The sequence below is a fragment of the Apodemus sylvaticus genome, chromosome X (genome assembly GCF_947179515.1).
Source record: "Apodemus sylvaticus chromosome X, mApoSyl1.1, whole genome shotgun sequence".
Lineage (NCBI taxonomy): Eukaryota > Metazoa > Chordata > Mammalia > Rodentia > Muridae > Apodemus > Apodemus sylvaticus.
In genome coordinates, this window is record NC_067495.1 from 27,797,062 (window position 1) to 27,941,240 (window position 144,179).

Here is a 144,179-nt window from a genome sequence, read left to right on the forward strand (position 1 = left end):
CACTGTGTCCTGAATTTCTTGAATTCTTTGGGTTAGGACTTTTATATGTTTTGAATTTTCTTTGACAGTTGTGTCAATCTCTTCAAAAGTACTTTCTACACCTGAGATTCTTTCTTCTATCTCTTGTATTCTGTTGGTGATACTTGCATCTGTGACACCTGATCTCTTTCCTAGGTTTTCTATCTCCAGGGTTGTCTCCTTTTGTGATTTCTTTATTGTTTCTATTTCCGTTTTTAGATCCTGGATGGTTTTGTTCAATTCCTTCATCTGTTTCTGTTTTCTTGTATTTCTTTAAGAGATTTATGTGTTTTGTCTTTAAGGGCTTCCTCTTGGTTTACCTGTGTTCTCCTGTATTTCTTTAAGGGACTTATTTATGTCCTTAAAGTCCTCTATCATATTCATGAGATGGGATTTTAGATTTGAATCTTACTTTTCAGGTGTGTTAGGGAATCCAGAACTTGGTGTGGTGGAGGTACTGGGTTCTGATGTTGATGAATAGCATTAGTTTCTGTTGCTTATGTTGTTAGTGTTTGTCTCTCGCTATGTGGTTATTTCTAGTGCTAACTGGCCTTACTGTCTGACTGGAGCCTGTCTCACCTGTGAGCCTGGTTGTGTCAGAACTCCTAGGAGTCCAGGTGTCTCTGTGATCCTGTGATTCTGTGATCCTGAGATATTGGGTTTGTCAGAGTTCCTGGAAGTCAAGCTGCCTCTGGGATCCTGAGATCCTGGTATATTGGAGCTCCTGTGATCTGAGTGTGTCTGAGCTCCTGGGAGTCAAGCTTTCTCTGTGTGTTGTGGGAGTGAGTGGGGAGCCAGATCTCTGGGTCTGCTCCAGGCACAGGTGCAAACCTAATGGAGACACCTGTTCTTAAGAGACTTTCAATCTTCTTTTGCTTCATATAGTTCCCTTTCTCGCAGGAGAGGGCTGATCATGGAGGGCTGTAGCCTCCATACATGCATGACAGTGTATATGAAATGCAGCCCAGTACTTGAATTGCATCTTAAATATCCTGGTTCATTAAGCAGCCCTCTTTGCTCATTCCCTGCCCCCACCACCCTTGACAGCAGTGTTGTTGATCTCATAGAACCTGGCAGCATGATTAGCAAGCATGTCTCTCCATTCAGGGCACCCTGCCAAGAGCCAACTCCTCTGCCTCAAGCCTTTATGCATTGTTGCAGGGTCCTTGTTATTCCTGTCTCAGTTTAAATTGATCCCCCACAGAGAAGCCAAGTTCTGACTAACAAAGAAAGCCCTTTGGTTCATCTCATTATCTAATGTGGTGGGGCATTCCTTTAATCCCAGCACTTGGGAGGCAGAGGCAGGCGGATTTCTGAGTTCGAGGCCAGCCTGGTCTACAGAGTGAGTTCCAGGACAGCCAGGGTTACACAGAGAAACCCTGTCTCGAAACAAACAAACAAACAAACAAACAAACAAAAATGGCGATTTTCCTCTTTAACACATGCTTACTTGCAATTGCACCACTGGGCTATAGAGACCTTAAAAAGCATACCCTGAGGACACTTGAAAAGGTCAATAATGTGCTCAACTTTGCCTTGAGAAATATTGTATGTCATATGCCTAGCAACATCTGTTATCTATGTCACTGTGACCTGTAGTTTGTTGCTTTTTCATTAAAAGGTGAAGAGAGTGACAAGAGGCTCAATGGCATGGTTTAGGAGTCTTTAGCCTGTGATAATTTCCATCAGCCTCTCTTTCTTAGCCACTCCATGTAAATGAGATCTTGGTGAACAGAAAGAGTCCCTATAGCCTCTCCCAAGTCTCAACAAAATCTGAAGCCACCTTTGCCTCTCTTCAGCAGTCTCTTTGACCATTAAGCCCTGAAGGGATGTCTCATGTGTCACTAATGTCTATTTTGCTCAATGAGAATTTTTATTATTAGCATATATCCATTGTGCAAAAATGGTTTACATTAAGATGTTTTCATAGATGTACTTTTGTTCATATTCACCCCCTCTCCTGTCCTCCCCCCTCATATTGGTCCCTTCCCTTCTTCACAAATAGTACCCCTTCTACTTTCATCATGTATATGTATTAAAGATATTTTATTTTATGTGTATGGATCTTTTCACTTGCATGATGCATTTTTGTGTACCATGTGCATGCAGTCAGTGTCCACAGAGGCCAGATCTTCTGGAACTGGGGTTACAGATGTTTGTCACTTGCTACATGGGTGCTGGGAACTGACCCTGGGTCCTCTGCAAGAGCAGCAAGTGCTCTTAACCACTGAAACTTCTCTCTAGCTTGTCCCAGTGAGCCATTCAGTTGTGAGGGAAGGTTCAGGGATCTTCACAAGACTGGGTAGAAAGCTTAGGTGGTGGATAACAGTGTTTTCTGGGTACAACAGGGAAGTTGCATATATGAGCTCCTAGGGATCGTGACAGCATACCCAAGATCTGAGCAAGTTCAAGCCAGACAAAAATCCCAGCATCAAGGGGGAAGAGATGGGCACAGGTTCCCAGTCTTAGTGAGGGGCAATTGACTTTTGTTAGCTGCTGCGGGAAGGAGAGTCAGTTATTGAAGGGTGTGACCCCTGGTAGGGCAGGTTCCATGCCCAAGAGGATTTGGGCAGTACCATGAGTTTGTTGGACTTTGTTTTTAAGATGAGAGAACATGAAATCGGGTGTGCAAGGAAGTGGGAATGGATCTGGAAAGAGTTAGGGGAAGTGGATGAATATGATCAAAATACAAATATTTTTTGAGACAAGGTCTCTCTACATCGCTCTGGTTGTCTCGGAAACTCACTGTACATAGACCAAGCTGGCCTCAAATTTACAGAATTTCACTTGATTCTGCTTCCCAAGTACTGAAATTAAAGGCATGCACCACCAAGCCCAGCCTTGTATGAACCTGTCAAAGAATTAAGAATAATTATATTTGGGTTTCATCTTTTGAGAACTCTCTGTGCATTTATTGTCACGTGATATTTCCTGTGGCAATATAGAGAAATGTCTATTATCTCTAGATAGAGAGGGAACAAATAGACCAAAAAAAAGGATTCTAAGTTGAGCTTGGTGAGCCAGTGAGTTCATTGGATGACCCATAGGCAGTTTTGCCACTGAGGGAGGTCCCTGAGCAGCTTACAGTCAGCTATATACAAGCAAAGAGTGTGTTTCCCAACTCATTCTGCTCCACATCACAAAATTGTTTACCTCTTCCATTATCTTGATCACAATCCTCATTATGATTTCATGGAGGGGGCTGGAAAGATGACTCAGCAGGAAAGTACACTTGCTGCTCTTACAGAGGGCTTGGAGCTCTAGTGCTCATGGGCCATGTAGGCTCACAACTGCCTATTACTCTAGCCCTCTTCTGCCCTCCACAGGCAGCCCACACACATGATATATACTCATCATTGTCACATACACATTAATAAAAAATAATAAAAACAGCTTTATGAAGGCTCCTGTGAGTCTTGTCCCCCGCTTTAGGAAGGCATGTTAATAAGTCAGATATCAGAAGGGTCTCCCACATGTGACTGCAGCTGCTCTGACCCAAGGGCGAGACAACAATGGTCATGTCCAACCTAGAGGAAACATCTCACCTTGACCCATTTGAGTTTTACTTACCTATTACAGGTCTCATGTAGCCCAGGCTACCGTTAAACTGTAACTGAAGATGACTTGATCCTCCTGCCTCTACCTCTTTGTGCTGAAATTATAGCCATGTGCCACCCTATCCAGTTTTCATTTGCCAATCTTTTAATTGGATGATCTAGTCTTTGGCATTTAATGTTACATTCTTTATATATTCCAGCTATTAGTTCCTGCCAGATATACCTGCCAAGATTTTCCCCAGTTCTGTAGGCAGTTTCTTTACTGTGCTGGTTATTTCCTTTGCTGTACAGACACTTTAAAAAACTTTTTATACAATCTCATTTGTCAATTTTCAATATCATTTCCTGGCTATTGGAGTCCTTTTGAGAAAACCTGTGCCTGTGTCTTGAAGCAGTTCCTTCAGATTGTCCTCTTTCCTCTCCTTCCACCCACCCCAGTTGTTTACCTCTTCCATTAAGAGTTTCTGTTCTTACTTTCAAATACTTATTGCAGTTTGATTGATTTTTGTACAGGGTGAGAGATAACGATCTAGTTTCCTTCTCAGACCTATGTGCATATCCAGTCTCCCTAGGACCTTTGTTGAAGAACCGTCCTTTCTCTAGTGTATGTTTTTGGCATCTTTGTAAAAAAATCAAATTGTTGTGAGCTATACAACAGATGTATCTTTTTAATTTTTAACATTTGTGTCTATAAGTATTTGTGTGTGTATATATGCACTACATGCCTGACTGGTGCTCCCAGAAGCTGGAAGGAGTCAAATCCTCTGGAACTGGAGTCAGAGTGAGCCACCATATGGGTGTTGGGAACTAAACCCAGGTCTGTCTTGTGTAAGAAATAGCAAGTGCTCATAACTGCTGGGCTATCTGTCCAGTTTCAACAGATATATATTTTTTTACAAAATTATTTAGTTTGTGTGTGTGTGTGTGTGTGTGTGTGTGTGTACATGTGGAGGGAAGGAGGGGAAAGGAGAGCAAGAGGTGACGTGGCAAGCATGTGGAAATCAGAAGACAGCTTTTGGAAGTAGGTTCTTTTCTACTTTGTTTTTGAAGCAGGATCGCTTTTGTTGTTTCTGCTGCTACGCTGTGTCTCCAGGCTAGCTAATACTCTAGCTCTGGGTGACTGTCCTGTCTCCACTATCCATCTTGTCTCCTTGGGACTGCTGGGATTATAGGTGTGACCCAGCATAGACAGATGTATTTTAAATGTTGAGTGTTTTGCCTATATGTATGTATGTATGTGTACCACATGTGTGTGGGGTGCCCACAGAAGACAGAAGAGGGTGTTCTCTGCTCTGGATGGTTGTGAACCACCACGTAGGAAACTGAACCTGGGTCCTCTGGAAGACCAGCCAGTATTCTTAATCACTGAGCCAACTCTCCAGCTTCAGAGAGATGCATTTTTAAAAACTAACTTACATGGCAATGAAATAACTCCCTTGAGTCTTAATAACTTTGGACAGGGAAAGTATAACTTTCTGAAATAGAAATAAAATTAAATGGTCTTTTTAAAAAAAAAAAAACTTTTAAAAAGTTTTTCTTTTTTTTTTAGAAGTTCTTTTTTTATCTTTCAGACTTTCTCAAAAGTGAATTATTTTTTAAAAAGAGGAAACTTTTTCCTGTTCTATTAGAGTGAGAATATGGGACTACTTATACATGTGGCACATGCTGATATAACTCAATATATGCTTATTCCATATAGGACTATCCAAAATAGTATCTTCAATGGACTGGACCAGTGTTTCAATGCAAATGCCAGCTCTAAAAACAACACGGTTTTGATTTCACAGTATGAATTCCCCAGAGTCTGGGAAAAGTCATCGTTAGCCGAGGCTATCCCTCAGCAGCTTGTTCCCTCAACGTTCTGAGACATCAGGAAGGACTGCACCACTTCTTCAGTGGACTGCGGGCTGCTGTTCACGTCTTCAATTACTGTCCATCTCACTGAATACTGTCCATCTCACAACTGGTTCCAGTTCGACAGAATGTTGTGATACTCAAACACTTTCCCACAATTTCCAATGGAGTTGTAAAGTTTAATGAGGCCTCAGGAATCATATTCTAGTCCACTGTAGCCTTCACCAAACAGTTTCTTCCCAATCGCTATGGACGGCATTTTCATACTGATTCAAGTCATAATGATACAGAGATGCCAGGGGTCCCACTGGAAGGGCCACTTCATAATCCTCTTGACCAAGGAGCTGCTTCTTAATCTGAATTGCTTTTATGTGCATTTCTTCAGCTTCCTTAAATTTTCTCATTGTCTTCCAAGGTTACCCATAGTGCTTTGTGGTGTCTGCATTAAATTCTCCGAATGCTTTCTTAGCTAGCTGCAGTGAGGACAAGGGCAAGTCATTGTGCTTCCTGAAGTGGCCTCTGCTCCATCTCCTTGTTATGATGGTCAGTTGCAGTCTCCTCTAAAATAAGTGCTTTTCCCCTCTTTGAAGAGGCTAAAAGAAGATGATTTTCAGGTAGGATGTGGGTAATGATACCAATGCCTGTTTCTGCATGAAATTGCACATGGTTGACCTTTCCAGAGCTGTACTGGTGAACACAGGAAGAGTAAGCCAGGTCCTCATGAGTTGTCACCACTGACCACTGACCGTCGAATGACTAGAGCTGCCTGGTAGATTGCAACAGACTGGCAGATATTGTCTACACTGAATAAGTAGAACCCATAATCTAGCAGTGTTAGAATATTTTCAGTGTTTGGATCCAAAATGATCTCGTGCCAATATACTGCATGTTTAATGAACTCTTCTGCCTTCTTAAATCCACGCTTGACTACACAAGCCTTGGAAGCTTGTCTTAAAACATCCATTACAACTCTGATTGGGAAGCCTGCTGTAATTTCCTTCATTGCCTCAATGCCCCACTTGTATGCTGGCTAGTGAGTACAGTGATGGTGAGGGGGTTTTTCTGTCTTGCTTTCAGTTGTGCACTTGACATGATGCTCCACTGGTTTCGAGCAGTGGAGTGTCATGCGAGGTTACTTCTTGTGTGAAATGGAAATTGCAAATATCATCTAGGCAAAGAAACCTTTAAATTAGCTCAGACATACATGGATAAGCTGTCAAAACATGACCAGCAAGCAAATAGAGCTGCTCTCTATGGAGAACTAAGTGTGTTCCTGTTTGCAAAAAGCTACATTGAAGCATACCCCTGATCCTCCTGCCTTAGCCTCTCGAGTGCTGGAATTACAGACATGTCCCCAAGCCATGCAGGACATAGCACCACATGGTGTGACCTTATGTCAACCCTCCTACCCTTTCAAAAGTCAAAGAACAATACTGTGTAATAGAAATTTCTACAGTGATGGAATGTTCCATGTCTGAAATATCCAGTATGGAAGCAACTAGACAGAAGTGACTACGGAACACTAAAAAGGGCTGCAGATAAGAAAGTGAACCAGAGACAATAAGACCTAATACTTAACACAGCTAGAATAAACAGAAAACACATCTAAAATGGCTCCAAGCATTACTAAGAATTGACTTTCACTCATGTTAGATGGTTTGGTTGGTTCTCCTTTTCTTCATCCTCCTTCCTTTAGCCTCTGTCTCACTATTGTTGTGATTATGAGCATATATACCATGGCTTTCAGTTTTAATTTTCATTTCCAAAGTCACAAAAAAAAGTCTCAGGCCTAAATTTCAAGTCCTTGTATATCTAGACATTAAAAGAAATAACAAATCCTTTAAGCCAAAGGCTCATACACAAAATTCTTCACCTATGTTTAAGTTTCAAGGCTATGTTTCTTGTTGACAGAATTCAGCATTCCTAACAGTCATCAGAAAAGAAATGAAAAGGAAGGGGGGGTGCACAGATAGCCCCATAGCATTGTGTCAATTGAATCACAAGGCAAACAACAACAACAAAAAACAAAAACAAAAAAACAAATCTAAGCTCCACTTAAAGCAGGCTTGAGATATAAAGTGAATAAATAAATTAACAAAGAAAAAAAACTGGGCTTAGTCATTGAGTGGCCAGGATTAGGATATCAGGAAAACAAACAAAGCAGCATCTGAAAGGTTTAATGATTAACACCCAGGACTTGGGCTAATACTTTCACTGAAGCAACCATCTCCTACTGGTTATTTGTGGAAGTATACAGGATTCTTGGTTGTTTTTTCCACACTCTAGGTCAAAACAGTATTCTCTTCAGTTGATTCAAGTGGGATGATGCCCCCCCACACACACACACACACAGTTGTCTGATTCAGCAGATGTTAGTAAGAACTGGGTCTTCTCTGAGGGACTTTCTTGCCATAAACTTTTTGTCCTTTCCTATATGGTTCATGGAAGGGCTTTCCAATTTGGGACACATATGTCATTGCTTCCCATCACTGATGAGGAAAGTACAAATGGTCCAGGATGTCTTCATCTGTGTCTTACTGGGAAGGTAAACATCAAGACAGCTCCATCTTCAAACAAAGGGGCTTGTTTTTGTCTGCTTTATGTGTTTGGTGTGCATGCTTGTATGCATGAATGCATGCGCGCGAGTGTGTGTGTGTGTGTGTGTGTGTGTGTGTGTGTGTGTGTGTGTGTTTGTGTGTGTGTGTGTGTGTGTGTGTGCTGAGGATATAGGTCTACATTTGTGCATGTATAAGCATGTACATGTCGTGCTACAGGTGTAAATCAAAAGAGAACTTCGGTGAGTTGGATCTACCGTTCTACCATGTGGGTCACTGGCATTGAACTCAAGACATGGGACGAGTATTTTTGGTTTTCATAATTGTGTTATTAGAGAAGGGTCTTACTATGTAGCTCCAGGAAGCTTAGAAGCTACTTAGTAGCCTAGGCTGGGCTTAAACTCCTGGCAATTCTTCTACCTCAGCTCCCTGAGTATTGGGATTACAGATATGAACCACCATGCCCAGGCAAAGGAGATGATTTTGTTTAACTCCAAAGACTGTCAGTTGTCTAAAATCAAAATGAATGAAATGGAGTCGTGCATAATGGTAATTCCTTTTTTAAAAAAGGAATTATTTAGTATATGTGAGTACACTGTAGCTGTCTTCAGACACTCCAGAAGAGGGTATCCAATCTCATTGCAGATGGTTGTGAGCCACCATGTTGTTGCTGGGATTTGAACTCAGGACCTTCGGAAAAACAGTCAGTGTTCTTAACTGCTAAGCCATCTCTCCAGCCCTCATAATGGTAATTCTGTCTATGCTGTCCCAGTATGGTGGCTGATAGATGGCTGTTGATCTGGTGTTAAGGTTGTTGTTAGCAATGGCTTGAGGAGAAGGTCCCTTTCCCAGCTACCCTGACTTACCTTGAACCTTGTTATCAAAACTGAAATTACAACCAACCCCAGTGATACTCTGAGGTCTAAGATAGTGGGATGTAAAGATCTCCCCCTGGGGGTGGTGAGATGGCTCAGTGGTTAAGAGTACCGACTGCTCTTCTGAAGGTCCAGAGTTCAAATCTCAGCAACCACATGGTGTCTCACAACCATCTGTAACAAGATCTGACGCCCTCTTCTAGTGTGTCTGAAAACAGCTACAGTGTACTTACATATAATAAATAAATAAATTTTTAAAAAATAATAAAATAAAGCTCTCCCCCAGTGGGCATCCCATGGCAATAGAAGTCCCCTGGGGTCTAGGCCTGGGCTTTCCTCTCTCCCTCGTGGCACTTCCTTCCTGGAAAGTCATGAGTGGGAAGATGAGCCTGGATGGCCCTGGTGTTAAGTGTGGCATTTGAGTTTGGAATCAACAAGGAGGAAGCTATGAGCAGGGGCATGTCCGTTCCACTTTGAGGGACACAGTGAGGACGGGCTAGTGTTGGAGATGGCTCCTTTCTGTTAGCTCGACCTACCCGAGGACGGCTATTGCCATCTCCTCCACCTTGGCACCAGGGACACTAGAGAAGAAAAGCTGTCCCAGAGGAAGAGGCAGCCAAGCCAGCGCTGCTGATCTAGCAATGTCACTGTTAAATGCAATGGAAATTTCCCAAAGGAAAGAGCTGACCCAATTCCAGGAAAAAAAAAAAGACTAGATGAGAAGGAAAAGACCGTACACACAGATAAGGATTCAGTCAGGCCACAGTGGCGTGTTATAGACATGCTTTCCACATCTCTACAGTCCCAGCACATGGGAGGCAGGAGGATCATTAGTGCAGGGCTAATGCAGGCTGTGGAGTGACGGCAAGTCCAGCCTCAGCTATCTATAATGAGACCCTGTTTCAAAAACTGAGGGGAAGGAATCACTTTTCTTTCGTCATTCTTATAGTCTAGATTCAGATAAATTTTCACACATTTTGATGAGTGTTCTTGATAATATATTTAAACTAGAGAATCTACTGATATGCAAAAAAGTAAGATTTAATCTGTGTTCACTTTTTTCAAAAGGGATATCTCAATATATACATTGTTGTATTTGAGTATCCATTTTCCTTCACCAGATGTTACCAGTCCTCAGAGCCTACCTTTTGGCAAAGCCATGGTATAGTAATATATGAATTGTTCACTGGTTTGTAGTTCTTTGTTTCACAGTAGAGCTGAGTATCACCATGTGTTGAAGGGTAATGGTTATTTCTTTTGTATACATTGTATAATTTATCTCTTGCTTCTCTCTTTCTCTCTCTCTTTGTCTGTCTCTGTCTCCTTCCCTCCCTCTCTCTCTTCCTTGTCCTCAGTGTTACAGATGAGTATAGACATTCCTTGTATGTTTCTAGTTCACTTTTGTCATATGGTTGTTGCCCTGATTTCTATGTCTTCTAGACATACCTTAAAATTTATTTCATTTTCATTGCTGGAAAGATGGCTCAATGGTTAAAAGCCATGGCTGTTCTTCTAGAGGACCCAGTTCATTTCCCAGCAGCCACATGGAACTTTTCAGTTGTCTGTAACTCCAGGTCCAGGGAATCTGACATTCTCACATATGCATGTAAGCAAAACACCAGTGCACAGAAAATAAAGATGTTTGGGGTGCTGGTGAGGTGGCTCAGCAGCTAAGTACACTGGCTGCTCTTTTTAGAGGTCCTAAGTTCAATTTCCAGCAACCGCATGGTAGGTCACAACCATCTTTAAAAAGAAATCTGATGCCCTCTGTGGCATGTAGGTGTACATTCAGATTGAATACTCATACATTAAAGAAATCATCTCATTCAACACTAACAGCTGTCACTAAGACTTTTGTTCTTTTGTTCATCATTTGTTGTTGTGTGTAGATTTAGAAACACTGTCTTACTAATAGTCCAAACTAGTCTTGAATTTACAGTGATTCTCCTGCTTCAGCATCTTGAGTAATTACAGTAAGTAAAACTAATTCAGATTTAGTGTTTTGTTTAACTGTATCAACCACTACTACAGGACAACATTTGTTTTATATATAAGAAAGGAATATCTCAACACACACACATACACACACACACACACACACACACACACACACACACACACACACACGTACCTGCTGGTACCCATGCCCATGCCTATGGCACGTACTGGCAGAAGCCAGAAGAGGACATCAGATCCCCCGGAACTGGAGCCATCTGATGTGAGTGCTAAGAACTGAACTCCAGTCCTCTGCCAGAGCAACAAGTACTCTTAACCACTAAGTCATCTCTTCAATTACTATTTTTTGTACAGAGCAGGGGCTTGTTTTAAGTCAGAGTTTCACTAATATGTGTATGTATGTATGTATGTATGTATATGTGTGTGTGTGCATGCATGCATGTGTGCTTGGGTGTGTTCCTGGCTGACATCTACCTCACTATGTAGACCAATTGACTTAAACTCACATAGATCTACCTGCTTCTGCCTCCCAAGTGCTGGAATCAAAGCTTGTGCCCACCACCACTCCTGCCTTCATTTTTCTTATTCTAATGGGAAAGTTTCTATTCCACAGAATCTGGTGAATCACTATTTTAAAACAAAGCTATATATTAGCTGAGCATATCACAAAAACTCACACAGCTGATGCAGGAGGATCTCAGTATGGACCCTAGCCTGAGTTTCATAGGCAGATATGGTCTCAAAAATACACAAGCACACATATGTGCATATGTGACATATACTCTGGTTAAAATATTCTTTTATTACTATACTAAAATTATTATTAATATTTGATTTTTAAGCCATGCATGTTATTACATATCTTTTAATCTCAGCACTCTGGAGGCAGAGAGAGGTAGATTTCTCTGAGTTTGAGGCCAGCCTGGTCTATAAAGTCATTTCTAGGCCAGCTAGGGCTACATAGTCAAATGCTGCCTTGAAAAAAAGTGTAAGTATAGACAAGTTCTTCATTATTTACAAGTTCATGCTGACTTGTTTGCCATACCCTTACATTTCTTCAGATCTATAGGTAGTGAAGTCAAGGCTAATAGGCTCATAGTGAGCTTTCATTGATAATTATCTGGTATGTTATCTGGTACTTACTGGCCAGCTTATTTTTTTATTTTATTACAGTTTTTTCTTTTGGTACAGGGTCTCATATATCCCAGTCTGGATTTGAAGCTGTTCTCTAGCCAGGGATGACCTTGAACTCCTCATCTTCATCTTCCTGCCTCCACTATTCCAGTGCTAGGATTATAGGCATGTACTAGCATGCACAGTTTTCACAGTGTTGGGGTGGAACACAGTAACCATTAATAGTAGTATGTGCATATACGGCAGTGTGCACAGACCAAGAAACCTTTACAGCAGGGCTTCCAAGGCAGCGAGAGTGGAGAAGAGAAAGCAGATAAGGACTGTTAAGGATTCTGGCTTAGAAAAATCCAGTGGACTGTAATAATCCTGCTCTCTTCGTAGAGTGCACATGAAGGCATAGATGGAAAATAATAGAGCCAGGTCAGCTGAGGACATGGCAGGGCAGCAGGGCAGCAGGGCTGGCGGAGGCTGCAGAAAGGTTCCGCTCTTCCCATGGCCCTGTGGCCCTGGCATCCACTCATCCATTCCATATCAAAAGTATAATGAAATTTCATCTTACTGCAGTTAGAAGAGGCATTTTTCAAAATGCCGATAGAGGTGATGAGAAAAGGGAACCTGAGCTTTATACAGTGTTGAAAAGGATGCAAATGAACAAAGACACCATGGGAAACAAAGTGGAGGCTCCTCAAAAGACTAAGAGCAGAATTTCCCTGTAATCCAGCCATATCACTCCTGTCTATGCCCTGCAGGAGATGAAACTGGTATGTGAAGGCGACATTGGCCCTGCCATGATTTACTGCAACACCATACACAGTAATTGTCTTATTCACTGTTCTATTGCTGTGAAGAGACACCATGACCAAAGCAACTTATAGCAAAAAGCCTTTAATTGGGTGCTTGCTTACAGTTTCAGCAGGTTAATCCGTGATCATCACGTTCAGGAGCATGTCAGCAGAATGGCAAGCAGGGATAAGCAATATGAACTTTGATTTTTCTCCCCCACAGACTAACTTTTTTGTTTACTTCATGAAAAAGTTAATCACTACTCCTTGGAAATAAAAATTAACCCAGACAAACTGAGTGTAATTTTGCCAACATTATATTCTTCAAAATTAGTTTTTATGTTTTCATAGGGGTATGGGTGATTTGCCTATATGTTGGTCTGTGCAATACTTGCACTTGCACTTGGCCTTTGGAGACCAGAGGAGGGCATGAGATACTCTGGAACTGGAGTTATAAATACTTTTGAGCCACAAGATGGGTGCTGGGAATTGGACCCAAGTCATCTGGAAAAGGATAGTCAGTTTTTTTAACCTCTGAGTCATTTCTCATCCCCCAACACTATAACTTGACACAAGCTATAGCCATTTTGAGAGGAGGGAATCTCAGTTAAGAAAATGTTTCCATAAGATTGTGCTATAGCCTGTAGTGCATTTTCTTAATAAGTGATTGGTGGGGGAGGGTCCAGTCCATTGTGGATGGTACTACCCTGGGCTGATGGTCCTGAGTTCTATAAGAAATCAGGCTGAGCAAGCCAGTAAGTAGCACCCCTCCATGGCCTCTGCACCAGCTTCTGCCTTCATGTTCTTAACCTTTTTGAGTTCCTGCCTTGACTTCCTTTGATAATGAGCAATGATGTGGAAGTATAAATCAAATAAACCATTTCCTGCCCAAGGTGCTTTTAAGCATGGTTCTCCATCATATCGATAGTAACTCTTTTAACTAAGACATCCAACTTTTCTCTTTTGGTGAGTTTTTTGAATATACTAGTTTCATATAATTTTTCTCTTCTTTACATCATTCCCAACAACTTTTAGGCTTTGCTGGATTCCAGTTTAAGATTAGAATTAGTCAATCATACTCAACCATCAAATAATCCTGGGATCTGAGAAATATAAAAATGCATGCAATTGTAGGCTCTGCTTTCCAGGAAATTTCAGTTTATTCTGTCAAAAGAGGAATGTTAAGGGTGTGAAAAAATGCTAGGGGCACCTATGCAGGTGAGAATCCAAAGCTCATGGAGTGTCCATTTAAAAACTGTCCTAAACAAATGGGACCTCATAAAATTACAAAGTTTCTGTAAGGCAAAGGACACCATCAAGAGGACAAATTGGCAACCAACAAATTGGGAAAAGATCTTCACCAATCCTATATCAGATAGAGGACTAATATCCAATATATATAAAGAACTCAAGAAGTTAGACTCCAGAAAAGCGAACAACCCTATTAAAAAATGGGGTACAGAGTTAAACAAAGAATTCTCACCTGAAGAACTTCGGATGGCGGAGAAGCATCTTTAAAAATGCTCAACTTCATTAGTCATTAGAGAAATGCAAATCAAAACAACCCTGAGATTTCATCTTACACCAGTCAGAATGGCTAAGATTAAAAATTCAGGAGACAGCAGGTGTTGGAGAGGGTGTGGAGAAAGAGGAACATTCCTCCACTGCTGCTGGGGTTGCAAATTGGTACAACCACTCTGGAAATCAGTCTGGCAGTTCCTCCGAAAACTGGGCACCTCACTTCCAGAAGATCCTGCTATACCACTCCTGGGCATATACCCAGAGGATTCCCCAGCATGTAATAAGGATACATGCTCTACTATGTTCATAGCAGCCCTATTTATAATTGCCAGATGCTAGAAAGAACCCAGGTATCCCTCAACAGAAGAGTGGATGCAAAAAATGTGGTATATCTACACAATGGAGTACTATTCAGCCATTAGAAACAATGAATTCATGAAATTCTTAGGCAAATGGATGGAGCTAGAAAACATCATACTAAGTGAGGTAACCCAGACTCAAAAGGTGAATCATGGTATGCACTCACTAATAAGTGGATATTAACCTAGAAAACTGGAATACCCAAAACATAATCCACACATCAAATGAGGTACAAGAAGAAAGGAGGAGTGGCCCCTGGTTCTGGAAAGACTCAGTGAAGCAGTATTCGGCAAAACCAGAACGGGGAATTGGGAAGGGGTGGGTGGGAGGACAGGGGGAGAGAGCGGGGCTTATGGGACTTTCGGGGAGTGGGGGGCTAGAAAAGGGGAAATCATTTGAAATGTAAATAAATTATATCGAATAAAAAAATTAAAAAAATAAATAAAGTGTTTGCATTGCAAAAAAAAAAAAAAAAAAAAAAAAAACTGTCCTAAAATACAATAGAAGGGTTTCTCACAAGAGGGGCTAATCACAAGAGACCTCAAGTAAAGGTTAAGATGCTGAAGAATGTCAGATCACAGGAAACTGAAACTAAATACCCAAAGAGGCAGGACATGGCCAACTCAAGGGACTGGCTGGCTCAGAGGAACATGGAAAGGGGCGGGGTTGGCATAGATACTTTCATGAACCAAGCTAGGTTGGGTTCAGCTCTTAGAGATCAGATTGTCTGACACTGGCCCTGGGATGCAGTGTGAGTGAAGATATGGAGGTAGAAATGGCTTTGGTGTAAATGGCACTGGGAAGGACCATAGGAATCACAGAGATATATGTACCTGCCTCTACCTCCTTAGTGCTGGGATAAAGGCACGCATCACTATGCTTGACTCAACTTTTTAAGACATTTATAAGTACTTGTTTGTGGGTCTCAGCCTATGAATGAGCATTAAGTCATAGAGAATTACATATATTAATAACCATTCTGAACTTTCATTTCTGGGACATTATGTTGAAATCTTTAGATGCTATTGGCACGTTATGCTTGCTTGTCTAAAATTCTCACATCCAATTACTTAATTTGACTGATGATTGGAGTTTACTCCAAAATGTTTAGCCATGCCCATCCGAACTCCCTTTGCCTTTATAAAGAAGCGTTGGTACATTAGGGCATGTGGTGGTTTCAATGAGAATGGGCTCCACACACTTATGTTTGAATGTTTGGTCCCCAGTTTGTGAAACTGTTTAGAAAGGGTTAGGAGGTGTAGCCTTGTTGAAGGAGGTGTATCATTGGGGGTGGGCTTTGAGGTTTCAAAAGCCCATATCTTTCCTAGTTAGCTTATTCTCTCTGCCTCTGCATGCGTCTCAAAATGTAAGCTCTCAGCTACCTGTCCAGCACCAGGCATGCCTGCCTGCTTCCTTGCTGCTCTGCTCCCCAGCATGGTGGTCATACACTCACCCTCTGAAACTCTAAGCAAGCCCCCAGTTAAACTCTTCTATAAGTTGCCTAGGTTATGCTGTCTCTTCACAGCAATAGAAAAGTAACTAAGACAGGCCAAATACCTTTTTGTTTAGATCCTGTCATTTTCATAACAGAACCTTAAATTAGTCCCTCAATACATAAAGCATATAAATTATTCAGTACCTCAACATTTCCACCCTTACATATTGGCTGTTGTTTCTGTTGAGCTCCTACCATGGTGTAGCTGTCAGCAGCCCAATGGTGAGAAGTGCTTTTGAGGACTGCAAAAGATGTTATGTAAGTTTTTGTTGCTACCAATTAGAGATGCCAGATAGGTTGTTTCATGCAACTATTCATCTGTCCAGTATCCAGTAGACATTGTTAATCAGTCACAGAAATTTTTCCTCCTGAGGCTGGCTAGACTCACAGAATTTTACAGCACATATCACTCAGGCAGCTACTATAAATGTTGAAATGTGAATTGAAACCTACTTGCCATCCACAGGATAATAACCTAAATGCTGCCATGGTTAAGTCGGCCTATTTTGGAGCTGCGCACTCTACTTAAGCAGCAGGAACATTTGGACAGTACAGAGAGTTGACTTAATGTAGTGTGCTTTCTGACTGTAGCAGTGGGATACTTTGAAGGAACCGGAGTGCAGTTAGTTTGAGAGTCCGCTCTGTCCTTCCACCATGAGTTCCAAGGATCAGCCTTACCTCTTCAGGCTTGCATAATGTCTTAGTCAGGGTTTCTATTCCTTCACAAACATCATAACCAAGAAGCAAGTTGGGGAGGAAAGGGTTTATTGAGCTTACACTTCCACGTTGCAATTCATCACTAAAGGAAGTCAGGACAGGAACTCAAGCAGGTCAGAAAGCAGGAGCTGATGCAGAGGCCATGGAGGGATGTTTCTTACTGGCTTGCTTCCCCTGGCTTGCTCAGCCTGCTCTCTTATAGAACCCAAGAGCACCAGCCCAGAGATGGTACCACCCACAAGGGGACCTCCCCCTTGATCACTAATTGAGAAAATGCCCCACAGCTGGATCCCATGGAGACACTTCCCCAACTGAAGCTCCTTTCTCTGTGATAACTCCAGCCTGTGTCAAGTTGACACACAAAACCAGCCAGTACACATAGCAAGCACTTTTGCTCCCTGAGCCATCATGTTGGTGGTGTGATTCTTTAGGATACATATTTGCTGCTTAGCTCACAATATCATCCTCATTAGAATTTGAGACTTTTCTTTGTACTAAAAGCTATAAGAAGCATCATACTTTACAAAATCAGTTGAACAAATTTTATTGGGTACCTTTACTGATACTTTTACCATAGTATCTGATGGAAACAAGAAAGGAAAGATTTATTTTCACTCACAGTTCCAGAGGGCTCTGTCCATCATGGCAGGAATGGTGTAGCCGGGCAAAACAGTTCATGACATGGTGAGCCAGGTCGCAGGAATTCCACTTGTTCTGGTTTCCTCTCTGTTGCTATGGAAAAACACACCGGTTAAAACAACTTAGAAGAGGAAAGGATCTATTTGGTTTGAAGCCAGGGCTACTTTCTATTCTACCTTTGACCAAATGAACTAGTTCATAGCCAAAGAAATACAGCAGAAACCATGGAGGAACACTTTTTTTTGGGGGGGGGGGTTCAGTGGCAGACTCATGCTTAGCTGGCTTTTTTATATAACTTAGGACCACATACCTAGTGATTAGTGCAGCCCATAGTGGGCTACACTACTACATCAACTAATAAGACTGTTCTCTACATCAACTGATAAGACAGTTCCGCATAGACATGTTCACAGGCCACTGTGATCTGGACAATCTCTTAATGGAGACTGCTTTCATAGGTGACTCTAGGTCCATTAGATTGGCAGTTAAAACTAACTAGGCCACCAGTGCTTGGCTTGTTTCTCCTTTGCTCTTTTTATTCGGTGTGGATCACCAGCTCATGGTGTAATGCTGTGTGTATTCAGAGTGGGTCTTCCCAATCTTTTCTAGAAACATACTCTTGTACACCTCTACTGGTATACTTTAATATCTTCTATGTGATTTTAATAATCAGTCAAGCTGACAAAGAAACCACATGGTGGTTTTAGTTTATGAATACTAGAAGGATATTGAAATTGTCATCATACCTTTGATAGGAACACATGGAATGCAGAGTCAATCTGTCAGCCAATTTTTAATAAGGAATTTTTTCCTGTTGTGTTCAGAAACCTGAATTTTTTCCTTATTTTAAAATCGTGTTACTGACTGCATTGTTTTCTATTTTTAAATGATTTGTTTTTATTGTATGCTTATTGATGTTTTAACTATGTGTATATCTGCACCATGTGTGTGCCTGGTGCCCAAAGAAACCAGAAGAGAGTATTGGCACTTCTGGAATTGGAGATACATATTGTTGTGTCCCACCATGTGGGTGCTGATAACCAAGTCAAGGTTCTGTGTATGAGTCCGGGACGTAAGTACAAGGGCAGCAAGCTGGTTATAGCTTCTCCACATTTGTGTGTGTGTGTGTGTGTGTGTGTGACTTGAAGGAGGAAGGATAACTGAATACATACTCTCAGAGCACTGAGTCACAACCAGAGTTTCAGTTAATTTAATGTCAAAACAATCAGTCTCAACATAGCAAGAAGGTCCTGATCATCTAAGAAAAGTCATCTGTAAGAGACCATAGGAAATACTATTTGATGCCTCTGCCTCTGCCTTGCATTTAAAGTCAAATGAGGCCAGTAGGCTAGAACACAATGTCACAGTCCTGCTTTTTTTAAATTACTTTTTTATAATTTATTTTTATTTTTTATATTGATTGGTGTTTTGTCTGCATCTATATCTGTATGAGGATGTCAGAAGCCTTGGAACTGGTGGGTGCTGGGAGTTAAACCCAGGTCCTCTGGAAGAATAGTCAGTGTTGTTATCCACTGAGCCATCTCTCTCCAGCCCCAGTCCCGTTTTAAAAGGATATACAAACTGGCTGGAAGGACCATGAACCCACAGATCAAGTTCAGAGGATGTTTAGAAACTTGGGTAAATTGAGCTGAATGGTAATAGGAAAGAATGCATCCAGCATTTCTTTCTCTAGTGAGGTGGTCTGCTCCTAGCATGTCAAAATCATGATATTCTGAGATAGATGAACCTTAAGGAAAGATACTTTTTAGACTAGGCCATCAGTCTGATTTTATCTATGAAATGTTACTTTTATCCCAGAAACGTTGCCTGTGGCGGGCAGAGAAGGAAACAAGATTGACCGGGTTGGGAAGTTCTCCTCCTCCTCCCCCTCCCCTTCTGAAGGAACTCAGAGGCGTGGCTCGGGCTGAAGTAGAAGTAGTCTGTTAGGCCACAGAGCAGAGGCACGCCTGGTCTAAGTGGGGCGGGATTAGGGCGGTCCCCATGGCTCTAGCGTTGCTTGAAGAGCTGGGGGCAAGGCTACTGGGAGGCGTGGCGCGGGCTCTAAGGGGCGAGGCCTTGGTGGACCGCAGCCAGTCGCAGGTCCTGGGAAGCTAACTTGTCAGTGGCACTTGTTAAGTTCTTTCTTGGAGAAACGGAGAAACATCCAGGTAAGGATGGGCAGCTGAGTGGAGTGGGAACCTCAGGGAGGTTGGAAAGACCCAGAGAGAATCGCAACTCTACTCCCGACCCTCCACTCCACAGATCCGGCAGTGACAGCTGTTGGTTCTGCCAGTCTTGCTTCAGTTCCAGCCGGCCTGACTGGGTTTCGTCCGCTCTGTCCTAGCCCCCTTTCTCCACTATTGAGAGTCACTAGAATCCTTCACTTTTTTTTTTTCACTTGAGAGAATTTGTTGGGGGGGGGGGGGAGATGTGAGGAACAGTCCCTTGTGAGGGCATGTTGCCAGAGTTGGTTGAATCTAAGGAAAAAAGTTCCTATTAAAAAAGAAAACGACTGGAGACATGGGTAAAAGAAAAGCTACCAGTTCTGAGGCTGCATAGAAACCGAGGGTCGGTCTCTCTCTCTCTCTCTCTCTCTCTCTCTCTCTCTCTCTCTCTCTCTCTGGTGTTTCTTCTCCATCCCCACCCCCACTTAGCCCAGAGCTGGGGACAGGCTCACAGTCATCGCTTGCAGAAATCAGAAACTTTTTCATTCTGACCTTAAGTTTTTGTGCCCCACCCTAGACCAAGAGGAAAGGTATCTCCAAAATATAGAATGGTTGGTGTCTGTTACTGTTTGCGACATCCTTGTTAAGAACTTCTGCCCTGGGGCTGGTGGCAGCTTTTTGATATTAATTTCAGTGCCCTCCCTTTATATGTTTGAGAAACATTTGGCAATAATAGGCACACCTTAGTTCCGGACAACTTGTGCCTTCTCAGCCATTGAAAACCACTTTGCTTTCCGCTTCCTGGTCTCCTTTGTTGGTAATCTGGTGTCTTTACATGCTGCTGTTTAAAGGCTTGGCTAGATTATGAACAGATCAGAAATAAGCTCCATTTTTTTCTTGTGAGTGAAACTGTCATGGATCCCTGAGCAGTCCCTGTACATTGCCCAGAGTAGCTGATGTTCACAGGTATGCTGGATGTAAAAAACCTTTCTTAAATTTAGGAGTTTTGTCCTTAATTCACAACCTTCAAAATCAGGCTGGCATGCCTTGAAAGCCCAAAGCAGCAAGGGTACCACTCTCAGATGGGAGTGAAGCTCCCAGGGAAGAAGTGGGTGAGAGGGGGAAGCTGAGCTTTCTCCATCAAGATTTTGGCAAGATAATCCCTAATTCGGATTTGAGGAGTTGCAAAAGGCCTGCTTCCTTTTGAAATCAGGAGTCAATCTGATGAGAAACGCGCAGTTTCTTTCCATGTGATTGTAACCTTTATTCAGAGTACATTCTTTCTGCTGTCTGTTTTGCACAGAGAAAGTTTAATCAGGCAGAGTTCACACACTTCTCACAGTAAATACACAATTCATCAATGGTTCTTTAGTAGTTTTTCACACTTTTTCCTTCTCACACTCATTTCTAAGTCTGCAAAACATCAGACATGTCAATAAAATCAAATCCGAGAGTCAAAGTAAAGAATCAGTGCTAGCACTCATGTGTGGGGGAAAAAAAGCTTAGCTTCCCCACGGCACACTGATACATCTCTCTGAGCAAATGGAAACCTGGGTGTATTTTTCATGAAGCACAGTACTAAGTGGTGATAGACCACTAAGATGTGGTATGTTTGAGAGTTAAAGTTTACTTACTGTTTAACAAGATTGGACAGTATGAGTTCAGTAAGCTATAAATAACCAACTCTCAAGAAATTTACATTCAATTTAACAGAGGGATCGACCTTAGATCTGAACATTACAACAAATTCAAGGATTGTTATAGGTAGTGCAGCCTAGCAGTAATTAAACTGAGTTTCTACTTATTTCAATTTTCTTCTCTGTTCACGCCTGACCATCAATTTTCAGTTCTTTCTGGACTCACTATTCCCTTGTGGGCAAGTGCACCCTTAATTATCCCCTTCTGCCAGTCTGCCTTGGTACACCTGTAACTCTTGGAGGGGGCTGAGATTTTTGTGTGTGTCTACCTTTGTAACTGTTCCTGGGCACCAGAACTGTGTTGCCAACTACCCTGGAACTTTCCTCTTGGCTCTCCCCTTGGTGTCTCCAATTGAGTACAGTAGATGGTAAGACCACCATGTTTTCTTGTTTTTCATGCCAGGTTCTGTTTCTCTGTTCAAGGATTAATTCTTACTCTGCCAGCTGTACACTCTTGATAACTTCTATTTGTTCATTGAGGATAAGCATTTATTATCAAAATAGCATTCTGCCACTGAGCTACACTCCCAGCATTCTCAGGGCTATTTTGTGGCTGTTGTTGGTTTGATTTTTTTTTGGGGGGGGGGTTGTTTCAACTCTGATTGGCCTGCCATTTGCTATGCAGCCCAGGCTGACCACAAACTCACCATGATCCTCCTACCTCAGCTTCCCAAGTTCTGGGATTATAGATGTGTAACACACCCAGATCTAAAGCAACTTTTAATAGGTAACAGTGAGTGATATACATATACATATACATACATACAGATACATGCATACATATACATACATAATTATATATACATATATACATACATAGATGTGTGTATGTATGTGTGTATATATATGTGTTTATATCTATATCTATATATCTCTATCTCTGTATCTGTATATCCGATTTGCTCTTCCTTTGATCAAAAAATTCCCTATTTTTGTCCTTAACCTGGGACAACTTTTTCCACCAGGTAACATCTGGCAATGAATAGAGATATTTTTTGTTTTTCCAACTCTGGTGGAGGTATTAGTAGTTTCTACTGAAGCCTAGATTGTAGAGATACAGATAAACATCCCACAATTCACAAGACAGCCCCTAGAAACCAGAAGTCTTCTAGTTAACAATGCCAAGTTTGAGAAGCCTTGATTTAGAGAAAGAGCCATTATTATGGTCTAGAAGTCTACTGTATGTGACATCTGTTGCCTCTGGATCTCATTGGCTCCTTGTTTTTTGGTTTTTTTTTTTGTTGTTGTTGTTGTTTTTTCTGGTCACTTTGCTTTGGCTATATTAGCCTCCTTACTGCCCCTTTAATATGGCAGATATGTTTCTACTTTTGGATCTTCACACAAACATTTTGTTTACTTAGAATCCCTTTCTTTCTATAGCTATTTAACAAATTCTCTATCCCTCCTTTTCAGTCCTTATCTCAAATGTCACCTTGTCAATTAGGCCAATATAACACTCCTAGTCCAGTGGCACTTCAGATTTTCTATTTCTTGATCTATATAGTTCATTGAACGTACTTGAATAGAATCTATAACTGACTACTACACGCTGCTTGTTTACTATCTGTTTCTCCCTATTAAAACCTAAGCTTCACAGGAGTAGGATCTTAGCTTTGTTCCCTTGAGCCTAGAAGAGTGTTGGGCATTGAACAGATGTTCAATATTGAAGAAACTAAAAACGAATGAAGAGTGACTGAAATAATCACCTCCTCCTTGGCTTGGCTTGCTCTCCTCTGTCTGCTGCCACCTGTCCTGAGCTCTGCTGCCAGAGCCAGCAGAAATCATCCATTACATGGAAGGACATCCAAAACACTCTAGCCACTTGGAAACCTGTGTTCTCCCAAATCAATCTCAGATCCTCATTCAGCACTGCCTTCCACTACAAGCCCTGCTATCTGCTAGGCCAGTGCAATTGCACGTATTAAAAGACTTGGGTGAGAAGGAGGTTCAGATATCTTTTCACCTAGTTTCAAGAAAGAGATTTTAATTATATTTAATAATAATATATAAATATATCTATGGTCTCATGTAACACACACACACACACATACGCACGCACGTGCATGTAACCCAGGCTATACTTGAACTCCCTATGTAGCTAAAGATGACTGTAAAGTTCTGATCCTCCTGCCTCTGCCTCCTGAGTTTTGAGTACTAGGACAATAGGTCTGAGACACCATGTGCTGTTTATGGGGTACTGGGGATCAAGCACAGGGCTTCATACATTTTAGGCAAGCACAGTATCAACTGAGCCACACCCTCAGTCCTCAGGTCTTTTAGAACCTTCCTGACCCCTAGCCCTAAAAACAGCCTAATCTTGAGATGCATACACCATGCATGCTTCTGAGCCAGGCATTATGGACCATGAGCCTGTTATGAGACATATAACCCTGTTACCTGACAGGATGATCGTTGAGTGGGAAGCATTCAGCAAGGTGTCCTGAAGGCCCTTTGTTCATTATCAGCTTGCCAAATAGCCCAGCCTTACCTCAGGGATTTCCTGATAACTGTGTAAAGGGATGAAGCCATCGGCAAGGCTTTTCTGGGAGCCATGCTAAGAGGTCTAAGGTCTAAGAGTGTACCTGTGCAGTACCTTGTGCTCTGGCCATGTGTATGGCTATGCGTCTGTTTGTCCAGTTCCTCTGCCAGCCACTATACCCTTGGTCTTGTCTTATCAAAACCTCCCATTTGAAGGCTGAGCTAGCTTACTCCTTCTGTTGAGTACACACTGTACCTGGTATTTTCTTCCTGAAAGTTCCTAAGTCATTTGCACTGTTATCAAGAAAGTAGTCTTTTTGTCTGTGGATCCTTTGCCTATATACCCAATACAGACATTGTTCGAGGGATAAAGCTAAGTTCTGCCCATTTCAACCTCAATTGCCCTTTCTGGCTTTGGTGCCTGATCACCACTCTGTTACTCTGCCTGAAATGTTACTTGTCCTCTCTACTCTCACCTCTCCTGTCGCTGATGCCGCTGCCCTAAAACTTAAAGCCCCTGCCTCTTGTGTTCTCATTGCACTGAACTGTGGCTATCATAGCATCCAGCTTTAATTAAAAGATTCCTGTTCTGTTACGTTAAATGAAGTAAGCCAGCCATAAAAGAAGAAACAGATACATACATAGTCTAGAGATTAGCAAGGGGTGTCGAGGAGGTATTACTTAATAAGTACAGAGTTTACACTAGGGATGAAAAAATTGGTTTGAGCCCAGATAGAGGAGTGATGCCAACATAGCTTTATGGATGCTTTTGAATTTATAGAACTAAAATTGGTTAAAATGGTAATTATGCATGTTTAATCACAAATTTTTAAAGATAGAAAAATTTGTCTGTAGAGCCTTGGCCCAACACAGGCATTGTTGCAATGGGCATGTATTGAACATAGCTTTATCCCCAGACAATACTAAAGTATTTGCCTTTCCTTGCAAGCTTTAGGGGGGCAGGAAGATGGCATATTCTTTCATCAATATCGAAGTTGTTCACTATTCCTTCCGTGTGGGAATGGAAGTCAATTCAGAGAAATCACAGGGCTGAGCAAGTTCTCCTCATCTCCTGATAGTTTTTGAAATTCCATTTTAGTAGCAAATCAGTTTTATCAAGGAAATCCAGAGTGGTTGCAGTTTGGTGTTATTGGCTTTTAAAAATGACATTTAAAATCATCCCAAACTGCTGGTTATAACACTGCATGCCTAGACGTTCAACACGAGGGATAGCAAGCCAAAGGGAGGGGAAGCCGAGCCTGGCTCTGCATGTTTTTATCCCCAGTATTTGGCAGGCAGAGGCAGGTAGATCTCTGTGAGTTCAAGACCACCCTGGCGCATGTAGCCAGTTCCAAGTCTGCCAGGGCTACCAAGTGGGTGAGACATTGTCACAAATCAAACAAAACAACACAACCCAAATAACAACAGCAACACACACACATGCAAAAAGCCCCAAAATAAAAAAAAAATTTAACCCAAAACTGATATATACTTAGTTTTGGGGCTGATATCACGAATAGCATTTTGGCTTTGAATCATACTAGCATTTGTAGCATTTATGTAATGCTAAAGTTTTCAGAGTTTCTTCTCATTGTTTGCACTATTTGAACTCACAGAGTTATTGAACAAATGTGTTTGCTATTCCTCTAGTTCTGAATTCTTGCTTAACTTGTTCCCTCACCCCCACCCCCTCCCCCAACCAGTGTAGCCTTGGATATCCAGGAACTAGTTAGCCGACCCAGGCTAGCCTTGAATTTACAGAGCTCCACCTGCCTCTGCCTCTAGAGTGCTGGGATTGAAAGTGTTTGCTACCACCGCCTGGTTGATTCTTGCTTAAGTGTAAGCATACATGGTAAGCTTAACCTCCCACTCTTCAATTCACATAATCATTTTATTCAGACTCAGCGCAGCTGTACATTATACACTTTTAGGATAAACATAGATTTCCAAGTAAGAATGTAAAGTTCTTAATCTGAACTCTCTCCCAACTTTAGGATGTTTACACTAAGGGTTAGGCTGATACTAAACTCTATAGGATTATTAGGCTTTGTGCTATTTTTCTTAACGTTTTGAAAATTAGATAATTTTCATGTCCTCTAATAAACACCATCAGAGGTGATTCTATTTAGATACTTTTTATTGTGGGGAAACTGTGAAACAGGATACTTTTCTTATGAAAGTTGAGAGCACTTAGTGCTAATTGAGAATGCCAAGTTTCAGTTTGCAGCATCCACACCAAGTGGCTCACAACTACAGATAACTCTTTCATGGTGGGGGCGGTGGGTGGTGGTGGTGGTGGTGGTGGTGGTGGTAGGGATCTAACACCCTCTTCTGGTCTCTGAGGCTTCTACATGCTTATGGTGCACACAGACACACATGTAAAATACACAAGTAAAACTTAAAAATCTTTAAAATGTCTAGAGAAGTGGGAGTATTAATAAAAGTATGATTATTATTAGATAGATAATTGGTGAAATAGAATGTTGGATATATAGCTGGGTTTAGTATATTATTTCCCATTATAAAGTCATCATTTAATATCCACAGAGAATGATTGTAATATACTCAGAAACCAAATCTTAAGATGCTTAAGTTTTTTAATATAAAATGGTACACTCAACATATATACATGTATTGAAATATCTTATAGTCGTCTATGAATGTGTACAATTCTATGTTTTTATGTAAGTTTTTTTCATTTACTTATTTTGAAGCCCCCTTTTGGAAAGAGCCTTACTAGATAACCTAGGCTAGTCTCAAATCCGAAATCTTCCTTCAGCCTTTCAAGTGATGGCACTATAGGTTTGTGCCACCGCACCCAGTGAAAAACAATTTTAAATTACAAATATTATTCAAACTGAATATAAGTGGTTTGCGTCCAATACAGGTGCAATTCTGTAAAAATATTTTTGATTCATGTTTGGCTGAATCCATGCATGAAAGTACAGAGGTCCCACTGCGTAAATTTGAAGTTTTCTATAATGAAAAATTAAGAAAAGAAAACAGAATCGGATGATGAATTGAGGTGGTGAGTGAGCTCTTGTGCTATAAGGCTGCTCAGTTAATTCACTTAAAGAATATATTTGAAAACAAGGTATTATTATTTGTTTGAAGACACTATCAAGATAATGTGTGTATCTTCCTCAGTCATCCCTTTTTTTCAAGACAAGGTTGAGAGACTTTGAACCGAGAGCTCACCAGTTGACTAGATTAGCTGACCAGCAAGCTGTAGGGATTCTCCTATATCTGTTTCCCTAGTACTGAGATTACAGGCATGCCCTGCAACACACGCCTTTTTACATGGATGCTGGAGACCTGAACTCAGATCCTCACACTTGCATACCAACCACTTTACTGGTTGAGCTATCTCCCCACCCCTAGCATGATAATCTTTTTACACATTTCGTACAAGATTGTGTTTAAATCCTGAGTCGGGCTTGGACATATGTGCTTTATCTAAAGATATATACACTCAAAAATATAGTAGTATAAACAACATTGAGTTTAATTTTGGTTTAAGAATTTTAAACACCTTTTGAGCAAACTTAGCACCCCTACGTAGAGAGTGAGGACTAGAAATGAGGCCCCTCACAGGCATTCACAAACTTCTCATTTCTCCTTTTGTTTGATAGATATCCTTTGCTGCTCCAGTGATGCGCAGTGCATGCTGGGGACAGAGTAAAAGACCATGTAACCACCTGGGGCGATGGTTTGCCCCTTTTTGAGATAGGGTCTTAACCAGACTATATCCAGGGTGGCCTCTAGCTAACTATGTAACCAAGGATGGTTTTGAATTCCTGATCCTCCTGCCTCCATTTTCAAAGTGTTGGGATTATAGGCACATAGCACTACAATGGCTTTGAGCAAGATTTTTCAATCTTTAAAACATTCAGGACTTAATAGATGTTTAGCATGTCACACCAGCTAACGAGTCTGGTGTAGATTGCATTTGAAGTAGAAATGACAAAGCCATTGCCTTTTTTTTTTTTTTAAAAAGGTATTTGCTCACCACAATTTTCTTATTTAAAACAAGTAGATACTAATGGAATATTTTCTTGTTCTTGTTTAGTCAACAGTGGTTGTAAAAACTAATTATGTAAATGTGAGTTTGTCCTATTTAATGTTAACTGTCAACTTTATTATGTCTGTATCTATGAGGGATTATCTTGACTATTAACTGATGTCAGAGGGCCCAGCTCACTGTGAGCAGTTCCATTCCCTGGGCAAGTGATTCTGGGCTATATAAGGAAGCTAGATGAGCCTGAGCCAGAGCAAGCCATCATGCAGCAATCTTTCATGGTATCTGCTTTAAGCTCATGCTTTAGTTCCTACCCTGATTCCCATTAATGGTGGCCTATGACCTGGAAGTGTAAGCTGAAGTATATAGCAACAGAGATGAAACAGGCTTTTCCCTCTAGCAGAATAACATAAAAGCATGTATCAGGATTTACTGGATTTTTTTTTGATGATTTTTTTTTGTCCCTCAGAATCACAGTATCCAACACAGTATCTGAACAAAGGAAATGATAATAAATGTTGAAACAACAATAAAAAGTGTTGGGAGAATTCCCACCTTCAGTGGATTCCAATTCCTAGATTGGAATCACACTTTGGAAGTTTCTTATTTACACTAGGCAAGACTTTGTGGATCTTTTAGGTCCTATAAGAAGAGATATGAGATGCTCCTATCAAAAATATAACAAACCATGCTGTCTGGGGAATATAACTGTGATCAAGCACTTTCCTGGTATACTTGAGACCCTGGGATACTTAATACTGCAATAAATAAAATCAAATAAAACCCTAGGAAAGACCATTAGTACTGTTCCAAATGGCTATCATGTCATAGTTCTCACTTCTTAAAATTGGTATTAATAACCTTACCAACTTCAAGGATACCTGCTCAAGTCCTCGTATCCATGTTTTTATTATTTTTTAATGTTATGTGTACAGGTATTTTTTTTCTGAATGTATGTCTGTGTACTACATGTCGTAGTGTCTATGGAGGACCATAAAGAGAGCATTGGATCCCCTAGAACTGGAGTCACAGATGGTTGTAAGCCACCATGTGGGTACTCGGAATCTAATCCAATTCTGGAAGAACAACCCAGTTGTTAACTGCTGTGTCCACTCTCCAAGTCTCCAGACCCATGTTTTGTAAGACACTGCCTCCAAGCGATGCAGCTCTGACCAAGACAGACACAATGTCTCTCACTTGGAGGATTAAACTCTGAGTAGAATGGAGTCTTAAACTGCATTTCTGATCAGCTACTTAATGAAGCTGTGATAAGCACCAAGAAGAGGATGTTAGGCTAACCTCGTGAGTGAAGGGTCAGGGGAAGCATTAAGGAAGTGGCTCTGTTATCAATCACAAAGGTAAGCAGGGATTGACCAGACACAGAAGGCAGGAGTGTGGCCCTAGGAATGGATGTGGTTTTGAAACAAGTTGTTTTTTTTTTTTATTTCAGAACTTGTTTGTTCACTTGTTACAGGAATTTTCAGGAGAAGATAATGAAGCAATAGTGGGCCAGGGGTGAGGGACTGCTGGAAGGGAACCCTTCAGAGTCGATGTCACCAGAAACTGCCAACTGTGCAGTGAATACCTTGAAAAGCATGACTTCTGAGACGTTCACAGTAGATGTGTGAATGGTAGAGACAAAGTTCAAGACTTAATGTTGTCCATTTCTCCTGTGTTCCAGGGCCAGTGTTACACGGAAAACTGACAAGAGTCACAGATTATACTTAAGCTTAGATTTCAAAACCATTCACAACTATTTTGACAGGATGTATTTACTGTTGATTTTCTTTTTTAAGATTTATTTATTTTTGTATATGAGTACGCTATTTACAAGAATGCCTGCATGACAGAAGAGTATCAGATGGAAGAGGGCATCTGATCCTATTACAGATAGTTGTGAGCCACCATGTGGTTGCTGAGAATTGAACTCGGGACCTCTGGATCAGCAGTCAGTGCTCTTAACCCATGAGCCATCTTTTCAGCCCTTGTTGTTGTTGTTTTTAGTTTAGTTTTTTAAAGCAAGCTCCTTTCAGGCAGCCTGAATAAGAAAATAAATCATTTGTTCTGGCTATTTTTTTTAAGGAAGCCAGAAACAAATGATTTATTTTCTTATTCAGGCTGCCCGAAAGGAGCATTAATCATTGAACTCTTCCTATATATAAATACTATACTGGATAACTAATTATGATTTGAGGAAATACATTTTCTTTTAATTTGAAGGAATGGTAGGAGGCACAGTCCTTATTTATGTGTATGAAGAAGAATCTTTTCTCTGGACCTCTAACGCTTGCCAACTGTGAGGGAAGTGCCAAGCTCCTGAGTCAGTCCTTAGAGCCCTGCATGCCACCAAGGCACTCAGTTTGAAAAACAAGAGTGAATAAACTATCAACTCCCACTTGCCCCACCCCTCACCAGGATGTGAACCAACCTTCCCAGTGTTGTCTTCTCCTGGGGTTTCCTTGAGCTTTTCACTGCTTGTTGCATGTAGTTTTCCTTCCTTTGTCCTCCTGCAGGTTTTAGGCTCCCGAGCTGTTTAGCCATTGCTGAGTATTCCAAGCTAAAGATGACCGTGATGAGTCACCTGAGAGTGATTCTACAAGTCTCTTCATGTACATTGCCATGGAGAAGGTTCTGGGTTCCGAGGTTGGTGCCACGGAGGTCCTGCAGTCTCTATACCTGCACATACAGAACCAGGAACCGAGCCTGTGAGTACTCCACTTCTTTAAGAGAGTGAAAAGGTTGCTTGCTAACTAACTGCAAACATTCCAGTGTGAGATTATACAACTTAAGAACGGTGAACATGAGTGTAAAGACAGCAGACATGGGAAGTCCTTTTCCACCTGTTTTAGAATGTTAAATGATGTCACGCTGAAAGTGGACAAGGGCTATGAAGATGTTGAAATGCCTTGAAGTCTGGTATCTTATTGCATTTCCTTTGACTAAGGTTGACCTACAAACTACAAATTGTTGCAGTGGATTCATTCTCTCTCTCTCTCTCTCTCTCTCTCTCTCTCTCTCTCTCTCTCTCTCTCTCTCTCTCTCTCTATCAGTTTTTTGAGACAGGGTTTCTCTGTATAGCCCTGGGTACCCTGGAACTTTCTCTGTAGACCAGGGTGGTCTTGAACCCACAGAGATCTGCCTGCCTCTGCCTGCCTCTGCGTCATGGGACTAAAGGCCTGGCTGTTGCATTGAATCTTATATTTATAGAATTTGCATATGGGGTTTCGCAAGTGGGTCATGGTGTTCATGCTCCAAAATATTCTTTCTGGAGTTATAAATCCAGGAGTTAATTCTGCTGACCAGCTTGCAAGTGTGTGCTCTGCTGTAAACATAGGAGATGAACCGAGGCAGCTCCCTTGGAGACTCAAGTTATTGTCCATGTCACGGTGTTACAGGGATTCTCTACCTTGGCACGGGTGCAGGGCTGAGGGGGGGTGTATTTACTCCCTCAATTCTAGGCTCCCATTGTTGCTCCCAATTATAAAAACCAAAAGGAGACATTTCTCAATGAATTCTAGGGAACAAAATTGCCCCCTGGATAAGAACCGACCATTGAGATGAGAAGAAAGAAAGCTGTGTACGTTTGCGACACAGTTCATTTGAGTTTATGGGCAGATGAGGCCGCTAACTATTAGCACTAAAGAGGAAATTTCCACTACCAGAAAACAAAGCGATGACACAAAGCCCCACACAGATGCCTTGAATGTTGGCCTACGCTGAGACCTACGTTTTTCCCTGACTCCATGTGTAAAAGATAGGTAAAAGAAAATGCTTGCCAATGACAGTGTTACTCTCACTTAAGCCTGGGATTCTGAAACTGCTCTATAAATCTATGTTAACTGAAAGTTCCCTTACCCTCAGCACTGGGTGTCTTCTCATTAAAAGAAATTGGCCTGAGTCATAAGAAATTTCTGGTTGTTGGGTGTGGCTTCCTACAAGCATGCCCACATACTGTGAATTCAGTACTTTGTGGTCTATGGCCTGAAATGGAAAAAATTAGTCACACTAATCCAGCTACTAAAGTTTTCTTCTTTTGTTTTTTTTAGCAGAAGGTTAAAAGTTACACATCTAAAATCCTGTGTGCTGTGACTTTAGGACAGTGTTTGTAGCAGACAGTAGTGGCAGAGAGAGAGCGAACTTCCTTTGATTAATCTCTCTCACACTCAGAGACATTCTCGTTTCTGAGTTGGTAAGGAAAACTGGGCACAGTTTCCTTTTATTTTCCTTTTATTTGCACGTAACAGCATCCCAACCTTCTTTTCAGGCAGGAGACTATTAGGGTCTTTATTTAGTTGGAAAGACAATACTCATTGTTTCTGACCATTCAATAGCCCAACAGAAGGGTGGCTACTCTGAGACAGGAAAGGATGTCAAAGATTAGAAATTCAGTTCTGGCCGCTTCTTTTAGTATCACTATCATTCTTACCTTCATCCTGTTGCTCATCTTCATATGTTCAATACTTGTGTCCGAGTTCAAATCTGACCATTTTATCTGTTGCTTGTGTGCTCTTATGTAGCTCAGACTGACTTCTGACCCTCTTTTGTAGCCCGGGATGGTCTTGAGAAGTTTTTGTTTTGTTTGTTTTTTAGATTTATTTATTTACTATACATGCAGTGTTCTGCCTGCATGTATGCCAGAAGAGGGCATCGGATCCCATTACAGATAGTCATAAGCCACCATGTGGTTGCTGGGAATTGAACTCAAGACCTCTGGAAGAGCAACCAGTGTTCTTAACCTCTGTGCTGTCTCTCCAGCCTCAGGCGGGCTTTGAAATTGGGATCTTCTTCTTGCCTTAGTCTCTGAGTTTGCCAATGTGACAGTCATACACCTCTCCACCCAGCTTGAAGTCTGACCTTTTTAAGGTAATAGAAAGCAGACCAAGGAATAAAGGAAGTAGGAGACTATGGAAAAAGCAGAAGCAGAAATCACCATTTCCCTTCTTTCTCTGCCCAGTAATCATGGCCTGTCTATTCAAATTGCTGTTTACTGTTTTCCTGAGATGCAGTGAGTAACTCTTAAAGACTTAATAGGCTATATACCTATTATCAGAGATGAAAATAAAATTAGTTTCACTCAGAGTGCCATTTAGCTTAATTGTTACATTAAAAATAATTGGCATAAGATCCAAAAACACAGGAAAATGAATTTAATGATTTAGTGATTTTTAATTTAATTAAAGGCATAAAGAATATGATGGCAAATTAAAATGGGGCAGATTTGTTATTACATTAGTGGTTCTTGATGTTCTCAATCTTCCTATATTTATTTATTTATTTGTTTGTTTGTTCCTTTTGAGACAGAGTTTCATGTACCCCAGACTGGCCCCAAAGTTTTTATGTAGTTGAGGTTGCCCTTGAATTTCTGATTCTTCTCTCTCCATTTCTTGAGTGCTGGGATTACAGCTGTGTATCACATCTGGCTTCTTTATGCAAGGAAGAGGAATATTAAAATTATTGAACATAACTGTATCTAATATAGCTACTAAAAAACCCCATGAATTTACAAAGAATAGTATTTGAAGTTCTAGCTAGAGCAATTAGACAACATAAGGAGGTCAATTGGAAAGGACGAAGTAAAATTATCACTATTTGCAGATGACATGATAGTATATTAAAGTGACCCAAAAAACTCCACCAGAGAACTCCTACAGCTGATAAACAACTTCAGCAAAGTGGCAGGTTATAAAATCAACTCAAGCAAATCAGTTGCCTTCCTATACTCAAAGGATAAGCAGGCTGAGAAAGAAGTTAGGGAAATGACACCCTTTACAATAGCCACAAACAATATAAAGTATCTTGGTGTGACTCTAACCAAACATATGACAAGAACTTCAGGTCTCTGAAGAAGGAAATCGAAGAAGACCTCAGAAAATGGAAAAATCTTCCATGCTTGTGGATTGGCAGGATTAATATAGTTAAAATGGCCATCTTGCCAAAAGCAATATACAGATTCAATGCAATCCCCATCAAAATCCCAACTCAGTTCTTCACAGAGTTAGAAAAAGCAATTCTCAAATTTATCTGGAATAACAAAAAACCCAGGATAGCTAAAATTATTCTCAACAGTAAAAAAACTTCTGGGGAAATTAGTATCCCAGACCTCAAGGAATACTACAGAGCAATAGTGTTAAAAACTGCATGGTATTGGCACAGGGACAGGCAAGTGGACCAATGGAATAGAATTGAAGACCCAGAAATGAATCCACACACCTATAGTCACTTGATCTTCGACAAAGGAGCAGAAAACATCCAGTGGAAAAAAGATAGCCTTTTTAACAAATGGTGCTGGTTCAACTGGAGGTCAGCATGCAGGAGAATGCGAATTGATCCATTCTTATCTCCTTGTACTAAGCTCAACTCCAAGTGGATCAAGGACCTCCACATAAAACCAGACACACTGAAACTAATAGAAAAGAAACTGGGGAAAACCCTTGAGGACATGGGCACAGGGGAAAAGTTTCTGAACAGAACACCAATAGCTTATGCTCTAAGATCAAGAATTGACAAATGGGATCTCATAAAATTACAAAGTTTCTGTAAGGCAAAGGACATTGTCAAAAGGACAAAACGACAACCAACAAATTGGGAAAAGATCTTCACCAACCCTACATCCGATAGAGGGCTAATATCCAATATATACAAAGAACTGAAGAAATTAGATCCCAGGGAACCAAATAACCCTATTGAAAAATGGGGTACAGATCTAAACAAAGAATTTTTACCTGAAGAAATTCGAATGGCTGAGAAGCACCTTAAGAAATGCTCAACATCATTAGTCATTAGGGAAATGCAAATCAAAACAACTCTGAGATTTCACCTCACCCCAGTCAGAATGGCTAAGGTTAAAAACTCAGGAGACAGCAGGTGTTGGCAAGGATGTGGAGAAAGGAACACTCCTCCACTGCTGGTGGGGCTGTAAGATGGTACAACCACTATGGAAATCAGTCTGGCGGTTCCTCAGAAAACTGGACATGACACTTCTGGAGGACCCTGCTATACCACTCCTGGGCATATACCCAGAGGATTCCCTGGCATGCAATAAGGACACATGCTCCACTATGTTCATAGCAGCCCTATTTATAATAGCCCAGAAGCTGGAAAGAACCCAGATATCCCTCAATGGAGGAATGGATACACAAAATGTGGTATATACACACAATGGAGTACTATTCAGCAATTAAAAACAATGAATTCATGAATTTTTTAGGCAAATGGTTGGAACTGGAAAATATCATCCTAAGCGAGGTAACGCAATCACAAAAGAATACACATGGAATGCAATCATTGATAAGTGGATATTAATTAGCCCTGAAGGTCTGAATGCTGAAGATATAATTAGCATATCAAATGATTCCCATGAAGAAGGAAGAAGAGGGCCCTAATCCTGGAAAGGCTTGATCCAGCATTGTAGGGGAGAACCAGGACAGAGTAAAGGGAGGGGGAAAGATAGAAGAATGGATGGAGAGAAGAGGACTTATGGGACATATGGGGAGGGGGGAACTGGGAAAGGGGAAAGCTTTTGGAATGTAAACAATGTTATATTTTCTATATTGAAAATAAAAATATATATAAAAACAAAAGAAGAAACAAATAACAAAAAGGAAAAGAAATGTCATCACTAGTCTCATGTATTTACATGCCAATTTCAATTCATTAATATTTTAGAACCGTGTGTGCCTAATAGTTACCATACTGGAAGTTTCTATCATCAAAAGAAAATCTACTGAATGTTCCTATATAGAGTTTTTACATCATTGTGTTATTTATGATGCTTGCTCAGGGGACTGGAAAGATTGCTCAGCAGTTAAGCTGCACTTGCAGAGGACCAGCACCCATGTTAGGCAGCTCACATCTACCTATAACTCAAGCTCCAGAGGACCTGACACCCTCTTCTGGTCTCCTCAGGCACACTTACCACACAGAGACACATGAATAAAAGTACATACATACATACATACATACATATATATATACATACATACATACATACATACATGCATGCATGCATACATAATCTGACAGGGGAGAAAAGCTTCTTTAGGTGACTATCTTAAGAAGTTCATACATGGGTATATGTCTTATTTTATCCTTGTTTTTTTTTAACTTCCATACTTAAAATTCTATATTAAACAGGAGTGGTGACACACCCCTTTAATCCAGCATTTGGGAGATAGAGGGAGCAAATCTCTGTGAGTTCCAGATACATAGTGATACCCTGTTTTCAAAAAAAAACTATATTAAAAATGTCTTTTAATAAACTCCAGTTCTGTTAACAATCTCTGTTTAGGTGGGCATAGTGGAAGGTGGCTAAAACTGTGTGTGGTAATCCTAGCATCAGCAAACACACAATTAAACAGACAAAAATTAAAATTTAAATTTACAGAGTACTCTGCAAGAAGAGTAGGTGTTTGTAACTATGGAGCCATCTCTCCAGCCCATTTAAAGGATATTTGTTTGTTTGCTTACTTTTAAGTTTGGTTAAAGACTCATGCTTGTGATTCCAGCACAAGTATTCAGAAATCTAAAGCAGGAGGAGTATGGATCCAGGCCAGCCCAAGTTACATAGTGTGAACCTGTCTCAAAACCAAACCAAACCAAAAACACATTGATAACTCTTGGTGATAAAAGCCCCAGCTGTTTCAAATTGTGTTTAAGATTGAGAGCTCCTTGGAATTTCTTAGTATAAGGCCATCTGCGGCTCCCGGGGACTAACAGGAAGCCCTGGAGCTAAGCACAGGAAATGCAGGCTTTATTCCCTGTGGTAGCAATGCCATGTGATGTCACTGAGTAGTCAGTTGAGTTTCAGAGTTTGCCCCATAACCCTGAGAGTCCAGCAAGGTGAAGTGTGCTTCTGTGAATATTGGGAAAGCCTTAATGAGAGCCTGCGAACTCCATCATAAGGCCAAAGCCCACTAAGAAAGTCTTTGGTTCCATGGGAAAAGCACAGCCCTTATGAAAAAGACAGGCTAGAGAGGCAGTGAGGGTTAGAAAACAGAAAAGGAAACTAATTAATTTGGTGATGTATGTTTTTAACCCAGTATATTTTGGATGTTGATGTATTTAACAGGTAATTAGGGTAAGAATTATTCATAAATGGTGTTGTCCAATGGATGTGCAACATGAGCCATATATGAGCCATATATATGTAATTCTATTTTCTAGTGACTTCACTGTTCTTAAGTACAAATAAGGGCTAAAGAGATGATTCAGTGGTTAAGAGTATTGGCTGCTCTTCAAGAGGACCCAGGTTCAATTCCCAGCAGCAGACTCTATAACTCCAGTCCCAGGTCACCTGACATCTGATCTCTGCAAGCTCAGGACCTCTGAGCCATCTCCCCAGCCCCTGATGTCCTTGTTTTTAATAGCTGAGCAATACTCCATTATGTAAATGAGCCACATTTTCTTTGTCCATTCTTTAGTTGAGGGATATCTTGGTTGTTTCCAATTTTTGGTTATTATGAATAAAACTGGTATGGGCATAGTTGAGCAAATGTCCCTTTGGGATGGTAGAACATCATTTGTGTACATGCAAAGGAGGTACAGCTGGGTCTTCAGGTAGAAATATTTCCAAGTTTCTGAGAAAACGTGTTGCACCTTTGATCCTGGTACTGGAGAGACAGAGACAGAGAAAGGTGGATTGATGTGAGTTTGAGGTCAGCCTGTTCTATGCTATTTACATAGTGAGTTCTAAGGACAGCCAGGGAGGTTTTTTTGTTTTGTTTTGTTTTGTTTTAATGATATAGGGAGGATCCTGTTATAAGAGAATCAAAAGAAACTTTGCTGAGGAGAGAACAATTAATCCCAAGACCAAATAGGAGTCATTCCTTGAGCTGAATGAGGGGAAATTAGGTTTTGTGGAAGGACCAACGGGGCTAAGGTATGAGTGTGCTTTTCATATTTCAAAGACTGAAACAGGGGTTTCAGTTAAGGCTGGACAAATAGCTGACTGCAGTGGATTCGATATGTTTCCCTAAAATTTTTTGGTACAATTCCTGACCTCCCAATGATGATGTTAGGAGATGAGGCCCTGGGAGGCATTGAGTTGATGAATACTCAGCCCTTATGAATGGGATGAGGGATAAGGCTGGAGCAAGAGTGGAGCAGCTGGGACAGAAGCCTTTCTGCTGCCATTTGCATCAGGGAGCCAGGTGGCTCCGCAGGCTTCTGTGTACAGCCCGCCAGGAGGGAGTGATCACCCAGCAGTGCCTCCACTTCTGAGCTCAGAGGTGAGATCTCCAGCTTCTCTCTGGTGGGGAACAGCTAGGTGCACACAGGGCATAAGATCAGTAGAGCAGCTGGGACTGAAATCTTCCCACTGCCATTTGTACCAGGGAGCCAGGAGACTCCACAGCCTTCTGTGCACAGACCTTGCCAGAAGAGAGTTGGTCTCCAGTAGTACAGACACAGGCTTACAGGCCCGCAGAAGGGACAAGCACCAGCCAGAGACAGCAAGACCAACTAACACTACAGATAACCAGATGGAGAAAGACAAGCACAAGAACCCTACCAACAGAAACAAAGACTACATGGCAACATCAGAACTCAGTTCTCCCACCATAGCAAGTCCTGGATCCCCCAACACACTGGAAAAGCAAGAGTTGGATTTAAAATCATATCTCTTGATGCTGATAGAGGGCTTCAAGAAGGGCCTAATTGGGCTGGTGAGATGGCTCAGTGGTTAAGAGCACTGACTGCTCTTCTGAAGGTCCTGATTTCAAATCTCAGCAACCACATGGTGGCTCACAGCCATCCTTAATGAGATCTGACGCCCTCTCCTGGTGTGTCTGAAGATAGATACAGTGTACTTACATATAATAATAAATAAATCTTTAAAAAAAAAAAAAAGAAGGGCCTAATTAACTCCCTCAAAGAAATACAGGAGAACATGGGTCAACAGGCAGAAGCCCTTAAAGAAGAAACACAAAAATCTCTTAAAGAATTACAGGAAAACACAAACAGTCCAGTGAAGGAGCTGAACAAAACCATCCAGGATCTAAAAGTGGAAGTAGAAACCATAAAGAAATCACAAAATGGGACATCTCTGGAGATAGAAAACCTTGGGAAGAAATCAGGAGTCATAGATGCAAGCATCAACAACAGAATACAAGAGATAGAAAAAAGAACCTCAGGTGCTGAAGATACCATAGAAAACATTGACTCAACAGTTAAAGAAAATGTAAAATGCAAAAAGATTATAACCCAAAACATCCAGGAAATCCAGCACACAATGAGAAGAACAAACCTAAGGATATAGAAGACAGCGAAGATTTACAACTTAAAGGACCAGTAAATATCTTCAACAAAATTACAGAAGAAAGCTTCCCTAACCTAAAGAGAGAGATGCCTGTGAATATACAAGAAGCCTTCAGAACTCCAAACAGACTGGACCAGAACAGAAATACCTCCTGCCACATAATAATAAAAACCCCAAATTCACCAAACAAAGAAAGAATATTAAAGCAGTAAGGGAAAAAGGTCAAGTAACATATAAAGGCAGACCTGTCAGAATCACACCAGACTTCTCACCAGACACCATGAAAGCTAGAAGATCCTGGGCAGATCTCATGCAGACTCTAAGAGAACACAAATGCCAGCCCAGGCTACTATACCTAGCAAAACTCTCAATCATCATAGATGGAGAAATCAAGATATTCCATGACAAAACCAAATTTACACAATATCTGTCCACAAATCCAGCCCTACAAAGAATAATAGATAGAAAATGCCAACAAAGGAAGGGAAACTACACCCTAGAAAAAGCAAGAAAATAATCTTCCAACAAACCCAAAAGAAGATACCCACACAAACATAAAAATAACATCAAAAATAACAGGAAGCACCAATCACTATTCCTTAATATCTCTTAACAACAATGGACTCAACTCCCCAATAAAAAGACATAGACTAGCAGAAATATTTCTCATGTAAATCTTCAATTTTATCAGAAAATGTTTGTAATTCCTCTTTCAATTAATTTAGTAATGTTTTTATGTCTACTGTTTTATCTGCATTTTTCATGATAATCTTCAATTTTAACGTTTTTCTATATATTTCTTCTATTTTATCAGAAATATTTTCCATGTAAATCTCTAAATTTATCACAAAATGTTTTAAATTCCACCTTCAATTAATTTAGAAACAGTTTTTATGTTTACCATTTTATCTATATAATTTTCCATGAAATAGTCAATTTTAACGTGTTTGTCTATCTATTTCTTGAATTTGATCAGAAATACTTTCCATGTAAATCTTCAATTTTACCTGAAAATGTTTATAATTCCACTTTCAAACAACTTAGAATTATTTTTATGCCTACCATTTTATCTGTATACTTTTCCTGATAATCTTCAATTTTAACATGTTTTTCTATGTAATTCTTCAATTTTATCAGAAATATTTTCCATGTGAATATTCACCTTTATCAGAAAATGTTTATAATTCCACTTTCAATCCACTTAGGAATACTTTTATGTCTACCATTATTATATCTATATAAAAATTTCCATGATAATCTTCAATTTTAACATGCTTTTCTACATTTTCTACAAATTTATCAGAAATATTTTCCAGCTGGGCGGTGGTGGTCCACGCCTATAATCCCAGCACTCTGGGAGGCAGAGGCAGGCTGATTTTTGAGTTCGAGGCCAGCCTGGTCTATAGAGTGAGTTCCAGGACAGCCAGGGCTACACAGAGAAACCCTGTTTCGAGAAAAAAAGAAGAAATATTTTCCACGTAAATCTTCAATTCTATCATATTTTTCTACATCCTTTTTCAATTAATTTAGCAATGTTTTTATGTCTATCATGTTACTCTTTAATTTTCCATGAAAACTGTTAATTTTAATGTGTTTTTCTATATATCTCTTCTATTTTACCAGAAATATTTTCCAGGTAAATCTTCAGTTTTTATCATAAAATGTTTTTATTTCCTTTCTCAATAAAAGAACACGCTTTTCAAAAAAAAAAAAAAAAAAAAAAACCAACTGAAGTGAGAAGATACCAAGAAGATAGCTATCTATGGACTGGAAAGCAGACACCAAATCTACGCTGCCTTCTGTTGGCTTTTCCAGACTCTAGAACTGTGAGGAAAGTTGTATTTCTTTGGCTTATAAGCCACTCACTCCATGATATTTTGTTAGCTAAAGTAAACACTACACAGAAGCTACACAAATAAGAGTTGAAGGCAAATGTATGGTTAACATGGAGTCTACAGTTTAGAGGGGCTGAAGAGATACATGTAGTACACACAGCTATACAGGCAAAACAACCATATTCATAAAATAAAAAAATAAATCGTAAAACAAACAAGTGTTGGTGTTTATCGGCTGTAGAATCTTTTATTATTATAGTAACTATTGTGTGCAGTCCTGAGGACTGAACCTAGGGTACAATACCTGGGAGGTGAACAGTCTACCGCTGAGCCACCACCATCTCGAATACAGATTCTTATGGACAATCTGACTCTACTAAGTTGAGCTGTAGTTGACACAGTCATTGCTGTTTCGTTTTTATGCAAAATATGTGAAAATAAGACCTTTTAGACCACAACACAATCCTCCTCTCTCAGGGGAAATAATCAAGTACCAGGATATTTTTTCCATCTGCTTTTTTTGTTTAAACGGAGAAAGAAAGGAAGAGGGGAGAATGAAAAAAAATGGAAGAATTTATAGTTCCCAGTATCCGAATGAACTAATGAACAATCAAGAATGGCAGAGGCCTTATTTTTAAGGACTTGATGACCAGCATTCCAGTTCTTCTGTAATCTTCACAGGAGACTCTCACTTGTTGGCTTTTGAATTGTTTTTCTTCTCCTATATATTAGCCATAGTTGGAGAACGTCATAGGTACAAGATAGAAGGTTGGATCAGGAATCCTTGTAACTGAATAGAATAGAAATCAAACTTTGAATTCGTGTATAGTTTTTGGCTTTAGGTGAAGGTTTTTCAATTCTGGCTCTATGGACATATCCAGCAGTATAATTCTTGCCTCTGTCCATCCTCTGTAGGGATGTTTATCAGCAGCTTTAGCCTTTGTCCAGTAGAGGTCAGTAGAACCCTACTCTAAAGCATCAGGAAACTATCAATTGTCTCTTAGTCTTGTTTCCTTCAAGATGTTGAGAACAGCTGGTCTACATCCTCAGGAGCACTCAATATACATACTGCTGGGACACTTTTTAAAAACTCAAGCAAACAAAAAAGTTAAAGCTAAGTCTTGGAGAATTTAACCCTGGGCAGGTACCAAAAGGAAGTGAAATATCTTCTCCATAATAGTGAACCAGAGGTAAGATTCTGGCCTCATGTTAATAGGAGGATGAGGATGACACCGATTTATATAGGAGATGCTCCTGGCTAACAACACAGCTGTCATAAGTCAAACCCTTAGAGTCATTGGTGGGGCAAGATGTACAGGACATTGGTACTAACTTCTCTCCATTTATGTTGCTCCTGCTTTTTAAAAAACGGTTTTATTTGATTTTTATGTATGTGTACTTTTATGTGTAATTATGTGAATGTTTATTTACGTATGTGTATGTAATTGTGAAAGTATCTACAGAAGACATCAGATCCCCCGAGCTGGAATTGCATGTGGCTGGGGCCCCATGTTGTGGGTGCTTGGAGCCAAATTCAGATACTCTGCAAGAGTAGGAAGCACTCTCAATTAGTGACCCTTCTCTTCAGCATTTTTTTCTTGTTGACCTTGAATCTGTGCACCCGGGTGCTTCTGTTTTTTCCTTTTATTGAAAATAGGTGTTTTTTTTTTTTTTTTATGGGCGGGGGAGGTGATGGTGAACAGTTTTAATCCTAGTACTCTGGAAGCAGAGGGAGGTAGATCCCCATGACTTTGAGGCCAGCCTGGTCTACAGAGGGAGTTTCAGGACAGCCAGAGTGCCATCTCCACGTTTCTGTCTCTCAGTACAAAATAAACAAGCTTCTGTTGTTGTTGTTGTTGTTGTTGTTTTTGAGACAGGGTCATCCTATCCCTGGACGTCCTCAAACTCAGTATGTAGACCAGGCTGGTCTTGACTGCAGAAATCTGACTACCTCTGCCTCCTGACTGCTGGGATTAAAGATGTGTACCACCACCATGCCTGACATTTTTAATTAATTTACTATTATTATTATTGTTGTTGTTGTTATCATTATTATTTGTGGTTTTTGAGGTTCTATTTCGCTCTGGCTGTCCTGGAACTCATTCTGTGGATCAGGCTAGAAAACAAACAGGCTTCTAATGGATTATAATACAATGATTAAAAACTAACACATTAGAATAGGACAATACAAACAGAAAGAGCAGAAGAAAAGGCATAAAAACAGATGTAGATGCAGTGACCAATCATTCACACACTTAGAACTCCCATAAAAACAATAAACTGTAAGCCATAATATATACATATATGTATAAGTACATATATATATATATGTACACATCTCTGTATATATGTATACACATATGCCATATGCATACATATATGTATACATGTATGTGTGTGTGTGTGTGTGTGTACATACATACATTCCCAACTGCTGTAGAGTTTTTTTCCTTCCTTCTTGGCCGTCTGCTACTGACCACACAGCCTACCCTTAAGAGTAGTTTATTTCCCCAGTGTGACTCCCTTGGAGGACATTAAATTTTCATTTGCAGGTGGTTATCAATTGGAGATACTGCTAGGTGATGGCTGGGGCTTGTCTCCACTTCTTTCTGCTCTAGGACCCCATCTGGTGCAGACCTGTGCAGGCCCTGTGCATGCTGCCCCAGTCTCATGAGCTCGTGCGAGCTTTGATCGTGTTGATTCATTGGGCCGTGTTTCCTTGCTGTCCTCCATCCCCTCTGCCTCTTACAGTCTCCCTGCCTCCTCTTCCACGGGGTTCCCTGGGCCCTGAGGGGAGGGGTTTGATGGAGATAGCTCAGTTAGGGCTGAGGGTTCCGAGGTCTGTCTCTCCCTCTCTGCATTATGTCTGGCTGTGGGCCTCTGTATTTGTTCCCATCTACTGCAGGAGGAAGCTTCTCTGATGATGGCTGAGCAAGGCACTGATCTGTGAGTAGAACAGAATGTCATTAGGAGTCATTTTATTGCTATGTTCTTTCAGTAAAACTAGGCATCTACTCTTAGGTTCTTGGTCCCTCCAAGAGCAATAGGTATAAATTCCGTCTCGAGGAGTAGGCTGTAACTGAAATCAGATCTTTGTTGGTTACACCCACAAGCTTTGTGCCATCATTGGCCTAGCATGTCTTACAGGTGGAACACTAATGTAGATCAACGGCTTTGTGGTTGAGCTGGTGTTTAAGTTTCTCTTTTGGTAACATGCAGAGTAACTTTCTGTACCAAAGATGCTAGAACCTAGGGATGAAGACTCTGTAGGCACAGCTCAATATCTTCATGTTCAATGAATTGTCTTCAGCAAGAGGGTCTTGTCTTCAGTTTGTGGAGAGTACCTATAGTCTTGGGAGCAGCCTGGGTTGTTTTGGGGGGGGGTTGGGGGGGTTACCATGAGACCCTTTGGCCAACAAGTCCATTAAATGTAACCTATTCCCAGTATTAGAAGCTTCATTTGGTAACAAGAGATGTCCAGTTGGGGCTTTGTCTCCCCCATTTATGATGATATCATTTAGATTTCCTTTACATATGAATATATTTTAGGAACTTTTTACTGTATTAGGCTTCCATACTATCCCTCAAATGGCCCTTAATTTTAGTCGTATCCCCCATATTTCCTCCCTTATCCCCCTCTTCCCTCCTTCTCCACAGATGTGGAGTTGGTAAAAATCTTGATTCTCCTGCCCAACCCCCTTATTCATAAATGTCTATTCTAGTTCCCTTTCTCAGGGAGATCTGTCTGTCCCTAAGTCCATAACCTCTGTGGTTCTATAGGTTGCAGCTTAGTTATTATTGACTTACCAGCTAATATCTATGTATAAGCAAATACATTCCATGTTTCTCTTTCTGTGTCTTGATTATCTCACTCAAAATGATATTTTTCTATTTCCATCCATTTCATGATTTCCTGTCTTAAAAAACACTTGAATAATAATAATTCATTAATTAAATGTACCGCATTTTCTTTATCAGTTCTTCTTTTGAGGACAAGTCTAGATTGTTTCCAGTTTCTGGATATTATGAACAGAGCAGCAGGTGTCTCTGTGATAGGATGAAGCATCCTTGGAGTATATCTGGATCTCGAGGTAGATCCTTTCCCATCTTCCTGAAAAAGTGCCATTCTGATTTCCCTAGTGTCTGTACAAGTTTGTACACCCACCAGCAGTGGAGGGATGGACCCTCACTCTACATGCTCATCGGTATGAATTATCACTTGTGTTATGTTATCAGATGTGGAGTTGGTAAAATTCTTTTCCTCTTCTGTAGGCTGCTGCTTTTACCTAATAATAGTGTTGCCGTGGGTTTTTCTGCTGTGGACAGACACCATGACCAAGGCAACTCTTATAAGGACAACATTTAATTAGGACTGGCTTATGGGTTCAGAAGTTCAATCCAGTAGCCTCAAAGTGGGAGCATGGCAGCATGTAGGCAGGCATGGTGCAGGAGAAGCTGAGAGGTCTACATCTTCATCTGCAGGCCTCTAAGAGAATACTGACTTCCAGGCAGCTAGGAATAGGGTATTAAAGCCCATGCCTGTAGTGAAACACCTGCTCCAACAAGCTCACACCTCCTAATAGTGTCACTCCCTGGCCCAAGCATATATGAACCATCACAGGTGTCCTTTGCTTTACAGAAGCTTTTCAGTTCTATAAGGTCCCATTTATTAGTTGTTGATCTTAGTAACTGTTAATGGTGTTCTGTTCAGAACCTGCTTTCCTGTGCCAATGCATTCAAGGCCATTCCCCACTTTCTCTTTTATCAGGTTCAGTGTATCCAGTTTTATGTTTAGGTCTTTGATCTGTTTGGACTTGAGTTTTGTTTAGAGTGATAAGTATGGATCTACTTGGATACTCCTATACGCAGCTATCTAGTTTGGAAAGGGAGACCACCCTAAACTGATAGTTGATGGTTTTGTTCATCATTTCTATGTCCTTCAACAGGTCTCTCGGTGTTATCATCAGGATGTCTGCTGATATATTGCTGCAAAAATTTAGGCTTGGCTTTATGGAAGAAGACACAAGCTATATAGTCAGTACATGTTTCAGACAAACTGTATGTGTCTACCTTAAGAGATAGTGTATACATTCTTGTGACAAACTGAACTTGGGGGATTTTGACAATGCTGGTGTCCACCCAGGTCTTATAAGGTGGCTGCTTAGTCCTCACAGTTGTTTAAAGAGGCTAACATGGCATGCATCCTTATGCAGCACAATCATTGTCTAGGAGGCAGGCTACACCAGCCAACCAACTGACAATAGTGAACTAAATGTTGCTTTCCACCACTTCTAACCCTGTTTCCTTTGTTGAGATAAAGTTGGCTACTGAAGGTTCACTTGACTTTGTATCTGAAACCAGTTTAGATGGTTGGAGGTCAAGGAATTGCAATGAAACAGCACCATTTGTGAAAACTGTTTCCCCACTCCACTCTCCAGTAGTGCGCTGATTCCTCAGGACGATGGCACTAGCTTCAGATCACATTAGCAGACAGACTGAGATGAGTTGGTTTTATGAGATGACAGAATGAAGACTCCCCCACAAGGTGCTCTCTAGTCTGCCCTGATCTGCTTTACACAGTTGATTAAGGCCCTAAATAGCTAATTTCTGAGACCGTGAGCTGCCTTTGCCCCTTTGTGTTCTTCCCAAATGGGATGGTCTTGTGTGTAGTGCCAGGTAGCAGTTGCTTTTGCTAATTGCCTGGACTTGCTCTCTCCTAGTACCTCCACTCTGGGAAAACTTGGACCTTGTTCCTGCGGGTGATCGGCAGTCACCCATCAACATCCGATGGAGGGACAGTGTTTATGACCCTGGCTTAAAACCGCTCACCACTTCTTACGACCCAGCCACCTGCCTCCACATCTGGAACAATGGGTATTCCTTTCTTGTGGAATTCGAAGATTCTACAGATAAATCAGGTAACAGCAAGATCTGGCAGTCATGTATACAGCGATAGGAACTATATTATGTCAAAATTGAACACATCTGGGGATGGAGAGATGGCTCAGAGGTTATGCGCAGTGACTGCTCTTCCAGAGATCTTGAGTTCAATATCCAGCAACCACAAGGTGCCCCATGATTATCTTTAATGAGATGTGGCACCCTTTTCTGACATGAGGCATACATACAGGCAGAATACTATATGTATAATAAGTAAATCTTAAAAAAAAAAAACACATCATATAGTCTCCTTCTCCACAGACTAGTGACCTTTTTGTTAACAGTGGCATGAAACTCACTTTTACTTTTTGAATATATGTAAAAAAATTTATAATCATTTTCTTCCATCCAATATAAGTGATATTTTATTGCTTACATATAAGTCTATAACCAGTATAAAAAAGAATATGTGAAATTTAACTTTGCTAGAAATTTACTTTCTTTGGGTGGCAGAGACAGGCAGATTTCTGAGTTTGAGGCCAGCCTGGTGTACAGAGTGAGTTCCAGGACAGCCAGAACTATGCAGAGAAACCCTGTCTTGAAAAACCAAAACAAACAAACAAACAAACAACTTTCTATGTATATATTCATATATGTTCAATATATACAATTTATCCTGTGCTTGCTGACTTTACATGAGCCATCATATTAAATAGAAATATTACTAATCACATTGAACTTACCAGATTGCAGTATACCTACAGTGGGGAAAAATAGTATTTTTTTGCTAGATTGTGGTCTTAACTAGTTAAGATGAGTCACATATTAGAGAAATAAGCAACTTATGCCATGCTAGTTTTGTTAAAGAGTATTACTTAGCCACCATGTGGTTGCTGGGATTTGAACTCAGGACCTTTGGAAGAGCAGTCAGTACTCTTTTTTTTTCTTTTTTTATTCGATATATTTATTTACATTTCAAATGATTTCCCCTTTTCTGGTCCCCCACTTTCCGAAAGTCACATAAGCCCCCTTCCCTCTCCCTGTTCTCCCACCCACCCCATCCCAATTCCCTGTTCTGGTTTTGCCTTATACTGCTACACTGAGTTTTTCCAGAACCAGGGGTCACTCCTCCAGTTCTTCTTGTACCTCATTTGATGTGTGGATTATGTTTTGGGTATTCCAGTTTTCCAGGCTAATATCCACTTATTAGTGAGTGCATACCATGATTCACCTTTTGAGTCTGGGTTACCTCACTTAGTATGATGTTCTCCAGCTCCATCCATTTGCCTAAGAATTTCATGAATTCGTTGTTTCTAATGGCTGAATAGTACTCCATTGTGTAGATATACTACATTTTTTGCATCCACTCTTCTGTTGAGGGATACCTGGGTTCTTTCCAGCTTCTGGCAATTATAAATAGGGCTGCTATGAACGTAGTGGAGCACATATCCTTATTACATGCTGGGGAATCCTCTGGGTATATGCCCAGGAGTGGTATAGCAGGATCTTTCGGAAGTGACGTGCCCAATTTTCTGAGGAACCGCCAGACTGATTTCCAGAGTGGTTGTACCAATTTGCAACCCTACCAGCGGTGGAGGAGTGTTCCTTTCTCCACATCCTCACCAACATAGCAGTCAGTACTCTTAACTGCTAGATGGAGCTGGAGAACATCATACTAAGTGAGGTAACCCAGTCTCAAAAGATCAGTCATGGTATGCACTCACTGATAAGCGGATATTAGCCTAGAAACTTGGAATACCCAAGACATAATCCACACATCAAATGATGTCCAAGAAGAACGGAGGAGTGGCCCCTGGTTCTGGAAAGACTCAGTGCAGCAGTGTAGAGGAATACCAGAACAGGAAAGTGGGAAGGGGTGGATGGGAGAACAGGGGGAGGAAAGAGGGCTTATGGGACTTTCGGGGAGGGGGGAGCCAGGAAAGGGGAAATCATTTGAAATATAAATAAAAATATATTGAATTGAAAAAAAGAGTAATACTTAGTTGTGCCAGGTATGGTGAAATACATCTTTGCTCTTCATACTTAGAGACAGAAGCAGGTGGATCTCTGTGAGTTCAAGGCCAGTCTGTTCTCTATAGTGATGTCCATGGTGTGCATGGTGAGCTCCAAACAAAACAAAACAACAACAAAACACTGTGAATGTGATGATGTCAAATAATTACTACTCTGAAACAATTACTATTCAAAATAGTATCCAGTGGTTCTCAGTTAGGGGCAGTTTGGCCACCATCCTCCTATTGCTCCACTCCTCTCCAGGTCCCTGCACTGGGGATTCTTGGAAAACTCTGTAGGCATTTGGGGATATTTCAACTAGTGGGGAAGGAGAACACAAGTAGCATTTAGTGATTTAGGACCGGGGATGGTGCTCACTGTCCTCCAAGGCACACAGACCACCATTCATGGAAGATTAGCAGATTCAGATACCATTAAAACTGATGTCGACAGTTCCTGAGCTCAGGGAAAATGGCTTTCTTTCATGAATATGAGGTGAGTCCTTAGAGTGACGCTGGATAAGTTAGAAATGTGTAACTTAAAAAGACATAGGCATATTTAATTGGTCTGGAAATCTCAGCTGTTCCTTTCTTTTATTTGCATTTTCTTGTAATTCTTCAGTGTTTAGATATGGTGCTGTGGCCTCTTTAACTCTATGGACTGCTAACAGACCCCTCTTTCAGTTTCCAATCCCCCCTTTTTTCTTTCTTCCTTCTAGCATCCTTCTCTGTTGTGATTTAGGAAGTATCTAAACCTGTCTTTTTGGACTAAAATTTCTCCATGTCCTCCATTCTCTGCTTTGTCCTGAGTAGGTGCATGTGTGTGTGCTATGTGTATAGTAGTGTATGAAGGTATGCGTAGTACATGTCCATATGTGTACCTGTGTATGCAGAGACCAGAAAAGGATGTGGGTGTCTTCCTCTGTTGCTAGCTACCTTATTCCCTGCAAATGGAGGTCTTTCACTGAATGCAGTGCTTTCATTTCAGCTAGACTGGCCCACCATTGAACTGGTGGGACCCTCTTTCTGTCTTCCAATGCTGGGTTACAAGCATGTGTAGCCATGCCCAGTTTCTGCATGGATGCTGGTGCTTAAAACCTGGGTCCTTATGCCTATACAGCAACTCCTTTTACCCACTGAGCCATCTTTCCACCCTGCTCTGCTTTTTTCTTTATAGTGTGACAGCCCCATCCCCCAATCCCTGAATGTGTTACTTAACATATCTCAAACTAAGAAGGAATTTGCTTCGTTTCCTTACAGATTTGTAGACTTTTTTTCCAAATTCCCCTCAAACTCTAGAGTCTGCTCCCATTTCAACTGGAAGTTCCTATTACCACCATGTGTAAGAATTCCAGAAAATTTCAAAACAGTAAACTAACTGCCTGTGTTCCCTGGGACTATGCTGGGATTCCAGTGTTATCTCTGTTAGACCAGTAGTGGGTGCCTACCCCTGTAATTCACTCTGGACACACCACAAAGTTCCTTCAGTGATGAGTCTTACCACAGTTGCTGGTAATCTTTTTCTTCTACAGGTGTTGGTCAGCTATGAAAGCCCTTGGTAGATTTAGCATGTGGATAGTTGTCATGCTGTGTTGACTTGGGAATCTTAGGAAGCTGTTTAATGGGTTTTCTTAGTCAAATGAGTTAAATTGCTGTGACTTGGTTTTGTTTTATTTTTGAGACTGTCTCTCATGTACCTGAGGGTAGCCTTCAACTTTCTATGCAACAACTTGGCTTCAATGGCTGTTTTTTTTAAAGTTAGTTTTTTTCTTTTGAATTATAGATTTAAAAAGTCTTTTTTTTTGCCCTCCCCCTCTTCTCTTCCTCCTAAGTCCTTCCCATCCTCTACTTCCCTTGATTATTTTGTTCCCCCATCTAAGTAGGACAGAAGCCTCCACTATTTGGTCTTCCTTCCTCTTGAGCTTCATGAGGCCCATGAATTGTATCGTGGGTATTCTTTGGCAAATACCCACTTATCAGTGAGTACATACCATGTGTGATCTTTTGTGACTGAGTTACCTCACCCAGGATGTTTTTTTTTATTCTATATATTCTTTATTTACATTTCAAGTGATTTTCCCTTTCCTGGATTCCCCCTCCCCCTATTCCCCAATCCACCACTTCCCACTTCCCTGTCCTCGAATTTCCCTACACTGCTGCACTGAGCCTTTTCAGGACCAGGGGCCACTCCTTCCTTCTACTTGGGTATCATTTGATATGTGAATTGTGTCTTGGGTATTCCAAGCTTCTAGGCTAATATATGCTTATCAGTGAGTGCATACCTTGAGTGTTCTTTTGAGACTGGGTTACCTCCCTTAGAAAGATATTATCCAGTTCCATCCATTTGTCTAAGAATTTCATAAATTCATTGTTTATAATTGCTGAATAGTATTCCATTGTGTAAATATACCACATTTTCTGTATCCATTCCTCCACTGAGGGACATCTGGGTTCTTTACAGCTTCTGGCTGCTGCTATGAACATAGTGAAACATGTGTCCTTATTACATGCTGGGGAATCCTCTTGGTATATGCCCAGGAGTGGTATAGCAGGGTCCTCTGGAAGTATCATTCCCAGTTTTCTGAGGAACTGCCAGACTGATTTCCAGAGTGGTTGTACCAGCTTGCAACCCCACCAGCAGTGAAGGAGTGTTCCTCTTTCTCCACATCCTTGCCAGCACCTGTTTTCTCCTGAGATTTTGATCTTAGCCTTTCTGACTGGTGTGAGGTGAAATCCCAGGATTGTTTTGATTTGCATTTGCCTGATGACTAAGGATGTTGAACAGATATTCCTCAGGTGAAAATTCTTTGTTTAGCTCTGTACCCCATTTTTAAGGGGGATATTTGGCTCTCTGGAGTCTACCTTCTTGAGTTCTTTGTATATCTTGGATATAGGCCCTCTGTCGGATGTAGTGTTGGTAAAGATCTTTTCCCAATTTGTTTGTTGCTGTTTTGTCCTTCTAACAATGTCCTTTGCCTTACAGAAACTTTGTAGTTTTATGAGGTCCCATTTGTCAATTCTTGATCTTAGAGCATAAGCTATTTGTGTTCTGTTGAGGAAATTTTCCCCTGTGTCCATGTCCTCAAGGGTCTTCCCCAGTTTCTTTTCTATTAATTTCAGTGTGTCTGGTTTTATGTGGAGGTCCTTGATCCACTTGGAGTTGAGCTTAGTACAAGGAGATAAGAATGGATCAATTCGCATTCTCCTGCATGCTGACCTCCAGTTAAACCAGCACCATTTGTTGAAAAGGCTATCTTTTTTCCACTGGATGTTTTCAGCTCCTTTGTCAAAGATCAAGTGACCATAATTCTGTGGATTCATTTCCGGGTCTTCAGTTCTATTCCATTGATCCACCTGCCTGTCAATGTACCAATACCATGCAGTTTTTAACACAGTTGCTCTATAATACTGCTTGAGGTCGGGGTACTGATTCCCCCAGAAGTTCTGTTACTGTTGAGAATAGTTTTAGTTATCCTGGGATTTTTGTTATTCCAGATGAATTTAAGAATTGCTTTTTCGTCGGGCAATGGTGGTACACGCCTGTAATCCCAGCACTCTGAAAGGTAGAGGCAGGCGGATTTCTGAGTTTGAGGCCAGCTTGGTCTATAGAGTGAGTTCCAGGACAGCCAGGGATATACAGAGAAACCCTGTCTCTAAATCCAAAAAACCAAAATAAATAAATAAATAAATAAATAAATAAATAAATAAAATTTAAAAAAAGAATTGCTCGTTCTAAATCTATGAAGAATTGAGTTGGGATTTTTGATGGGGATTGCATTGAATCTGTAAATTGCTTTTGGCAAGATGGTCATTTTTACTATATTAATCCTGCCAATCCAAGAGCACGAAAGGTTTTTCCATCTTCTGAGGTCTTCTTCGATTTCTTTCTTCAAAGACTTGAAGTTCCTGTCATACAGATCTTTCACTTGTTTGGTTATAGTCACACCAAGATACTTTATATTGTTTGTAGCTATTGTGAAGGGTGTCATTTCCCTAATTTCTTTCTCAGCCTGTTTATTCTTTGAGTATAGGAAGGCTATTGATTTGCTTGAGTTGATTTTATAATTGAAGTTGTTTATCAGCTGTTGGAGTTCTCTGTTGGAGTTTTTTTGGGTCGCTTAAGTATACTATCATATCATCTACAAATAGTGATAGTTTGACTTCTTTCTTTCCAATTTGCATCCCTTTGACCTCCTTTTATTGTCTAATTTCTCTGGCTAGAACTTCAAGTACTATATTGAATAAATATGGAGAGAGAGCGCATCCTTGATTTTAGTGGGATTGCTTCAAGTTTCTCTCCATTCAGTTTGATGCTGGCTACTGGTTTGCTGTATATTGTTTTTATTATGTTTAGGTATGGACCTTGAATTCCTGTTCTTTCCACGACCTTTTTAACATGAAAGGATACTGAATTTTATCAAATTCTTTTTCAGCATCTAATGAAATGAACATGTGGTATTTTTTTGATTTGTTTAAGTAGTGGATTACATTGATGAATTTCCATATATTGAACCATCCCTGCATCCCTAGAACGAAGCCTACTTGATCATGGTGAGTGATGGTTTTGATGTGATCTTGGATTCAGTTGGCAAGAATTTTATTGACTATTTTTGCATCAATATTCATAAGGGAAATTTGTCTAAGGTTCTCTTTTTTGTTGGATCTTTGTGTGGTTTGGGTATCAGCGAAATTGTGGCTTCATTGAATGAGTTGGGTAATGTTCCTTCTGTTTCTATTTTGTGGAATAGTTTGAAAAGTATTGGCATTAGGTCTCCTTTGAATGTCTGATAGAATTGTGCACTAAAGCCATCTGGTCCTGTGCTTTTTTTGATTGGGAGACTGTCAATGACCACTTCTATTTTTTAGGGGTTATGGGACCATTTAAATGGTCTATCTGATCCTGATTAAATTTTGGCTATTGGTATCTTTCTAGGAAATTGTCCATTTCATCCAGATTTTCCAGTTTTGTTGAGTATAGGCTTTTGTAGTAGGATATGATATTTTGGATTTACTCAGTTTCTGTTATTATTTCACCCCTTCATTTCTGATTTTGTTAATTTGGGTACTGTCTCTGTGCCCTCTGGTTAGTCTGGCTAAAGGTTTAGCTATCTTGTTGAATTTCTCAAAGAATCAGCTCCTGCTTTTGTTAATTCTTTGTATTTTTTTGTTGTTGTTGTTTCAACTTGGTTGATTTCAGCCCTGAATTTCATGATTTCCTGCCTTCTACTTCTCTTGGGTGTATTAGCTTCTTTTTGTTCTAAAGCTTTCAGGTGTTCTGTTAAACTGCTAGTGTATGCTCTCTCCAGCTTCTTTTTGTAGGCACTCAGAGCTATGAGTTTTCCTCTTAGCACTGCTTTCATTGTGTCCCATAAATTTGAGTATGTTGTGCCTTCATTTTCATTAAATTCTAAAAAGTCTTTGATTTCTTTCCTTATTTCTTCCTTGACCAAGATATCATTGAGTAGAGAATTGTTCAGCTTCCATGTGTATGTGGGATTTTTGTTGTTTTTGTTGCTATTGAAGATGACCCTTATTCCATAGTGATCTGATAGGAGGCATGGTATTAGTTTGATCGTCTTATATCTGTTGAGGTCTCTTTTGTGACCAATTATATGGTCAGTTTTGGAGAAGGTACCATGAGGTGCTGAGAAGAAGGTATATTCTTTTGATTTAGGATGAAATGTTCTATAGATATCTATTAAATCCATTTGATCCAAAACTTCTGTTAGTTTCACTGTGTCTCCGTTTAGTTTGTGTTTCCCTGATCTGTCCATTGAAGAGAGTGGGGTATTTGAGTCCCCCACAATTATTGTGTGGGGAGCGATGTGTGCTTTAAGCTTTAGTGAGGTTTCCTTTACGAATGCAGGTGTCCTTGTATTTGGGGCATAGATGTTCAAAATTGAGAGTTCTTCCTGGTAGATTTTTCCTTTTATGAGTATAAAGTGGCCTTCTGTATCTATTTTGATGACTTTTGGTTGAAAGTCTATTTTATCTGATATTAGAATGGCTACTCCAGCTTGTTTCCTGGGACCATTTGCTTGAAGAACTGTTTTCCAGCCTTTTACTCTTAGGTAGTGTTTGTCTTTGACACTGAGATGTGTTTCCTGTATGCAGCAAAATGTTGGGTCTTGTTTACGAATCCAGTCTGTTAATCTATGTCTTTTTATTGGGGAATTTGAGTCCATTGATGTTAAGAGATATTAAGGAATAGTGATTGTTGCTTCCTGCTGTTTTTGATGTAATTTTTATGTTTGTGTGGTTATCTTCTTTTGGGTTTGTTGAAAGATTACTTTCTTGCTTTCTCTTGTGTGTAGTTTCCCTCCCTTTGTTGCTGTTTTCCATTCATTATCCTTTGAAGGGCTGGATTTGTGAAAAGATACTGTGTAAATTTGTTTTTGTAATGAAAAACTCTGGTTTCTTCATTTATGGAAATTGAGAGATTTGCTGGATATAGCAGTTTGGGTTGGCATTTTTGTTCCCTTAGGGTCTGCATGATGTCTGCCCAGGCTCTTCTGGCTTTCATAGTTTCTGGTGAGAAGTCCGGTATAATTCTGACAGGTCTACCTTTATGTTACTTGACCTTTTTCCCTTACTGCTTTTAATATTCTTTCTTTGTTTAGTACACTTGGTGTTTTAATTATTATGTGATGGGATGAATTTATTTTCTGGTCAAATCTATTTGGAGTTCTGTAGGCTTCTTATATGTTCATATGCATATCTTTCTTTAGGTTTGGGAAGTTTTCTTCTATAATTTTGTTGAAGACATTTCCTGGCCCTTTAATTTGGAAATCTTCACTCTTTTATTCCTATAATCCTTAGGTTTGGTCTTCTCATTTTGTCCTGGATTTCCTGGATATTTTGAGTCAGGAGCTTTTTGCATTTTTCATTTTCTTTGACTGTTGTATCAGTGTTTTCTATGGTATCTTCTGCATCTGAGATTCTCTCTTCTATCTTTTGTATTCTGTTTTTAGTACTTGGGTCTGTGACTCCTGACTTCTTTCCTAGGTTTTCTATGTCCCGAGTTGTCTCCCTTTGTGACTTCATTATTGTTTCTACCTCCTTCTTTAGATCCTGAATGGCTTTGTTTAATTCCTTCACCTGTTTTGTTGTGTTTTCCCTTAGTTCTTCAAGGGCTTCTTGCTGTTTACATGTGTTCTCTTGTATTTCTTTAACGGAGTTATTTATGTCCTTCTTGAAACCCTCCATGATGCCCTCCATTAGCATCATGACCTGTGATTTTAAATCCAAATCTTGCTTTCTGGTGTGTTGGGGTATCCAGGACTTGCTGTTGCGGAAGAATTGGGTTCGGATGGTGCCATATTGTCTTGATTACTGTTAGCAGCGTTTCCACATTTGCCTTTTCCTTCTGGTTATCTCTAGTGTTAGTTGGGCCTGCTGTCACTGGCTGGAGCTTGCCCCTCCTGTGTGCCTGCAGGCCTATCTCAGCAGCCCTGGGTGAGTTGCTTTCCCCAGGCACAAATTGCTGTGGTGCTGCTGAGTTCTTGGGTGCAGGTAGAGTCCTGGTGTACTGTGTTCCAAGTGATCCTCTACTCCTATGAAACCTGCCTACCAATCTGTTGCACAGTCACAGAATCAAAGATGGTGACCGAGACCTACTCTCTTGTAGTTGTATTTGGGTATGTACCTCTGTGGCCCCGATCAGCTCTGGATGCAGGCTGTGCTGACTGTTTCCTCCTTACTCGTTGCTGGGTGTATAGCTGGCTTCCTGCACTGCTTGGAAATGGCGCACTGTGGCAGAGGGTGTTCCTGATCTGTAGGCGGAAACCGGAAGGCTTTTGCCAGAGGCCTCGGGACTGGATCCTCTGATCTGCAGGGCCAGACTCACCTGTGCAGGCTGCCTTCTCCTTGCTGGCTGCTGGGTGTATAGCTGGCTTCCTGCACTGCTTGGAGATGGTGCGCTGTGGCCGAGGGTGTTCCAGATCTGGCTTAAAAAGTCTTATTGTGTTCATTTGCATGGGTTCTATCAGGTGGAGACAAATGACTCGTTTTTCCTTGCAATAGATACTCAGGGACTATAGAACTGCCTAAGGTCCCTCAGGTCCTGGCTCCCCGACGGAGTAGATCTGTAAGAGTCAGTCATACTGTTTGGTCATATTTGTTTTTTATAAACATGCAAGAAAAAATTTAAAGAACTTAACATATTTTTCACTTTCTTGGAAAGGACTAAAAATGTCACCTCTATTATAGAGTTTGATTATTATTTTTTATAGAATACCATCAGTCTCTAGTAATTACCTGACTTTCTGTCTCCCTCTTTTTTTTCTTTTCAGTGACTGACTGCCTCTTAAATTACTGCTTATTCTTCATTGTTATTTCTTCATCCTGTTTTTTTAAATCCATAATACTTAAAGAAGGTCAAAATTAGAGCAACTGAACGTAAAAGTAAAAGAAACAATGAAAGGGAACAAAGACATACTAGAAATGATGAAAATCAAGAAACAGTTCTAGGGAGACCATCTAACTCATGGATTTCAAAATACTATATAAAATGAAAATGCCCTCTGATATGCTGCTGCTGCTGCTACAAAGTATGGTATAAGATCTGGAGTAAAGTGGAGGAGAAGGAGCCAGGGAAGGTATGTAGCATAACACATCTTGCCAACACTTATAGGATGCAGCTGCAGGAGGGTTTGGAGGGGAAGTCATAGAGGAAAAGGTCCCTAACAGAGAAGAGCATTGTCCCATCACCAACCTAGCTTCCTACCCTAGAACATTGCAACAGAAGAAGAAATTAAATCCAAAGCGAGAAAGAAGGATGTGGTAACAAGTTGAACAGAAAATCAATGTGATGATTTCCAAAGTGGGTTTTTGGAGGGCCAACAGACACATGAGAGAAGACCACTAAAATCTAGGATGACAAAAGAGCCTGATCTTTTCCTGGAAGTGGGGATTGAAGTAGGGGCCCCAGATTGCCACCGATCTCTATTAGACTGGCAACTTTTAATTCTTGTTTAGACAAGGGCACCATATATTTTAAGCATAGGGATCCTGTATCCTACCCTTCTTCATCCTCCCTCCAGCTACTTTACTTCTTATTTATATTTATATGGTTTTACATATCTATAAAAATAGTATCCGCAAGTGGGAGAAAATGTGATTACTTGTCTTTCTGAGTCTGGCTTATTTCCAGATTTATACCAATGTATTATTTAGCAAGTGACACAATTTTCTTACTCTGTGGCCGAAAGCACACACACACACACACACACACACACCTCTCAAGGAATTTTTAATTTAAAATTTATTATTTTATGTGTATGGTCTAGCCTATGTCTCTGCATTATGTGAGTTCAGTGCCTGCACAGGTCATAAGAGGGCATCAGATCTCCTGGAAGAAGAGTTACAGGTGGTTATGAATCATCATATTAGGTGCTGGGAAACCAAACCTGGGTCCTGTGGAAGAGCAACCAGTACTCTTAACCACTGAGCCATCTCTCCAGCCCCTTAAGGTCTTATATTCCTGTCTTTGATGTATCTCAAGTTGGTTTGGAGGCAAGAGTGCTTATTTGTTTAAGGTAGGGTCTCATGTAGCCTGGAATTCCTGATTCTTCCTCTTCTGCATCTTGAGTGCTAAAATTACAAGGCATGTGCCACCATGCCTGCTGTGACGCTGATGTTTATACTGGGGAAAAGGATCTACTTTCATCCTTCTATGTGTGAATATTTTCCCAGCCCCATTTGTTGACGAAGCTATGGAGACAGTTTTGATCTAAATCCTGGTAACAGTGTGTGTGTGTGTGTGTGTGTGTGTGTGTGTGTGTGTGTGTGTGTGTTCGGGGAGGGATGGGTGATAAGATCCCATTCAAGGCCTGCCACAGAGAGTTCTTTTACTCTAAGTGAAGGAGGGGGATGTACAAGTGTCTTTCTTGAGAATGTCTCTTTTCCTATGAGGGCTTCAGCATAGGGTCAAAGTTATCCAGTCACTCAAAAGAGAAACAGAAGGAAGGCTCTACTCCTGACTTTAAGGAGTTTATAGTATAGTGGGTGGTGGTGCTACTGTACAGAACAGCTGTGACAGTGGTGTGTGTGTGTGTGTGTGTGTGTGTGTGTGTGTGTGTGTGTGTGTACATGTACATACATACATACATACATACATACATACATACATACATATTAGGGGAAAGGCATCCTGGAACAGGTGACACAGGGGATCTCCATGTTATCAGAGGTGTGAAGCTTTGTGATATTTGTAGTGTGTGTCAGTTGTAGAAAGGCAATGGTATCTGGGAAAGTTCAGAGGTGTGGCAGGAACTGGTTAGGGAAGAGTTGTACAGACCATGCACATAGACTAAAAATCTGTACACAGCTTAGCTGTCTGCACTGCACCTGATTTTCTCACAGAGCTATAAGCAACTATCATTATCTTTGCATTTTCATCTCAAGGTTCCTTAGGCAAAGTATTCTGAAAACTCAGTCATATGGCAATAGCTAGAGGCCACCTCATTTTCTTGTCCTGAAGACTTCCTCATAGGATCATTTATCACATGACAGCAGGCTCCATCAAGATTTGCAAACAAGCATATGAGAAAAGTCAGGGAGGGCAAGCAGGATGACAGACAGTTTGGGGTTTTTTGTTTTTTTTTTGTAACCCAATATCCAAAGAGACATCCTGTCACTTCATTGCTTAGAAACAAGTTGTGAGTCCCAGCTGACACCCAGGGGAGGAGATCATACAACTGTATGAAGAATACCCAGGGATGGGGATGACTGGCCATCAAGTGAGAAGTTGACAGCACAGGTGGCAAGTGATGTTGCTGGATAAGGCTTCTCCTTGGTTCTTGTCTTTGCAAAGGAAAGAATTCAGGAGAAATGCAGACAGTTGGAGCAGAAGCTTATTTAAGTAAAGTAAAGCAAGCCAAACGCTCAGAAGAGAATGGGGCAAACAAGCTGGATCAGAGGTCAGGTACCAGCATTACATTGAATTTTAAAGATGTTTTAACCAATATTTATGAGGTGGGTGTCATTTTCATAGAAGTAAGGTGATAATTAGTTCCCTTTCAAAACCTGGCAAGCCATATCTCCCTTTTAGGGTATTTCTTTCTATGATCCTCTTAAAAGCGGGCATCAAAACCACAGTGTATGGCTGGAGCTACGGCTCAGTGAGTAAGAGTACTTACTGTTACAGAAGATCTGGGTTCAGTTTCTAGCACCTCCATGGTGACTCACAACCATCTGTAACTGCAGTCCCAGGGCATCTGACACCCTCTTTTGAACTCCATGGGCTGCAAGTACACATATGGTTTTACATTCATACGTGCAGGTAAAAAACTCTCATCCACATAAGATAAAAATAAGTCTTTTTCTAAATCCTCACAGTGCAAGTGATACTGTATGAAGCCTGGAGCTTGTAAGCAGACTCTTTGCTAATGAGCTTGTTTGGCAACTAAGGAAGTGCAAACAAGCAAGTCCGTACTGCGGAAGATAGTCCCTTTGTTTCCTGTGCCCTGGGTGTCTGATACATGGGGACAAACCTAACTACAGCTTCAAGAATGCTTAGCTCCAAAGGGGTACTCAGAACCATCAGAAGTTGGCTCCCTGTGCACAGGTTCAGTTCATTGGTTTCCTCCTCTTCTCTTCCTTCCCAACCCAGAAGACACAACTCCCAACATACAGCTGCTGTTTCCTTGGTTACCTCATACCTAGCTCCTTACCTACCACAGGTCTCAGTGACAGGTAGCCAACTGGTTCAAACCACAGTTCTTTTCCTTCAGAGTACACCCTGCCAATCATATTATGTGGTAGAACACTTCTCTGCCGTGCTTTTCCCAATTGTACAGTTGACATAGATATGATGCTAAGCACACACTAAGGATTTTGTAACCTACTAAGTGCCAGAGATAATGCTGGTCCTCTAACCTCTTTGTGCCCAGGGACCACAAATGTGGCTATATCTACAGACCAGGGAACTAACGAGAATAGATAAGGCTTGTAGAGTTTGAGGGGCATGGCAGCTGTGGCGAATATGTGAGTCTACTTCAAGGGGACAGCTTTTCACTCACCCAGCATGATACCCAATAAGACTGTATATGCATCATGGCCAGGGGAGTCTCACTGCTGCAAGTCAGGATGAAAATGTATTTTTTTTTATGAAATTGTCCATTTGTAATTTACTTTTCCCGTTTCCATATTTCATATATGTGTATGGTGTGCATGGGTTTTGTTTGTTTTTGTATACATGTGGTAGCACATGTACATGTGGAAACTTAAAGTTGAAGTCAAGGGTCTTGTCAATAAAATAAGAAACACAACAATTACTATCCAGCCCCATTCAGACAGAATAAACCATGTGAACCAGCATACCGTGTACCACTGGCTTTAGTGACAAATAATAAAACAAAGTGTTTTGTTGAAACTATTTTTTCCCCAGTTATTCTTCCTCCCATTGTTTGGTCTCTCCATCAATGCTAGAGCCTGCTACTAATGCTAGTATTGCTAGCTAGCTTATTCTGGGGCTCTCCTGTCTGTGCAACCCTAGGCTGGAATTACAAGTAGGTCACCTCGTCCACCTACCTCCATAGCATTTTACATGGGTTCTGGGAATTCAAACTTTAGTGCTCACACTTGGGTGAGAGTACTTTAAACCTTGAGGTGTCATCCCAGTCCTGAGAAGGTCCAGCTTGAACTTTTGTCACATGAATTTAAAAGCAAATTTAATATGGTGTAAACCAATCCCTATGTGGTGAATCAAAAACAGAGCAAGACCAATTCTGCCCTTCATTTCGCTCCAAGCCGCTAAGTTGGTGGCATCTCCCTGCTTTGCTCTGCATGTTTGGAGCAAACACAGAGTCAAGGTCCAGCATATATGTTCAGTGTTGTCCTAGGGAAAGGAGAGGAAAAAGTGGCCCTTGTCTCTGTACTGTTCACTTAACTTGGGACTAAAACTTCAGTTTTATTCAAAAGATCAGATTCAGTATTTGACAAAAACATGTCCACAGTTTAGAGCTTTAGAAAGATGGGGCTGGGTGTGTGGCTCACCTGGTAGAATGCTTGCGTAGGATGCAGATACCCTGGGCTCAAGTATTAGCACCACATACAGAAACAGGCCTGGCACACATGAGGACTCTCAGCACTTGGAAGGTCGGGCAGAAGGATCATCATCCTCTGCTACCTAGTGAGTTGAAAGCCAGCCTCTACTACAAAACACCCCATATCCAGAAAAAAAAATATATATATATATATATTTAGGGAAAGGGTCATTTTTATTTCACTCCTGCCCTCTAAAGCAAACTTATCCTTGGTAAATTTACCTGCCTCTTAATAAAAATGTCTTTTGCCCCACCTCCCACATATTTTTCAGACAGGGTTTTAACTATGTAGATTCTCAGAGATCCACTTGCCTTGGCCTCTGTCTCCTGTGTGCTAGGATTAAAGGCATGCACCAATATACCCGGCAATACCAATTTTTGAGGAAGAAAGCACATGAGAAATCTTCAGAGGGCAGTAAGATCCAGAGCTAACCACTGCATGATACATCAGTGTATTTGGTCCTTGGGATTGCCAGACTCCATCATTTGTGCACATAAGTTGCAATATTGAATATTCTTGTATTATATTGATTTCACTGGTATCCAAAAGAAATAGTTTCAACAAAACACTTTGTTTTATTATTTGTCACTAAAGCCAGTGGTAAACGGTATGCTGGTTCACATGGTTTATTCTGTCTGAATGGGGCTGGATAGTAATTGTTGTGTTTCTTATTTTATTGACAATAACTGCATACATCGATGAGATACAATGTGATATTTTGTATATGTACACATTGTTGAATGTGTGCATAAACACATTGTGTGAATCAAGCTAGTTAACATACTCATCACCTCACATGCCATTTATTTGTAGTGAGAGTATTTAAAATCTATTCTTTTAGAACATTTGGAATAGATACTACTATTCACCGTGGGTGCCATGATGTGCAATAGGTCTTAAAAATGTATCTCACTTATCTAACCGAAACTGTGCACTCTTGGGCCACATCTCCCTGGTGATAACTTTTGACTTGATAACTTCCTATTGTATTTCAACAAATGTGAAAAAAAAAAGCACTAGTATGTTCAAAACTTGAGAAGAGGGGGCTGGAGAAATATCTCAGCAGTTAAGAGCACTGGCTCTTCTGGAGGACCTGGGTTTGATTCGTAGCATCTATTTATGGCTCACAACTATCCGTAACTGCAGTTTGAATGGATCTGATGCCCTCTTCTGGCCTCCATAAACACACCAGGCATACAAGAGGTACACAGACAAACATGCAGGCAAAAACATACAGTCACATAAAGCAGTTTTTTAATTTAAAAAAAGTAGCCAAACCCAAACCACCCAAATAAAAAGAACCCCAAAGAGCCAGGCATTCAGAGGGTAGAGGCAGGTGGATCTCTCCGAGTCTGAGGCAAGCCTTGTGTACACAGTAAGTTCCAGGCCATCCAGGACAGCATAATGAGACCCTGTCTCAAACAACCCGGAAGTTGAAAAGGAAGGTGTTAATGTATAAAGAAAGAAAAAGAATGGGGCTGGTGAGATGGCTCAGTGGTTAAAGATGCTCACAGCCGAACCTGGAACACATGTGCGCACGTGCGCGCGCGCGCGCGCGCACACACACACACACACACACACACACACACACAGAGGCATAGGCATGCACTCGCACACTCAAATAAATTTAATCACACTTTCTTTCCAAAAAAGAACTTATATGGTAGAACACACCTTTAATGCTAACAGTCAGGAGGCTGAGGCAGGGTAATTCCAAGTTTGAGGGAAGGCTGGCCTAAATGAATCTTTTAAATGTTTACAATATCTTTTGTCTGCATAGTTTACTTTCATCTGATTGAATTGGGTAAATACACCAAGAGAAGTTTGCATTTTGTTTCCTACAATGAAAAACTTGAGCCCCAAAACTACAGAAGCAAAAACTAGTGAAGCTGTGTAAAGTGAACTTTATATGTGTATTTACTTTGTGGAAATTAGTCTCATAAATATTTGTATGTGATATCACATAGTCCAAATTATTCAAGGGCAAGGACCACCTTTCCCCAATGTTCCCTGAATTGCTGAATGTGTTGTTTCAGTGATTGAGGGAGGACCCCTGGAACACAATTACCGACTGAAGCAGTTTCATTTTCACTGGGGGGCCATTGATGCTTGGGGCTCTGAGCACACTGTGGACAGCAAATGCTACCCAGCAGAGGTATGTTTCTTCTTCCTCCTTTCCTCTCTCCCTCCCTCCCTCTCTCCTCCCCCTTCTTCCTTTCTTTTTCTTTTTGTTATTTTTTGAGACAGGGTATTTTCGTAGTCATGGCTGTCCTGGAGGTCACTATGTACACCAAGTTGACTTTGAACTCACAGAGATTTCTCCTGCTCCTGCTTCCCCCGTGCTGCAATTAAACGTGTTCAGGCCTGGCTTGAATAGTAGAGATACATTTTAAAAGGTTCCAAAGGCAATGAGTGTGGAAAGGTAGGGGATATTCTGAGGTTTCTAGTTCAAATAAATTATCAGGAAGGCTCAAGTGATGCTTTAAATCCTATTTAGCTTGTTTATGGACATATTTGAGCCTTCCCATCTTAAACATGTAAAAATTATATCCATTCTAAATAGCATATATGAAATAAACTATAAGAGATAAAACTGAAATCTGGGGCTGGAGAGAGGGGCCAGTAGTTAGGAAGAACACTTGTCCTCTGACCTTAGTTCAGTTCCCAGCGTGCACCTGGTACCACAACCATTTATAACTCCAGATCCAGGGGACCTGATGCCTTTTTATGACCTCAACAGGCAGCATGCATATACATGATACACAGCCATAGATGCAGGCAAAACACTCTTCTACATAAAATAAAATAAAACAAAATAAAATAAAATATTTAAAAATTAGAATTGAATTCTTTCTGAATTCCAAGCTAAGTGCAATCATTCCTAAAGCCATGAGCTACTGTAAAGCTGTAAAGGCTGGATTAGGCCCAGAGGGAAATAGCGGGAGCCTAAGTGACGGCTCTGTCCAAAGCAAGAGAGAGAAGCAGGAAAAGTATCAAAGGGTTCTGAAATCAAAAGGCCAAATACCAGAACGTGCAGATGGGCTCCTTTGCAGGGGCGGGGGCTGCGGGGGAGCTAAGCAGGACCTGGAAGTGGCTCATTTGGGAGGGTAGGTGATGATGGAGCAGGGCTTGAGAATGGTGGGTGAAGAATGATTGATATGGAAATGCAAGCCGGGCACAAGCAAATTGAATTTCTCCTTGCAAATAGAATTTCTCCCTGCAACTTTCCCCTTAATTTAGTTTCAAATATGATGCTAAAAGTGAAAACATTTTAAATGATCTTCCCGCCAAGAAGAACTTTGTCTTTAGCTCCCATCTCATTTTCACAGAGAGAATGCATTTCTCTTAATAGAAACATCTTCTCTCTAGATGCAAATGGATTTGGGATATTAGTATTTCATGCAAATCAGGATGGGAATGAAGAAATGTTGATCCCTCTCTGCAAATTTACTTGACTATGTGAATTTTATTTTTTCTCCCCTAACAAATCCTTTTCTTCCAAAGTAATATTGCCACAAAGCCTTCTTCAAATTCTTTATGTTGCTCTTATTTCACACCAGAATGTCATCTATATCTTAGTGGCTCTATTTTGGGTGATGAAACAAGATTAAATGTTTCATGTTGGACGGGGTTATCATTTATTTTGGACCAATCCTACACGGTGATATATAAACCCACTTTTACTTCTGTTTCAGCTGCACTTGGTACATTGGAATGCAGTCAAATTTGAAAGTTTTGAGGATGCAGCACTGGAAGAAAATGGCTTGGCTGTGATAGGTGTATTTTTAAAGGTAAAAACAAAAAATTATAGCTGGGTGTGGTGGTGCACCCATAATCCCAGCACTCGGGAGGCAGAGGCAGGCAGATCTCTGTGAGTTCCAGGACAGCTTGGTCTACATAATGAATTCTGAGACAGCTAAGACTATAGAGAGAGACCCTGTCCCAAACAAACAAACAAACAAATAAACAACTCATCTTTACTAAGTTCAAATGATATATTGTATCACTGAAAAGATAGAACATTATAACTTATTTATTTGAAAATAATTTAGAATTAAAAGGAAAAAAGTTCTGTAGAGATTGCTTACTGGATAAGAATATGTGCTATTCATGTAGAGACCCAGTTCAGTTCCCAGTACACACATTCACCAACTTATGAGTGCCTACAATTTTAGCTCCAGGGATATCAAAGGCCTTCATTCATATGTATATTATCCTTACACACACACACATACATACACACATACACACACACACACACACACACACACACACACAAGTAATGAAATAACTAAATCTTTTTCAATAGAGAACACAGTGGCACATGTCTTTAATCCCAGCACTTGGGAGGCAGAGACAGGTGAATTTCTGTCAGTTCAAGGACTGCCTGGTCTACAGAGCCAATTCCAGAACATCCAGGGAGAAAGAGAGATCCTGTCTCAAAACAGAACATTGAGATCAATAGGAAAGAGGAGGATGGAGGGGAAAGAGAAATGGACATAATTAAAGTATATGATATATGTATATAGAAATATCACAAGAAAATGCATTATTTCATATAATTAGTATTTTAAAAACATTATTAGTGCCAGGCCATGTGTGGTAGCATACTCCTTTAATTTCAGTACTCAGGAGGCACAGGTAGGTGGATCTCTGTGAGTTTGAGGGCAGCCGGGACTACATAGTGAGACTCTTAAGTGTGCATGTGCGTTTTACATGTATATGGAAAAAATGAACAGTGGTTAAGATAAAAAACTCTTATGAATATATTTCTTTCATTTTTTTAAAGATTCATTTATTTATTATATGTGAGTACACTGTAGCTGTCTTCAGACACTCCAGAAGTGGGCATCAGATCCTATTACAGATGGTTGTGAGCCACCATGTGGTTACTGGGATTTGAACTCAGGACCTCTGGAAGAGCAGTCAGTGCTCTTAACCGCTGAGCCATCTTTCCAGCCCATGAATATATTTCAAATGGTATAAAATGTAGTCCAGGGGCCAGAGAGATGGCTCAGCAGTTTAGAGTGCTTGCTGATCTTGTAGAAGACTGACATTCAGTTCCCAGCATGGACATCAAACTACTCACGTCTGCCTGTAACTCGAGCTTCAGTGGCTTTAACACCCTCTTCTGACCTCCATGAGCATCTGCCCACACATGTACATATCCCTACGCAGACACACTTACATACATACAAAAAATAAAAAAAATCAATCTTTAAAAAAATACATAGCTGAACACAGTAGACACAATCCACATGAGGCAAGTGAGCACTGGAAAAGTGCTTCACTCAGGATGTGGACACAGGAAGATCAAGAGTTTGAGACTGGGCTGGAGAGCTGGCTTAGTGGTTAAGAACACTGACTTCTCTTTCGAAGGTCCTGAGCTCAAATCCCAGCAACCATATGGTGGCTCACAACCATCTGTAATGGGATCTGACTCCCTCTTCTCGTGTGTCTGAAGCCAGCTCCAGGGTACTTACATATAATAAATAAATAAATAAATATTTTAAAAAGTTTGAGACCAGCCCAGGCTTAGGTGAGGGGGATGGTCTTCTAGAGGACCTGGGTTTGATTCCCAGCACCTACATGGCTGCTCACACCTGACTGTAACTCCAGTTCCAGAGCTTCTGACACCCTCTCACACACATACATCACACACACTGGTGAACATAAAATAAAAATAATTTTTAAAACACTAAAAAAAATAATCAGTGTAAGATGGTAATGGGAGCAGGGGGCACTTTTCTCTAGACACACTGGTCTTGTCAGCAAACTGCCTGTTCATTTTGTTCTAAGTCTAATTTAATTTAGTGATGTTTATAATATTTGTAATTACCAGCTGAAATCTAGTTTCAGTCCTGCGGTTTGTTTATATGTAACCACCAGGTGGCTAATTTTGATTCATGTTCTATTTGAATTTCTACAGTGAGGTGGCCATTGCGTGTAATAGTTCTTTTTTCTTTTAGCTAGGTAAACATCATAAAGAACTACAGAAATTGGTGGACACTTTGCCATCAATTAAGCACAAGGTAATTATCCCCTCACATCACTTGAAGTAAATTTTATATTTGGATCTCGGAGTAGACAACACACTTTGAAGCAGGAAGACAGATTAAATGGACTGCATTCAGGTCTCTTTCAACAGTGCTGCAGGAGACCTGGCACAGGGCATGGTGCATTGATGCTGACTAGCTCGTGGTTAAGACCCTGCATGGCACAGGAGCAACTGCTTTAGTGGAGCTCTTTTGGGTTTGCTGAGTAGTTGCTGACTGATAGCAGCCCCTGATAGCAGCCCCTTCTCTATCGTTGTAGAAACACTCTGAGCAACCTTCTTTCCTCTAGCTCCCATAAGTAGGCAGGGAGAAAAGTTTCATAGAGACTTAACTTGTCTAGAAGTGAAGAACCCCAAAAATCTTGTCCAGCTCCCCCAGATGAATCCTCAATATTCAGAATCCCATAGGGGCTGCTTCCTAGAAATCAGTACAGCGTTCCTCTGTTCTCTGTGTTTATTCTCCTCCCTCCCTCCCTTCCTGTCTCCCTCTTTTTTCTCTTTCTCTTTTGTCCAGGATTCTGGCATTTACTTCCTTCTTTCTTTCCTTTCTCCCTCCCTTTCTCTTTCGCTGCCCATGCTGGGGATGCAGCGCTTGTGCACACCAGGTAAGCTGTCTCCCACTGAGCTATACCCTCAGCTCTGTGCTAGTTTTAAAAGGACAAATCTATATTCATTTCTCTTGAAGAGAAGCCTCTCTGTTGATAACCAGCCACTACCTAATACCCCCCAAGAGAATTAAAGATGGCTTTTTAAAAAAATCTATTTTCCTAGAGAAAACTGTCAGAAATGCACAGTGTGATTTTGTGTTAAGTGATAATGATTGTTTCGGAGATTGCCTTACCCTCTCCTTAACCTTAACCTCCCCTAGAGCTGAGCTCCCTTACCATCCCCTGGACCATTTGTGGTCCCTGCACACTCCAGGAGAATCACTGCCTCACTCTGATACCTGAGTAACTTTCACCATAGCCAATAATTCAGAAACTCCTTCTCTTGGACAGGACACCTTGGTGGAATTTGGATCATTTGACCCTTCGTGTCTGATGCCTACTTGCCCAGATTACTGGACCTACTCTGGGTCTCTCACTACACCGCCCCTGTCGGAGTCTGTTACCTGGATCATTAAGAAGCAGCCAGTTGAGGTTGACCGTGATCAGGTATTACTTGCACAGTTTCCATCCGAGGAATGATAATCTGCCTGTTCAAACTGGGCTCAAATCATGACATCATTCTTGATTATTTACTTGCTTCTTTCTTTTGGGAGAAGTAGGGTCTCATGTAACCTAGGCTGGCCTGGAACTTTACATGAAAGATTCATGTGCTTGTTTTATTATTTTATTTTTTCGTGGTGGTAGGGATTAAACTCACGGCCTTGCACACATGAGGCAAGCAAGCATTTGGGACTATATCCCAGGCTTAATCAGGACAAAGAATTAAAGCATAGAAGGACATATGCTATTTGCTTCTACATTTGCTTATGAATTGTGTGCTTCCTCAGTAACTGTGAATCTCTATTTAAAATCAAGACCCAGGTGAGGCCCAGGATAAAGAGACTCTAACAATGACTATGAGAAGATTTTAATATTTCTTCATAATATATAATAAACCTATGGTCTAATATTTCCTTAGAAACTCTGTTGAAGTGATGATTACTATACCTACCTATAACACAGTCTTATTTAGTTTACAACTGAAGTGCAATAATATTTGCTCATGGGCTTGGGATCTAGCTTAGTCCCAGTTCAATTCCCAGCAACCCCTGCCTAAATACACGTGTCAAACAGATATCCCTAATATTTTCTCATACTTGCTATGTGGGATGTATATTGATTTCAAAGCACTGTCACAAGAAACAAGCCAAACCTTCTGGGCTCTTTTTTGAAGCCCAGCTAACTGATGTGACTCTGATACCCCTAGCAAAGTGAACTTTAGACTGAGAGACACATAAGGAAAAAGGGTGAACTAGAGCACTAGAAACAGATCCCAGTACGGCAGATACAGAAGGATGCTCGTAACTGTTCATTTCTTTGTTTCTTCTTTTTTGGTTTTCTGAGAAAGGGTTTTTCTATGTAGCCCTGGCTGTCCTGGAACTTGCTATATAGACAAGGCTGACCCTCAAACTCACAGCGATCCCCCTACCTCTGCCTCTGCCTCTGCCTCTGCCTCTGCCTCTGCCTCTGCCTCTGGAAACCTGGGATGAAAGGTGTGCATCACCACTGCCCAGCTTTATTTTGTCCTTAATAGTTTTTAATAAAATACAAATGAATAGAGACTTCCTTCATATGGCCAAATGATCTTCATTCAAAAGTTTTGAAACTTCATTCAAAGTTTATACAGGAGGTAGGGTGGCGACTCAGCAGTTACTACACTTGCTGCTCTTCCAGAAGACAGGTGTTCAAATCCAAGCGCCCATGTCACATAGTGCACAGTCACCTGTAACTTCAGCTCCAGGGGGTCCCACACCCTATTCTGACCTCTATAGACAACACACACACACACACACACACACACACACACACTCATAAATGAAAAGTAAAATAAGTATTTTTTAAAAAGTAAATATAGTCATCCATTGGTAGTTGTGGGAGACTTGTTCCAGAACCCCAAATAGACAAAACATACCAATGCTCAAGTACCTTACATGGAATTGCATATGATTTTATAATTTGGTGTTGGCAGTGGTGGCACACACCTTTAATCCCAGCACTTGGGAGGCAGAGGCAGGTGGATTTCTGAGTTCGAGACCAGCCTGGTCTACAGAGTGAGTTCCAGGACAGTCAGGGCTACACAGAGAAACCGTGTCTCAAAAATCAAAATAAATAATAAAATGAAATAAAATAAAAGATTTTAAAATTTGCATGTAGACTACACACATCTGTAAATCACGTCTATATTTTATATATCTTCTAATATACTTTAAATCACATCTATATTACTTTTTATATAATCTTCCAATATACTTTAAATCACATCTATATTACTTTTAAAGATTATATTGCCCTATAGTGTAAATGTTATGTAAATAATTTTCCTACCATATTAGTGAGGGAATAATGACAAGAAAAAATATCTGTACGTGTTTAATAGAAGCAGTTTCCAGACTGACTTAGAATTCAATATATATATCAAGCTAGTCTTGGAATTACAATGTCCTTCTGCTTCTTCCTCCTGAGTGCCAACAGTATTTTTCTAATATTTATGTGTAAACCAAGAATACAGAGTACCAATAATTGTGTTTAATGTGGAAGTGCCTTTTTTGGTGTCATGTGGCTTCCAACTCACTGTGTAGCTAAAGATGACTTGGAAGTCTTGATCTTCCCATTTTCCCAAATGATGGGATTATGGTATGTTCCACCATGCCCACTGGAAATAACTATTACCATATTAAATGGTATATTGATTTATATTCTAGAATTAGCTATGTGTTGTGCATGCCTACAGTCTTAGCTACTTAGAAGGCTCATGCAGAAGAATTACTTGAGTCTAGCTATTCAAAAGTAGGCTGAGCAATATACCAAGTCTCCCTCTTAAAAAATATGATATAGATCTGGGTGTGGTGGCACATGCCTTTAATCCCTGTCTCAAAAACCAGAAACAAAAAAGATGTTCTAGAAATTGCCAATATGATCATATTAGAAAATAAAATTAAATAAGGAAAACAGTTTAGAAAATTGCACAAAATAGGATGGGATATAATATTAATATATAATATAAAATATATATCAAATATATGTCAAAGATTTAATGATACAAAGATATAATGGAAGAAAGTCCTAGATATGATCAGAATAAAACCATAAAATACTTTTGAGTAATTTGAATAAGAAGAGTTAACAATAAAATCTTCCAGGACACTGAAGAAGACTTAAATTAAATTCGTACTCTATTACTGGCTAGGAAGACATCATAAAGATGTCATTTTTTCTTAAATTGTTATATTTTCCATGAATTATTTATTTTCCATAAGTTAATGTAGCTCCAATAAATATGCCAATAGGATTTAAAGTAAATAAATCACTTTTAAAAGGTTTAATTCTGTTTATTGTTATTTTATGTCTATGAATGTTTGCCTCCACGCATGTGAGTATACCTCACAGGAGCCTTGTGTCCAAGGAGACTGGAACTGGAGTTAGGGATGGTTAAGAGCCTCAGTGTGGGTACTGGGAACCGAACTCAGGTCCTCTGCAGCAAGTGCTCTTAACCACTGGACCATCTCTTCAACATTTATTCTGTTTTTAACTGTGTGTATGTGCACACTCATATGTGTGCACTCCCAGGTGCTCCCAGAAACCTGACAAAGGGTGTCAGATACAGTTGAGCCTCAATTAGAGGCTTTTATGAGTTGCTCAGAATGGGTCCTGGGAACCAAACTTGGATCTACTATAAGAATAGCAAGCGCCCTTAACTACTGAACCAACCATCTCTCCAGGACCATAGACATAAATCTGAGACAGAAAATATGCACGAATAGCCAGGGAGATTTCTAAAAGAGCCAAAAAGGAGTGATTGCTTTTACAAAGTTATAAAGCTTCAAGAACTAAATGCCCCAGTACTAGCACAGAAATTAAAAAAAAAAAGAAGAAATCAAGAAAAGTGTTTAGAAATAGAGACACAGAGCCAATGAGAGAAAGAGGGGGGAGGAGGAGAAAGTGAGAGAGGGAGAGGAAGGGAGAAAAGAAGGAGAGCAGGAGAGAGGACAGGAAGGAGGAGGGGAGAAATGGGGATGAATTAAAATGGCTTCTCTTGAGCCAGGCTTCTTGTGCTCTTGGGATTATGGAAGCCGAGAAGGCTTCTGGTTTGCTGTCTTACAACCTGAAGTTTACTGGAGAGGTGAGCTCAAAGGCCTGAGAGCTGGAAAGCCAGTGGTGTGTTCTGAGCACACCTTCAAGGTCTGAGAACTAGGAGCTCCCAGGGCAGAGGCAGATTGATGCTGGCTCAGGTCAAAAGCAGTCAAGCCAGATATCGTGGAGCTGGTAAAGCACAGAAGAGGAGACAAAACAATCAGAAAACAAGCCACAGGCATGAAAGCATTAGGCTATCCCTTTTTTTGTGTGACAGGATTAAGGCAGAGGAATATTCATTATAACACCAACTTGAAAGGCCTGTTTGGGATTAAGCTGTTAAATATCACTAATCTCTGTTCCTCAGAAAGGCAGATAAACAGTTTAGTTTTCCCTTGGTGAAATGTAAGTCTTAGTAGCACTCCAACTCCATCTTTCTTTCTTGTTCTGAGACAGGGCTTCATTATGTATGTAGCCCTGGATGACCTGGGACTCCCTATGTAGACCAGGCTGGTCTCAACTTCCAGAAATCTGCTTGCCTCTGCCTCTCAAGTGCTGGTGTTAAGGAGCCCCTCCCCCCCCCAGGTCCTGCATCTTAATTTTTATGTTGGTCTATTGGAACCTCAGGCAGGAATTTAATCCAAACCAGTTTGATACAAACTAGGTATGGTTGTACAGCCCATTAATACCAGAGCTTGGGAGGTAGCCATCAGAAGATCGATCGGATATTCAAGGCTACCTTCAGTTACTTAGCAGTTCAAAGCCAGCCTAGGCTATTTAAGATTCTTTCTCAAAACAAACCACAAACCAAGTCTGCAGAGAGCCAAGTAAGCACTCTACTTTTTGGTTCTCTGAAGAGAATCATGCTCTTCACAGTGGCTGATACCCTCCCATTAAAGAAACCAGTCCAAATCCTAACCTCTTTAGGGAAGCATCCTCACAGACACACTCAGAAATAAGTTAACCAGCTATCCGCACACCCCCAGTCTAGCTAATAAAGAAAAGTAGTAGCCTTGGCAGGGAGAAAGTAAAAAGTTCAAAAAAATGTGTCCAACTGCATATGAGAATTAACGAAGAGAGTATCTCAATTAGGTAAGGACAAAAGACGAGGCATTCTATATAATGTGGTAAGGACGATGCTTGGTGGTAAAAGAGGAGGTGGAGTTAGCATTCAAACTTTATACAGGAACATGTGCAAATATAGCACTGTCGGAGCTGGGGCTACAGCTAAGTGGTAAACTGCTTACTGAGCATATATGAGCCACACACACCCACACCCCACACCCCCAGCATTGAACTTCAGTACTGCAGAACAGAAGCCACCCTTTGGTTTCTGGGCATAGCCACACACTGCAGAACAGGAAAGCGCCAAAAAAAAAAAAAAAAAAAAAACCAGCACAGGGAGATCCTTTCATAGTGCCAAATGAATGGAGCTCTTGTAACCATCGAAGAAAACCTGAAGAACAGAAGTAGTTTTTAAGACTACATTTAAACATTTCCTTATGATTGAACTTACAAACAAATCATGGAGAAATGGCAGAGTTCAGAGCTGGACTGCTCATATCCTAGCCTTCATGACCTACACATTCAGTCTGCCATACTGCTGTCCTTCATAGTTATTTATTTCTTTTCTGAGACAGAGTTTCTCTATGTAAAGCACTAGGATTAAAGGCATGCCTGGTCTACCCTTCATGTCTAAAAACTGATATAACATTGAAAAGTAAGCCAGAGGGTCAGTGGCTTATATAAGGAATGTTCAAAAAAATTAAACATAGTAAGGGAAGGGTGTATTTTATTATATACAACTTACAATCCTTTCCAGAGAGGTCAGGAAAGAGCTGGAGAGATAGTTCAGCAGTTAAGAGCACTGTCTGTTCTTCTACAGGTCCTGAGTTCAATTCTTGCCAACCACATGGTGGCTCACAACCATCTATAATGGTTTCTAGTGCCTTCGTGTACACACAACACTCACTCACAATACATAAAATACATAAGCAAGTCTTTAAGGGAAATAAAAAAAAGTCAGGAAGAAGGGAGAGACATTTCCTTAGTAGCATAACCACTAGTAAGGTGCTCACCCTCCTGTAAGTGACCATAAAGAGATTCATTGAGTTATATAATATTTTTGAAGACATGAAAGTAGTTAGGAAGAAGGACAGTGTTAGATTTTTGGAGCATAGAATAATGCGGCAGGAGGCAGGAAAGAGTTTGGCCTCAGCAGAGGAGATTGTTTATTTCAAACAGCAAAAGGCAGGCCTTTTTCCACAGTCTAGAGGTCCCATATAGAGAAGAGTTAGCTAGGACCCTTTATGGAGATGGCTGGTGGGCTTGGGAATGAGGAAGTTGATGTGGCTTTGGGAGGCTATGTGTGGTCTATAGACTCTCCTTTCTGAATTAATTGGCCCAAGTCAGATTATCTTGGGAAATAGACTGTCCCAGCAAATAGATCTTCTCTGTGTGTATGTCTGATAAGGATGAGCAAGGCCATCTGGAATTTCATGGCAACCTTGTTTTTACATCCAGGCCCTCTGTTGTTCTAGACCCTGAAGCATAGAAAGAAGTGGGGACAGGGCCACCAATTCTGTCTTAACTGTTTTGTGCTGGATGGCTCATTGTTAAGGGAGAGAGAGAAGGTTTTTTTTTTTTTTTTCCAAGTTTTTTTTTTTTTTTTTTTTTTTTTTTTTTTTTTACTTAATCAAAGTATCTTGATTGTTCATGAGTATATATTGGCTTTGTGGGTTCATCTTCCTCCAGCACTTGAGGGGTTGGTTGGTGATCCTTAGCTAGGAGCTGCGTGATAGTTGACATAAGGGCTTAAACTCATTGCTGCAACAGATTAGAGAGGAATTTTAAAACACAAAGACTGAAAATAGAGCTGAAACTATCAAGATTAGGGGCCCAATAAAGGGGGTTATCCGTGTTCCCTCAAGTCCCCCAAAATCTGTCCAGCCTGATGGGTGGTTTCTGGCTTGTGATGCTATTCTTTCTTTTAGCTTTCTGGCATTGATCTTTATGACGCCTGGGAAAGTCATGTAGAAACAACATTCCTCCACTAACACAGCACAGATTCCTCCCTTCTCTGCCAGAATGACATCTAATCCTCATCTACGTTGTAATACCATGGCTTCCAGGGAGTCCAACTGTGTCTGGAGTGTTGTTTTGTTTGTTTGTTGTTTGTTTTTAAAGATTTATTTATGTATTTTGACTGCATGAATGTAGTACACACTGAAATCGGGCATCAGATCCCATGGGATTATGGTTATAGGCAGTTATGAGCTGTCATGTGAATGCTGGGAATTGAGCTCAGGACCTCTGGAAGAGCAGCTACTGCTTTTAGCCACTGAGCCATGTCTCAACTCTAGAGTTTTTTGATGCTGTCCTGTACCAATGTCAGACCAGTCTTGATTTGTCTAGCGAGTTGGTTGTGTTCAACTTGTTGGAGTGCAATGGTCATTTCTCAGAGGCTCACAGTCCTTGCCATGGTTACTTTCACTGCTGTCCATTTTGGTTTTGATAGGTGTGGGCTGGCAATTTATTTTAAAAAGGATCAGTAGGTGGAAGTAGAGGATAATGGAGATGGGGTATCAATAAATAGGATCAAAATATATTACATGTAAGAAAATTTCATAATGAAACCCATTATAGTATATAATTAATATATGCTAATAAAACATTTAAAATGTTATCTGACATTTATAATCTTAATCACTGGTCATTGTAGCACTCATCATTATTAATTATTTGGGCAAATCCTTCCAATTTCATAATATACATAATTTTATGACAAACTGGAATCATTTCATACATAGCATTTTTCTAGTCTTTTCTTTCCACTGGCATACCTGAGAATCAAGGAGATACTGTGGCTCACCTTTGGCAAACAGCTAATATGAGAGGAAAAGGGCCTTTGTCCTTAATCTTCAGATTCCCAAAGCTTAGCTTTTTCACCACTTCCCGCTGCTGTCACCCAACCATGCCAACAACATGGCATTTGACTCCTTATTAAGGGGTAAAGATTTCTCTCTCAGAAAGAAGTTCACTTTCTGAATCCAATTTGAGGCAAAGTGTTGTAAAATTATATAAATGAAAGCAAGCCAGTTGTGGTACAGCGCCTGTCTGTAATCCCATTATTTCAGAAACAGAAGCAGGTGGATCTCCAGGAGTCGGAAGCCAACCTGGTCTATATAATGAGTTGTAAGGGTTATACATTGAGATTCGTGACAAACAAAATGAAAATGATTTATCCATATACTAAAGCTTGTTTTTGATTGCTACTTGTAATGTTTTCTGTTTCTAGCTTGAGCAGTTTCGGACCCTGCTTTTCACTTCTGAGGGAGAGAAAGAGAAAAGAATGGTGGACAACTTCCGCCCACTTCAGCCGCTGATGAATCGCACTGTGCGCTCATCCTTCCGCCATGACTATGTGCTCAATATACAAGTGAAGCCCAAGCCAGCAGCCAGCGAAGTCACCCCCTGAGGCAGCAGATTTAGGCAGCATCTTGTTGTAACGAATATTAGCTTAAAAGTTTAACTAGATTATTTTAAAACGCAGCATTTAGTAGTACTTATATGTATATATATATGTTTTTTCCCTTCCTTTTTCTTGTAACAACATTTCAAAATTCCTGTTCCTGTAAAGCAAAGACAGGGAAACAAAACAAGAAAAACAAAAGCCTGTAACCAAATAACATCAAGTTACCTGAGGTCACCCTTTCTTATGACAGGATTAAGGAAGAGGAATCTTCATTAACTGTTAAATCTCTCTAATCTATTTTTCAGAAAGTCAGAAAAACAGTTTAGTTCCTCCTTGGTTAAATGGGGACTTAATGTAAGTGTCTGATCTTGATTTTGTTCTGTTTGGGTCTAATTCAGGAGCTTAACCCATAACAAGAGGTTCTTGTGAATTTTATTTAACACTGCCTCCCTTTTGTTCAAACCATTGAATTATCTCATCATTCAGTATTGGTCCTGTTCTTAGTTACCATCATTTGGAGAAGAATGGCTCTCAAAGGTTAGGTGCATACTTCCTAGTTTTAGAGTATTTCATGTCTATTTTCTAAAGATAAGGTCTCATCTGGATAGTCCTGGCTGTCCTGGAAATCACTATGCGAGTCCCAGTCTAGACTTGAACTCACAAAAATCTGCCTTTGCCTCCCAAGTGCTGGGATTTAATACTTGTGCTACCATAGCCAGCTTTCATTTGTCTTATCAAATATATTTGCTCTTTGACTGATAATAGTATGTGTCATTGGAATATTAACAGAACATACAAGTTGCGCTTATAGCAACTTGTTAGTAATTGTGTTGTGTTTTTATATCTAAAATTGTGTGTGTGTGTGTGTGTGTGTGTGTGTGTGTGTGTTTGTGTTTGTGTGTAGTTCAGGCTGGCCTGGAACTCATAGTAATACTTTTGTCTCCATCTCTCAAGTGTACAAGGCACAACACTTACCTGTTATATTTGACATATTTGGCTATCAGTTTTATTTTTGAAACAAGGCATCCTTTAGCTCAGGTTGTACTACATAACAGAAGCTGGTCTGAAACTTCTGATCATCCTGCCTCCACCTATCAACTGCTAGGATTATAACTGTGTGCCCCTCCGCTCAGCTTTAGCTCTCTTCTCGTGTTTATAGCTGTGTAGAATTATACGTAGGGATTATAGTCAAAATGTTAAAAACTACCAATGGTATTGCTACTGACCACACAAAGCCCATGCTTCTCAGAAAGCATCTGTGTAAGCCCAGACCTGCAAGTCCTAGCTGAATAGTAGCCTTAGTTTTAGGTATATTTTGTTTCAAAACTTGGGGGCGAATTTTTGTATGTAGACTTCTCAATGAGTATGTTTGTACTAATCTTTAGTTGCTATTACTAGAATATGATATGTCTACTTATTATCAACTTAGTGTGTAGAAGATACATTTTGTAATCATGGGCTGGCTCAGTGGGTTAAGACACTTGCCATGTAAACCTAATGACCCGAGCTTGATCCCCAGAGCTCACATCAAGGTGGAAGAAGAAAAGTAACCCCACGAGACTGCTGTCTGACCAAGCATGTTTCATCACATTCATACAACCCCATACACGTTATAAATGCACACGATAATAAATAAAACTTTAAAAGAAGAAAAAAGAAGAGATATTTTGTAATCACAAGAAAAGAAGAGCTTACTGTACCTAGAATTTCTTTTGCATTTTTCAAAGTCAGATGTTTTACCAGAGAGCTTGGGATCATATAGCAAGCATGTCTTCATTAGAGTTACTATTGCTGGGAGGAAGCACCATGATCAAAGGAACTTGGGGAGAAAGAGGATTATTTGGTTTACTCTTCCATAGCACTGTTCATCATTGAAGGAAGTCAGGGCAGGAACTCAAGCAGGGCAGGGACCTGGAGGCAAGAATTGATATAGAGACCATGGATGGTGCTGCTTACTGCCTTGCTCCAGATGGCTTGCTCACCTGCTTTCTTATAGAACCCAGGACCACCAGCCCAGGGTGGAAACCACCCACAAGGGACTGGGCCCTTCCCTATTAATCACTAAATAAGAAAATGCCTTATAGCTGGATGTTATGGAGACATTTTCTCAATTGAGGTTCCCTCCTTTCAGATGACTCTATCTTGTGTCAAGATGACCTAAAACTAGCCAGGACAAAGCAGAATGTTCTAATGATTGAAATGCTAGAGTACAGAAATATTTCATGCTGAATTTATAGAAGTACATCTCAAAGGACTAATCATCTGGTAGTCAATCATTTGTAATAATTAGTTTGCATTATTCATCCACTGTTATATAGAATACAATGGCATTTCCAACAGTATTTTCCTCTTATGTATATGGATATTTTGCCTGCATGGGATGTATGTCTGTGTACCGCATGCATGCTAGGTGCCCACGGAGGCCAGAAGAAGATGTTGGATCCCTTGTCAGTGGAGGTACAGATCCCTTGTGGTTAGCCATCAGTTTTGTGGGTTCCTCTTTAAGAGTATCAAGTGCTCTAAACTTATGAACCATCTTCTCAGTACCCTTTAATATTTTATAAAATTGATTTGATGTACTTATCAGCTGAGGTGAGTGTGTCGGGGGCTGAGGAGGCATGCTGCTGGGGTTCTTTATAGGCAGGTGCCTGATTTCAACCTCCTGATTTCTACAGTATTTTAGAAGACTTTTGTTATGCGAACACAAAGAGAAACTTGCCAGTATGGAATCTAGATGATTAGTTTAGTTTGAAGAATCTGCAACACTGTTGTGCTTCTTTATAGATATCTTAGAATGTTTCTAGTTGTCTTCAAACTTATGCTTCAGATATGAGAAGTATTTTATTTAGTCTGAAATACAAGATTGAAGTAACATAAACTTACAACTTCTGCTTATTGCAAAAGCAACCAACAAAGTGAAAAAAAAACCTATGAAATGGGAAAGGATAATTGCAAATCATATATATGACAAGAACTTAATATCCATAATACACTAAAGGATTTCAATAACTCAGGAACAAAACATCCCCAATAGCCCAATTTTAAAATGAGTAAAGGATCTGAACAGACAATTCACCAAAGCAGGGGGCCAGTAAACCCACAAAAAGCTACTCAACAACATGAAGTATAAGGACAATGAATGTACATCAAAGCAGCAATGAGCTGTCATAGCATGGCCATCATGATATGACTACCAGACAAGAAAAAAACAGAATACAATGATGCGAGGATGTAGAGAAGTGTCATGGTATATCCACTAAAACCAGAATTATGATCCAGAAATCCCACCTCTGGGTAGATAACTAGAAGAATCCAAAGCAAGATCTCAGACACTTGCACACACTTCCTCATGGCATCATTTCCAAAACCCAAGGAAACAACCTCAATGGCCAAGCCAGATAATAAAGGGAATGGGGTACAGTGGAATATTAGCTTCGAAGAAAACCCTGCTGGATATACAATATGGATGAAAGTAGAAGCCATTCTGTTAAGTAAAATAAACCAATTCCAAGACACACACTATGTGATTCCACTCCTCTGATGTGTCTAAAGTCATCAAAGCAATGGGTATAGAAATTAGACAGTTGCTAAGGGTTGGGAAGGGAGGGAAGGAGAAGTGTGTTTAGTGGTATAATGGTTAATCTTCTCAACTTGATTTGGTTCAGAGGCTCACAGGAGTTTATACTGAGTACCCATGGAAGTTTCCAGAGGTGACTAGATCATGAACGATCTAATGTGATCAATAGTTTAATTTAATGATAGATTCAGAATTTGAATAGATTATTGGGAGGTGGTAGAACTGTAGAAGGTGTGGCCTGGCTGGAGGAACTATATCTTCTGAGAGTGTGTCTTTGGGGATTTTGTTCTATTTTGGTTGAGTTCTGTTACTGCTGTTTCTGTTACTATTGTTTCCTGGTTGCTTAAAGGAATAGTCAGCAAGCTCCTCTGTGATGATGTACTGCTTTACTTCAGGTCCAAACACATGAAATCAGCTACCATGGACTAAAACTTATTAGACTCCAGGCCAGATTGCTGGTCAGGCTACAATAGTTGTAAAAGTCAATCTCATCTCCCCAGCCCCACAGAAACTAACAGGCAGCCTATTGAGATATTCAATTCTGTGAACATTCTTCTTCCCAGGTGTCTTCATTTCTTACTTTAGGAGTTTTCGGGTCCAGATACATCAAAGGGCTATGGATGGCTACCAGTGGCACACATCACTCTCCTCATTCCTCTTCCGGCCATCTGCTGGGGGATCAGAAAGTCTGGCTGGAGGCTCATGCCCTAAACCTTTTCTATTTCCTCAGAAAACTGTGAGAAGGAACCTTGACTCCAGCCTCCTCTCTAGGATCCAGTTTCTCTTCAGAGTTGCCATCATGTACAGAGTCTCTCTGTGGAGTCTATCCCAAGTCTATCCCGAGTCACAACCATGTGACTGTGCCCAATCTGTGGAAGTAATGACTTCTAGTACATTTCTTAACCCCAACAATCGGTCTCAGTGTCCCCCTTAACTTCCATACCCAGAACTTTTAAATCCTTTGACCAAAATAAATATTTCCTTCTTTAACCTGTTCCTCTTCTTTCAAATATTTGTTATAGTAACAAAAAAGTCTAACACAAATGGTTAGTGTTAGTGTTGCAGGATGAAAACGTTTGTTCCAAAGACTTGTTGAATATGAATACATCTAGCATTATTGCACTGTATACTTACAAAGACTTAGGATGACTAATATTAAAAATGGTCAAAATGGGGACTGTTGAGATTGCTCAGTGGTTAAGAACACTGACTGCTCTCCAGAGGTCCTGAGTTCAATTTTCAGCAAGCACATGGTGCCTCATAACCATCTGCAATGGGATCTGATGCCCTCTTCTGGTGTGTCTGAAGACATCTATAGTGTACTTACATATAATAAATAAACAATAAGAAAATAAAATAAATGGTTAAAATGGTAAATTTTATATGTATTTTACCACAGAGGTCAAAAACAAATTCAGTTTTAAAGAAAAGTAAGTTTGGAGGTATACATGCAGATCTTTGGAGATATCTCTTCTCTAAACAAAAGGTGGAAGCAGTTTTTGCATATGTGTCATGGAACCTGCAAAAGATGCTTACATTTGATTTCAGACCCCAGGACGAGGGACTGAGGTGCATATTTTACATATCAAAGCTAACTTGGCCTCCAGGTTCTCCCAGCACTCCTCAGTTTCTATCTGGCACACCCTGCCCGCAACCTTGAACTTTCCAGCTCAGGAGTTGGACTGCCCTTCCCCCAAGAGGGCCTCCTACATAATCCAGACAGTTTGCTCTCTCTCTCTCTCTCTCTCTCTCCCTCCCTCCCTCTCTCTCCTTCTACCTCTCCCTCTTTCTCTCTCCCCCCTCTCTCTCCTTCTTCCTCTCCCTTTCCCTCTTTCTCTCTCTCTCTCTCCCCACCCCTTGGAGACTCCCCTGGCCTCAGTCCTTAGGGCTAGTCAACTTGCCTGAGAGCAGCTTCACAATAACCCTGCCTTTAATCTAATCTATTCTGGTTTGAATTGGCTCATTTCACTGTGGAGAAATAACCTATCAGCCTCAAGTGAGTAAATGGGAGTGTGATGGTTAGTTCTAATGGTCAACATGATATAACTTAGAGTCATCTGGGAAGAGAGTCTTATTGAAGAATTATGTAGAGCAAATTAGCCTGTGTACATGTCTATGGAGGGTTGTCTTGTTAGTTGATGTGGGGAACCCAGCCCTCTTGGGTGGCACCATTCCCGAGGCAAGGGCGTTCTGGATTGTATAATTGTAGAGAGCAAGAGGAGCATTCACAAGAATGCATGCATTCTCTCTGCTCTTTACTGTGGCTATGATGTGACAAGCTATTTCAAGTTCCTGCCACATTGACTTCCTCACAATGATGTGTGTAACCTGGAATTGTGAACTAAAATAGACCTTTTTTTCCTTTAAGATAATTCTGTCAGGGTTATTTTGTTATAGCAACAGAAATGAAGCTAAAACTGGGGGGGGGGCACAGGGAGCTGGCTTAGTTGATAAAACTGTGAAAGTCTAACGTAGGAGTTCCAATCCCTGGAACTCAGATTAAATCCCACACACAAATACCCCAGAGACAGAGACAGGCAGGGAGAGATAAGACAGACAGACAGACAGACAGACACACACACACACACTCACACACACACAGGGAGAGGGACAGAGGGAGAGAGGAAGGGAGAGAAGGAGGGAGGGAGAAAGTTAAAAGGAATGAGGGGTGTTGCTTAGTAATAGAGTATTGTGCCTAGTATGCACAAGGCCTTGGGTTCAATTCCCATTACTACAAAATAAATGTCTTGAAAATTAATTGTTATCTTAATTAAATTCATGTATTTCAAACTCTTTTTTCCAAAGGGCAAACACAAAATATTCACTGTTCAGGGTACATGAGCTCCTCTCCTATGTCTCCTAGCCTCTTATACACCTTTTACACTGTATTGCAGCAACTCTTCCAGACTGGAACAAGAACCAATGTGAAGAATAACTGACTTGTCTTTATATCTTTGGAAAAGTAGGGGCTTTCTTATGCCCATCCTTGCTCTGAATAATGACACAGACACCTTTATTTTTTATTAAAAGCTTCAGGACCTATAGCTGGGCAGATTCTGAGCCAATCTAACATGACAGTGCTGGTCTGGCCTATTTCTCAGACAAGTGGCCTGTTACCTGCCGTCTTAGTCTCTCCTGGATCTTCTTTCTTCATTGCTGTCCTGATGGCAACTCCACTTCATCTGCACCCGAGACACACATCACCCTTCTTGCTCTCTCTTTCTTTTCTCCCCCAGAAGTCCTACCTTTTACTCCCCTGTCTAGCTATAGGCTGTTCAGCCCTTTAACCGATGGACTACAATGTTTACAAAATCCTGAGTCAGGAGATGCTTCATAATACTGAGAATACTGAAGTCAGGACTGCAAGCAGATCTCTGGATACAGAAATCAGAATTGGAGTACACTGCACAACACATCCCCCAACCCATCAAAACACACCCATCTTTCCTTCCCTCTTCAACCCCTTCCCACATCCCCATTCCTTCTTTCTGTTAAATATAATAAATTAAATAATAATAAAATATCAGGTGTTTGACAAGAAAGGACACTGACACAATTCTATTCAGAAGATGCAATTCATGGGAGAAACGTATTAGGTGAGAACGTATTACACAGAAAAAAATACAATATATGGAGATCTAAACATGACCTTAGCGGAAAGAAGAGGCATCCTAGTTAGGATTACTATGCTGTGACAAAACACTATGACTAAAAGCAACTTGGGGAGGAAAGGGTTTATTTGGCTTACACTTCCATATCATTGAAGGAGGTTAGGACAGGAACCCAAGCAAGGCAGGAACCTGGAGACAGTTGTTGATGCAGAGACCATGGAGGGATGCTGCTTCCTGTCTTACTCCTCATGGCTTGCTCAGCCTGTTTTCTTATAGATCCCAGGACCACCAGCCCAGGGATGTTACCACCCATAAAGGGCTGGGCCCTCCCCCATCAATCACTGTGTAAATATCCTATAGACTTACCTGCAGCCAGATCTTAGGAAGGCATTTTCTCTGTTAAGGCTCCCTCTCCCCCTCCCTCTTTTGATTCTAGCTTGTGTCAAGTTGACACAAAACTAACCAGAGCAAGAGTCTTCACTTTAACACATAAAGAGGAACTACCTTAAGAGGTAGAAGAAGGAGCTAGAGAGACATCTTGGTGGTTAAGAACACTTAGTGCTCTTGCGGAGGACCTGAGTTCAGTACTAACACAGTCACAATCACCTGAAATTCCAACTTCCATGGGGTTGAATACCTTCTTCTGTCCTTTAAGAGCTTCTGCACACATGTGCTACACATAAACTAATGCACACATAAAATGTGTGTGTGTGTGTGTGTGTGTGTGCGTGCTTGTGTGTGTGCATGTGTGTGAGGATCTCATACCTCATGTATCCCAGATTGGCCTTCTACTCTCTGTGTAGCTAAAGATTACCTCAGATTCCTCATATTCTTGCCTTCATTTCCTAAGTGCTGGGGTTATAAGTGTGTGTCACTGTATTACTTTTCTGTTGTTGTGATCAAATATCTTGACCAAAAGCAACATAGGAAAGAAAAGGTCTATTTTGGCTTATGGTTCCGGAGGGATGAGTCGACATTGGATCGGAGGGCACAGTGGAAAGCAGGAAGGGTGGTCAGAGCAGGAAGCTAGCTAATTGCATTTTTCACACAGGAAACAGAAAGAGAAGGTGGATGTTTATACACAGTCAAAGTCCAGCCCCTCCCAACCCCCACCCCCTACCCCCACGCGCAATGTCCTTCCTCCAGCAAGGCTCCACTTCCTAATGGTTCATTCCATAGCCCTTCCAAACAGTGCCACCAATTGGGAACCAAGTGTTTAAATACATAAGTCTATGGGGGACATTTCCCATTCAAACCACAACAACAATCACCATGAATGGTTTCACATGGACTGAAAACAGTGCCTTATATATTGTTGGCAAACACGATACCCATCGAGCTCCCCAGTAGTTATGATTATTTACAATGTTAATGGTTTGTAATGTATTTTCATTCTCATTAGTTGTTTTGATATGTAAGTTATTCATAAAAAATCAAAGAGACATCCTTTAATAGTTCAGTTAGCAACTGGACAACACATAAGGAATTTACTAGAGAAGCAAACCAGCCAGCTTCCCACCGCTCACGTCTATGTACAGCCTCGCATGCAGTTTTCAGATGTTATTAGGCAGAGCTGGCTACCAGGCCCATTTTCCTTTCCAGGACTACCCCGTGTGGAGTGTGTTCACTGTGCAAACATTCCCCGGTGCATGTAAGTACTAAAACAAAACATGTTCGTGTAGAAGTTTGACAAAGCAGACATTTTCTCACAGGTAGGTATAAGGCACAAGTGGATCTTAGGATCATTCGTGAGCTGGTCCTCCAAAGCTTCCCAGGACAGATGGAGGCTAGCCTGCATCTGCTTTGCTTCTAAGTACACCAAAGATTTCTGTCGACAAGGTTTATACCTCAAGGGCTGTGGGACTTACTGAGCAAAAATTTCAAAGGCATTGTGCTTTAAATGGAGTGGAATCGAGTTTGGGCTATCCAGAGCAGTTCGTCCCTAATCTGAAATGGAACATTCAGAGGAAGGGCAGGAACGAGGTCCAGGCTATATTGGGGCAGGCCATGCCTTGCCAGCAGATTTTACAATGATTCTGAAGAAGCATAGGTAAGTAATGAGGGGGAACAGACTAGATTCAAAGTCACCAGAGAGCTATCCTGCACATGAGTTAGGATAAGATAAGATTGTCTATTCTAAAACTAGGCATTACTTTCCCCAAAGTTTACAAAGACATCTTTCTTTCTTTCTTTCTTTCTTTCTTTCTTTCTTTCTTTCTTTCTTTCTTTCTTTCTTTCTTTCTTTCTTTCTCTCTTTCTTTCTTTCTCTCTTTCTTTCTTTCTCTCTCTCTCTTTCTTCTTCTTCTTCTTCTTCTTTTTCTTCTTCTTCTTCTTCTTGTTATTATTATTATTATTATTAGTTTTTTTCAAGACAGGGTTCCTCTGTGTAGCCCTGACTGTCCTGGAACTCACTCTCTAGACCAGGCTGACCTTGAACTCAGAAATCCACCTGCCTCTACCTCCCGAGTGCTGGGACTAAAGGCGTGCGCCACCACCACCACCAGGCTGAATTTTTCTTTATTGAATTCAAATGACAGTAATTTCAGTTTGGAAATGGAATTGGCTTGCAGAATTCCTTCTGCAAAGAAATTAACTTGAGCAATTCAAGCTTGTTTTCTGAAAATGAATTCAGTAGTTAACTTGAAAAAAATAAATGTCTTACTCCAATTGAAGGAGATTTACATTCATTTATCAATCATAATAAAATGAAATCTACATCTGTGCCTTTTTAAAAAATTGGAACATCTTCCCGGAAGATACGCCTTTGGTTCTAAAGTGACAGTCACAAGCAGTGCGTGTTCTAGCCACCAAAGCTCTGCTTTCAGAAGGGCAGCAATTTCAAGTACCAATCCTAGCCACAGGGATCTGTACAACTGGTGAGTCACACCAGAGATGTTTGTAGTTTGGGGCTATTTTGGCCAAATCTCACAAAACATTAAGATTTATATAAGGGCTAGGCACCTGGCACATGCCCCTAATACCAGTGCCCGTGCTATAGAAACAGGTGGATTAAGAGTTAAAGTCATACTTGGTATCAGTTTAATGTAAGAAGCCCACAAGTGAAGAAAGCCAGTCCAGCATACTGAAATACATATGATGGGACTGTGACTCCACCAGCGCTAACCCACAATTTGAAGGAGAGTCAGGATGCGTTCGCACTAATGATGGTGGTGATGACGATGATGCCAACAATGCTTTTACAGGTGAGGTTTGGGGATATCCTTGCTAAGCATTATGTACACATATTGCAGGGGCTATATGTTATTCAACCTTCACAATAAAATACTTCCTAAAATAAGAACTATTTTTACACTTTGATATTTACAGATGAGAAATCTGAAGACTAGTCATTAAGGGATGCATTTTAGACCACTAAGAAGCAAAGACTGAGTTTCTGGGCTCATTCATCTCCAAAATCAATTTCCCTAGTTAGTGTTGCCCTGTGCTGTACAAAGTAAACTCAGAAGCAAAAGAAAGCATTTGTTGTTAGGCGACTTTTGAATTTTCAAGACAGGCTTTCTTCTGTGTAGCCCTAGCTGTCAAACTTGCTCTGTAGATCAGGCTGGCCTTGAACTCACAAAGATCCTCTTGCCTTTGCCTCTCAAGTACTGTGAGTAATGGCATGTACCACCAAACCTAGCTTGCTATGTGTCTTAATAAGAGAAGAGAAGGTTGACATTTTCTATAGGGGTTAGCCTTCAGCTGAAAGCTTCCAAAGAGGAGTTAAGAGGGCCAGGAACCGTTTAGCAACTGCGTGTGCCAGCAGTTGTAATTTGGAGATGAAAGAAACAAAGCTATAAAAGAAAGAAGGAAAGAAAGAAGGGAGAAAAGAAGGAAGCAAGCAAACTAAGCACTTTGTCAACACTTGCAGTGCCAGCGCTTGCAGATGATAAGAAGTTTAAGGTCATTTTTGGCTATATATGGAATTTGAGGCCAGTCTGGGATATTTAAGAACTTGTCTTTTTAAAAAGGCAATGGGGGTGAGGGCAGGAGGAAGGGGAACAGCTTAAGAGATGGCCCAGCCATTAAAACACTGTCTGCTCTTCCAGAAGACTTGGGTCGGATTCCCTGCACCCAAGAGGCAGTTTATAACCTGTAACTCTACTTCCTGGAGATCTGACACCCTCTTCTGGCCTCTGGAGGAGCAGGCAAAGCACCCCTACACATTAAAAAAGGAAATGAACAGAAAAGAAAATCATAGAGAGAGGCAAAGCAATGAATGCAGACCAGAGTGTATAATTAGTCAGCTCAACCTCCACAGCAGAAGCTCAATTTAGTGGAAACATTCCTGGAGATATTTTGTTTTTCCTTTGTGATGCTTTTAATATGCTTGGCCCTTGGCACTATTAGAGGGTGTGGCCCTGTTGGGAGTAGCTGTAGCCTTGTTGGAGTAGGTGTGTTACTGTGGGTATAGACTTTAAGACCCTCCTCCTAGCTGCCTGGAAGTGAGTATTCTGCTAGCGGCCTTCAGATGAAGATGTGGAACTCTCAGCTCCTCCTGCACCATGCTTGCCAGGATGCTACCATGCTCCTACCTTGATGATGATGGACTGAACCTCTGAACCTGTAATCCAGACCCAATTAAATGTTGTCCTTATAAGAGTTGTCTTGGTCATGGTGTCTGTTCACAACAGTAAAACCCGAAGACAGCCTTGTTTCTGATTTTGGATGTGTACAACAAAGTCTGATTATTAGCAAGGGCTTTCTTTTCTATTTTTATTTGTTTTTGTTGTTGTTTTAGCATTTATTTATGTAGTGTGGGAATGCATACCAAAGAGGACAATTTGTGGGAGCTTGTTCTCTCCTGTTATATGGGTCCTTGGGGATCGAGTTCAGACTTTTCCTGCTTAATCATCTGCCTGCCCTATTTTCATTTTTTTCTCTCTAGTTCCACATCACACCTCACCTAGATTATTGTGATACAGTATTACCTTTTTCTTGTCTTTCTTATTTATTTATTTGTTTATTTATTTATTTTTGTTTGTTTTTTGAGACAGGGCTTCTCTGTATAGCACTGGCTGTCCTGGAACTCATTCTGTAGACTAGGCTGACCTCGAACTCAGAAATCAGCCTGCCTCTGTCTCCCAAATGCTGAGATTAAAGGCATGCACCACTACTGCCCAACTTTTTTAAAGGAAGTGTCCGGTAGCTCAAGTTGGCTTTGAACTCTTTAAATAGCCAAGGTTGACCTTGAAGTCCAGATCCTCTTGCCTTAGTTTCTTAAGTGCTAAGAGTATTGGATGAGGTAGGAACTACTTTGTACTGCTAATTTAATCCTTTACATTGCAAAGTACAATTTTCCCAAATTTCCCAATACAAATACCCCTGGAGGCTGCTATAGTTTAATATTTTCTCGTTGCATATGTATATATTTTTAAAGATTTATTTTATGTATGTTCATTGTGTGCTTGCAGCACAGGATCCCCTGGAACTGGAGTTACTGATGCTTGTAAACTGTCTGGTGGGTGCTGGGAACCAAACCCATATCTTTTGCAATAGTAGTAAAACGCTCTTGTTAAGAGCTGTTAGCTGAGCCCTCTTCTCCAGCCCACCTCCCCACTGCACAAAGGCATGGGGTAACAGCAGCCAATCTCTAGATACCCTTGCCTTGCACTTTTGTTCCGGTAACAAAATTCCCTACTTTCCAGCGCCTGGAGTTTTATCTCCAGGCACTTTCAGCTTGTTTTCTCTCTTTCTTCTCTTGGTAAAGACCACCTACCTTCCAAGCACAACTTCAGAGCTAGCCAAACAAATACCCTTCACCTGCACTTAATGTTGGTCCCTCTCTGCTTCTCAGGAGTAAGAACAAGGGTAACTTGATTCCTTTGGATCCAGAGTGGACTTTAAGGAGGAGGCGGAGTCTTAAACTCTGTCTGGGGTGTTGATGGGTGGAGCCGCGGAGAGAGGCGGGGCCTGGAGGCGCCAAGGAATTTAAATTGAGGGGCGGGGCCTAACGCTTTGAATTCTGGGTAAGGGGTGGTGCTAGGGCGGCTGGGAGGCCCAGTGAAGCGAGGCTCGCGTTTCCGGTGGTGGAAGAGCTCCGGAGGTGGCTTCGGTGAGGAGTTATTTTCTCAGGCCACAGTGCCTGGCTGACTAGCTGAGGGAGGAAACCTCCCTCCTTCCTTCTCAGGTCTGCTGGGATGGTCGCGGTGGTCTCTGTGAGGGTATATTTACTCAGGCCGCGGCGCCTGGCTGACTAGCTGCGGGAAGAAAGCCTTCTCCTTCCGTCTCGGGCAGGTACTGGTGGCCGCGCAGAGCGGGAGACCGAGGACCTGGGAGGCTGCTTCCGCTCAGACCTTGCTGTGGGAGAGGAGGCTGCGACGGCAGTATGGAGGCGGCGGAGCCTACCGCGGTTCCACAAAAACTGAGGTATAGTAAATGACGAGCTGAGGTGATCAGGGCTTCTCTCTCGCGCGCGCGCGAATGGGGACGCTTATTAATCCGCTGTCCCCGGGCTACCGGAGTAGTTCAGGGAGTTAGGAGGGGAGCAGCGGGAAAGTTGAGGGACAAAGCGACTGGAGGCCAGATGGTAGCGCGGGTGGCCAGCCTCCTTCCTCTGCCTCTGAGCCCTGTCCTAGCTTGGCCCCTAGTCTGAGAGTACAGATCCCTGTGTGCTGATGCTCACTCTGTGTGTGTGTGTGCGCGCGCGCGCGCGCGCTTTTTAATCTTCCAGCCGCAAGAAGTACTTGGCTCTCCGGAAGAAGGAGAGGCGTAAGAAACGACGGCAGGAGCTCGCTCGTCTGAGAGATGCAGGTAATAGAGGCCTTCTCTGTTCTGGATGTGGACTTGCTTGCTAACCCTCTTCCTGCCCCGCCCTCCAACATGGCCCCAAACAGACTGGCTTTAAATTCTCCCTATGTCGCTGAGGATGAATCTTTTAAACTTCTGATCCTCCTGCCTTCAAACTGTTGGGGTGACAGAGGTGCGGCGACCATGCCAGTTTGCATGTGATTGCTTCATGCTTGCTAGGCAAACACTACCAACTGAGCTATGCCTCCAGCCCATGCAATGGCTCCCTCTATTTCCTGCCCAAACTCGAAGTGTAAAGCTCCTCTGTGCAGCCCACCACCATGCCATTGGCCCCTCAAGTGACAAAACCCTATATTTTAAGTGTTAGATTTATAAATTTAGTAGATTTATAAAATTAGATGTTTATAAAGTGATCAAGCACGTAGAAATGCAGTCAAGAAGGTTGAAACCATACAACAGCACTAGGTTATGTTGACCGCCAGCCATGCCACAGAGACTGTATGGAACAGCATTTGATAACTAGTTCAGGAGAGGCAGGCTCTACCATCAAGGATGAAAAAGAAAAGTAACAGTAAATTGTTGTTATTGATGGCCAAACGCTCCTGCTTTAAGCCTGAAGGTGATCTGTTGCAATTTCTTAAGCTCTATTTATCTTCTCCCACATCTCAACTGGCACTCCTTTTTCCCCCCTTCAAATTTTTTTTGTTTTTGTTTTTTTGAGACAGGGTTTCTCTGTATAGCCCTGGCTGTCCTGGAGCTCACTCTGTAGACCAGGCTGGCCTCGAACTCAGAAATCCACCTGCCTCTGCCTCCCAAGTGCTGGGATTAAAGGCGTGCGCCACCACTGCCCGGCTCCCCCTTTCAAATTTAAACTTTGAATAAAAGGTATACACTTTTCTTCCATTAAAACTATTTTGCCAGGTTTTTAGTTATTTTGAAAAGTATTCCAGTGCACAACAAAGTTGAAAAAAAATAGAACACTTCAATATTCATGAGTATAATTTAAAAATTGTTAAATATTTTCAGGCTCTCCTTCCCTCTGTCCCTCCCTCTTACCCTCTCTCTTTCCCCTCTTGCCTTTCTGTTTTGTTCTGAACTCGTACAGCCATGTTGTCATGAGTGTTGTTATGGAACTACTGTTAAAAAGAAAGTGACGCTAGAGGGATACTTAAGAACACCGCTTAGCCAGTGCTGTTGTGGTGTATGCCTTTTATCTCAGCACTCAGGAAAGGGTCAGGGGGATCAGCGTTCAAGGCCCAGCACCCATGTGGTAGCTTACAACTACTATTCTTTTTACAATTTTTTTTTTGAGATCTATAGCCCTGGATGTCCTAGAATTTACTGTGTACACCAAGCTGGCCTGAAACTCAGAGATCCATTTGCCTCTGCCTCTTGAGTGCTGAGATTAAAGGCTTTACCACTATGCCTTAATTTTAGTTTTTTACCATAATTGTAAAGGTTAAATATTTATATATTTTTTTCATGAATATTTGACCAAGGATTGTGAGACTTAATAAAATATTTGAATTTCTACAGAATTGTCACAGAAAGAGGAGGAAGAAGATCCTCTTGCTGAAGAAAAACAATTAGAAGAAGAAAGGTTGATGGAGGAAGAGAGGTCAGTACTAACTGAAACACTTAAATTGTTATTTTAGTGTAATATCTGTTTTTACCAACTAGTAGAGGCTTTTCATATAAAATCTTGTAAAAAATGGGTTTTGGAAAATAACCTCTTATAAACAAAATCCTTAGTGGACAGGCTAAAATTAGGTGTCTTTTTTTCCCTCTTTCTTTGTGTGACAAATCCAAACTAGTCTCCAACTCAGGTTCTTCCTGCCTTAGCCTACCAAATGCAGGAATTACTGGCATGTGCCATTGTACCTATTTTGTTGGGTTTGTGTGTGTGTGTGTGTGTGTGTGTGTGTGTGTGTGGAAATATTTTTTATTGCTTTTGCTAATTGGTAAAAAAATGTGTGTGTGTGTGTTGACATAAATGCCTAATTCTAATGACACTAGCATATGTTGTGTGGATATTGCATAATTATTTATTCATAATTTGGAGTCTTCTGTAGTTCACCAGAGTGGGGACCGTATGGTGATGAGAGAGAGCTGCCCTTGCTGTGGCAGCAGGAACGCTCTGGAAGTAGCTGTTTCAGTTGTGGCTGTAGCCAGGGAGCAGGTGCTCAGCTTCATTTTCCCCTTTCCCCTTCCTTCCAGCCAGGAACCCTAATCTACAAGATGGGTTCATTTAGGGTGAGTCTCCCTCCTCAGTTAATATTCCTGGAAACTCACTCAACAGACATGACCAGTGCAGTGTGTCCTAGGTGATTACAAATCTATTCAAATGAAGATTTTAAATGAGAATCTTGGGCTGTTGGATGTCTGGGACTTACCGATTTAACGTAACATTACCTTTTGTGGAGGATTGTTTTGTTTGTATGTTTGTTTTAGGCAAAGGTCTTCTTTTATAAACTCAAATTAGCTTAGAACTTGTAATTCTGTCTCAGCTTTTCAGTTGCTAGGACCATTGGCATGTACCACCTGGCTAGTCTGCATTTTAAAAGTCAGTTTTATGATTATAGCACTGAAAAAAAAACCTGGCATCTTTCTCTATAACCTTTGAGTTTCTATTCCATATAGTCAAGGGATTTATGTGATTTGCTTTCAAACATTTAAACTTCTGGGGAAAAGTTACATTGTGAGTTGTGAGCATGCCTTTGAAGCATGAGTTTTAAGGGAGCTGGAAAGAAGGCTCACTAATTCAGAACACTCATTTTGCTATTTCAGATTATCTGGGTTTGGTTCCCGATGGAGACTCACAATCTTCTGCAACTCCTATTCCCCCAGTCTTTTTAACACTTCTGCCCACCAGGCATTCACATGATACTCATGTGTACATGCTGGCAAACGTTCACACACAGCTAAAGGAAAGGTTTTAAGACAAGATGAAACAGAGTTATAAAAATGTACCATCAGCCAGGTGTGGTACACAACTTTCATCTCAATACTGGGGAGGCACAGGCAGGTGTATCTCTATGAGTCTAGCCTGGTCTAAAGACTGAGTTTCAGGACAGCCGGGACTACACATGGAAACCCTGTCTCGAAACAAACAAACAAAGACGAGGATGAGGAAGAAGTTATGTTAGTGGAAAAAGAATGCATATGTTAGGAAGAATAATGCTATGTGAATATGAAAATTCACAGATAATTGCTTTGACATGTTTGCCTGAGATGAAAACCATTGATACTTTCTTACAGAAAGAAAAGATGTCACAGGTGCAAATGCTTATTAAAGCTTGAAGTATAATTGTAACTTATTTGTGTCCAGGAAGATAGTTGCTTTTCCAAGAGCCACACTCCCATCTTCACTGCTTTATAGAAAATATGTTTGGATTTCCATGTCATATATTGTTCCCTGTCTTCTATACATTCTAGATGAATTCCCATTTGTTTTTATGGACTACATCATTATATTAACAGGCAAAGATTACATGAAGAATGGTTACTGAGGGAAGAGAAGGCACAAGAAGAATTTAGGGCAAAGAAGAGAAAAGAAGAGGCAGCTCGAAAACGGAAGGAAGAATTAGAGGTAGGCATTAAGTATCTAGTTCACTGAGTAAGAGCTTAGTTGAGCTAAAGCTCAAGGGAGATAATTAATTGATGGCTTCATGGTCAAGAGCACTGGTTCCTCTTTTAAATAACTTGAATTTGACTCCCAGTACCCTCATGGTGGCTCACAACCATCCATAACTACAGTTCCAGGGGATCCAATGCTCTCTTCTAGCTTTTGAGGCACCAGGCATGTATATGGTACACACATATAGATGTAGGCAAATCACCAGTACACATCAAGTAAAATAAAATTATTTAATAATAAAAAAACAGGTGTTTGTTATGGGGTTGGAGAGATGGCTCAGTAGTTAAGAACACTTGCTGCTTCTCGAGAGGGCCTGGCTTCTGTTCCCATAACCCACATAGGAGCTTCAGCCTCACACACATATCACATACATTCACACAAATAAAGTCTCTTAAAACGTGGTCTTTCTTGGGGTATAAGCTCAGTTATAGAGCTCTTGCTGGGCATGCGCAAGGCCATGGATCCCTTCCCCAGGATGTGTAAATAAAAAGAGAGCTACATATGTTAATATGTTAACATAAAAAAAAGGAAACTGATAGTCTCTTTTCAACGAACAATGTTTCTAAAACTTTTCAAATATTTACTCTGTAGGCCATGTATTTTTAAGAATGAGTAAAAAAAAATCACCTTCTCTTTTTCCTTTAAAGAGAAAGTTAAAGGCAGAATGGGAAGAACAGCAGAGAAAAGAGCGAGAGGAAGAAGAGCAGAAACAACAAGAGAAGAGAGAAAGAGAGGTGACTTCTCTCATAGGAGCATAGAACCCTGTATATCTTCTTTGTGTGTGTGTGTGTGTGTGTGTGTGTGTGTGTGTGTGTGTGTGTAAGTGTAAAGGGTTTGCAGATTTACCAGTGGGCATGTCAGGGCTGGCTTTTGGTTTTTTGTTCATGCTCTGTTAATTTGGAAGGAGTCAGTTTCTGTTAGAAACACTACACTAGTTTCCAGATGGTTCTCTTCTTGGGGTAGTGCAATGACAGATACCTTTGTCCAAGTTACCTTACTAGTGATGGGTGAACATTTTCCTTAAGGGATAGATTCTATTTTAGACTGTGATTGATGTCTGTATGGCTTCTGTGGACATCCAGCTCTGCCAGTGTACCCTAAAACAGACATAGTATGTATATGAATAGATGTGGCTGTGTTCTAGTAAAGCATTTCTGTAATCCGGGCAGCTGGCCCTGTTTTATACTCTGTACCATTCTGTAGCTAGTGTTACTTTCCTATAGTTCTGTAATATCTGCGTTGAGTTCTTCACAGAAGAATAGTATTTGTGAATAGTTCCCATACCTACTAAATTCATGAGATTTAATAGCTAATGACGTCTCAGCAAGGATTAGTTTAGCAGACATTAAGGAATTAAGAAATTCTTTTGCTATTAAATCCTGATATCCTATCTAACTTTATTGTTAGAGCAAATGACAGTCATTTAAGAAATTCTTTGAGAAACCTGTGCTTACTGTAGAGCACATACTAATGTCCATTTCTTACATGTTTCTCTCCCTGTCTCTTAATGCTTACGCTTAAATCTTTGTCAAAACCTTTCCTTAATAATCCCTACCATTGCTTAAAAAAATAAGAAATTCTGTAATGTATATATTATGTACATTTTCTGGGATTCTTTTTTTAAAGATTGGTTTGTTTTGCTGCTGGTCCTCAACTGTGTATTTGTTTCAAATATAACATGCACAGCTCATCTTGCCTTGACTGATTCACGAAGATATTTTTTCCCCTTTACCATCACTAATTTTGAATGGCATGGCATTCCATAGTTACTCATCTCGTAATGAAGAGATATGTGTTGACCTTCTAGTCATGGAAAGGTGGCAGCATTTTCCACAGTCACGTTTGTGTCTCAGATGACAGTTCCAATGAACATTTTTGGCACCATTGTTTGAGCACTGCCTTCCAGATGAGGCACTATCCAGATGGGGATATTAGGGACATTAAAATTATCTGGATTGTCATACTTTACAAAGATAAATCAATTCCTGTTTTAACAGAATATTCTTTAACTTTTAAGTATCAGGTAAAAGCTAAGGTTTCTTCTGAAAGCGTTTGTTTTAAAGGGAGCTTGGTTGGTTAAGGCAAAGTGGGTAAAATGAAATCTATTTTAAGCATATGTAAAGGAATACAAGATGGTGTCTTTCATTTACATGCTTGGACAGAGACAAAAAAGCAGTGAAAAGCACAGTGTGTCAGCTCTCCCTGAGTGACTTCTCTAGATGGGAGGAGCCGAGGATAAGTCAGCAAAGCCGATCATACAGTAGGACATTATTAGGCTTATAAAGAGATGAGAGTGGTGTGATAGAATAATAGGGGTCAGGATACTTATTTGAATTGCTAGCCAAGAAAGTCACCTAAGAAGTGATATTTGAGATAATTAACACCTGAGTGTGAAGATACTGGGAGGAAGGGACCTGGTGGTACCCAAAACTTAGAGACCACGGGAGACTGGGGCAAGAGCATGGGAGACATTAGGGAAGATCAGAAGGGGCAGATCATAATTGAAAATAGATTCTTTGCTTATACATCCTGACCACCGTTTCCCCTCTGTCTAATTCCAGTTACCTCCCTTCTCCTCTAGATGCACTCCCCCTCCGTTTCCTCTTCAGAAAAGAGCAGGCCTCCAAGAGACGACAGCCAAACAGAAAAAAAAGAAACAAGATACGATAAGACAAGTTGAAAGCCCTCATATTGAGGTTGGACAAGGCACCTAAATAGGAAAAGAGTCTCAAGAACAGGCAAAATGTCAGAGATACACCCATTCCCACTCTTAGGAGTCTGACAAGAACACCAAGCTAACAGCTATAAACATACACGTAGAGGAACTGATGCAGACCCATGCAAGCCCTGTGCTTGCCACTTGAGTCTCTATGAACCCCGGTTGTGGTGGTGCACACTAGTAGGATTTTCTGAAGGAGGCAGAGGCAGGAGGATTACAAGCCTCTTAGATTTAAAGGAGTTTGATTTTATTTACCAAACTCTAATGAGAGTTTTTTTTTTGTTTTGTTGTGTTTTTTTAACAAGGAGTGACTTCAACCTGTCAGTAATGTTACTTCCAACAAATTATTACTAATTTTTCTACAAAGAACAGGGGCCAGAGAGGAAATTGGATGACTGATTACAGTGTGGGTGATAATGATATTTAGATGAGGCCAGACCTTCAAACAGATAAGCAACACAGGTAACAGGACTCTAGCTGACAAATTCTTTGGAATGAAGAAGGAAAGGGAACCGAAGCCATGTTTTAAGGGGTTTTGGGTTTTTTTGTTTGTTTGTTTTAAACAAATGGGAAAATGGCAGAACCAGTTACTGAGGATATTTAGGTTGGGCGACGGGGGTGAGGAGATGGAAGAGATCAAGAGTTGTGTTTTGTGAGTGGGCTATAGCATAGTGGTAAAAGTAGAGCCTTGAGTTTGATCTCTAACTCCGAACCAAAACTAAACCCAAAAGAACCTGTTTTGATTACATTATGCAATAATGACTTTTTTGATGTGTTGTTCAGCTTTATATTTTTTTATTTTGTTTTAGAAACAGGGTTGCTCTGTGTAGCCTTGGCTTGCCTGGAACTTATCTTGTAGTCAGGTTGGCCTCAAAATCACAGATCCACCTGTCTGTGTCTCCCAAGTGCTGGAACTAAAGGAGTGCACCACCACACCCAGCTGCTACAATAACATTTAAGGTACCAGAATGAGACAGACTTACCAAGTGAGCAGCTAAACACAGTCATATGTATGGTTTGAGGTGCTAAGGAACCTAAGTTTGTACATATTTAAAACCAGCTACTTAGAGAGTTATTGCTGCCTTGTTGGATTTCCTGTATAAGTTTCCTAAATCCTAGTTACTACCCCTCATGTCATGTTTTTGTTTCTGTTAAATCTCTGTGATGTGTAATGTTGCTGAAGCTATTATGACTTAAATATTTGCAATGTTCTCTACTCAAATTTTGTATTTGAATAAAAATTCTAAGCTATATATCTTTTGAAAACTTTTTAGGAGATATATGCTTGGAAAGGAAATCGGAATCAGAAGCCTTTTATATGTGTGTTCACATAAGCTTGCGTTAAGTCCCTGCCCTTTGTACACACCACCCGTCGCTACTACTGATTGGATGGTTTAGTGAGGCGCTTGGATCGGCCCCGTCGGGGTTGGCCCTGGTGGAGCACTGAGAAGACGGTCGAACTTGACTATCTAGAGGAAGTAAAAGTCGTATATGTGTGTTCACGTGTGTGTGGTCATATATGAGATGAATAACTAGAGAAACCAGATATGACTTATCTGACATCTTGGTTTTCATTAGTCCTATGTTTACACCACTTATAGGAAGCAGTGCAGAAGATGCTGGATCAGGCTGAAAATGAGGTATTTTCAAAACCTTTCATTAATACTTTGAGAATAGCTAGCACTGGCACGTTCCAGTCATCCTAGCCATGGGGGTGGGGGGGGGGCGTGCGAAGCAGGAGAATGACCGCAAGTTTGAGGCCAGTGAGACCATTGCCTTAAAAAGAAGGTTTTGAGATCAATTGATATTTCATTAGAAGCAATAGTTTAAATAATATGATTTTTGTGGTAGGTGGTTTTGATTATTTCTGGATATCTGGAATCAGTTTTATAACCTTTTAGTTATATAACAACAGAAGACAATTGATGTGTTATTGGATCATCTCATGGGCTATACTTGGTTTTTGTTTTTTTGTTTTTTGTTTTTTGGTTTTTTTTTTTGGATTTGGTTTATCGAGACAGGGTTTCTCTGTGTAGCCCTGGCTGTCCTGGAATTCACTCTGTAGACCAGGCTGGCCTTGAACTCAGAAATCTGCCTGCCTCTGCCTCCCAGAGTGTTGGGATTACAGGTGTGCACCACCACCACTGAGCTGCTATACTTGTATCAAGTACTTAAAATGTATTTAAGTGACATCACATACTAGTGGTCCCAAATGGTTGGTTCACCCACTTTGATTCAGAGTAATTTGTACTTCTTTCTGGTGACTCCCTATATCCATGGACCCTTTTCAGAATAGATGGATTAAAGACCCTCGTGACTACATCTGGTAACATTAAGTGACACCCCCCCCCTCCAAATCAAGAAAAATGACTTGGAGCCAAGAGAGAAATACAGCTCATGTTTCAGAACAATTGCCTATAAAGTCTTGATTCCTTATTCTAATTTAACTATGCATGTCTATATATAAAAACTATTTGTGTTCTGATTAAAATGTTTGACTAATTGGAGAAACTGTCTTTCATGGGCTTTTACATCACCAGTAAAGTCATGGTTGTTTTTAACAGCTGGAAAATGGTGGCACCTGGCAGAACCCAGAACCGCCCACAGATGTAAGAGTACTGGAGAAAGATAGAGCCAACTGCCCATTCTACAGTAAAACCGGAGCTTGCAGATTTGGAGACAGGTAATGGATTTTGCTTTGTGTGAGAATAAAATTATGGAAACTGTCAGGGTTTTGGAAGAGGCATCGCCTTTAGTCTGATATGTTTTCTATCAGGTATGTGGTGCTTCCTTGCCTGCCTACTAAATGGGCTTAACCCAGTGAATCCTTTGTATTCCATAGCCTTGGGAAGACTTTTTTTTTTAAAAAATTGAAAATAGATTTTTTCATATAATATATTCTGATCATGGTTCCCCCTTTCCAAAATTTCCTTCTAGATTTTCCGCCAGCTTCTCTTCCACCAGAATCCATACCCTTTCTTTCTCATTAGAAAACAAAACAGGCATCTAAAAACCTAAAATTAAAAACAAAACAGAATAGGACAAAATAAACAGAAAAAACACTACACAGATATAGAGGCACATATTCTCATGTGCAGAAATCCCATGAAAACACAAAATCAGAAACACATATACTGTGTGTGTGTGTGTGTGTGTGTGTGTGTGTGCAAAAGACATGTAAGGTTAAAAAAATGAAACCCAAACCAACCAACCAAGCAAAACACAATATCTGAAGTATTGTGAGAAAAAACAAAACAAAAAAATCTTCCAAAATACCATCGAGTTTGTTTTGTGTTGGCCATTTGCTGGTGGTCATAGTGAGACTTTAGAAGGAGCATTTGCTGGTTGGTTTTTTTCTGTGCTCACATGAGTTGCAGGAGGACAACTTGGGTGGGGGAGATTACATGTTGGAAATGATTAGAATACCCAGTAATACCTTTTCAAGAGTAAACCTGTACCCTAAGTAGTCTTTTCCAATTTGGGATGGGTATAGGGACCCTTATGAAAGTAGCAAGTAGAGGAATAGGTTCTTAATTCTCTGCTGTCATTATGTTCAGACTTAGGAATTGACAACTCCTTGGGTTTTGTGGCAGTGAGAAAGTTTACTTAAACTCTCTACATCTTAATTCCATCAATGAAATGAAGATGATGCATAGTCCCATCTCTTTGAGGTACCTTGGAGACTGAGCTGAGCATGGCAAACACACAGGGCTGGGTGCATAGGTCCTAAGTTTTCATCACTTTCATTGTTCACTATTTTTGTTGTTACTGCTGTCACTTTCTGATATTGTAATGCGTCCTGCCCTCCAACTTATTTTTTAAAGGTAAGATACATAGAGACATAGTATTGATGTCTTCATTTAGCAAATAGTTGAAAATTACTATATGCCAAGTAATGATGATGTTTTATATTATGACTTTATATATAAATCAAAGTAAGCAAATGCTTCCTAACAGTGAGCAAATCTGTCAGAGGCGTAGCCTAATTACTATTTACCTATTCTGTGGAAGAGAAGGTAGAATCTGAATCTTTGTTTCTTTTTTTTTTTTCCTTTTTCTTTTTGTTTTTGAGGTCTTACTGTGTAGTGGGCTTGGAACTTGAAGAGATCCATCTCCCTCTGTTTCCCAAATGCTGAGATTAAAAGTGTGTGCAATCATACCTAGTAATCAGTTGGTTTCTTGAGACAGTCTCATGGAGCCCGGGCTGGCTTTGAACTCTGTGTAGCCAAGACTGGACTACTGATCCTCCTGCTACCATACCCAAGTGCTGAGATTACAGTTGTGTGCCATCATGCCAAGCTTATTTTTTATTTTTCAAGAATAATGGCTTTAGGCTGGAGAGAAGGCTTGGCAGGTAAGAGCATATGAAAGGTGAAAGGAAAGAACTGACTCCTCCTCGTGATCTGACTTTCACATTCGTGCTGTAGCATGGTTTATCCACACACAAAATAAATAACGATCTGTATGCAACACCAAAATTACCAAAGTAATATGTTGGACAGATGGCCAAATGAGCCCCAAATTTGGTTCACATTTGCATGGGTAGTTGAACCAAATTGCCTTTCAGGTTTTCCAGCTGCCCTTATTCATGATGTATCTCTAATACTAACTTGAAATTTAAGATCTGTAGAAGCTAGATGTAGGGTTTTCCTGTTGGGTATGAGAAAAGGATAGGTATATTAAATAGTTTTATGAAAACTGGACCTGCAGTTCCTTGTGAAAAATAGAGTGGCCTTTCAGGTTCTCACACACCATCTCTAACAGTCATTCAAAAAATAAAATGCAGACAGCTGTCAAATTACTTATCACTGTCATAGGCATGTGAAACTTTACCATCACAAACATCAAAGTATGAGAACCTGGCTGTTTGCATTGTTCAAGTTGGGGCATAACATTGTGTGAATTTTTTTTTTATTTTATTTTATTTTGGTTTTTTGAGACAGGGTTTCTCTGTGTAGCCCTGGCTGTCCTGGAACTCATTCTGTAGACCAGGCTGGCCTTGAACTCAGAAATCCACCTGCCTCTGCCTCCCAGAGTGCTGGGATTACAGGCGTGTGCCACCACTGCCTGGCTAGCATTGTGTGAACTTAGTCGGTCTGAAAGCCAAAGCTATCTTTTCAGACAAGAACACTGTTCTGCTTCCCTTTTACAGAGAGACCAGATCATTTACTTCAAGTGGCACAGCTGTAGTACAGTTGGTCAGATGCCAGAGAAATATTTCCATTGCTTGTTCATTCTTTTTTTTTTTTAATAAGGTCTTAATCTATAATCCAGGCTGAACTGGAACTTGTCCTGAGTAGCTAGGATTATAGGCACGTAAACACTATACTGGCAGAGAAATACTTAACCTGAGCACTTTGGATGCTTGCTTTTGTTAAACTTCTTGGTTGTAGTTTTTAAAAATCCTTTGATAATTTCATACATGTCTGTAATGTATTTTTATCATATTCACCTCCATTATTCTTATCCCTCTGGATCCCTTCTTTCCAGTCATCCTCCTCTTTTAATGTCTTTTCTTTTTTAAATAATCTCCTGAGTTTAATGAGTGTTGCTTGTATGTGCACGAGTTTGACGTAATTTACTTCATTATTGGCAACTTACTAGTGGTGACATCCCTTAAGTCCCCTATCTAGCAGCTGCTGACTGCCAAGGACAAGCCCTTTAAGTACCTTTCCCCTATCCATGTTAGGATGTTGATGGGCATGCCTATGCTATTTGATCCCTCTGCCCAGGGAATAGTCTCACTCATAATTAAGGTGGTTTTCCCCATATCAATTAAAGTACCAAGGCAGTCAATCCCTCACAGACATTCTCAGAAGATAACTTTAGTCTAGACAATCCTTTAATAAGACTCCTTTCTCTGATCATTCTAGATTCTGTCACGTTGACAGCTAGCACTAACCATCACACTTTGAAAAGTGAAAAAGTACAAGTTCCATCAACCTCAGTACATTATTAAGGATCAGAGTGTAAAAAAAATATTTAAAAATTCATGAAACTTTAAAATGCTGCATGTAGATAAAATGACAACACTTGAGTAAGTGGAAAATGTTAAATTACCATATTGACTCTTCTAAAAATAGAATTTTAAAATTCTATCTTCTGTCTGTCTGTCTGTCTATCTATCTATCTTTGATACTATCTCACCTTATAACATTGGTTGGCCTGGAACTTACTATGTAGATCAGGCTGGCCTGGAACTTGTAGTCATCCATCTGCCTCTGCCTCCTGGGTGCTGGGATTAAAAGTGTCCGCTACTATGCCCAGCTTTAAAAAATTATTATTGTATGTGTGTAGGAGAGAGAGAGGTGTGTGTGTGTGTGTGTGTGTGTGTGTGTGTAGGAGGGGTGATATGGAGATCCAGGGATCAAATCCAGATCATTAGGCTTATGCAGCAAGAACTTTTACCCACTGAGCTATCCTACTGGTCCAGATTACTGAATTCCATAGGCAAGAAAATCAGTTGAAGATTTTGTAGAAGCAGAAATATATTTCTAATTCTCTCCTTCTTGAGTCTCACATACAGCATCTAATTCTTGTCACTGTAATGTGTCACATGATTGAGCCTTCCTTTTTTTTATTCAAAGACTCTTGAATGGCATATAACCTTGGAAACCATTCCTAATCTTTTATTTCAGTGAGAAACTAGCCAGTTTTAGAACATTTTTCTTGAGTGCTGTTACTGAGCCTTTAAGCTATATAGTTAAGTCTAAACAGACATTTTACTTGAGTCTTGGTCTTGGAGTTAATGGTAAGCTTTTAATGTGTGGTTTTTATTGGACAAATGAATTCACTTTTCTTTCTTCTTCAGGTGTTCACGCAAACACAACTTCCCCACATCAAGTCCCACCTTGCTGATGAAGAGCATGTTTACAACGTTTGGGATGGAGCAGTGCAGGAGGGACGACTATGACCCTGACTCAAGCCTAGAATACAGTGAAGAAGAGACCTACCAACAGTTCCTAGACTTCTATTATGATGTCCTGCCTGAATTCAAGAGGGTGGGAAAAGTGATTCAGTTTAAGGTGTGCACAGGCTGGGATGGGGCCTGACACATGTCATACAGGGGCCTGGGGCTCAGGCTGTTCACTTGTGTTGTTCCATATATGCCTGGTCTAAGGCTGAGCATGGTAAACTTGGTAAACTTTGCTTGGTAAACATCCTTCGATCCGCTTCCTTTCCACTGGCCCACCCTGGGCAATGCCATGGAGATACACTAGGAAATCATAAGCATGTGTTGGCATGTTTTCTGAACGCCAGGGCCTGGGTTGGAAAGGACTGTCTTCTTCAGTGCCTCTGTGTTGCAGCTCTTTTCACAAGTTAGGCCTGTTCTACTTAGCCAGCCAAGCCTTCACTCAGCTGCTGTCTGTGCTGGACATGGGTCCTTTCCTTCCCTCGTTCAGTGCCTCACTCAGAACCATTATATATACTGATGTTCAGTTTCACTCACCGAGGAAGGTGAGATGTGGCTCCTGCTGTTCCAGGGACTCAGTAGGTAAATCCCAACATGTAGGCCTCTTACTTTGTGATTTGATCATATTTGAACCTGAATAACTTCGTTATATGATGACAAGGGAAGTACCCCTCATTTTGGAGAAAAGAAGGAATAAAGCCATAGGTCTTTTTTCTTGCTGTCAGAAATGAAAGTATACAGTTGGACTAATCAAGTGCCATGGATATCTGAGATTACAATCTGCCTTCCAGATTTAAAATATAGTCTTTAAAATTTGTTTTCCAAAGAAGGGGAAATAGAACATAGTATTATAAAAAGATTAAGGGGGATTAAATGGGGAGGGGAATAGGCTTTTTGTTTTAATAACATTTAAATTAGTTATTAAGTTATTACTAATATTATTAAATGTTATTAAAGGTGATGGTGGTGCACACCTTTGATCCCAGCACTTAGGAGGCAGAGACAGGGAGATGTCTGAGGCCAGCCTGGTCCTCAGTGAGTTCAGTAAGGCTATACAGAGAAATCCCATCTCAAAAAAACAGATAGATAGTAGAAAAACAAATAGGCTACATAGAGAATTCTGCCTCAAAATAAAACCAAATAAATATATAGTAGATAAAGTTTAAATTTACAAATAGTAAACATTTGCTTTCCTCTTGGGTGGCACTTGCCACCAAGCTTGACAGACCTGAATTCAATCTTCAGGATCCACATGGTAAAAGGAAGAGAACTGACTATTTAGAAACTGTCCTCAGACCTGCACATGTACACTGACATGAGCAGGGCATGCACGTACAAATAAATGTAAAACAAATGAAATGTTTTTTAAACATTTTATTTCTGTGGCGTGTGCTTTCCTCCCTTCTCACTACTCAGAGCAAAGGATAAGCACTAAAGCTAAGCCCTCAAGTGGAAGCACTCGGTCATGCCACGCTGGTCCACATGGAGGCCAGTACCAGCTGAGGAGGTAGTATGGTTTGCTCTTCTGATGGATGTCACGTCACTTCTCTGTGCCTCTTCCTCATCTCAAGTAACACTGGCTTACATTAGTGGTTTCCCACGTACAGGCCCTGGATCCTGCTGCTTCTGTGAAGTGGCAATGGGAAATTGTATTCAGAATTTCATATTGGTAGCTTAGTCACAGTGCTTAGCATGTATGGGGTTTTGGGTTCTATCCCTAGCACAGTGGGGTAGAGATGGATGGGGCTCTCAGGGAGCTTAGGGGAAGTTGCATTATTGCCTATAGCAGGCTGCATCCACTCATGACAACCCCTTTTCCCCCTAGAAAGCAAATAGGACGATATGGTTCATGCTAACCACATTGGCAGTTATAAAGTGAAAAGCTGTTTAGTAAATTTATGGTACAGAAATGATCAGAATGTCGAATTCATTATAGAAAATCAGTAGGTCTTGGGAACCATGGCACTAAATTATTGTCATTATGTGCTCCTGAGGATTGAATGTAGGGCCTTGTACACACTGGGCAAAGGTGCTGTAGCACTTTTTATTTCAAAACGGCCTCACTATGGAGCTCAGGCTGGCCTGGAACTTGTAGTAGTCCTCCTGCCTCGGCCTCCTTATTAGTGGGATTTTAAACATGTGCCACTGATCCTAACTGGATTAACTGATTTTTAAGGTCTCTAGGCATGGGTGGCATGGACTCCTGAGGTCCTTTAGTGTTCTTTCTAAAGATGGCATGACAAATTGAGTACGATCCTGTTCCCCATTGGATATTCTAATAACACTCTGAAGCAAGACAGAATAGCTTCATTTCAAAGATGAAAGCTAAACCCTAGAAGGGATATTTAAGGACTATATGTTATTTTAGACAAATCAAATTTATAATTTTTGAAGGCAGTAATCAATTATTTATCCATACTTATATGAAAATGAGGTAGTATTCACAGCTACATGATACGAATTCTATTGATATAAAGATCAAGTAGAAAAATATATACTAGTAAAGCTACAGAGAGCAGCTCGTGCACTATGGCAGTGAAGTGGGACCATAAATCAGCATACACCTTCTGTATGCAGACTAGAGAAGGCCTTCATCTACAGAGATGGCTTTGTGAATGGGAGATTGCAAGCACTGTGGATAATTATGAGCAGACATATAAATATGATTTGATATGTGTAATAGTTGAGTCATTAAGCTTGTATTAGTTGAAAAAGAATAAAGAATACCATCTATATAAAAATTGTAGAGCCAGGCGTGGTGGCACTCTCCTTTAATCCTAGCACTTAGAAGGAAGAGGTAGGTCTATGAGTTCGAGACCAACCCAGTCTATATAGTTTTAGGACAACTACAACTGAGTTAGCAAAAACAAAAACAAATTGGAAAAAAATCTGGACATAATTGCTGGTATTGCTCTGTACTTTTAAAATTCTGAAACTTTTCTGAGACAGGCTTTCTCTTCAGAATTTTGAAAGGACAAAGCAATATCAGCAAGTATGCCCAGACTTTTGACACTGTGACATAATGTCGTCTGTAGAGTTCATGCCTGAGAACTACAATTGAGCTAACAGAAACAAAAACAAATTTGAAAAAAAATCATAATGTTTTAATTAAGTTTATGATTTTTGCGTTTGGCCACATTTCTGTCAACAGGAGTCCACAGGAGGCTACATGTTGGATATATATTCAACTTGAATCAAGCAATACACACACACACACACACACACACACATATATAAAACCTTATATATCATGTTGGTCAATATATATTTATGTGTATGATATATTTTTCTGGAATATATGTATGCCTATATGTGTACATGTGTCTGTGAAAGTCTATACATATACATAATATATATTTCAAACAGAAACTTATATATGTGCATACTCACAAAACAAGTGCTCTTAACTTCAGAGTCATCTCTCCAAGCCCTGCATTCTGTTTTTATGTACATTTTATGTGCATGTTAGGAAACATTTTATCCTTAACAGGATTTAGAAACAGTAAACAAGGATCAACAGAGACCAGGCAGTTGAGGTCTGTAATGTTGTTAGGTGTTTAGATCTGCCTTGAATTGATACGAAAGTGCGCTGCCTATTTATCTGGATGGAACTCTGAGGGACAATTTGCCTGGACAAAATGCATGTGGTTTGCTGCTTTTGAATAATACTTATATGTGTGTGACAGAATTCCTCTTTGTTCCTTAGGTCAGCTGCAACTTGGAGCCTCATCTGAGGGGCAATGTGTATGTTCAGTACCAGTCGTAAGTATTGTGAACATACACACATTCATGTTTCATCATGGCTATGGCATTTTCTTTGATGTCTGTCACTGACTATATAGCTTTCCTATGCATACTTTTCAAAATGTCAATATGAAGAGCTCATAAACAGTCAAGATTTGAAAATAATACACTTATTTCATACTTTTTATACTTCTGTAGTTTTGATTCTTTTATCTAGTATAATCTTCATAACTAAAATACAAACTGAATAAAGGCTAATTGGAATAGAAAATACCAATCAAAGGCACAAGGGGTTAAAGCTCCAAATAGTGTGCATTTGACCAGATAGCAATGTAGTTTGAGTCATTCCTGCATGTATTGCCATTTCTCTAAGCAGTGCCATGGCCAATGGCTTCAGTTAGCCATTGTAGTAAGAACAGCAGAGAAAGCATGGATTCTAACAAGGGTATTTTGAGACAGGATATTTTGCAGATTTAATTGTCAAATCTTGCAGATTAAGAAGCCTTAACTTTAGCTAATTTCCATGTGACAAAACTTTTCAGAAGTCAATGACAAAGGTCTCTGAATAAACTAGGCTGTGAGAATCTGAATGCTCTGAAGGACTACCTAGTCAATACAAGAACTGAAGTCCTACAGTAAGTGGACAAGGGGGCTAATTCAGAATAGGTTTGCTGTGCTCGTGAGAATTACTATAAAGCACACCCTTTGATTTTTGCTTCCAAGGGAAGAAGACTGTCAAGCAGCTTTTTCTGTTTTTAATGGACGATGGTATGCAGGACGACAGCTTCAATGTGAATTCTGCCCAGTGACCCGGTGGAAAATGGCAATTTGTGGTAAAAGCCATTGTAGTGGCACCCCTCCCCACAGCTGTACTATATAAAAGGGATCTTCGTAGGAATAAAACAATATTTTAAAGGGATGAAGCATAGTTTTTTCTCATACTATAGATGAATAGAGTGGTTATATAAAGGATACCACAGTTTAGATCTGTAACAGGCCTGTGGGTTACTATATGGATGAAATAAATGCCTGAGGTCACAATATACTGGTGACAGAATTGCATTTTGATTTTCAGTCTTCAGATCCTCAGTCCTGGGTTCTGTGTGTGACAATGCAGCATCTAAACTAAAGATACCCACATTAACCATGTTGCACTTTCAAAGGTGTTTTCTATTCATTGGCTTTCCTCACTTGAGCTATTTGTTTCAGGCTCGATCCCTAAGCAGTCTTCCCATCATCACCAACACAAACATTACCCATGGCTAACATTTCCCAGTTACTTGAAGTAGGTGTGTATCAGTTTAGTTGTACATTGGGTGCTCTCAGTTACACTGACTCATCTTAGAGTGACTGCCAAACCAGGAAATGATTCAGCGCTGCAGAGAGTAACCAGCTGCTTTGAAGCTCTCATCATTTTCTGATTTCTAAGAGAGTGCCTAGCCAGATCAATCTGGAAGTTCCCAGGTGAAGAGACACAAAGCTATAATACCTCAGGGGTATGCTTCTGTCTTTTCCCTGGATTTTTCCGTTCTTCCTTCCCAGCTTAAAACTTGAATAGAAAATACATAATTTGTCAATCAAGTCTAAATCTTTAGTAGCCTTCTCTTAATGGATGCTGTCATTTAACAAACATTTACGATGGCATGGATGGTGCCATCTTCCATTCTAAACCTTATCTAGGAAGACCAAGACAGAAGAATTGTGAGTTCAAGGACAGCTTGGACTATATAGTGAGACCTATTCTTGAAATAAATAAACTAATTTATTGATCGATTTAAAAATCATATTTAAAAAGGGAGGGGCTAGAGAGATGGGGATCTGATATCCTTTTTTGATCTCCATGGGCACTAGGCATGTACATAGTACACATACATAAATACAGGAAAAACACATACATAAAATAAACCTTAAAAAGTTTCAAAAATAAATAAAAAAGATCTGGGCAGTGATGGAGCACATCTTTAATCCCAGCACCTTGGAGGCAGAGACAGGTGGTTTTCAGTGAATTCTAAGCCAGCCTGGTCTACAGAGGGTTCCACGACGACAGCCAGGGCTACACAGAGAAACCCTGTCTTAAATCTCCCTCCCTCTCCCTCTCCCTCTCTCTCCCTCCCTCTCTCTCTCTCTCTCTCTCTCTCTCTCTCTCTCTCTCTCTCTCTCTCTCTCTCTCTCTCTCTTCTAAAAAATATCTCTCTCTGTCTCTCTCTCACACACACACATGCATATGGAATTTTTTAATACCTTGCTTAGGAAAATGAAAACCACCATTATACCCTGAGATTAAGGGTTGGGCACATAAATAGGATGGTAGTGTATTTTCTTTATAGAAAGTTAGTTTTGTAAGTTTCTAGAGATGCAGTATGATTCCAGTGATATGTTTGAGTACAATCGAAACCTTCAAACCAGGAGTTTTATTTCATTAAAAACAACAACAAAATATAAACAGCTTTAGTATTTTTCTCAGTAACTGTTAACTAACTTTTTGTCTCATTGACTTCTGGTATATCTTCTTTAGAGAGATTTCTATTTAGATAGCTACCAACTTTTCAGTTACATCATAGTTCATCAGCTATAGTTCTTGATAGATTCTTTATACCTGATCACAGAGGTCATCTGCAAATACTTTCAGCTACAAAAGTTCCTTTATTCATTCATTCTCTCTCTCTCTCTCTCTCTCTCTCTCTGTGTGTGTGTGTGTGTGTGTGTGTTAGAGATAGGACCTCATATATGCCAGGTAGCCCTGGCTGAACACAAGTGTGCCGCCATGCCTGGGTATTATGTTATTCTTATTATGTAAAAAACTTTGGGAGGATTCCCCCCATCTATGTTAGCCATTCAGAGCAGCGTATGAAAAAAAGTTCATCTTCAGCCTTCAGAAAAAGAATGAATTGCAGTAATACAGTGATAATCGCTGCCTCTTCACTTGCCCTTACAGGCTTATATGAAGTACAGCAGTGTCCAAGAGGAAAGCACTGCAACTTTCTTCACGTGTTCCGAAATCCCAACAATGAATATAGGGACGCTAATAGAGACATCTACCTGTCTCCAGATTGGACTAGCTCCTCCTTCAGTAAGAATTCAGAGAGGAGGGAAAGGGCCAGTCACTATGATGAATACTATGGCAGGTCAAGAAGAAGGAGGAGTCCGAGTCCAGACTTCTACAAGAGAAATGGTGAGTCTGATAGGAAGAGCAGTAGTCACAGGGTGAAGAAATCTCACAGACATGGAATGAAGAGTCGTGAGAAGCACAGTTCACCGAGTAGAAGAAGAAGAAGAAGAAGAAAAAGAAGAAGAAAAGATCACAGTCCGGGCCTCTGGAGCCAGAGCAGGAGGAGCCGGCGTAGCAGGAGCCGTAGTCACAGCCAGAGCCGCAGCCGCAGCAGAACCCGCAGCCGCAGCCGCAGCCGCAGCCGAAGCCGAAGCCGAAGCCGAAGCCGAAGCCGAAGCCGCGACCTGAGCCGGAGCCGGAGCCGGAGTGGGAGCCGGAGCCGGAGCCGGAGCCAGAGCTCATCAAGGTCCAGAAGTCGTGGCAGGAGGAGGTCAGGTAGTAGAGACAAAAACACCCAGAGTCCCAAATCTAAACTTTGTTTTTAAATATGTCTGTCTTTTAATGGCATCTGCTCACCTGTATAGATTGATGATGCTAGCCAAATGGTATTATGTAAACCATAATTTTTGTAAATTATACACACACACACAAATAAGAAATTACTTGTAATCCTAACCTCAAGAGCATCACTTAATGCTGCAGTGATGCTTTAGTATTTTTTTCTGTTTTCTGCTTATGCACCCCTCCCTCTCCCTCTCTCTCCCTCCCTCCTCCTCCCTCCCCCCCTCTCTCTGTATCTCTGTGTATGTGCATAAGTGTACCACAAGTGTGCTCAGAGGACAACTTTTAGGGGTCAGTTACACAATGGGATCCAGGGATTGATTGAACTGAGGTCATGAAGCTTATATATATATATATATTTTTTTTTTTTTTTTCGAGGCAAAGTTTCTCTGTATACCCCTGGCTGTCCTGGAACCCACTCTGTAGACCAGGCTGGCCTCAAACTCAGAAACCCACCTGCCTCTGCCTCCCAGAGTGCTGGGATTACAGGTGTGTGCCACCACTGCCTAGTGGCCATGAAGCTTTACTTACTAAGCCATCTTCCCAACCCACCTTTTTTCTTGTTAAGGGTCCACACCCTTTAGTTTTGCTTTCTGCATATGAGTGTTTTGCCTGCATGTATCTATGTGGACCACTTGGGAGCCTAGTGCCTATGGAGGCCAGAAGAGTATGTCAGATCCCCTGGACCAGAGTTACAGATGGTTGTGATCTGTCATGTGGGTCTTGAGAATTGAACCCAGATCCTATAGAAGTAATTCTAACCACTGAACCATCTTTCCAGCCTGATATACTTTTTTAATTCAAAGGTCGCATATGACTTTGATGCTTTAAACGCAATTGCCTCATTTCATCAATCTGATTCTTAGTCCCATAAATCTTATTTTTACTCACTACAGTAGAGTATGTCTACCAACAGACTGGACAACATTCCTATTGTTGGATTTTAAAGGTGACCCTCTTAATGATGTCTTAAAATAAACTATATCAAAAAAGGTAATCCAGATTTCCTCCCAGGAAGACTCCAAGAATCACTCTAACCCTTCAGTTCTCACAGCACAGAATTAGTATTTTCATCTTTGCTAGTTTGGCAGGTTTTAGGTATTGGAATGCTTGTTTTTATTATCACTATTTTTTCTACTTACTGGCCATATTTTTCTTTTAAAATATTCTATTTTATTTTTCTATATGTAAAAGTTGATTTTTTTTTCCCTCTAAAACTTATTTCTTGTTTCAAAGTGTTGACATACCCATTTCCATATTTCTCTTTCCCCATCTCTAGAGTTCCTTCTTTGTCAGGGTATATCTTGAATAGTGTGTCGTGAAAGTTTTTTATAAAGAGGTAAAGGATTTTGTCATTTCCCAGAAAATTAAAGTTGTCACCGTTGAGTATATCCACTGTTAAAAACAGTCCTTGTGTAACAATCACAAGAGTAATCAGTGAAGACAACTGAATGTAGGCTCATGTGCATTATACCAGCTTTCCTAAGGTGCTTTCTTCTCAGACTTTCATTGTCTTGCTTTGGGCCTCGAAATTCAGTGTCACCTGGCATTTAGCAATCTGACATTCGAGAATTCATTAAAGATGCATACAAGTCATGTGCAGTAGCTTATGCCAGTACTCCCTGCACTTGGGATGCTGATAGCAGCTAGAGCTGAAGTAAGACCCTGCCTCATTTTTTAAAAAGCAAAACAAAAATCAAAACAAAACAGGTACAGAGTGCTCAAAGTTTAACAAAATCCAACTTGTTTTAATTCTAAATGCCTGCTTCTTCATCCCCAAAATGATAGGTTTCTAGATTTACTGTTTATTAATGCTGTATGGCTTTAAGTACATTTGATATTTTTAAAATACTGTTCAAACTTCAGCCAAGATTATGTAAAGATAATTTCGTATGTGTGGTGCTGGAGCGTCAAACATGGTAGGTGAGGGTGCTACCACTGAGGTGTATACCCAGCCCTAAAGCTGAGAATTCTTAGATCATAAGAAGAAATCAAATCAATCTTCTTGAGCTCAGGAAAATTAAGCAAGTTAGGACTTTACTCTCAAATGTTAATGGGCCTGTATAGAGTACGAGGGAAATTTAGAAATTCTGATTGGGTCATTACCCTAATAGTAACTTTGAACTTACATATACCATAATGAATGGGTGCCTGCATGTGTCTGTGATAAACCTGATTACTACATATGACTCCAATCTGCATCACTGACAGACGCCCACAGGCTTGATAGTGAACAGCTGCATTTACAAAGGCACTTTAGACCTACAAATGTCTCTGAAAATTTGATGAGAATCCTTTCCTTGATCTTAAATATCTCAGGTTTAGAATGCAATAGTTCCTATTTGCACCAGAAACGCCCCATAACCATACTCTTACTGTAACTAGAAGTTTAGTTTTGTTGCTTACGTTAGGCAACACAGCAAATATTAATCTGTTTCTGTTGCATGTCCTAGCAACTTTCTCATACGTAGGAGGTGAGGATTTGTCATTTGGCTATCATTTGACTACCTGGAATAATTGACTTGCTAAATCAGAAAGTGTATAAAAGTCAACTGCATGATGGTTTAAAAGTGGCATTTATTAATTGAAAATGTGTTGTAAGTTCTTGATAGCATAGAATCCATGTGATTTTTTTTTAACTGAGTTGAAGTACATGAGCATTCCTGACCCTCCTGCCATTTTTGCGTGTGCGTGCAACTGCCATCACATTTCACTACAGGGGCAAGGTGTCAGATGGAGAGGAATTGTCAACACTGTATTGGAAAAAAAAAAAAACCCTTCCTTTAGTGGCTCTCCTTAGTTCAATAAAACTTTTGGAAAGAGATAAAAGCACACCACAGTGTTTGCAGAACATTTATTACCATTAATTGGTGATGTGATAAGACAGTGTTCAGGTGGCTTAAAAGTTCTTCACAATTACAGCAAAGCTTACTTCAGCCTAGCATATTACAAGGGAACACAGAAATTAGGGAGATGTGTTCAGGTATGTGTCAGGATGTATAAAAGTGATGCCACACATTTATACAGCTTCAAAAAATATAGGGCCAACCAATGCCACTTTGCTTCAGTCAACTCTCACTTTACTATATGAAAGGTATCTTTTAAGCTGTCATAAGACTTCCAACAATGACTAGGCAGTGACATGAAAGGATAGGGAGCTGCTGTCAAGTCTGTAGCACTTCTAACTGGAAGGAAGCAATAGGGAAGCAAAATAAATTTGGCTTTAACAAGCACCCCAGCAGGAACATTCATGCTTTAGGTAATGACTTTATGTAATACTTTGTGAAGAGAACAACATACTGTTAGGAAGAATACCTGGTAATTAACTGTCCTATTTTATTTGGAGGCATCGAAAACAACAAGATTATGACCACTAAAACTTTACTTCAAGGGAGTCAAATGTTACTTGGCCTTAAAAATTATGTGCTCAATATTAGGAAAGTCTTTGTTTCTTGTTCTATGCATTCAGATGACTTAATGAATTTTAGTATAAGACAGCATCATTCTAAGTTAGTCCTCTAAAAGCATCTATATTCCCTTTGTTTTAATGTATGTTGTATCTAATATGGGTCTCTGGTATAAATTTGGTTGCTTAAATTTTGAATAAACTTTCATTTATTTGATCTGTGATGTGTCAGTTCCCTTTATTCTTATTATACTGAAATACTACTATAGTCTTTAGTTTCATTAAACTAGGTTTCACATAATTTAAGTTTCCTTTTTTAAGTACAATAGTAAATGTATTTTGCCAAATTGTTGGATAATACATGTATATAGATGTATTTTTCTATAAGCACATAATTATGAGACTGACCTTTAAATTTTAAAATGTCCAGAAATGGTATGTTACTTTTTCTACATCTTCCTAATTCATATTTCTGTCCCTTAACTTATCATTTGATTAACCGAAGTTCCCTTTTAAAAAATTGGGTAGGCCTGAATGAAGCAGCTTAGCAAAACAGTAATACTGACAAGACATCATCTTACACCATTAGCTAACATGGACATGAGAGGCAGTGACCATCTACAGTGTGAAATGCCACAAGAAGTCATCAGCAAGGGAGGACAGTTATGTCAGTCCAATTTCTTCAAGAACACTACGTGGGGTTTCAGCTTCCTGTGGAGGGAAAATGTGAGACTCTGGTGAGCATATACAGAGAGTCTTGAGAATACACAAAGCTCACATGAAAGGCATGCTCATTTTAGAGATTGAAGAAGGCAATTCAGGATCACAGGAGCAATCTACTACTGACAGCTAGTAGTTTTAAGATTAGTGCTTAAAACATCAGAATGTTTTTAGCATTTACTAAATACCTATTATTATTGACTAATGTGTTGGGCATTGTTATGACACAAAAAGCAATCAAGCCCATTGTAAACTAACTAGCAGCAATGTATAAAATTACATACAGAAAATATCTAAAATATTAAAATTCAAAATGTCTTCCAAATAAAAAGTTCCTTCCCCTCAAATTTTTAGTGTATTTGAACAAACTTTCAATGTTTAGTTTGTCACATGTTATCAAGAGAAGTGTCTGCCTTGTGTCATTTTTCTTTAACTGTCTACTACAATGCTTTAGAAAGTTTCCAGACCTCTCCTGGGCAACCACTGGCACTGGTGGAGGTGACATACAGAAAAAACCACTATGGAACCAAAACCGTTTTTGTCTTGATGTAAGAATGAAAATTTGTTTTTTAAATATCAAAGACAAATCAACCAAATCTAAAAGAGATATTTTTAAAATTTCCAAACTGACCAATTTTCTACACTACAAAAATAAAAAAGGACCATACAGGCCAGATGTTAGTTAGCAACTTTAATAGATGAAAATAATGTAAGATTTTTTTTCCAATAATAAACTTACTTTTGCATCCTAATCATGAGACAGCACAAAACAAGGAAAAGAAAAATTAAATTACATCAGGAATCTTTAGAATGTTAGGTTGAATGGTAGGAATCTATACATTGTAATCTTAAATGACTTAAAATCTGTTGTTTCCATATTTGGAAAAAAAGTAGTACTTACCTCCATGTGTTGAGAGTGAGTTTAAGGCTTAATGCCTGATTTAAAGAAAGTGCTTCAAAAATATTAGCTGATAGTTACACAACTGAAATCTAAATGAAGGGTTTAGCATTTAGTATTAAATACCATAGCCAAAAAGTTCATAGAATGTCTGTTAATATGCTTGTCTAGTAATGAAAAATGGGTGAAAATCAGCTTTAATGAAAAAGGACACGTTTCCAAAAGGTAGTGTAATCTATGAAGTACACTTGCCTCCCCAATTTAACTTCAACCCAATCAGGTTACAGATCTAAGAAAGACAGAGAATCAAAGGTAAACATTGCCACAAGAATATAATCACCTAAATAGGAATGCAGCAAACTGGTAAAGGTTTTTGTTTTTTAATGGCAAAGAGTAGGGAGAAAAACAGGTTTGCTAAAAATTGAGGTTCCTATGAACCATCTGATATTTTTTAAATGTCTTTGGAATCTAATTTAACTGTAAGAAGCCATTCATTCCCCTCCAACAATTAGAAAAACAGAGCCAATCACAAGACAAAATTAGTTCCTGTTCATTTTGTTTGGTGTGGTTCTTAGCTGTTAGGAATAAATACTGGAGTGTTAAAGATGAAATATCAGTTTGTCTAGGATTTGTGCTTGAGGAAGTGGATCTGAGGTTGGTTAACTTGATGTTGAATGATGTATGCATGAAACCTTTGTTTGGGATTCTCTGTTTTTGTCTAGATGTTTTCATGAAAGTTTTTTAAAAGACAGTCTAACAACAGTAGTGATAGATTCCCATCTCCCATGCTTAAAATGTTTGGCTTTCATAACCATTAAATATACTGAGAGTGACATCTGAATCACTTAACTATTTCTTACTGTGGGCTCAGTAATAAAATGGTGAATTCTGTGTTATTTTATTCACAATTTAAAACATTGCCTGAAAAATGAAAATATAAAATATTTTATAAAAAGGGATGGAGAAGAAAAGTCATTCACATTGAGTCAAAGTACATGTGAATTTAAAAGTTATTTCCACTTAATATTAACTCACTGTAAAACTTCATATAACCTTTAATTTATTAAAGGATCCCTACACTGAATTTTATACAATTTATATGTTCAACATATCTAGATAAAAATGGCCTATAACTATTCCCTGGCCTGATCAGATTTCTCAAAGGTGCTCACTGCTTGTGGTCTGAAGAGAATCATGTTGCTTTCTGAATATGCATTATTCAATAATGTATGTCTTTTCTAAAGGTCTAGTTTACACATTAAATTCCTTTAAGACTAGGCAAGTTCAATGTTTTTACAAAGTATTTATAATACAAAATGTAATTTAGGGAAATGATTAAAATAGAATGGTTGTTACCAGGGCCTGCCTTCAGTAAGAGAGAAATGGGAAGTAGTTGGCTGATGAGTTATGTAATTTCAGTTCTGCAAGATGAAAAGGTTCTGGAGATCTGTGGTACAACAATGTGAACACATTTAATACTATTGTAGGCTCAGAAATTGTTATTTTTTTAAAAAAAAAATCACAACTTAAAAAGTTACCTGGAGAAATGAAAATATAAAATGTTATTTTATCAAAAAGGATGGAGAAGAAAGAAGTCATTCACATGAGACAAAGTACATGCAATACTTTATTTTAGACATGCAAGAAAAGCTATTTCAGAATCTGCTAATTTAAAGCAAGCAGCTGTATACAGATACCCCCTCCCCCTCACAAAAGCACAACATTTGTTACAGCTCAGCACACAGCATCCAAAACAAACAGGCATGAGACAATGCATATTTATGCAACATTAAAATAAGATGAACAACATGTAGTGTGGGAGGATGGGAAAAAATGGAAATGAAAGACCAATGTTTTGTGAAGTTTCAGATGGTAATGGAGAGAGATGAGCTATACAGCTGCCTAACACTACATTTCTTAAGACATTTTATAAATCTTTTGGTGGGAAACTGGTTTGGGTACCTTCTGAAGTTACTAGAGTTTTTGGCATATTTAGATTTTGTCTTTTGAGTTAGGGATGCCTAAAGTACTATAATAACTCATCTTCCTCCTGCATCAGCCTCCCAAGGGCTAAGATGACAGACATGCACTACCATGCCTCTTAAGTTATTGTTTAGTAACAATTTACTTAGGCTTTAAACTCTCTAAATAGACATATGAGTTATCTGGTATTTTTATAGTAAAATCTGCTAAATATTATTAAGAGCATATTTTTATAAAATTAATATTAAAAGTTTTTAGTATTCCAAAATATACAACCACCATTAATAGAGCACTGAGTGTTTAGAAGAAGGCTTAATAAATTAGGAAGCCACTAACAAAATAGAAATGTTTGGATATTGAAAATGAATATCAGAATTTTTGTATCACATAAGTAGGCTCAGGATTACTGACTCAAGGGCTGTTACTGAGCAACAATTCAGGAGACATTGTGACATAGCTTTCTGATAGTTCTTAAGGGACTTTTGACACTGCACAAATGTGGCTTAATAAATACTGGCAATATAAAATTTCTTAAAAATTGAAATGTTTTAACCTTAGATTTTAGAGAATTATACAATGTATTTTTCTTATATTGCTTCAACATACATTTTTATGTGATACAGTCCAACATATTAACTCATACAGACTGTAAAATAATCTTAATGCTAAATAAAGCTTGGTTTTCTTCAACAGTGGAAGATCAAATTACATTAAATATTATGGTTCTCCTAATTTTGCCTGAGCTCCTAACTGTATTTTCTTTGGTAAACATTTGTGATTGTTCTAGGTCTTTCTCTTCTACTCTCATAAGATTAATCACTGATGATTTACTAATGATAACTTGTATGTGTTCAGAATATTAATCAAAACATTCACAAGTCATATTTTGTCAAAAAATCAGTAGCAGACAGAAAAAAAACTATGTCAATATCATATACAGAATAAATAGAATTAGGATTAGGCACAGAAAAATACAATCATAAAGGTACTAGCTCTAAGATGCTATATTATTTTACAGGAGAATTAGTCACCAAGCTGAGGACATTTTCTTTCATAAGTATATCAGTTTTCTATTTCCTCTGTGAAACTCTGCATAGTCGATGAGCAGTCATTAGTACACAGGGACATTAAAATATTCATGGCGTGGCTACAAAAGAAATGCATATATTCTTACACACAGTATACAAGCTGATGGAGACACAATAAGAATGTTTAGTTCACAGTAAAATTATTAAAAGCATCAGATTTGCTTTTGTTCTTTGGTTTGTGGCTGAACACTTATGTTCTTAATGCCCAGTTCAGATTTAATTTTTTTCAAGTTCATGGTATGTAACAGTAAACAAGACGACCTACATTCTACAGAATCCTAAAGCACTGAACTTACTACTAATCTGATAAGATTGCCAGTTTAAGTAAAGCTAATTAGTGGCAAGTTCAGTTAGAATACTCCCTTTTCACCAGTGTGTTACATTCATTAGGGTCCTATTACAGTAAGGAAAGATCCCAGAGAAAAAGCTTCCCAATAAGTTAAAACTAGTCACCATATGGTATTGTTAAGTACCTATGAAAGCTTTTAATTGTTGACTTAGCTAAAAAAATGTGACTTTGAAGCTAAAGATTAATTTTTTGAAAGTTCTCAAAATCATTCTAAGGAACTCCCTAAAAATTTTTACCTATAAATATATCTAACAAGATGTTAGATGTTCTCACATCAAAAAGTGACAAAAATAACCCATGGTGGGGTCTTAAATGGACCTTACGGCATTCCAGATGAATTTTAAAGTCAGAACCCTAAAATATTAGGCTACAAAAGCTGCCTCTTTCCCATTTAGAATAGTGTAATGATAAAACAAGTAAAGCAATATTAGTAACAAATGCCCAATACTTCATTTTATAGAAGCTTTCATTCTCATAGGGAAAGTCTTCTTCTGTACTAACATTACTGATTTACTATATTTAAGAATACGTTGTCAATGACTCTCACCCAATTTCAATATTCTGTATAAAAGGTAAATTATAATCCCAACTATGAATTATAGGGAAAAATTCCCTAAAAACCATCTATTCAATGAAATAATAGGGCTATCCATTGGTATTGCAATTAACTTTCCAAATAATGCCAAAATACAAATAATAAACTTGACAAAATTATAATTCAAACTGAATTCATATATCCTACTACATTTTGATGCATGTCTGTACTCCAGCACGTATTCTAGTACGCTTTCTTATACCCAATGAAACTCTTGCTGTGATACATATTCTCTGTTTTCTGGAGAGAGAACAAGAAAAGTTTAATCTCAGATAACCTTATACTTCAATACCAGTTCTTTGTCTTTATGTTACAGTTTTTAAACTTTTTGATTTCTTATATCATGTCAGATGAAAACTAACCATGATAACTTTTACTCCCATTGAAGGAGAAAGGTGGTTTTCCCAACAGGGCTAAATAAAGTAAATTATAATAAAGGTAAAAATAGATAGTAAAATGCAGTCATTCCTTCCTGGAGAAGACTTACAAGGACAAAAGTTCTATATGAACAATTTTGAGATGTGGCCACCCCAGGCTCTGCCATTGTCTTTTAACTAACAGGTTTTGGTTTGTTTGTTTTTGTTTTTAATGATCCTTTGGAAAGCAAAAGGGTTGATGATAAGCCAAACTATTTTTTAAAGCCAAGGGTCCACACTACTGTAGTGAAACAAGAAATTAGCACTTATCAATTTTCAAGGAATATTCTTTGTAGGAAGAAACCCCTCTTCACTGGAAGAGCATCCTTCAAGAAAGACGCTCTAAAATGCACAAAACTAAATGGTGATATATACAGTAAATGGTATCCTTTAACCATCTTTAGGGTACTAGGAAATGTCCAAGTTTAGACTGTTAACATCTGAAGAAGTTCTGCTATAAATAAGTGCTTTACTGACTACTTAACATTTAATGCTGGACTTTTAGGTAAAAGATTTAACTATGTCTGTAATTGACCAAGATTTTCCCTCTCTCATATGCAAAGGATATACAGTAAGTTCAACATAAACATGATTATTCTGGACCATTATCGTACATTTTCTGAGTAAAAAACAAGTATGTAAGAATTAGAGGTGATGGTACAGCCCATCACAGCATACAAAAGACCCCGTACAACTAAGCCTACTATCCTGCACTTACCATGGGCACCTTTGGAAGCAGTCATATATATACCTAGAAAACTGAATTTATGAATATTACAAATGCATTATTTCCAACCTAAAATGAGCCTTCATTTTTGAACAATTCCTTTGCTCAGCACATATTTATTCTTTGGTGAATCTGTTGCCAAACCCCACACTTTGCTTGTTTTATTTTCTCTTTCCCCAGTCCCCAGTGGGTTCTCCTCTAGATATCATTTTTCAAGTCCAAGAATAAGAACTTTCTCAAGTTTGCTCATCTAACTCATGAAGAGAAAAGATCTCCAGCTTCACTCCATTAGTGCCTTATAACAAATGAAACATTTCTTGCCTACAGCCAATGCTTTTGATTCTGCCCCATTCCCACTTTCAATACAGTATACTGTCCCCTTTATTCCTAACACTCATTACTCTCTGCAAGAGCTCCTTCTCATCAGTATGCATGCTTTTTCATCTTTCCTCTGTGCTAAGGAATAATTTCACTCTCAAGCTACAAAAGGACTAGATGTAGCGTGGCAAGTTTAAGATGTCAAAAGCATCAGACAAGAATCAACTTTTCAAAACCACCTGTCTTCCTAAGAAAAGACTAGCCCTAGTACCATAAAATTTCCTAGATATTCATTCACCATTATAAGATTATGATGTGGCTCATAAGTAAAACGAACCAGAAAGCTTAAATACTCCTAAAATAGCCATTGCATTGGCTTAAGTACTGTTAAACTGAGACACTTAAGTAACCTAAAAGTGTTAGATATCTAAGACCGAATGGCTTCTCTCCTCATTCTAGTTCAATGTAATGAGAAAAAAAATTATATTTAATGAAGAGCAAATATAAGGACGTGTGATTTCAAGGTTATTAACCTTATTTCAGCTGTTTTAAAAGGAGTTTCTTTCCGTACTTCTTGTATTATAAAATAGTGTATTTTGTCCCTTGTTTTAAAGCTTCAAAGGGCCACACAATACACAAAACCACTAAGATCTATTTTGAGCAATGAATTTTAAAAACAGAAAGATTGAAAACAGTTTATAAGGCACCTTTTAGATGACAGAGCTCATCTGTGACAACACAATGTGAACTCTCATTCTGACTGCAGCATTCTTCCACCAAAAAATTTATAATATAAAATAAATATTTTAAAACTTGCTTGTATTTCTCATCTGACAAATTGAAGGAGGAGCTATATGATAGTCAACATTCTGCTTCTTGCTCATTTATAATTTCATATATCCTGAGTATCTTTCCCTATCATTACATGGACATTTAGTCCCATTTATTTTATAGTTATATTAGCAATGGCAGGTATGACTACTAGAATTCTCTTCAGTTGTTTCCCACTGATGGACATTTGGGTAAATTCCAATCACTTAATATCATGCTGAGCCTATGTCCTAGTACATATACATACATACACATGGATATATATATATATATATATATATATATATATATATATATATATATATATGTTGGATAAAATACTTGGATGTGCACGTAATGGGACAAAAGGTATAGTACATGTTTCATCATGAAACAGCCACCACAAAAACCAAAAACCAATCCTTAATGAAATACAACACTGTTTACCAGCAATAACAAGAATGTCTCTTATTGTAAGAAAATATTTAAAAGGGTTGGTTGGTATTTTAATTTGTATTCCCTTAGGAAAGACGTTTTTGTTCATCCCTGACTTAGGCATGCCCTCTGTTCTTTCATACTGGGCTACTCATCTATTTCTATTATTATTTTCTTAAAAAATAACAAGTTGAGTAATTTTTTAATTATGTCTGACAAATGCTACTTTAAACCTGTTAATTATAAGACACTAAGCACAAATTACTTTCTCTGGCATTTAATTATACTTTTAAAATAAAACAACAGAAAACTAGCTTAGACTAAAGAAATGTTTTAAGCTTATTCTAGTGTACATGAATTTGCCCTGAAATACTCTAATCAGTTCTCTAAACAATTTATTTCTTAGAATCAAAATTTCCAACAAACTCTTAAAGTCTAATAGGATGAGGATGAACAAAAAGTCTAACAAAAGAAAAGTCTGACTATGGAAAGTCTGGTCACTTTAGTCTTCCTTTACAAAATGATCACATCCTAAAGTGGATGAGGAAATCACCAACAAATTCAATAGTGTTCTGCCTGCCTGCAGGGTAGATTCAATCTTGTTTCAACATAAAAACTCAATTACCTTAATAGAAGTGAACAGATCTAGCTGTTGTTGAGGAAATTAGATCATTCCATGACATCCCACAAGCTTTGTTGTGGGTTAGGTTCTAAAGGCAAACATATATTATCTCCCTCGTTGCTAGTTATCAGACAAAGGTAATTTGTATGAATCACGGGTGATTTTTATAGCTATTTATGTGTTAACATGTTCTTCTTTCACAATTTTAACAATTTTTGCACTCCTTAGTATTTCTAATTTTCATCCATTATTTACACTGAATATAGTATATACTACTATATATTATAATACTATATATTATGTAATATGCACTATATTATCATATATAATATATAATACACAATACTGCATATTAAAAAGATATAACAGTTCATAAATGAAAAATGAAATTTTTAGCTCAAAGTGTTAAATTAAGTCAGGGTTTCTCAACTTAGATACACCTGACTTTTGGGGCTGGATAATTCTCTGGTAGGTGTGTCCTGTGCAGACTAGGATATTAACAGTGGCCTTGGTCTGTTGTGAATTTCAAGTATCAACACCTAGCAGATGCCATGCGCTGCCTTTGGCTCTGCTTGGTGGGTGAGATTATATTCAAGTGTGTTGGCTTGTGTTTACTAATTTTTGTACTATGGGAATCAATTTTTTTTTTAAGTAACAGAGGAAACAAAACAAATTATAATGTCAGCAGAGAAATAACTCATATTTAAAATTTTTCATCAAGTACTGTTTAATGAAAAACATCACCACTGACCAGTCAGAATATGCTCTTAGTAGGTTCTAACTCAAAGATCATGAAATCAATTATGAAGGAAAAGACTGACATTTAAAAAAATGAAAAATAGAATAGAAGACAAAATTTGAGAGAGCAAAGCAAGTAATGAGAATATTATTTAATAAGTTTTGTACTTTGTATACACTGTGATATAAAACTGCATTACTATGGGTTGGGTTCTAGTATAAAATTTGTCAAGATCAAATTTATAATTGACTAAATTATTCCAATTTTTAATCATTACAAAAAGCCAAGTGAAGCTAGGGATATAGGACTGTGATGGAGGGTTAGCCTAGGGTAGACACTACCCTGAGTTCTAGTCCAAGGTGCTGCGAAACAAAGCAAGAAACAAAGAGCTCACAGTAGCCACCATGAGTTTACCATGAGTTAGAAAAGAAACAAGGGGGGTGGTTTCAAAATTCTGAAGATAAACAAAAGGAAGAGGAGAAGGAAGAGGAGGAGGACTAAAACTACATAGAACAAAATGATTACAATATGAAAACCAGACACCAATGACACTAGTCATTGTGTATGGTACTAAAAATAAAGCTAAAGGATAGAGATCTATTCTGCCTTGCATATCTGCCTGCTTCTGGATTGTCTATTTCAAGTATCAATAAAACCTATTTTTTTCATATCTGTTCTAGCAGATCCTGAGCTACATTTAAACTATTCATGCATTAGTAAGTATAGCCTTAACTTTTAACCAAGTTAAAGAAAGAGGTTTATGCTTAAAAGTTATAACATGAAATATCGCTACTTACAAAAGAATTTTAGGGGTTTTATCTTATTAAAGGAAATAAAGCAAAAGATTTATAATAAAATGTCTCGCTGTTAAATGACAATTTTATATATTTGAAAAGATAGTGCTTTTTAAACAATTTAATATATTCTTGAATCTCCCTAGCATGCCTAAATATTCTTAAGTAGCAGGCTTAAGTTTTTGAAAAATTTAAATCTTCAAATTATAAAATATTTTAAGAAATACTTATTTGCTTCATGTTATTATAAAAGCTTCATTTTTTTTTTTTACAGAAATCATCCTTTCTCTCAAGATTCTTACCTTTCCATTTTTATGCAGTCCCACAGATTGACTACTTTTACAAAGACACAGCAAACTATTTAAGATATTTCATGCAGGCCTCAGCACTAAAACAAATCAATTTGAGCAGCAGTAATTCTCCATAGACTACTACATTCTAGACGAGACAGATAAACATCTGCAAGTCCAGGGACCCTATTCATAAAGTGGATCAGCTTCAAGTAGAAGCAAATTCATGAGTACAGTGCTTGCTTTTGGCACCTCACCTTTTCCCATTCCATGGATTACTTTAGTGAGAAGCAATACCAACAGCAAACAAGGCTCCAAAGAAAAAAATCCCCACGAATTTCAAAGTGATGCTGTTAGTATACGGAAAAAAAGGTTGACATATCTCAAAGCGCTGATCAACATCATCATGCATGTACCACTAAGGTTATATCAAGCCTGATGCCTACTGTTTGACTATTTGATCTTCACAGATCAAGCAAGGACTTGACATCATCTCACGTGCAACAGTCTCTGCATAGTGCCATTTTCTTCATGCCACAAAAATGGTAAATTTAGTAGTTACCAATAAATAAGTTGGGGGTCAAAGGAACTAAAGTCTTAGACTGTTCTTTATCATAAGATATCCTCAGACAAACCTCCCCATTCTTCATTCTGGCTCTATAAAATCAAGGAGCAGAGAAAAGCTGGTAAGTGCCTGACTTCACAAGAAAAAAAAAAATAGCCACACTATTATTCCTTTATAAGTTCAATTGCATCATTAGCCTTCACATCACCACCCCCAAACTAGGTATGTGAGGAGGGAAATATGCTAAGCATTGTAAAGAATATAACTTTATCAATCTCAGCATGTAATATATTCATATAAAAATCAACTTTAGTACCAGTGGCATATTGAGATGATGTGCTTTAAATTCCAATAGTTAAGTAGTAACAAATTGAATAATAGGCCAATTTCTGGGATTTCCCTCCCAAAGATAAATGAATTCATGCAACCAAAATACATAAACACAGAATTGGCTGCAAATGTCAAATAAGAAAAATACACTATCAAATCACAATGTTTGCTAATATTTTGGCAATTATTATCCAGATATACATTTGTTTTTATTCTGTAGCATGGTAACAGAAGAAAATCTACTTTAGCCACTGACTATCTGCCTTGTCTACCCACAAAATGAAAGACTACCTAAATTACATATTTTTATAAATTGTGCAAAAGCAAAATTTTAATAAATTTTCTGAATAGAAATTTTAAAAATATATAAAATCAAAATTATTTTAATTTATATATACTCTTAAGTCAACAGATAAAATTCATTGTTAATTCAAATCATCTTCAGTGCTTAAAATAGTCCAAATAAAGATTTTAACACTAATAGAAAAGTCAAAATTAATGAAAAATTACATTAAAATCAAGTTTTTAGTATTTTTACTTCAAAGTTTAGAATGAATTTAGCTACAATAGCTATGCTGAAACAATTTTAGAAACAAACTCACTTCAGAACATCGACAAAGTACTAATGTATCTCAAACTGTAAGGCCTACAAGCGATTATATTCTAGACATTTTGGTAAATCTAGCAAGAAGTGACTTGAAAATACTGTCTATAAATCTACATATTCCATGAAAACGTCTAACTACTGGTAATGACAACAGTGAACATCCTCAGGCCTAAGAACTAATAAATAACACATACTGCTGTAATAATGCTTTGTATCCTCTCACAGGGTAAATACTATCAGGTAAACACAATGTCTAAAGGATAGAGCAATTTTCCAGTAGCATTTACAAAGTAATCCAGGATCAAGGAGATATCAATGCCCTAAGCATTACTCTTTGGGAACATATTGAAAGCAAAAACTGAACTTTAACAGCTTAAAAAATGTCTTGAAAACAACAAAAAATTAACCAGAGAATCATGAAAAACTTAGAAGTTCTGTGAGAGATTATAGTTCTATAATAATTAAACATTAAGACAAGACACAAATATGAAGAATTTAATTCCCAATCCTGGGGCCTAACTTTTGGTTAGTTTTATTTTTGGCAAGGCCTCAGGTTACCCTGAGGCTTCCCTCAAAACTTCCTTTGTAGCCCAGACCTTTAACTCCTGAGTCTCCATTTCCCAAGTGCTACACTTGATCTTAGCCAAAAGGCTGAGAAGCAATCCAAGTGCTAATATTTAGGCATACACTACCATATCTAGGTTTATGCTGAGCTGTGGAGTGAACTCAGGGCTTCATGAAAGGTAGGCAAATATTCTTCCAACTGAGTACACTCCCAACTTGACCTCATCATTTTTTTGTTTGTTTTCTTTTAAGTTTGATTAGTAAACAGCAGAAGGAGATGCTAACTTTAAAACCAATTTTATAACAGTAGAATATAGTCTTTGAGTCAGCATACCTGATGTTAAAATTACAAACCTCCAAAATGGCATGTTTGCAATCAATTAATAATCCACCATGGCAAATTGTGCACACAAGGAAAAAGGTCTGTGTTCATTTGACTACCAACCAGCAGATGGTACGAAGGCTGCCACTGAAATACTACAGTTTTCTATTCACCAACCTATTTTCTGACAACCACAACATTAAACACACAGTCTGTAACCTCACATTTAGAGTTGTAGAGTCTGGGTGATATCAAGCAAAGTTTAAGCAGGCTCTACAGCTGATACAGAGGATTTACTAGGAGTTCCCTCCACTACAAATACCCAAAGTAAAGAAATTATAACAGAAAATTAGAGTTAGTCTTCTTCTCATAGTCATTCCTTTAAAGCTAGCAATTTCAGAAATACTAAAAAAAAAAACACTTAATTTAAAGTCTGCTTTACTAATTAAAAATTAATATGTAATAGATGAAAGGGTTAAAATAAATGAGAAATATATAAATGTAGTTTCAATACTTCTAGTAAATGAACCCATAGGACACAAATATTTATGTTTCTCATATATATATATATATATATATATATATATATATATACACATACATATATGAAAACACCCTATGTTTTCTTTACTAACAGGTTTTCATGCTAAACTCTCTATATTGTAATAACCACCATAAACTCTAAACCATAATTTAACTTGGTACCTCAGCATCAAACACATGATTAGCTCAGGATGGTGAGGGCAATTAGAAAGGAAAGGGGTTGCTATGGTTCTGGGATATGGAAGTTGAGACAAGAATATAATAGTTTTGACAGAACATGGTTAGTGATTTCAAAAGAACAAAGAAGTACAAATTCATTTTAAGCTAATTTTGTTAACACAAAGCCAGAGGGTTTTCTAAAAAGTTTAATTAGAAAACACTAACAATTGCTTGGCTACATTTGCTCTTAATGGACATGAGGTGAAAACATGAACCAATTTGGAAAGGAAATGCCATAATCTCACAGTCAACTCCTAATTATCCATACTAATGAAAAAGGTGGAGGGGCTTTAAGTAATTCAAAACAAAGGATGACGGGTTCTTAAATGATTTACTTTTGGCCAATTGTTTCCCCTTTTAATATATACATTTATTTCTCTATTGCTTCATTATTTATTTGAATTGAAGCCATCTGTCCTCTAAGCCTGACTGGCAGGCCCATCTCCCCAGAGAACCACCCATTCATAGATAACTGAGTTGATGTGACTGACACATGAACACTCCATACCAAGCATGCTTTGAGGTCATTTTTAAAACTCATAGGAATGATGACTGAGATTTCCCTAGTGAAAGCGAAACATGCTAGTCCCTTTTCAGGAGCCCAGGTAGCTTACCTCCTGCAGGAGATCAGCCTGCTCAATTGCTTTTAGGACATTTTTCTTGGATGTTTCCTGAACTTCTCCTCCCAAAAGAAATTCATCCAAAATAAAATAGGCCTTCTCAAAATTAAAGATGATATCAAGTTCACACACCTGAAAAGCAACAACAAAACATATAAGCAAACCAAGACAAGGCCTGGTAAAACTTAAGCCAAAGATGCTTATTCACTACTGGGCAGTGAATAAAATCTCATCAGACTGATTGATCTTAATTCTTTTCAAAATGGAAATCTTGCTGATTAAGCACCATTGATTTAAGTAAGCTTAATTGTCAAATCTCAAGCACTTGACAGCACAATGCCTCCAAGTAAGACCTGGCTCTGCACACTCCCGATGTATTCAACTTAATCATTTTCCACTCATAAAAACTGTTCTTTAAATACACATTTTTTGAGTAATGTGATTAAGCTGCTAACAATTCTGAATGAAATACTTTACTTTTCCAGAATACTAATGTCAGTAATAAAATTCTTCTATTTCATGTGTGTGTGTGTGTGTGCATGTGTGTGCACACTGGTGTGCAAATAGCTGTTGTTCCTCAGGAGCCATCTACCTGTATTTTAGAGACTAGGATAGGCTGGCTGGTCAGTGAACTCCAAAGATTCACCCAACTCCTCCACCCTGGGAATCAGAAGCAAAAGCCAGGGGCTGGACAGATGGCTCAGCTTTTAAAAGGACTGTCTGCACTTGCAAATGTCCAAGGTTCATTTCCCAGCACCTCATTATAGCTCACCACCATCTGTATCTCTACTTCCAGGGGATTTGACATCTTCTTTTGGCTTTTGTGGATACCATGTGTACAAAGTGATGCATAGATATCTATGTAGGCAAAACACCCTTACATACAAAATTTAAAGCCCAGCAGCAGCAGCAGCAACAGTGACATTTTAAGTGCATACTGGAGATTGAATTCAGGTTCTCATACTTGGGTGGTAAGCACTTCACCAACTGAGCTAGCTATCTTTCATATCTCTCTATTTTACTATTTTAAAACTTAGTCTCACCATTTTAATTAAATGAGTACATCTGTGGGGCCAGAGATTCTGAAAGTTGACTAGAAACACTGACAAGAAATAAGAGTCAGTCCTGTTCTTTCCTTATAGTTAGACTCCTCAAATAATATAAGCCTGTTAAGAGACAGGATAAAAACTAAAACTACAACTACTACTTACACTGCCAAAATACTTGTCAAGTAATTCCACATAACGATGGATTATTTCCAGGGTAATCAGTTCATTGTCCTGATCTTCAATAGCACAGCAAAAATATAGACTGGCATATCTGTAATGAAACAGAATTACAGAAAAAATGTTACCCCTATAATCATGTTATCTAAATATATTTTCATGTTCTGTTGTACAAGTCCACATGCTTATTATAATCATGTTTATTCTTCTTTTAAAACAAAAATTTTTCTCCTAGATTACAAAAGTAATAAATGTGCAAGAGAAATTTCAGAAAACACAGGCAAAACGAAACGAGAAAAATAATTGAATTATGTGTTTTAGAAAGAGTACTTGATCTTGCTCTACTTCCTTTTAGATTGTTTTCTGAGCATTTGAAAAATATAACTGAGCCAGTTTTTCTTAAGTTTACTTAATTAGAACAAAATATACAGTGTGAGTGATTCATGCTAGAAGCAAATGGGAGAAAACAAACTGTCAATTTATCCCAACTGAAGGGCTTATTGACGATATCGTCTAGATGTTATTGAAGGACAATGTATACAAAGAAATTTCTCATCTGCAAGCCTGTGGTCTCTCAGAGTAGACATTTCAATGTGTCCCCTTGTCCCCACTAAGAGAAACCGGGAAAGACAAAACAGGTCACCCTCTCTAACTTGAGCAGAGAACTTCCTCTGGTTCCCATCATAACCTTGTTTTGTTTATCTATTTAAAAAGCAAGGGCTATTCCAATTCTCCATCCTCCCTAATCCATGCCAGTATCTGGAGAGCCTGGCACAAATTACATAGGGTATTGGTTCTCACCCTTCCTAATGCTGCGGTATTTTAATACTGTTCTTCATGTTGTGGGGACCCCCAATCATAAAATTATCATTGCTACTTCAAAACTGTACTTTTGTTACTGTTATGAGTCATAATGTAAATATTTTTAGAGATGTGGGCTTGCCAAAGGGGTTGTGACCCACAGGCTGAGAATCAGTGATATAGGGAATTCTCTGAATTATGAAAACTAAAGATTAAGTAATATAACAACGACAGACCAAAAGGCTGATACAATTGTTACTATGAACAGAATAACAAATAATTCTTTTGTAGAGATTACTAATAGTAAGTTTGGAATAAGATTATTTTCAAACTTGTCCCATGATACTATTAATGCATCTGGTATGTGCACTCTCTCCTTGTTTCTTGATCTATATATTGCCTCTTTCTTTACAAATAAACAAAAATATTTAAACAACAAAACATTTGAAGGTTCTAAATTATACCAGTCATGCATTTAAAAATAAGCAGGACTAATGTGTCTAGGCACCAACCAAATACACTTGAAAAATGAAAAATACCCAACAGTATTTAATTTTAGGGTTTTTTCAGTCATATTAGAGATCAAACCAGGGTTTCCAATGCTGTTCAGTGGCAGCTTCGGTCCTCCAATGCTTCCTTCACTAGAATGGGGAGGAAAACACCAAATGGAAGAATTTTTTCTTCCAGGTAAAAAGATGGCTATGAACATGATAAGAACACCTCTTCAGAAGAAACAAGTACAGTAGCAGGCACCAAGAAGAGTCTCACTATTAGTGAGACAATAAATGTTAGGCAAGGCTTTTGCATATTTTACGTCTTAATCTTCACAACATCCTTACTAAGATATTATTGTTTGCATTTATAGGCGACCCAGGCTTGAGTAACTGGCTCAGAACAGAAATTTGACCCTGGAGCCCAAATTTTCTATTAAAAACCACAGCTGTGAACTGTATTAAAATAATCCTGCACCTGGTTAAAATTAAAATATGCTCAATGCAATATATTAAGAGAATTGAAGAAGGGAAAGAAATTTAAAAAAAAAGATTTAGTAAAAGATTACCACGAGAACCTGAAGAATACTCCCTATTTTTAGGACCAAATGGTGCTTTAAAACTCAATAATGGGCTCATTTTGTTCTCTAAGTACATATTTGTAAGTCTAAATTTGAAGTAAAATTAATAATAGAGTAGTAAGAAGAGAGGTATGTTTAGTTATTTTTAGCACCATGGATTAGGGCTTACTCTAATTACTGGCACTCAGAACATCTGAAAGTGCCTATTCTTATATTCAAAACACATGACTTCACAGTCAGCTAAATATCAGCTGACTGTGCTTGAATGTAGCTAAACAATTCTCAACACCCACTGGTATGTCAGTAACATTTCTTTTGTTAGTAAAGAAAATCAATAAGTATCCTTCAACAAATTCTCAAGCTAGTAACATGGGGATACATTTTAACATTAATTTTAAAAGACCAAAATTCAATTGCCTCTACTATGAAATGCTGCACAAACTAGGCATATAATGGTCTGTCTCTAACGGATCTTCAGGAGCATTTATTTTGAAGATGAAGAAACAAAGGCAAAACCCAACACATTCAAACTCACAAAAGTAGACAATGGCACATGGGAACACAACCTAAGTCCTCAGATTTTCAGCCTGTCTTTTCAACTATATTACCCAAATAATTCTATTGCAGAGATTATTAACAGTAATTATTAATAGCCAGTGCTTCCTCCCACAAGGGAAAACATGTATGCCAACTTCTCAGGAATGAAGAATGCAGACAGGTTCAGTGACTAAAGATGACAAAAAAACACGCTAAGAGGAGCAGTGCAAGTGCTAGAGCAGAATTTCTTAGACGCTCAGTACAAAGTCTCTGGCTTAAAAGGTCTTCCAGCGGCAACAGGGAAAACACATCACCTGATAATAACAAAGTACAGGGTTAAGTGGGTAGCAATGAGGTTTTTCAGGATGATATGGAAGGGAATATAAAGAAAAGCATTATACATTTTGTCTTCTGTATACAAAAATTTTCAATAAAGCTATTTTCCTTTTTCTTAAGTCTAATTTTTATTTGAAAAACATTGATCTAATTATCAGATCAGGTTGGAGTTCTTTTTGCAATTGTGAACAAGGTAGGGAGGGAGATGAACAAGGATGGGCTGCGCGGCAGCTGTATGCGGGCTCCAACCTGCTCTTTCCTTTCCTCCACATGGGGGACTCATTTCACCACCTTGAACAAGCTTAAACCTCTCACACCTTTTATAAACCCTATCCAGGAATCCAGAATTCATGTCTATGGGTAGTTACAACCTCTTCTGTCCTTGGCAAAGCTCTCTCAAATACTCTATACATACTGTTTTGATTTCTCTACCTCTCCACCTTTGCCTCATTATATTAAAAGTTCAGTCTCCATTGAAAATGTTCTGGCAACAGTCAATGCATGAAACACTCACCGTAAGACTCTAAGAACTGTCCACTTTTAGTGAATTTCATGTAAACCTGGCATTAGTGTTCTTACTCTCACATCTCTCTGCCTCCATGACTTTACTGACCTGACACCACTCCATTGCTTATCCCTTAATCGGCAGGCCCGGTCTTTATCAATTCCACCTGCAGCTGAATGCTGGTTATCTGCCACGTTTAACTTTCACCCTCAAGTTCCATGTCTATGCCACATCCCATCAGAGAGCCAAGGGAACAACAAAGACCACATCAATTTGTTTCCTAGCTTATCTTTCATCCCATATGCCAGACTCTACAAATGGAACCCTCTCCTAGGTAACAGGTCTCCTTTCTGGCCTCTCAGCTCAGGAACCAATTATCATGCAGTCCCCTACTGATCCTGCAGGTGCCAGTCTCAGCCCACTCCTCAGCCACTGTTTTACTGCAATCTTTGCAGAAAATGCAAAACTGACTATGGCTTTCCACACCTATTTAAAACCATTGCCTCTACATTTAAGACTTAGATTGTAGCCTGAAGCCCATCACTAGTATATGACCTTGGGTCAAGTCACCATTCACAAATTCTCATCTTTTATAAATTGAAATTTGTACAATAAACTGTGGGTTTTTTTTCCTCTTGTGCAGAGAGCAGAGACCAACTGAGCCAGGGTACAGGGTTCTTATTTCTGATTCCACAAAAGCAATTCTATTTCTATTGTTTTATTCAAGATTCTAACCTGGGGGAAAAAGATTATGTGTTCTTAAGGCATTTTCAGTACTCAAATGTTATGATCTTTCTCAACAAATACTAAGCCAAACATTGGATATGAAAATCACCCAAACTGATGAAATTCACTATGAAAGAAAGAAAAGTCTAATGGTCTCTATGTCCTATTAATCTCTGTCTTCCCCTGCCACCTACTCCACAAAACCCATCCATATTTGGAATATAGTGATAGAAAACTAGACTTCTCTCCATCTTCACTGAATACCATACTGTTTTCTAAGCATACCCGATACAAGAGAATGTTTTACATGAAGAAATGCTTTTATCTTAAATTCAGTAAATTATTCAAAGGGGACCAGAAATGGGGAAGAAATAAGGAAATGTTCCCTCAAAAAACATTCTATAAAAAACGAAATATTTCTTTTAAACTGCTTAGAAAACTTGTGGTTACCAACAAAATAAAGGTATGTAGCATTAAAGAAAAAACTGTAAAAAGCTATTTTTTACAAGTTATTTTGCAACATCACTTTAAAAAATCTATCCTTGGTAAAATTATCATATCTAAATATAACTCCTTCATGGCTTCTCACTAAGTCTATTTCAAATTAATAAATGCTACTAGGAAAGAGACCCTGTATATACATAAAGTATTTAAATATCTGTATACTGAGATGGTCTATGTGCTCAGGATCTTTATGAATAAGATTAATTCTAAAAATCAGAAAACAAATACCAATTATCATATATTATTTCATAAATTTGTTGTAACAAGGAATTATTACAGTTATCTATGCATGCCTGAATTTATCAAAGTACTTAAAAATTTAAAATACTGACCCTATTTACCCCTGTAATGAATTTATCAAATTTTTCTAAAATGGTGATTAAGCAGGAATAATTGTCTGTTTTATTTATATAATTAATTTAAAAATGATTCCCAGCTGCTATTACTTCAGCCTAAGGCAAACAATCTATTTAAAATAGCAGTTACTTATTTTTAAATGGAAAGTTTTCTTTTAAAATTATTTCATTTAATAATTATTCATCTTTGTTTATTGAAATAAAAGTCTGCAATTTCCTCATTAGAAATAACCCTAATGTTTGACAGTATTTCACCTTTCTGATAAACAAAAATACCTTTTATAAACAATCTTCAGATCTCTCCACTCAAGGAAGCTGCACATCTTGGGTTTCCGTGCTAAAACGGTTTGAACAAGTTCTCTTGTGATCTTCTTCTTTTCTTTGTCTGACAGTGGGACATACCATTTCTGCAGTCGCAGCTTTCCCTGGCGACTAAAAAGCAACATAAACTGCATCTGTTAAAATAAATAAAATCAAGATTACATACAATTACCTAGGATCAACAGTTAAGATCACATGATATTTCAGAGCTGCTTTGGGGATGATCCAGTAAACGCCCTGACAAATGATCAATAAGCCATCAACACTTCTACGTAGGTTATAATAGCAGGACATTCTTTTGGAAAGATCTCACTATATGTAGGCAAGTGTGGAAGAGAGTGTGTGGAAATCAGAACAGGTGGGAAGCTGTAGTGAAAAATTTGAAGAACAAAAACTCTGATAATTTAAAAAAAAAACCATTTTCTACCTGTTCCACACTCCACCACTCTACATGCATTAAAGGCAAATGCAGACATCAGGTAGTTGATTTAGGTACATTTCTAGGAACGAGGAGACCTACTATTTTTCACCCTGAGGCTATTCTAGTTCCAGGCTCAATTTCTGGCAGAAAAACTGCTTATCACTTAAAGCATTCCCTTCAATTTATGCTAGCATATTTTAAGCAAAACAGAATATTAATCAAAAAGATGTCACAAACAACACATTTTAAAGACAAAACCCTGATTTTTATGTTTGCATTTCACTTTTATAAATTCCAACACAAATAAGCACTCAAGAGCTGACTTAATGTATGTAAAAGAGAATACAAGCTTAAAAAGCTTTACTCAAAGTTACTCATATTGAGACACAGGATATTTAATTTAAAACAACAAAATTTTGGGACATTGCACAGAATACTTCTTTTAAAACAAACAAACAAAAAAAACCCCACATTTGAATATATGTTGGATGTGAGTATGTTTTATACCGAAGCTAATTTGCATGGATTTACTTAGCATTTGCATGTCTGATGGTCAGTCTGTGGTTTCTAAGGCATGTATTTTATAATTCAACTGGTAAAAAAAGCGAGCTGTATTGTAAAGCCAATTTGAAGGTAAAATTCGGATAGGTGTTTTGTTTTAACCTTTTTAAGTTCCTTTAACAGTGACAGTGCAAGTAAGATCCACCCAAGGGCGATTCTTAATATTCACCACCTTAAATTTGAACACCCGGAGGAGGAATTTACGTAACTAATATAAAATCAAACTGGCTCTCAATTTCGACAGGAAATCCACCTCGCAACATCCCAGAAAGGCACCAAGAAAACATCCGGATATTTATGGCGTAGCCATTTAACTTTAATAAAGTTAAAACTGGCTATTACCCCCACATAACACTCTATACAATTCATTGAATGCAAAGTGCCATCCGTTTAAGTCCTGAAGACAGCGGCAACGAAGAGAACGGCAAGTAAACCATCAACTGGACATAGAACGCAAACCGTTACCAGAACTTGGGGGAGGAAGGACCGATCGGTTTTCTTAAATCTTGACCAGGAGAGAAGATTTGCTAATGACAGAGGTGTGCACTAGGCTATCTGTAGCGGGGTCCAGTATGCGCCCTACCACTTTGGGGGACGAAGAAACCAAGCATTTTCCTCAAAACAAATGATGTGCTAACATGGGACGAAACCCGTGGCACAAGTATTCTTTTCCCTCGCTTTGATTTTGCCGCAAATCCTGGGACAACAATTTCTCCAGATTGGTATTAAAACAAAAACAAAACAAAAAACAACAATGAGCTCAGCCTTGGAGTGGGCTCCGGTCCAGCATCCCTGGGGTCCCGCAGTCTCGGACGCCTCCCTTCCTCCCGGGACTACACTCCATCAGTGCCCAAAGCTGGGCGAGGTGACCGGCAAGGAGCGGAGCAGAGACAATGGCATCCGCTGGCCCGCCAGGGGCGCCAAGTCCTCGGTCGCCGCCACCCCGGCCCCTCCCCAAAACGCCCCGTCAAACTTGAGGCTATCAGCGAACCACAGGTGCCGCGGGGTCCCTGCGGAACCCAGGACTGGCCCCCCGCATCACCGGCGCGCCGCAGAGTGGAGAGCGGGGCGCTACCGCTGCCAGAAGTGAGTTTTGGGGCGCGGCGCCCCGGGAGGACTCGGGGTGGGGTCGTCGGGGCGCTCACGGGGCGGCGGGGGGCGCGTCCCGGCCATCTACCCCTCTTTCCATCCCTGCCACCTTAGCGGACTCCTTCAACACTTACGGCGGCTGCCGGCCGTGGACGCAGCGGAGCTTGGCTAGCTGCGGAGACTGAGGCGCCGGCAGCTGCTGAGGGGAAGCCCCCGTCGCCGTGCTGTTGAAGGGAAGCCGTGGTGCCGCCGGGAGGGGACCCGTCTGGTGGAGGGCAGGCTTAGGCAGCGAGGGTAGGGCGAGCCAACAGATCCCGCCCTGGAGGCTGGACGAAGGAGGAGCCCAGGCTGCGGCGAGCGGAGAGGCGGACCAGAGGACGCGCGCCAAGCTGCCGAGGGGGCGCCAACCGCCTCTAGAGTCAGCACAGTTGCCGGCAAGAACCAGAAGCCGATTGGTCAAATGGCCACAGGGAAGGCGTGGCGAGGGCCGGAAGTCTGACCACGTGACCCGGAAGCGGCTTCGGCTGTGGCCGGCGCGCCTGCGTACTTATGGCGGTGCCGCCGGGACGCCGGCGCGCGGCTGTCTTGGCTTTTTCAGTGGCTGCATGATGGGGTTCTGCGGCGCCCTTAACTGACCCGGTGGTGCAGGCTAAGGATGGTCCGCACTGCAAAGAGCAGATTTCGAGCTCCAATGACTCTCTGGGTCCCCAGAGGGTTGGACGGGGAAATGTGACAGTTGGTGAGGATGGTGGGAGAAACGACAGGAGTGCTGCAACTCAGGGGAAAACAAGTCAGCGCTTTCGTGGTGCTCGTGCCCGCGTTTGCAGGGAGGCCCCTCCTTTCCAACGCAGTGCTACAGCCCTAGCTAACCTAGACACTTCTCGCCTCAAGCTTTGCAAGAGCCTCTCTGCAGGGCTTGCTTCACCCAGCAGTGCGGCAGACTGGATGAGTTGTAGTCCGCTCTCTGCTGCAAAAATCCAGACAGCTCTTAGTTCTCCAGATCCCGCTTTCTTCTCACAGTCTCGCCCCCTCCTTCCCCATCCCGGGTTCCAGTTTAGCCTTGCTGACGACTCGCACTGTTTGGCATGTCCTTCCTCTAATGTCACATCTATGAAGCCTCACCTTAAAGCCCCGGAACAACGAAGTCCTCTTTTACCCACATGCTTCTGTTTAGCGCACCTTGGATCTTATTCGTTTAACAACCTAGTTCCCTGCCTGGTTTTAACACCACTGATAAATGTGAGTTGCCTAATAAAATTATAAAATGATAGTTGTTAAAAGCTGAAATGTTGACTTAGTTCTGGGTATACGATGGATGTTTATGCTTTATTTGAATGGTGGAATGGATGGATCATCGAGTTCAACTCATCTTTTATAGATAAGAGGAATGGAGATCCACAAGATTAGGTGACCTTGCTTGGACAGCCATGGATTTCCCATGTCAAATGCTACTCATTACTACAGTCACCTCCGTCCCTACAAAGAAAGACAGAACAGAGTATTTATTGAGCATGCCTTTCTTTGCAGAGATTACTAAGCAGGAATTGTAAATTAACCAATGTAAGAAAAAAGATGCTACATTTTTAGCGAAGCTGTGTTTACTCAATTTAAAGAAACCCCTTATTAGAGATCAGTGTTGATTTTTATGTCTTACAGTGCCAGTGTAATAGAATCATATATGATAGAAATTTGAGGTCATTTCATATATGCTCTTGCTTAGCAAAAATAAACTAGAATATTTTCCCCTTTTCAGCAATACTATGCTGCTTGGAAAGTTCTCTACTAACATGTGTGAGTGAAGTATACTGGAGTATTAAAGTGGTCAATAGAAATCAGAATTGGCTTTTGGTAGGTCTTTAGGCCCCCAGCCCAAATTTCTCTGTTTCCTGTTTCCTGAAATGCCAATGTCCTTTCTCTCCCTTAATACAAGAAACAGATGTCATTAGCCAGTTCAAAGATAGCAATAATACTACACAATGAAAAACTGCCTTATATTTCTAAACACTGCCTTTTCTTTTTATGTACAAAACACCTATGTCCTCAGGGTTCCTAAGTAGCCACCTCCCAAGTTTAAACTCATTGGATATGTTACTGATGTTGGTTAGTAGCTCTGGAAATTATGGGAGACTTGTTAATTGGCAGTCTCATTTCTGTTTTCCTAGCCAAAAAGAGAGAGAGAGAAAGTGGGGAGGGCTGGGGGTAGAGAAGGAATTATGGGAAAATAATTAGCAGCTGAAAGCAGCTATTACATAATCTTGGCTGCTTATTAATTTAGCAGAAGGAATGGCTTATTAAATTCTAATAGCAACAGCAAAACTGCAAACAACCTACAATTAACAGAGCAGGGCCCATTATTTTGTTAATACGTTCTCTTCCTTTGGCAAGTATATGAGAACAAAATTTATAGAAGCAGATGGTCTTTTTCAGTAGATTATAGATGGTTTATTCCCCAGTCTTAGTATGAAGTGCTAATGGTGCATTCACTGTGAGAGACAAAAGGAAGCACGGCTGCCATCTTTTTTAGTAATTAACTAGTTTGATTTCCACATTTTTCAAATTGTAGGCTTTGTTTTATATATATATTTTTTTCTTCTGACCTACCTTTTGCATCTGTTGTGTCAATATATAATATAATCTTATTATTTCTTTGTGTTTGTCTTCAGGGTGTTGTCTTCTTTATGCTAATGTGGAAAATTATACAGAAATCATGAGTGAAAAATTAATAACCAGAATTTGTAATTGTTTGTAAAATTTCAAAAATTGTTTTGCTGTAATTTATGTTAAATACAAGATGTGAGGGTAAAATAGAGATACTATTTTTTTAGCAATAAAATTTGGATACTATAATATCTAAGGTTTTAATAAATAAATAATTTTAGTTTCCTTTTAAATTTGTGATACCCATACATTTTTATGTCTGTTACATCTCAAAATATAACTAAATGAAAAGGGAAAAACAGTGCAGTGTTTAAAATGCTATTGCAGAAGACTCAAGTTCAGTTCCCCGGACCAATGTGACAGCTCGTAACCGTACTGTCAGTTCCCAGGGGTCTGACACCCTCTTCTGGCCTCTCTGGAAGCCAGGGACACAAGAGATGGGCAGATATGCATGTAGCCAGATGTACATAAAATTACATTTATACAAATAACGAAAACATGACCACATGGATGATGCGATGGGACATGAATTTGATGTGGTCAATAAAGATATCAGGGTACACTGTCAACATATTGGAATACTTATGATTTAAATAAAATGTTAACAAACTGAACATATCAGATATTCAAGTAGAAGCAAGGAGAGGTTATAATAATGCTGCAGTAAGTGCCATCTGAAAGAAGCCTAGAAGTTGAATTATTAGCTTGTTTCTTCAATTCTAGAATGCAAACTCCAGAAACAAGAGTGAATTTCCATGGAAAGACTCTTGTGGTAGGATGTAACAAGAGAGATTAGTATATTTTATTTCAATTTTTAAAGGACAAGAAGTATTTTCATAAAGAAGCTAAAAACCTATTTAGTTAGTGATGCATTCTGTAGTACTGACTTACACAGAGTTCCTTCAGCCAGCCTTTAGATTACTTAGAAATTACCAATAATAGAATTCAGCATTAAATCAGTATATAAGCTATGTGCAAAAAAAAATGATGCTTAGTGTATATAAATTTGCATATCCCATGATAAAAATAAAGTCTGAAGCAGGGGGGCGGGGCAAACACAAAATGATTAGGATTTGTGAATAGGATCCTTTCAAAATAGTTCTATCACTGCCAGAGTCATCAACAGTGAGCTAGAGAACATATGCTCTTTCTATAAAAAGTATTATTAGATTATTCTCCTCCTGGATAAGGGTATCCTTGGCAGTACCTATAATATCGGGCTTGTCACAACTGAGAGTCCATGATGCTATAGGCATCCAGTGGATGGACAGAGGTCAGAGGTACTGCTTAATTTCCTATGGCATACATGGCAGCCCCACAACAAAGAATGACCAGCTCCAAATGTCAATGCTACCAGGGGGACAAAGCCTGGCTTAGTCACTGCAAATGTTAACATCAAGTAGCAGATCTTTTATAGACATTTCCAGAAATGGAACAACACAGCCTTCATGGAAAGCTTTTTGCTGTGCCTGTCAGAGGAATTGGAGGTATTAGTCTTAATACTTGATAGATAAAATCTTAAGCTGCAGAAAAGGCTAACCATATATATATAAGGCAGTTGGTATTTTATAATAGTACTTAAATAGAATAAAGTATCCAAATGTGATTAAAATAACTGACCCCACTCCAGAACAGTAGTCAAAGGTACTTGAATCCATGAGCTGACTACCCATTCATTCAACATAAATGCTTATTATATGTCTTTGCTAGAAGGTAATAGGGATATAAAGATAAATTCAGTATTCACTATGTCCTTAAGCAAACAGAATTCTGACAATTTCTTTTCCTCCCTTCCTTTACTCCTGTCTCTCTTCTTACTTATTTTTTCACAGTCTCACATTTGGCTATGAACTCACTGACCCAGCCCAGCCTGGAATCAACAACAGTCCTGCCTTGTTATCTTTACTGCTGGGATGATAGTTGTGAGCCTCGATGCTCATCACTTGGAGACAAACCCTGGATGGACAAAGGAACAGCCATAGCTCACATATATGACTATATTTTAAAAACAAGTCACTAGACATGCTTCATTAAGAATTTAGATATGACTTACATTTTTGAAAGGTTCTTTTGTGATATCTCGGGAGTCTCAAGAGCAGCAATATTTTCATTTTGTGAATTTACTACATCACTCTTAATTCACAGAAATATGAGAAAAGAAGAATTTTTATGTTTGTTGTTTGTTTTCTGGGATGATGGCTCAGTGGGTACAGAACTTGCTGAACAAAGATGAGGACCTGAGCTTAAATTCCCAGGACCCATGTAAAGTCTGAAGTGGTAGTATATATATCTATAATCTCAGCACTCTTTAGGGGGAGATGGAAGGCAGAGACAGAATGCTTGGAAGTTCTCAGGCCAGCTACTTTGGTGCCCAGAGACAAGCAGGAGACCCTGTCTCAAGCAAGGTAAAAGGCAAGAACTGCTGGGATTATGGCAAAGTTATCCTCTGACCTCTACATGCATGTTACCCATACACAGACACCAGACACACACACACACACACACACACACACACACACATACACACACACACAGAGAGAGAGAGAGAGAGAGAGAGAGAGAGAGAGAGAGAGAGAGAGAGAGACAGAGAGAGACAGAGAGAGACAGAGAGAGAGAGAGAGAGAAACACGAGGTAGGGGAAAGAGACAGAGACAGACACAGAGAGAGATCATATACAAAAGTTGAAAAAAAAAGAAATAATGTATATGCTCGGTTCTTAAAATACCTCCTTCCTCAATCTGACTCTATTAAATAACTGGATTAGTGGCTCTAGAATACACTTTTACAGGACTTGTGCAGGTTACTGGTCATATTACCTAAACTGCAGCAAAGTCTAGCCACATATATAAGACAGAACCTGAACTGAGACCTGAAAAATTAATTGTATTACCAAGTTACCATACAGTACTGATGATACTCTAGAGGCCATATTTTAAGAAATACTACTCTACATCAAATAAAAACTATGGCTCTTACAGGAAGGTTCTCAAAATCAGCAGCTATGATTTAATTTCCTAGAGAAATGGCCTAAAGGAAAGTAAAAGCCTGATTTCTTTTTAATCATTGACCTCTTAAAGATGATAACATTAGGCAAGTAATATTCCTAGTTTTATGAACCTGAAGATAAATCTATGTGTCATCCAGAGTGACATATGGTCACTATCTACGCTGTGTGAAGTGACATACTGAGATTCTAGGGCACAAATGACAGTGCCTAGAGAAACCTGAAGCTTGTACCATGAAAACCATGCTTACTTGATTAATATTAACATTCTGAATCTGCTTTCCAGTTGTTTGTGGCACATTGGTATCAACTCTGAAATATTTTATCAGCAAGTGTAGACATGGTAGAAAAGAGGTAGGCTGAGAGGGAACATATAGAAAAAAAT

The 144,179-nt window shown here is 39.6% G+C and overlaps 3 protein-coding genes and 1 pseudogene across 7 annotated transcripts; 2 read left to right on the forward strand and 2 right to left on the reverse strand.

Moving 5' to 3' along the window:
* Window positions 1-5,412: 5,412 nt before the first annotated feature.
* On the reverse strand, window positions 5,413-6,901 carry LOC127674397 (amyloid protein-binding protein 2-like; annotated as a pseudogene).
* A 12,616-nt stretch (window positions 6,902-19,517) lies between these two features.
* Ca5b (carbonic anhydrase 5B) lies at window positions 19,518-77,918 on the forward strand. Its single transcript, XM_052171774.1, has 8 exons — window positions 19,518-19,631; window positions 30,335-30,526; window positions 46,631-46,828; window positions 63,886-64,004; window positions 65,545-65,640; window positions 67,819-67,881; window positions 68,903-69,058; window positions 76,980-77,918. Exons 2-8 carry the CDS (start codon window positions 30,385-30,387, stop codon window positions 77,157-77,159), a joined length of 954 nt encoding a protein of 317 aa, XP_052027734.1. The 5' UTR covers window positions 19,518-19,631; window positions 30,335-30,384; the 3' UTR covers window positions 77,160-77,918.
* A 12,405-nt stretch (window positions 77,919-90,323) lies between these two features.
* Zrsr2 (zinc finger CCCH-type, RNA binding motif and serine/arginine rich 2) lies at window positions 90,324-111,904 on the forward strand. Of its 2 annotated transcripts, none has more exons than XM_052171767.1 (12): window positions 90,324-90,474; window positions 90,582-90,713; window positions 91,018-91,097; window positions 92,631-92,712; window positions 94,575-94,683; window positions 95,379-95,465; window positions 99,052-99,090; window positions 100,015-100,133; window positions 104,262-104,475; window positions 108,070-108,125; window positions 108,831-108,940; window positions 111,043-111,904. In XM_052171767.1, exons 2-12 carry the CDS (start codon window positions 90,673-90,675, stop codon window positions 111,699-111,701), a joined length of 1,596 nt encoding a protein of 531 aa, XP_052027727.1. In that variant the 5' UTR covers window positions 90,324-90,474; window positions 90,582-90,672; the 3' UTR covers window positions 111,702-111,904. The 2 variants fall into 2 exon arrangements, with proteins under 2 accessions (XP_052027727.1, XP_052027726.1); XM_052171766.1 differs by having other exon boundaries at window positions 90,324-90,399.
* Ap1s2 (adaptor related protein complex 1 subunit sigma 2) lies at window positions 105,757-138,493 on the reverse strand. 4 transcript variants are annotated; one of them, XM_052171782.1, is made up of 5 exons: window positions 138,267-138,493; window positions 136,017-136,195; window positions 130,889-130,997; window positions 129,672-129,809; window positions 105,757-105,989 (listed from the first exon to the last, which is right to left on the reverse strand). In XM_052171782.1, the coding sequence occupies exons 2-5, from the start codon at window positions 136,193-136,195 to the stop codon at window positions 105,945-105,947; spliced, it is 471 nt and encodes a 156-aa protein (XP_052027742.1). In that variant the 5' UTR covers window positions 138,267-138,493; the 3' UTR covers window positions 105,757-105,944. The 4 variants fall into 4 exon arrangements, with proteins under 4 accessions (XP_052027742.1, XP_052027741.1, XP_052027743.1 ...); XM_052171781.1 differs by lacking the exon at window positions 105,757-105,989 and adding an exon at window positions 114,557-115,834 and having other exon boundaries at window positions 138,267-138,482; XM_052171783.1 differs by lacking the exon at window positions 105,757-105,989 and adding an exon at window positions 118,350-119,871 and having other exon boundaries at window positions 138,267-138,492.
* Window positions 138,494-144,179: the final 5,686 nt, after the last annotated feature.

What these genes read in the sequence shown, in the direction of transcription:
- Ca5b (XM_052171774.1), top strand. Translation starts at nt 30,385, where the DNA reads ATGACCGTGATGAGTCACCTGAGAGTGATTCTACAAGTCTCTTCATGT. An exon ending in GCAAATGCTACCCAGCAGAG is followed by an intron (nt 64,005 to 65,544) that starts GTATGTTTCTTC and finishes CTTCTGTTTCAG; the next exon opens with CTGCACTTGGTACATTGGAA. An exon ending in TGCCATCAATTAAGCACAAG is followed by an intron (nt 67,882 to 68,902) that starts GTAATTATCCCC and finishes TCTCTTGGACAG; the next exon opens with GACACCTTGGTGGAATTTGG.
- Zrsr2 (XM_052171767.1), top strand. Translation starts at nt 90,673, where the DNA reads ATGGAGGCGGCGGAGCCTACCGCGGTTCCACAAAAACTGAG. An exon ending in GCGGTTCCACAAAAACTGAG is followed by an intron (nt 90,714 to 91,017) that starts GTATAGTAAATG and finishes TTAATCTTCCAG; the next exon opens with CCGCAAGAAGTACTTGGCTC. An exon ending in AAGAGAAGAGAGAAAGAGAG is followed by an intron (nt 95,466 to 99,051) that starts GTGACTTCTCTC and finishes CACCACTTATAG; the next exon opens with GAAGCAGTGCAGAAGATGCT.
- Ap1s2 (XM_052171780.1), bottom strand. Translation starts at nt 136,195, where the DNA reads ATGCAGTTTATGTTGCTTTTTAGTCGCCAGGGAAAGCTGCGACTGCAG. An exon ending in CTGAAGATTGTTTATAAAAG is followed by an intron (nt 130,998 to 136,016) that starts GTATTTTTGTTT and finishes GTTTCATTACAG; the next exon opens with ATATGCCAGTCTATATTTTT. An exon ending in AGGCTGATCTCCTGCAGGAG is followed by an intron (nt 120,997 to 129,671) that starts GTAAGCTACCTG and finishes TTCTCTCTCCAG; the next exon opens with AAAACAGAGAATATGTATCA.